A 144,179-nucleotide genomic window follows, 5' to 3' on the forward strand; every position below is an offset into this window, starting at 1 on the left:
AGGAAAAGTTATTTATATATATATATATATATATATATATATATATATATATATATATTTATTTATACATACAAATTGTATTATTGTTGATATGACTGTAACTCTTGAGAGATTTGGATGACGGGGAAGTGTCTCAGTTTTTTTTTTTATTAAATTAAAAAAAAAAATCAACTAGATTACCAAAGACTGAAAATATTTTGCCTTTCCTGACAAATCTGTGTTGTAGCAAGCTGGTGGTCCAATCTGTAGACAGAGCATTATGATTTGGACAGTGCATGGCACACATGATACCCATTAATAGCACCACTGGAATTCCACAGTGTACATGATCCTAACTGCTGATCAGGTACAACCACTTCTGTCCAACAGTGTGCTCTTTCTCAAATGGATGAAGTCAGCAAGCATTCATGGACTTCAGTCCACCCCACTGACCTGGAACAGTCTCCTCACATCAACCTTTGTATGAGGTGAAACAAGAAAAATCTGCATTTTAAGAAATGACGGATTTTACCATATGTAAGATAAACAGTAATTATGCTTCAGTTAATGGACAATGAAAAAGGTCTTACAAATCTTGGTTGGACCCCCCGTCCCAACACACAGACACATAATTAAGAACATTCAATAATCAGCTAAGCTCTGCACTTACTATATGGTTTAAATACTGTCACAGAGGTTTCTGATCTGAATCTGAGCTGCTGATTTTGAGTTTGTAGACTATGTGAAAATGTGTTTGAAAAGTGTCAGTCGAGGCATCTGTCTCCCATCTCTCTCCCTGCAATCCAATAAAGCTGAAATGCAATATAAATGTCAAATTGAATTGCATCACTTGCTGCGACTGGCACAGCAACTGCATCTACAGTAAGTACTGAGACAAACAACGTTAACAATCTTTATTTATCCAGGGAAGGATTTTGGTGAGTATGCTGCCTCTCTTAGCACAATCATACCGTCCCATACACTCACACCTGGGGGCTGTCACACACAACAGCAATCCATCAAACAGCTCAGCTGAAGCAAATACAATGTTAAGGTCACATTTGGTCAGACAGTCTAATAACTGCATCAAGTTTGGAATAATATTATGAGCCTCACAGCGCTGTCCTTTCACTGCCACGACACAGCGTCCTGTTTGTGCCTCTGCCCTACACTGTGTTACAACAACAATTCAACAATGTTGAATACACGGCTGACTCAGCTGTCTAGGCTCATGGCTAATGGAGACCTTTACCTCCCCATGACCCACCTCACATCACTGGGGGTATAGAAGTGGTAACACAAGCTGGAGGAAATGTTAATAAATACATATTTTTCACAAGACCGTATGATCTCAACAAACAGAGAGCTGTGGCTGGAGGCATTTATTTCAGGAATGGCATGAGGGAATTTCTTGAAATTTGGCACTAAAGTCCACTTGGACACAAGGATGAACTGATTAGAATATGGTTGTCAAAGGTCAAGGTCACTGTGACTTCACAAAACGCATTTATTCAAGAATTAAAGACCATATTTCGAAGTTGGTCGGACAATGAAAGTGACACACGTTTGACTTAAAGGTCAAGATCACTGTGACCTTAAAATGACTTTGACATAAACATTTTTGGCCATAACTCAAGAAGTGATGTGGCAAATATGACAGATGTTTAATGGGATCCAACAATGAAGTGACATTTTTTTACTCAAAAGGTCAAATTTAGTGTGATGTCATGATGTTGTGGAAAAAACCTTTTGTCATTTTTCAACACCATAACTCAGGAACAGAAGGGGATGTTGCGACCGTATTTCACAGTTAGTTGATGCTTAATAGGTGACACTTTTGCTTTAAAAGTCAAAGTGATTTAAAAATGACTTGTTGACTTCCTGCCTCCTTCTGATTTTTGAGCTTCATTGCAATCCTATGACTGCGAACAACGTGTTGGAGAACACCCAGCTATTGTGATCCTGACAATGGAGTTCAAGCTATAAAGACCCACATTAGAAGAAACCTGTCAAGTTGCAGTTTACATCCATGTCTGTCCAGACCCATACAGTGAGGAAAATAAGTATCTGAACACCCTGCTATTTTGCAAGTTCTCCCACTTAGAAATCATGGAGGGGTCTGAAATTGTCATCGTAGGTGCATGTCCACTGTGAGAGACATAATCTAAAAAAAAAAAATAATCCAGAAATCACAATGTATGATTTTTTAACTATTTATTTGTATGATACAGCTGCAAATAAGTATTTGAACACCTGAGAAAATCAATGTTAATATTTGGTACAGTAGCCTTTGTTTGCAATTACAGAGGTCAAACGTTTCCTGTAGTTTTTCACCAGGTTTGCACACACTGCAGGAGGGATTTTGGCCCACTCCTCCACACAGATCAGACTTCTCTAGATCAGTCAGGTTTCTGGGCTGTCGCTGAGAAACACGGAGTTTGAGCTCCCTCCAAAGATTGTCTATTGGGTTTAGGTCTGGAGACTGGCTAGGCCACGCCAGAACCTTGATATGCTTCTTACAGAGCAGCTCCTTGGTTATCCTGGCTGTGTGCTTCGGGTCATTGTCATGTTGGAAGACCCAGCCTCGACCCATCTTCAATGCTCCAACTGAGGAAAGGAGGTTGTTCCCCAAAATCTCGCAATACATGGCCCCGGTCATCCTCTCCTTAATACAGTGCAGTCGCCCTGTCCCATGTGCAGAAAAACACCCCCAAAGCATGATGCTACCACCCCCATGCTTCACAGTAGGGATGGTGTTCTTGGGATGGTACTCATCATTCTTCTTCCTCCAAACACGGTTAGTGGAATTATGACCAAAAAGTTCTATTTTGGTCTCATCTGACCACATGACTTTCTCCCATGACTCCTCTGGATCATCGGCAAACTGAAGACGGGCCTTGACATGTGCTGGTTTAAGCAGGGGAACCTTCCGTGCCATGCGTGATTTCAAACCATGACGTCTTAGTGTATTACCAACAGTAACCTTGGAAACGGTGGTCCCAGCTCTTTTCAGGTCATTGACCAGCTCCTCCCGTGTAGTTCTGGGCTGATTTCTCACCTTTCTTAGGATCATTGAGACCCCACGAGGTGAGATCTTGCATGGAGCCCCAGTCCGAGGGAGATTGACGGTCATGTTTAGCTTCTTCCATTTTCTAATGATTGCTCCAACAGTGGACCTTTTTTCACCAAGCTGCTTGGCAATTTCCCCGTAGCCCTTTCCAGCCTTGTGGAGGTGTACAACTTTGTCTCTAGTGTCTTTGGACAGCTCTTTGGTCTTGGCCATGTTAGTAGTTGGATTCTTACTGATTGTATGGGCTGGACAGGTGTCTTTATGCAGCTAACAACCTCAAACAGGTGCATCTAGTTTAGGATAATAAATGGAGTGGAGGTGGACATTTTGAAGGCAGACTAACAGGTCTTTGAGAGTCAGAATTCTAGCTGATAGACATGTGTTCAAATACTTATTTGCAGCTGTATCATACAAATAAATAGTTAAAAAATCATACATTGTGATTTCTGGATTTTGTTTTTTTTTAGATCATGTCTCTCACAGTGGACATGCACCTACGATGACAATTTCAGACCCCTCCATGATTTCTAAGTGGGAGAACTTGCAAAATAGCAGGGTGTTCAGATACTTATTTTCCTCACTGTATGGGTCTGGACAGACATGGATGTAAACTGCAACTTGACAGGTTTCTTCTAATGTGGGTCTTTATAGCTTGAACTCCATTGTCACATATGAACTAATAGAAATACGCATACACAACATACTATATACCTTCATTATCCTGACTGTCACACTGTATTATTTTATACTACCACAAGGAGTCACAAAAATCAGGCAAACCACATTTCATAATGTGGTTAAAGCCACAACTACAGAAAGGATAAAAAGTACAATAATAATTGTGTCACAGTTATGAAAAAAAAGAGGCCGGTGGTGATTGTGAAAGAGCAACTATTTTCTACCAAACAACTATTCCCTATTAAAACTGCTGACAGTGAGGTTTTGTGGATGTTCCACACTAACTTGGACATTGTTCCAGAAAAGAGATGCTACCAGAGTGTTTTAAATAAATTTTTTAATGCTGAGCGCAACATCAACAAAATCTCATTCACTTCCACTGCGCTGGGATGGAGGCAGAATTTTCAGACAAAGGTAAATGATGAGTATGGTTACCCTTTTTCTAGTGTCACGCTCTCTCACATTCCATCATTGCAGTTTACATTGTAATTACAATATATTCATGTATTTCATAGCTAGGGAAATTACAAAAAATAGGATTTAAACTTGAACTACCAACAATATTTTATGTAAAAATATCTTTATATACTTTACATCCAGTACACAAAGATTCAGCATACCATTTAGTCAAATTTTGTTGTCAGGTATGTTCAGTTCTAACAAAAACAGAAAACTGTACACATCAGTTTGAACGTTCTGGTAGGATCACAGACTAGCAGAGTTGGTCAACACAAACATGACGGTACTGGGTGCCAATTGCTGATTTCAATGGACACAGTTAACTACTTCATGGTGCCGCCAACGTGCAAATTGCCCAGTGCAGCTTTAACTTCGAACTGGCCCAGTTTTCCTTCCTTGGCCTGCTTCTATTTGTGTTTACAGCACAGTTACTGTGACTACAACAGGTGTAATTTTTTTTCATGCAGCTAACGTTTCATTGACCTCCTAATATGTTACCGATTCTGTATTTGTGCAGGAGTTTAATGTTCACCATGTTACTTAAAATGTCCCGCTATTTGCTGCTGGCATTTGACAAACAGACAATTAATTAAACAGAAAATCTTTTCACATACATTTCTGACACACCAGGTCTGGGAACATTAACTGGCAGGGTGAACAAGGCTAAAGCTGGCTGGAGAACCTCTTTGAAGCATCCTAAGAGAGCAGCATCTCTCAGGCGGGCTAAACTGCTGTCAGGTTCATCAATACCGAGTTTACACCACAGTGCACAAAGACAGCCCGAGTCCTGGCTGCTGGCTCCTGCTTTTAACAACTCCAGAGCCTGCTATTGAACTCCTCTGGTTGGCCATCAATATCGCCTCTATCTCTGCCTTTCTCTTCACAGCTGTTAGCCATGCTCGAGAGCAAGAGTTGGAGGGAGGTTGTATAGTATGAGTTACAAAGTGCTCCTATAACCATGGGGGGCAGAGGAGTGTTTTGTTTCAGAGAATTTCTTGGTGAGTAAGTCTGGAAGGACGGAATATCCAACTAGCACTCTGCATGTGTACTTTACTTGGGCTGAACTCTTTCTAACTGAACTTCAGTCCTGCAAGTTTCTCCTCCAGCTCTAGTCCTTCACACCTGATCTGCACACTTTTACAATAGCTATACATTTTCGTGACACCTTAATTAGACCCAGTGTGCAGCCATCAAGCTGAAGCAAAGACCTGTGCTCCGAGAAAATGAATTGTGTCCCTCATTAAGTAGTCTTCGCCTTACTTTGAATTTCCTCAAACCCTTGACCTTAAAAAGGGAACTCCACCGAGTTTACAAATCATTATCAGTTTATCCATTTTGAGTACTCCTCAGCCAGTGACAACCATGTTAAAATGTCTGCTGTGGCTTTGGAGGAGCTTTCCTAAAGCTGGTACTAAGAGCTTGGAGACTTTTAATTGACAGGTGTGCTGCAAAGCGTTTTTTTAAAGATGTGGGTGTTTACCAGGCAGGAAGAGGATAATGCATAGACACTATCAAGTTGCATTGTAGGGATTGATTTTAGCATTATTTTAGCTTAAAACTAGGCACACAACAGCATTTATGACAGAAATTCTTTACAGTGATCAGTGAACTCTGACTTCTAAATCTGCTCATTGACCAATTCAGCCGAAGTAATGGTGTCACCTCCAGGCTGGCTAATGTTCTACTAGCTTGACTCAATGCAGGGTCATATTAAGGGTTTCGTTAATTGGTCTTTTTGAAAAGGGAAACTAGTGGGGTTTACTATAAATATTCTAACAGAGATGAGTATTTACTCTCTTCTAATTTTTTCAACTTTTTAGCTAATGCACCAAGTGAAGTATCTCTGGGTCTTGTTGAAAAGTGAGGGTTTTGGTGGAGCATGAGATCAACAGGTGGATTGGTGCAGCGTCAGCAATAATGCAGACATTGAATCATACCGTGAGGTGAAGGGGGAGTTAAGCCTGAAGGTGAAGCTCTCAATTTACCAGTCAATTCATGTTCCAAACCCCGTCTACCCGCCTTGGGTAGTGACCCAAAAAATTGGGATTGCAGATAAAGTCACTAAGGTTGCACTATTAGCTCACCTGCTAGAGCGCACGCCCCATGTACAAGGCTGAGACTTTATTGCAGCGGCCCAGGGTTCGAGTCCACCCTGCGGCCCTTTCTTGCATCGTTCCCCTCTCTATCCCGTTTCCAAAGCTATCCACTGCTCTCTTAATGAAAGCACAAAAAAGGCCCAAAAAATATATATATTTAAAAAAAAAAAAAGTCACATGAAGTACACTGGTGGATTTCATTTATTACTAATGTTGACTATTCATGTTGACAGATTTAGGACAAAAAAGTTGTGTATTCTCCATCCTCACAGGGGGCTTTGGTTCGTGTTAGCACTTCTCTAGAGGTCGTGAGAAGGTGAAGAGAGTGCATAGAAGTGGAATACCATCCAGACAGGAGCTCTTGTGAAGGAATACAAGCTCATGGATGGAGGAAACACTAACAGGCAAGAGAAGCATGCTTATATCCTAGCAGGTGGGGAGCGTATAGTTGTGAATGTGTTGCTGTATCCCATCATTCCTCATGTCTTGGCTCAAGGTGCCAGGCCTGGACAGCATCATGTGACAACCTGATGGAGCGTGGCCTGCTGCATTCTCAGCCTCTGCCACCAAGCCCTTCACCATCCCTCATTTAGGGGCATTGTCTCCCAATGAGTATCATTTGTCACCATGGGCTTGCTCCATGCAGACACTCATGATGTTCTGTGGCCCGAGCCCATTTCCACAGTTGGTAAACAGCTAAATCCCTCTCCCAATCAATGCAGCCTATTTAACTTGAGCTATTGACTCGCCTGCCCCTCAACAGACTTGAGAGGCTGAAAAAATACAAACAAATTAGGCGGCTGAGAAAGAACAACAGAAATGGGGGTGCAGACCATGAAAAGTCACATTTTCAATATTGAGCTTTTGGCTGCAGGAGGGAAGAAAGTGAAAGAGTGAAGGTAAAGGACTAAAAGGAAGAGAAAAAAGCGAGGGAAAACAAGTAGGAATCAATCGATTTGAACAGATAATCACCAGGCCTCTGTCCCACTGTGTAAAGAGCGTGACATTGTATAGGTAGGCACGGCAGGGAAGAGATCAATGGGCTGCTTTTTGTTGATCTGTGATCCTTAACTATCTATAAGTAATTAACCTTCAGAGGAGAATGCAGGGGAGAAGTAAATGGAGAAATAAGAGGGGGAATAGCAATGAGCACAAGTAAAACAGAAGCTACCTTGCATTGAACAGATAACAGCACAATAAACTAAATTAATAGTTGTCTCCACTGCTGCCTCTGCAATCTGCTACATCTGATTCAGTTTCATTTCTGTCAGGTACTCCATTCGCTGTAAATGACTGCATCTCCCAGTGGTCTTAAGAGGATAAATCTGCAGTAGGTGCTGTTAGAACAAGCAATCTTATCTCAATTTGGAGGCAAATATTCAAACTTCAAAGTATTTCTGTTGTTTTGCTCTGGTTTTAGGGGAGAATTGAATCTGTTTTTATCATCTCTGGCCGGCTGAGTGCATCCTCTCCCCAAGTATTTCCTGAGAAGATGGAGGAGAAGGATCTTATTAGGAGTCAGAGTGCCCTCTGTGGGCGCTCGTGGAAAAAAAAGGGGAGAGGTACACCCTTGCCTTTTAATAGAAAACTTAGCTGATGACAAAAAGACAAGATCTTTTAATTTTGCACCATATTTTGGCCCTTTCTATTTAACAACTAGTGATGTGACAAGGTCAGGGGCAACAACCTGTACTGTCAAATGAATACAGCGCAGTCACAGTTGTATCTGTACAAGGTTTAATGGCACACAGATGCCCATACAGTACATTATGATCATCGCAAATCCAATTTTACGCACATCTTGTCATGAATTAAACTTTAAAGAATGTTTAAGTTAGTAAAAGGGAGTCCATGTTATTGAAAATGCTCACATTATTCCACAATTATACAACGGACTGGTGGGTTTCTAAGAAGCATACATTGTGTAAAGTAAGAAATGTCATAAATTATTACAATATGGCCACTGTAGAAAGCTTTTAGCAAGTAATGTGTTAAAAGCAAGGAAAGTCATTTGAAGCAATGACAACATTTTGAGTTAAATCATCATCATCAGACTGAGCTCTTGAGATACCTTGTCATAAACTTAAAACATGGCGCTGGAAACTCAAGTCGTTCTACAACAATAACAAAAAATCTTTCTCAAAGGCTCTCCACTGTGGCTTAAATAACATTTTCAGAGGATATTTGAGTGAAGTGTTTCTTCTTGGTTTACCAGTGTCATGTGTAGCCTTGGCTGCCGAAGACAGTTCTTCACCAAAATGGACACCTGAAGCCAGAAAAAGTAAAGATTCACTTAAGCAAAGCAATGTATCGTCACCTATCTCATTCTGCTTCATCTACTGTACAGCAGTGATGAAGTAATACATTACACAAATGTGCAAAAACCACTGCATGATCTGTAGATGGGGTTGTCATAAGCAACCCTCATGCAAAGAACAACAAACAAAATACAATTTCAAAGAAAAAAAAAGCTGACTTGATAATACTTCTTGTGACGTATGCAGTCAACTTACATAACTATAATTTAGGTCAGCTAAAATGGATTTCTTCTTCTTGCCTGGTCTAAATAAATTATACAGCACAAATGTCAAATGCAAACACCACATAAAAACCAAAAAAAGGCTCAAGCCGCAGTACTGACCATCCAATGTAGCACTGGCACAGGTTTTCGTGTGATGTGGCTTGCTTGATGAGGAGCTCCACTTGTGTTGGCACATCCAGTGTCTCATCATGAGAAAAGTCTCGACCTGCAGAGAACAAACTCTCGTCAAAACACCAGACCTTTAGCAGGAAATTCAATCTGGTGAGGCTTGAACTTTTTCTGATTTTAAGGACTTTAATGAACGACACCCAGATATTATTAGGATTGTTTAAGATCTGGCAAGACCTTTCCTCTACAGATAAATGCAGTGGGTTAGCCAAAAGTCTAATAATGTGATTGAAGAAAATAATGTATGAGTCTAATTTTTTTTTTTTTAACAGCATTTCTGCACTAAAGCGTTGCACTTTTTTGAGCAACTGTAACACATTTTTTTTTACCATGAACTTATTTCACAACAAAGAAAGAAATTCAGCTTTGCTTACATGATGTGTACAGTAAGAGACCTGATGAATGTGTATTTCCGCCAGAAACTTGTTGGGGAAAAAATACTAGTACAAAAGCTGTCTAGAGTTTTGACCCTTTTCTTAAAGATGTCATATTCTGCTTTTTGGCTTTTTCCCTCTCCTTTATTCAGTTATATATCTGTATATATTTGTGCATGTAATAGGTTTGCAAAGTGAAAAGTCCAGCCCAAAGGGAGTTCCCATCTCCCACAGAAAACTCTGCTCTGAACTGCCTGAAAACAGCTCGTTTGTAGTCCAGCCTTTACTTCCCCTTTCTTGTGATGTCAAAGGAAAACACGCTTCATAATGTTCGCCTAGCAGCACCACAGTGACAAGACATCCGCCTGCTGCCTCTCCTCTACCTTCCAAACACTAGCTGTCCTCCAGGCAGATTAAAAACTCACCACTCTGAAACTCTAAGCTGGTAAGGGGATATATCCAGTTGAACAGAAGCCGTGTCTACCGGCTTTTCAGGACCCGCCCTACTCTGCTTCTACTTGGCTAGTAATCCTTAACGAGGAACTGTGCATGTGCAACTCTCAACAAAGATCTTGTAGAGATGAGATGCATCACTCCATGGCTAAAATGGAGCGTTCAACACAGCAATATGCTGTATGACAAAAATATGGTGTTTTTTGAAAATAAAACCATGTAAACCTGTTCTGGTACAACCCATAAATAAAACGATGAACCTGAAAATGAGCATAATATGACCTCTTTAATATCTAGGTCTGTAGTGCTCGTTAAGTGCTGCAGAACTTACCTGTAAGTTTGTCTCTCACTCTGTTGATAATCTGAATGGCTTTCTTGTTGAGTGCCTCAGGTTGTACCAAGCCGTCTCCAACTAAAAAAACACCAACAGGCAGGCATCAACTACAAGCAACCTAAGAAAAAGTGAATTCAAGGGCACTACACTGTGTCTCTGCAGCTGAAGGAAATCCAAGTGGACTCAAGTTCTGGGTTTCAATAGCACAGCAGTACCACCGATAATTTATGAAAGCAAGAGAGCTTGGTATTGTTGTGGTAAAACAAATGAAAGGGTTCTACAACAACAAAAAATCATGGAAAGACAGAATGAGCTGGTAACTCACTAAAGGAGTGAATGGATTCAGGCACTGTGGTCCCTGGTTTCTTGTGTGTGGTCTCTCCAAGGTCTATTCCCTCAAGCGCCTCTGCAGAGGAAACCACAGTCACAGATTTAAACATGTTCTTACATTATTAAAGCAGTTTTGGTCAGTTTGTACTGTAGACTCACCCACTGACTGTCCTGCAGTGTATGAGTCGGTCCTGGTGCGGGAACGCTTGGTGCCTTTGGTGTTTGCTGTAGGTGTAACAGGTAACGTGTGTGAGCACAAGTATTTTCTTTTTTCTTGACATGAGAATTACTCCTTTCATTTTTTTTTTTTTACTATGTAGTACACTATATTCTATTTTTCATCCATCACACAGGAAGCAGAAGCATTATCCTGACCTTTTTAAATGCAGAAAAATAAGCTCTTTTTAACTTTTAAAAGTAGTTAAGGCTTTGATATTCTCTAAAAAATATAGATTTTACAAATTGTCTCTCAGATATTATATACCTAAGCACTCAAAAGTTGTTTCCTTTATTTTAACTAAGGCCCTCCTGTGACAATGCTAAAAATGTTTGCACTAATGTGAAGTATAAAAAATGTATAGAAAATGCAGAAAACACTAATGGGCTAATGCACCCTACAGTCCCTGCAAGTAACATTTTTTGTATAATTTCTTGAAACTTTGATGGTTTCAACTGTTCCTTTATTATTATTATCATTATTATTTTTTTTATTAGTTGAGAGTATGCCAGAGATATTTATTCACTTTGTTGAACTTAACATTTGCACTTTTTAGCCCACTTAAATTAAATTTAATCCTCCCCACTCCCAACCACCACAAAAAGGAGTTTCTACTCCAAGTGGAGTCATTTGCATTGACCCTCACAGCTTTATTTTTCTGGGCTGAACTTCCAGTTCCAATTCACATCCAGTTTGTTGTTATTTTTTTATGCTGGCATGGTCATTTCAGTTTGCAACCCGTAATGCATCTGTTTACTGAAACTTTAAAAGACCACACTGAATGCACTTAATGTGAACAGTTGATGATCTCTTACTGTCCATGAGCCTCCAGTTGAGCAGTGGGTCATAGACGAAGGCCTCCAGCACAGCCATGACGCTGTCCCGGTGCTCCCTCAGCACCTCCATCACTGTGTGGCAGGTGATCCGGTAGTTACCGTCCAAACCTGTCACCTGGCACACAATCAGACACAAACTTTGCAGATGGAAACAAACCTTTCACAACATCCAAAGATTAAGTTTCTGTCTTATGCTTGTACTTTAAAGAGATCATATATTTAACTCCAGTTATTTGAGACGATACAACTTAGGCATCTTACAAAATTGAATTTTATTTAATTTGTAATTACTTTACTTCTTTGCTCATTAAATAAAAGGCCCAGTGAGATGTGTATTCTGATTAAACACTGCATACTTGAGAGAAGCTCAAACAGGATTCGGGTTATGTCCATTAGAGGAGTGTTTATGGCTTTAATATGAATTAAATACTTGGATATCTCTTGACAGAGTTTTTTCTTTCCAAGCTGAAGCAAACATGCTTCCTTCCTTGCTTTAAGCCACAGACCGCACTGGTTGCATACCTCCATAGCGTTGGTTAGCATCCTCGTCAGTCTGAACGGGATCTTTTCAGGGAACTTCTCTCGGGTCATGGCGACCTGAAGGTTGTCATGAGGGTCAGTCTCAGACACATTAAAAAAATCATCTCTGGATAATGTATTGAAAGAAAATCTCCTTTCACCTCAAAACAGTCTCCAAAGTCAATGTGGAGGATCTTGCCACTTAACCGGTCCAACATCAAATTGGATGGATGCCTAGAGAATATAAACAACATCTCCATATTTATGTTGTGTGATAATTGTTATTCTCACTATTTTAACAATCTGATCACAATAATGCAAGACTTCAACCTTTTGGCTGAGAAAATCACCTGTCACCCAGTCCCAGGATGTAGCCCACCATGGACATCACAGCCAGAGAGCGGGTGTAATTGGTCCTCCTGTCGAACCAAACCTGGAGGAGAAATAACATCTGCATTATGAGAGCTCTTCTGGTTCTCAACATTAGAGCATGACAGTGTGGAAATAGCACACAAATCTCTGGCAACTGCCTGATACATCTTTCCAGACAGCTGAACATGCAGAACATCAGGTACACAAGGCACTAAAAATGAATTTGTTAAGTCCTGCGAAGTCAGTGGTTTGAAAGTAGGACACACAACCCAGAAAACTGACTCTTCCAGGAAAACAACAGTTTTATTTCACTACTACCGTATTACATCATCTATACAGAAGTTAGAGACTGGATACATTTTCCCTGTCCTCACTATGTTTCTGCCAACAAATGAAAACCTTTCAAAAATCACTGCTAGTCCAGCCACTTGGAAAATCTTAATTTATAGATGTGTATGTTGTCTTTACTATAACTGACCACTCTTAAAATAGCCCAGAACCACTGAAATGTGAGGATACTCTCACTCACTCTTCCCTGTGCTGACAGAGTAAAAAGCAGAGCATCTCACCTCAGAGCTGGGGCTCTTGAGCCACAAGAGCTTGGCAAGGTCGTCTCCGGCCGTGTTGTTGACGGCGTGCTCAAACACCTCCACCTTCTCCATCAGTGTCAGGTGGTCGTAGTCTGGAGCCATCTGAAATACACAAAGCACAAATGAAAAAATACCATACTGTGAGTTTAGACAAGTTAAATGCAAAGTGCTTCACTTTTTCAGTGCCATTTTGGAAAGCCACCACAGAGTACTGGAAAAAGGCAACATTTAAAGTAAAAGTGAATGGAAGAGCTCCAGGAATGTATTAAAAGGATAATGATGATTTTCAACAAGGGTCTCCAACACCAAGACGATTGATAATGTTAAAAATGTCCCCACTTTCTTCACAGCAGATCTTACATCATTATCATTACAAATTTCATTATTCTCATGTTCATTGAAAAACACATTCAAATGATTAAGTCTGTTTCAGGTCATGGAAAACTAGAAACTGGGTGTAAGCAGGTCCCACTACAGTAAGGTCCGGATCAGACAGAACGCGTTTTATGCAGTGAGAGGCACCGTTTTTTAAATTGTATTCTATTGGCAGTGAGCGTTCTGCGCGCTGTTTATGCGTCCTAGGCAGAAAAACGTCCGACGTCATTTGCGTTTTTTTTCCATTGTCCAATCAAATGAATGGAGAGACAGGCTCTCAGTTGTGCTGACGGAAGTTTACAGTTGCTTGGATTGTCCGGAGACTGTAACAAACTGTACCCGAGTCATCCTAAAATAGGCCTTGTTACAGGCTACTAGTCTCCTCTTTCTGAGGGTCTCATGTGCCCACACGGATCTCCCTTTCCCTGTCTCCTGCGTGTTTGTACACCTCTCACCCTCAAACATCGCCAGAGTAGGCGTCCTCCGTTTGTCTATTTTATTACTGCAGGTTGGAGGTCCCTGCAAAACTTGAGTTAGAGCTGTAAATAAGCAAATTAATGCAATCTATCATTGTCTCACTCTCCCATCTTCCTCATCTAAAACTGATTAATAGCCTGACTGATTGACTGGTCAACTTAATATCTTGCCATTTAGAAGGCTTAAACTGAATGTAACACATCATTAATAACTCAAAGAGCATTAGTAAGTACAAAATAAAATCAGTATAATATAAAACAAGCCAGCAGAAGAAAATATGTGAACAGTGCAATTTCCATTCATTTGTTGTCATATCTGAGTGAAATTAGACCCTGTATGAGACTCCAACTCCACACAGGTTGTTCAGTTTTCACTATTCCTGATGAAACTAGCTATTTAGCAGGCTTCTTTAAAAATATGCAGTTCACAAAACAAAAAGCCTGTTTTTCAGTTGATGACTGAATCATCTTTTTTTTTTTTCATTAGTTGACAACTGACAGGGGGTTGGGAGTGACTTACCTGCTTGTCTAATTACAGTCTCACAAGGCCAGTTGTTTTTTATCCTGTTGACCAATGACTCATGTTGAAGTCATCATCCTATTGTGGACCAATGAGACTTGAACTTAAGCCCTGTCCTTCTCCCGTAGCCTTGTTGGCTTAATGGGTGGCTGTGGTGCCATTTTCAATGTACAGTTTTCAATCAAGCCACTCTCTGTAAGCTTTTTGCACAGCACATGTCAGGGTCTTAACCTGCTCTGTCTCAGCCCTGATCTGTCATCTGAGTCACTTTCACTTCCTGTAGTGACATTTTAGTGAGGTAGGGACATTATGAATGTGTGTATGTTCTCCTTTGACTAATTAGGCATTCTGATGCAGAGATATGTAGTTAATCTGTGACAATTAAGGAGCCGTAAATGTGTTTTCATTAAAGAGTGACTGGGATTCATCAATATAATCACTGAAAACAGATGCTTCCTCAGCATTGATGGATCTATTTAGTTTTTAGTATGGATGTTTTATATGTTTTTTTATTTCATGAATGAGACTATGAGCCTCATTTACACATAAATATGTATTTAATAACATATGATAGCATATTAAAATCCATCCCAGGAATATAATTGTTTTTAACATTGTAATTTTGCTAGGTGAGTTAACTGACTGAAACAGATACAACTATGCTCTAATAAACATATGTAGGCAGGAAATGCGTATTCAGCCTGTTTCAGTTATTAAAATGCAGGAAGTTGAAACATTCAGTGGTTCCTCACCCTGAGCATGATGCGATGTTCAATGTTGAGCAAAATTTTTTTCTTCTCCCTGTAGTCTCTGATGAGGGCGTGCAGGGTGTCACAGTGGGGCACCCAGCCAATCAGGCCTGAGTTGGTGGACAGGGGGATCACGGCGTAGCGCTGAATGCTGTTGAATGCAACACACAGCCAAGACGACAAAAAACCCCGCACAATTAGTGGTCAAGGTTTCAGTCATTTTGTTTTTCACAACTTTATTTGTTCACCACTGTGAGAGTATGCATGTGTGTGTGCTCAAGGCATGCGTAAAATGCACTGTAACTCAGAGTCTGTGTGTGTGTACATCACTGTGTGTCTACCTGAGATTCTTGCGCAAGGACGCAGGGTCGTTAGCCAGCAGTGTGTTGACCAGACCGAACAGCTGCATGACTCTCTCATCCTGCCTCAGGTCCTCATGGCCCTTCAACAGGAACATGAACTCGTGGCCATTACTGCCTGCAGAGGGCACCACAAAACAAAGCATTGATACACTGCTCAAAAAGGGTTAAGGCTTGCTGTAACAATCATTATATGGCTGGATTTGGCAGTACTGGCTGTTTTCTCCAGGGTGCTCCCCTGCTGCTCTGCAGCTGCCTGCATCTCCATTACTTTCACCTGAAGCAATGCCTGGTGAGTTTGAGCAGGCAATAAATGATTTCATCTGAACCACATCACTCCTATAGAAGGCTTAAAGTAATCCATCAGTTTGGAATAGCACTCCAAAACTTTGCTATGGAAAGGAACCCAACTTGTGATTTGTGCAGCAGAACGAACACAGGGCTTTACAAGAACCATGCTGAAAATACCTTGTGAAGTTCATATGGACTGTTGATTGTAGCAAAGGCATTTTTTTGGATCAACTCACGCAGAGAGGAAAATATCTATCTATGCACTGGATGAACTGTGACGTCAACTCAATCCTCTTAAGCAGAATCGAGTTCTCAGCATGACAGAGAAAATATATATATATATCTATCGTAGAGATGATGTTGCTTATCAAAATTTTCCACTATCTTATACTGTCCTCAGAATTCTAAACAGACAACATTTTAATCGTTTCACCAACAGTGTAATTGTCATAGTACATTTAACTGAGTTAATGATACTTCCAGAGTAAAACAGGGTCCCTGTTCAATCCCAATTCTGTTCCTAATGATGATCACATTGAACAATGTATTGTGAGTCACTAGGGGGACAGAGCACTAACATTAAATCTAAGCAGCCTGTAGTGGATGACAGGGCTTCATCTGAAGTCTTGCTCCAGAGGTCAGCTTATTTACTGACCATCATATTTTACATGAGTATGCTGTCTAACACTGATGGGCTACATCAGAACAAGGTATCCCAGTGTGCAGTGGAAAAGAGTGAAGTAGAGTGAACCATTTGGGAATGATAATGTGAGGAATTGGCTTTAAGGTGATTTTATATTGCTGTGTCATTTCAGAAGCACTTCAGTATTAGATTTCAAATCACAAAGCAAAGAGGGAATAAGGTGTCAGAATTATTTATTTCTATATTCAAATGAATGCCAAATGATGGAGTTGGGAAGATTTCTGACAAATTGATCTGTGCCTCCATGCATCTCTTGAAATAAAAAATGACTCACAACATGAGCTCCCTGGCCATTGAGTTTTAAAAAAGTTGTTTTTCTGTGGTGATCAGGATATTAATTTTGGCATTAAGTTCATTGCTGGTTTGATCTTGCTTCTGTTTTTAAAGAAGATTCTTACTCTGGTGTATTATCCACACACAGATCTTTACCATGACTGAGCCATTTGTTGTTTGAGTGAAGATTGTATTACTATTGAATTTTCTCTAATGTGATGGCCCATGTGAGCTGAAAGCACATGACTCTGACTGCAGATATTCTATTTTCCTGATATAAGGGGTTCAGAGCCACAACGCCTGTTCAATTTTCTCCTAATCTTACCCATGATAGTGAGTTTGCGTGGGCGCTGCTTGGAGGTGATGACCTGCAGGGAGGGAGCGATGGACTGGATGCGGATGATAGGCTGGTTGGGGTCATAAGTTCCTGGTACAGCAAGCTCCAGGTCCCGGCACATCAGCAGCTTTGGAGAGACATATTGTAGCTCCAGGGAGGTCAGCTGCGTAGGAAGTTGATGAGATGGGGATATAGTACAGGAAGAGGCAATTAGCTTTTACTGTTAAAAAAACTAAAATGGCAAAACAGTCTTCTGCCAACAGTGCCTAAACCAATATGCAGTGTAACAGACATTGGCCCATATGCAAGTTAAGGCTGAATCAGGAAAAAGTTGCTTATAAAAAACCTTTATTAGAACCCAGTGACATTTCACTTTCAATGTGTCCGTTCATAAACGCATTCTCTGTTTACCTACATTCAACCATCAGTGATTTAAACTGCATCTTTAAAGTGCATCAAATCTGGCTCTGGCAGACTAGTTACATTTTAAATGTCAGTGCATAGTAACTTCATCACGGTCGCAACCTGCTCTGGGTCTGCTGTTTGGATGAATCCTGGAGGGGGTTTATTTCTATGCAAATGCCCAGGGGGAATATTTGCAATGCTCCCAGCATGTTATCATGTTGCTGTGTATTTCATGCTGCTTAATGTAATGTCGTAGCACAGAGCAGGACCACGCCACAATGTCAAATAGCACTGCTGTCTCCATTTGCTTTGTGAAGTGAGAGCTTCTGACAATCAACAAGGAAATGATCCCTGTGAGGAATGACATTCATAACTCCAGAAGCAACAAGACCAGGGATAAGTGAAGTTTAAGCCATCCACCCCTGACTTACCAAACTTACTTTGAGAAGGCCACCAAAGCAACTGGCTACCAACCCGTATGTAGCTGCATCACTTACCTTAGAAAGTAGAACTGCGACTATTAAGTTGATTCCAGCTTCTTAAATGTTAATAATTTCGGGTTTCTTTACTTCCTGTCACAGCAAACTGAATATCTATGACAACTGAGGATACCATTTTTGGTGTTGGGAAAACACTGATCAACTTTTTTCACTATTTTCTGCCATCTTATAAATCAAACAACTAATCGATTAATTGACAATAAAAATAATCATTAATTGCAGTCCTATTTGACAGGTTCATCTAAACTGAAATATCTCATACAGTTTCAGGGATACAGTGCAATGAGTCTGCAAGCTCATAAAGATAATGTAAAGGTGCTTGTCATCATATCCATATGTTACAGCATTAGTTTGTGTAGCTGAAGTTCACTGGTACAGTTTGATGTAGATCTGTTTCTTTGGTAAACATACTGAAGTATGCTTACATATACACTGTACATCTACACAAATGTACATACAGTATTCCTACCTGAAACAGACTGCAGTTATTAGAATGCAGTTTATGAGAAAAACTAGTAAAAATTTAAAAGACCCTCATTTTGCTCACCTGTGGCAGCTGTTTGGAGATGCGTCTGAATACATGGTAGTAGAGGTCCCAGGCCTGGGTCAGGTCCTTTACATTTCCAGAGCGCATGTACTTTCTACACCAGTCCTGAGCCTCCATCAAGTCCCTGCCGTAAGCCTGTAGCATGAAGTAAAACAAGCACACTCTGTCCCTGTACAGTGACTCATTCAATTAAATGAAAATGGTTTGCCAAAACAGACTATAAAAATTAATGTCAAGGCAATTCAACATCAATGTTCCAACTTGATTAAGTATTTTGTTTTTAATAGTGCACTCTGCAAAGGCAGCCTCAGGGTTCTTCCTGCATAGAGAAATTGTTGGCGCCCCCCAAAGAGGTTTTAGCGAGCGCCAAAGTGATCAGAATAGGAAAAAAAGCGTTTCAAATAATCTCCTAATGTGTTTTAATAGCCATTATCAATCAACTGTTGAGCAAGCAGATCATCAACTTAAACACGACGTCTTGACTTCCAGAAGTCACCTCTCCTCTCATCCACAGCGCGGTTTTTTAACACATGCAGTAGGCGCTGGATTGATAAACCAGCTTCTGCGTTGGTTTGACTGCGCCTGAACGCTCCGCTACGAAGCTGGGCTTGCGCTACTGGGAGCTTCCTGTTATTTCTAATAATATAAAAGTCGTTTGGCGTACCGGTACTCTTCTCTACTTTCTCCAGATCAGGTTTGCTGGGCAGTATGTGACGCTCACCTGTTCCCGTTCTGCCTACCTGCTAATCTCCGCAGGGAGATCGGGAGTCTTTCATGCAGCCATGTGCATAGATGCTCGCCAGTCACTTTTCGTGAACCAATCATAGCATGGAGAAGGTGGGACATTAAAAAAAGGCTGAGGCAATCCAGCAACTCATTGACTAACCACCAAGTAGGCCTAGAACGTTTTTCTTTCAATAATTGAATGACTGAAGAAACCCACAAAAATTAAACTGCTGTTTTGTCCAACTGGGATTAATTTTATAGGCAACTAATGGCAAGCTATAGTAGCCTGTACTATTATCTGAAATTATAATGAATACACAAACATTAGCACAAATCAAACCTTAACCACAGGCTAATATCAGAGAAAGGTTTTATTTGTGACACAGCTGAATCTCAACTAATAAACTATCTGTAGGCAAATTATCCAAATCAAGTGTAACCTGTAAATATATTATTATACTAACATTATACTTTTATACCTTTACTCCTCCAGGTTGTGGATATATTTTGTTTATGAAATGATCAGAAATAACAAGAAAATATATAGATTTCGGTCATAAGATAACTCACTGCCTTTACTGTATGCATACAGGTTACTTATGGTTACTGTCGCGCAAAGTCACCCCCCAAAGGCCATTCTGAGCCAGGAAAAACCCTGCAGCCTGAATGGAAACACCTGATACTGCTTGCGCAGAGTGCTTGGGTCACTTGAATGACTTGAAGTAAATAATACAGTGTACATACACACATATATATATATATATATATATATATATATATAATCTCATTTATATTTATGAAATATATGAATTTGAGTTTAAAAGTCTAATATATATATATATATATATATATATATATATATAGTTGGGAACTCTTGGGAACTACATATTTAGGAACTACTGTACAACACTAAACAATACTAAACTCAATCTGAGATGACACGCACCTGGTTAAAAGAGGTCTCTTTGAGGGTCTGTGGTCCCCTCTCCATCATGGCATGTAGAGGCTCAAGCACAGCAAACATACCCTTGACGTTGCGCTCACCAAAGTAAAGACGTGACGCCTCTTCAAGGCCCTCGTGCCACATCTCGTGCCACAAGATGGCCACTCGGATAAGCTCCTCACTCACCTGGATGAAAAACAAAAGATAAAAGGGTCAGATTGTTCTCTTATGTTGCCCCTCAAAATTACGAGGTATAACATAGGTCTTCATGGATAATATCTACATTTTAAATGACTATTACTTTAAATCTGACATTTTATGCTTATAAAGAAAAAAGGAAAACGGCAAGTTTAAGCCCCTTAAGGTCTGGCTCAGACAACACATCAGTGCAACTCAGAGTGTACTTAAATTACTAAACACAAATACCTGCTGTGCAACAGTGGTAGCACTTCATTAACTGTTTTCATAGAGATGTTTACATCAACAGTATACAGTAGTATCAGAATGAGAAGTTCACATTTCTATTGCAGCAACTTTCTTTTTTTTTTTTTTTTTTTTTTTTTTTTTAAATGGGCCCATCAACTAAACTTGAATATGAGACAAGCAGGAACTCCTGTTCTGAAATTGATCATTCATGTCAGCATAGGTTTAAAAAAAAACAACACACACACAAACTTATTCTGCTGGGACATTTTACTTTTTACTGAGTTATGATAAATGTAATTGCTTAAATCTCAGTACCATGATGGCCTGCTGAACCAGAGTGTTGCAGTGTTCACACATGTTCTTCAGGATCTTGTTAGCAGCATTGTGGCGGGCTGTGGTGGTGGACTTGGAGGCCACAGTCAGTGGGTAGATTAAAGCCTGGAGGTGAACAAAAAGCAATCCAACAATCACTGTTCAATGCTTTAAGTAGAAAAGTTTCTCTTGGTTCTGTTTTTTTATTGTGAAACAACATTACCAGTAGAGTGAGCAGACTTACTTGGGGATGATACCGTCCAATGTCTGTTAGCAGCTGGTGGATGAGGCGACCCACCAGGGCACGTGGAGTGTCAATTCGAGCTATGAGTTGAGGGATTACCTGCACAGGCAGAGAAATAATGGAATACAAACTCAATAACCTGCGTTTACCCGCATCAATACAGCACCGACACAATAAGTGCTCAAATCAGAATGGACTTTACAGTGTTTTTTAAATATTTTTTTGAAATTCATGTTTACCCTTTTACCCTGCCCAAACCCCTTCAAATGTCTATTTATGTATGTGCGCATGCATTACCTGTAGCCAGGTGTCTATTTGAATGGTCTTGATGCCCTCCACCAGGGCTTCGTTGACTTCAGGCCAATGACCATAGTCAAACCACAGAGTCAGAACCCTGAAAAGAACAAAAGCATTTCATTTTCTTGCCTAATTATTAAGGACCATTATGTACGACATAATCACAATCAACCACTAGAGGTCTTCCTGTCCCCACACACCATGTCTGTTGGGTGTCTATGAATATACAGTAGGTGCTGTTTGTGTTCTTGGACTACTTGTCCAGTGTGTGTTATTGTCTAAATTCACCTGAGTGTGTCCTGCAGGTTATTGCCTCTGGACAGGGAAATGGAGCGGAAGAAACCTTGAACAGCAGGAACTGTGTACAGGAGCAACGTCTTCGAGAGGTCCTGTGGAGGGACAGCACTCAAAAGATGCTTTATTATGTATGAAAAAAAATTAAAAGCTATACTGGAGAACATACAGTGCTGTGGGTGTTGAATGTATGTGGGTCTGGATAGTTACTATACTTTATAACACATAACACAGTTAAATATTCAAATTTCAAACACACAGAAATGTGTGTTTAGATGTTCTGATATTTTTTAACTGTGCAAGATGTAGGGACTTTATCATCTTTTTAAAATTAGCCTTTCTGAGTATTTGGATATGTAGTTGGTCAGTAGGCAGAACTCTGATTAGAAAAGTTCACACTAGCAGACTTAAAGAGATATGTTCTTAAGTAGGCTGAAACACTGCATGGGTGATGCAGAGACTGTAGTTATGATGTACAGTATAGATATCTTAACTAAAGTTTTCTACCTTGGTTGGACTGGGAGTGCTGGGAGAAGAGGAGAACAGTGAGTGGTCGATGTGGATGAGTGTGAAGTGGGTTTAATTCTTCATGACACTCACCTCATTGTACTTTTTCTGCCCAGGTGAGGGCACAGGACTGTGGTCAGTGCTGTCAACCTCGCTGTCGCTGTTGCTAGCTTCACTATTGGCACTGGCACCACTGGCGTGTCGCAGCTTCTTCTTCTCCTCACGCCCTTGGTTCTGGTGTTTGTAGTGCAACACCGCCTCAAAATTCATCACCGCCCAGGCATGCCAGGCCTGTCAAAACATGGTACAAATTGGGTGAAACTGGATTTCTAAGACTTGGTAACTTGTTCATGATGCAATTTTTTCATTCACTGAGGGACAGGTATCTCCCAGGGGGCTGCAGTTTTTCCTGAAACATACGAGTTTGATGTTGCGCTGTGTTAAGCTACCAACTATTAAAGGCTGAAAGCGGAAGGGAGCTGGTGAGCATGGACGAGCTGGAATTTCACTGTGGCCAGAGAGAAGTCAAAAGTGAAAGGTTAGAGTTGAAAGGGAGGGACTGACCTTGTACCAGTTGCGGTCATGCTCAGTGGAATGGCTATAATACTGCAGAACCTTGGGGATGGTGCTCTCATTGATGCCTTGCAGACTGAGCTGCCACTCCCCCAGCTTTAAGAAACATCTACACAGGAGAAAAGGAGAGATCAAAAAGACATATTTCATCTAAGGTTATTACTTAAATAGCTGTTTTTCTTTCCATTAAACTATTATTTTACATGTCTACATTTTTTAAGGAAACACCCTAATTAGCATGGATCATTAGCCTCAGTTGACTTTGCTTAATTCTGTAGTCTCCACCAACATTTATAAAACTGCACATTATCAATAAAGTGGTACCTGACCAATGAAGCTGCTATGGCATGAATTAATTTAGAAAATTTTGTAAACATTTCCTGGCATTCCACAGACCATCAAGACCATAAAAGTTACTGAGGTCAACGTTGTTAACAGAAGCTCTGAAGCAGCAAGTAATTCAATGACTGCATGACAATATTACTAATGGGCAAACAAAGGCACTGTTGGGGTCACAAAGAAACTGCATGATGAGATTATAATCCTGTTTATGTTGTCATTGCTTATAAAGAGATGGCAGTGACACTGAGTACACTCAAGGGCAGTCGATTAAAGAGGAGTGACCTCTTGATACAGGACTTGGAAATCATGCAGGCATATATCAAAAATATCACTACTTAAGGCAGAAGTGCATTTATCTGCTGAAAAGTTCTAGGATTACATCTGGAGATTTTCAATTATCCAAACCACTGTCCTTTAATTTAACCCGACAGTGAACTCTGTGGCATCCCTGAGGAGGACTTAGCTCTATCCATCACCCTTACAAACGCAGATTGTTACAGGCAAATACTCATACTACTTGCGCCAAGACATATAATTCACATACAACTACAGTAAACTGAGCAATTGGCAAGCACTATATTGTCGACCCATCCACCAGCAGTCTGAATACTGTTTGTAGAGCCAATAAATTGTCTTCCAGGATTACGTAATTACTTCTGAGTACTTTCCCATGCAAGGGTAAAGTTTAGATTCAGCGTGTCTAAGTCAAACTGTTTCTGTTAACTCTTAACAGGTTAAACCTTTGGGAGAAGAAGCAGCAGGAGGAGGAGGGTGGGGTGTTTGGGGACGTTTGAAAAACATGTTTATTTAGACAGGAGACGCCGGGGTTATTGATGTTACGTAAAAGAGCAGTGAAATTACACTGGATTCTTTGGGGGGAAAATGACAGCATTCATGTGATTATGTGGATGTGATTGTTTGGAGTGTCTGACTGAGCAGTCCAGGTGTGCTCCATACCACACAGCCAACCTTTTTCATGAAAGTGTGTTAACCTGTCTGGAGAAAACCTGTCCTGACCGACATTTACAGGTGTTTTCCCTAACATGCATTCCTCAGACAGCCATAGTCACTTTCTGGAAGATATAAAAATTAGATAAATAAAATCCCCTTCGGCTTGTTGTCACGCTTGTATGTTGTCATGTATGATTTATGAGCTAGGAGGGTGCACATGAGTGCTGTGTGTTTGTGCAAAAGGCCAAATGAGACTACTGTATGATTTACTGTAGATAGAAGTATACCTCCCAGGTCGCACCTCTTGCTTGTTTTGCGCTGTTTGACTAACACGATACACATTGCAATGCAGTCAAATTCTGCAAAAAGTAAACATTATCTCTCTAGCATTGGAAGTCACATTTAACATTCAAATCTAAAGGAGTGGGCTTTGGATATCATCCTCAAATATTTCCATGAACCCACAAGAGCATGCAAACAATTTCTTTAACACTTTGATGTTACTCCCAGCAATTTGGGGGAATACAAGATTTTCCATTTTCTAATCCTCTAAATCAGCATCTGAACAGACTGCATTACTGCATCATTTCCCACAGTGAGGTGAGGTTATAATAGTGGAAAGGTGTGCCAGGTCTGTTAACTGAAGAGCACAACACCCACTGGGAGAGGTGTAGGTACAAACCACCAGCACTGTGAAGGAGGCACACCTGGTTTGTGACCCCTGTAGGCACTGTGCTATGTTTGGTTTCTGATAAGAAGCTGTGTGGAGCAAATAGCCAAAAGGGATCATTTTATTGAGAAGTTTGAGGTGAGACTTTCAGAGAATCTGGCCAGCTTTGAAAAAAACCACAGGACGCCAGTGGACTAGTAAAATGTGTTATGCCAGATTGGGTCATGCTCATGGAAATGAAGCAGAACACACTGTACGTGACCCTGTGTTTTTACAACACAAGGGCAGAAAATACATGAAGTTATATTTTCCTTAGTTCAGCATGTTGCTTTGTGTTCTCTCTACTGTGCTGGAGTAAGTGTATGGAGGCTGGCAGGAAGGTACTGCAATTTAATACTACTGAACCACATCTAAATGCATAATGACACATTGGCATATGTTCCAGTGAATTTGACTTTCACTCTGGAGCTTCACTCATGATATAAATACATATGCATTTCAAAAAATGTTAATATTTTGAAAGAATTATTTTTTTCCCCGGTAATTTAATTGAAACTTTCTTTATAGAACTTTATAGAACTATATTCGAGATTCATTACACATAAAGTGAAATATTTCCTTTTTTTGTTTCTTAATGATTACAGCTTACAGCTCATAGAAAAACCATATTTCAAAATATTTGAATATCAGAAAAGGAAAGGCTCAATAGGTGGTGTGCTTCCAGAAAAGTACAAACCTGGCCATCAGTTTGTGGAGCTCCAGCTTATGCTGTTGGTCCTCAGCTGCAATGGCGTGCTGGGCTTGCTGCTGCATCCCTTGCACAAAGTGCTGCATGTGCTGAAAGGCATCGATCTGGAGAGATGCAAAACAACAGACTCAGAGATATTTTTGTGGGGCTTTGGCCCTTTCTGAAATCTCTGAATTAAAGCATGTGATTTGTGAAAAACAGTGAACAAACTGCAGAGGCAAAAGGAGCAACAGCGCACTGACTAGCACACTTATCAGAACCGTAGATCCAGTCTAATGAGGGCCAGCCCAACAACAATAGACATTGTTTTCTGCTAATATGAGTGCTTCTGAACTCACTCACCAGTGGCTCACCGGAGAAAATCCTATGTTTTCATGGTTACACTGTTTTTGTTCCTTGGACTTTTATTACAGTTAGGACGACTGTGACATAGCGTTGTCTGGTCTGAACAAAGTAGTACTACATGCAATGCAGCTTGGACAGATTAGGATGTTATCAACAGTGGAGAAAATCAGGAGCAGACAAGTACAAGAACATGTCATTTTTCTCAGTGAACAAATTTCTAAAAGGTGAAATCACCAGATGTTGGTAACAACCCAAGTAATCCATACATACAAATAAAAACAACAACAAAAACAAGTTAAATGTAATAATGTGAAATGACAGGGAAAAAAGTATTGAACACATGAAGAAAGGGAGGTACAAAAAGGCATGTAAGGCCAAGACACCAGCTGAAATCTATCAGTAATTAGAAAGCAGTCCTGCCCCTTGTCAGTGCATATTAATATCAGCTGGTTCAGTCCCGACTAAAGGCCTATAAAATGCATTACCAAGGTGTCACATAAGGAACTTCTGATGATGGGTAAAGCAATAAGCATACTGATGGCATTGGTTACAGAAGGATTTCTAAACTTCTGAATATTCCAGTAAGCACTGCTGGGGCCATAATCCCCAAAAGAACATCATTTCACCATAAATGGCTACGACCAGGTGCTCCTTGCAAGATTTCTGACAGAGTAGTGAAAAGAATTATAAGAGTTGTCCAGGAGCCAAGGACCACTTGTGGAGAGCTTCAGAAAGACCTCAAATTGGCAGGTGCAATTGTTTCAAAGAAAACAATAAGTAATACACTCAACCGCCATGGTCTGTATGCACGCTCACCACGCAAGACTCCACCGCTGAAGAAAAGCATGTTGAAACTGCTGCACAACATTTGGACAAGTCTGTGAAATACTGGGAGAATTATAGTCTGGTCAGATGAGAGCAAAAATCTAACTCTTTGGATGCTATAACGCACACCATGTTTGGAGGACAAATGGCACTGCACATCACCCTAAAAACGCCATACCAACAGTGAAGTTCGGAGGTGGGAACATCATGGTGTGGGGCTGCTTTTCATTGAAGGAAGGATGAATTGACTGTATGAATGTAACGAGACATCATTGATAAAAATCTGCTGCCTCTACCAGGATGATGAAGATAGAACAAGGGTGGCCAAGGAATCTCTCAATTGGTTTCAGAGAAGGAAAATAAAGATGCTAGAATGGCCCAGTAAAGCACCTGACTTGAATCCAACTGAAAATCTATGGGAAGAACTACAGATCAGAGTTCATAGAAGAGGTCCACAGTAGAGCCCTGCATTTCAGCCCAAGCCCCAGCCGGGGCCCGACTTATTTATTTCCCTGGGGCCAGGCTTCAGGCCAATTTTCACATTGTAGCCTCGGGCCCGTATTAGACATCTCCTTTATAAGTTTTAGACATCCATCAATTAAAATAAACTAGGATAAGCTGAAGGTGGTAAAACAATTTATGACGATTTATAACCTATCACACTCACACACATATCACAGTCTGCTCTCGCGCACACACACACTGCTTTCACACTAATTTCCAGGAGAAGGCTATTGCACCAATATGCCTGCTTGTCCGATTTGACCTGCATCTGTGCCGGGAATGTTGGTAGAGAGAGGGAAAGATGTCTGTGTGAAAATCCACAGCCGACATACGTAGCGGCTTTTTCCTCGCCGCTGGTTCTGGAAAGCCGGATCGCTATGTGAAAGCACACGTTTGCGGGATAGCAAACCTATGTTCAGTATGAATGAGCGAATTCAGCATTGACTATTGACTATTGCGGGATCTCTGTATGAAAGTGGCTGTCTCATTAAGAGGCTGTCTCTTTTTTTGTTTGGGATTGGACTTGACGCGATGAAGTTCTGTTGTGAAGCCTTGATTTTTAAAGCATAGCCTGCATATAAGGTAAGACAACCTGCCGTTTCTTATTATCCTATTTGTTGGTGTAGATTGTAGGATAAATAGCCCATTTTTCTGCACACCATCGCGAGCAGCCTGCCTCAGCCTGTCAAAAATGCCTTTTTACTAGTGAAAATAAAGTAATATGTTTGAAGTGTTTTATATCTATGGATTATATTGTAGGCAAGTCAAGTGTTGATTTGAGAGGCTTAATTGATTGTTAACTCAATGTCAGCTGCTGGCCGCTTGGTCATCACTTTAAAAAACAAAAACTTTCATTTAAACAAAAACAAAATGCTTCAAACATTTTTCTAAATTAACTTAATATAGAAACAAAACGAAATATAACCACTGCCATTAAAAAAAACAAAAAAAAAAACACGGGCTCCAGTCAGGCTCGGGCTGAGAATTCTGATAAGTTGTCGGACACGGGCCGGGCTCGGAGTGTTTCGGGCAAAAGAAAATTATAAATAAATAAATAAATTTGAGGCCCGTGCAGGGCTCTAGCCTACAGAGCCTTCAAGATTTGAATACTGTTTGTGTAGAAGAATGGGCCAAAATCACACCTGAGCAATGCATGCAACTAGTTTTTCCATACAGGAGGCGCCTTGAGTCCGTCGTTACAAGTATTAAATAAATTTCAGTAAGCGTGTTAAATACTTTTTCCCTGAGTCATTTCACATTATTACACCCAACTTAATTTTACCTACTGATGTAACATCCAAAAAGCATATTTTGGCCAGCATTTGTATCTTTTTCACATGAACTTTTACAAAAGTTCACATGTATGACTAACTTTAAAATTAAACATGTGGAAAATGAAAAATGACTCAATAATTTGCCTGTATGAGAAACTATTGAGGGTGATTCTTACATTTATTTCAGAGATGATCCACTCGTATGGTTTTCACTCAGTAAGACCTCAATGAGCTGACATTCCCTACAGTTCCCAAACAGCAGTGCAGCTTGCCCTAGCAAAAGCAATGCTCACACTCAACACTTACCTAAGCCCCCTAATGAGACCTGCACTCTGGAGCCACAAACACTATTCAATGCCTGGCAATAAATTTGGGTGTGTTTATGTGTGTTTGTTAATAACATTTATTAGTCATCATCAAGTGAGGCTTACTTCAGCCACTGTTGGCATGGATATGAAATTTTAATAACAAAAACAATCCAAATGTGATAGCTGAGCTGGTTTCACTAAGCAACTCAGACTTTTGTAAGGGGAAGATTCCAACCTCTCAGATATTACAAGACTGAGACATACTTGTAAGTTCCTCTACAAATCAAAATTAAATTAATTAACTTAACTATCAGTAACAAACAACATAAAAGCTACCTCACACTTTATTTACCTTATTTACCTTACCTTTATTTAACCTTCTGGTTAACTACCCACATATAGAATAATTTACTTAATATTTTAATAACTTACCAATTAATGGAACAGTGCTCATTACATTGCTAAATACAAACTGGCTTCAATCCTTCATACTGTTCCAATGTGCCAATAATTTAAGCTCTCACTATTTAAAAGTTTGCCGCCTCATGTTGCACTAAAGACTTAATATAAAGGTACAGTATCTGAGTCCACCCCTCACATTGTTGTAAATATTTGATTATATCTTTTCATGTGACAACACGAGTGTACAGCTTGTATAACAGTGTAAATTTGCTGTCCCCTCAAAATAACACAGCCATTAATGTCTAAACCACTAGCAACAGAAGTGAGTACATTTTGAGTGGCCACCATTATTTTCCAGCACTGCCTTAACCCTCTTGGGCATGGAGTTGCCCTTTGCTATTTATCCTAAAAAAGTACTCTCTTTACTTTTGTCAAATCAGATGACTAATATAAAAGCAACAAAAATGTACAAGACGTTAACTTGTAAACATCAACTCTATACAAGTTTGTTTGCTCCTACCTTGCGGGCACTCTTCCACATGTACTTCATATAAGCGTAGGTGACATGCGGGTGTGCTGTGGGCAGTGGGTGATCAAGTTGCTTGGAGGGGTCAACACCGAGAAGGAGCACCAGGGTCTTGTGGGCTAGTGCCTAGAGGGATGAAGAGGGCAACAGAGGCAAATTAATCACCACAAGGTTTAATAAGAACTTAGAAGGGACCCTAAGATAACATAACAAGCTTGAATAAACTTTTGCCTTGATAAAACATTGAGCATGAAAAATGCTCAAAAACAAACAAACAACAAAATAGGTCAGAGCTTGATTAAGTACTTAAGATTGTATGTATAAAGAAAATGCATAAAAGACAAAGAGACACAGAAGGTCTATGGGCTCATTTCCTGCCATGTTTGATGCTGGCAGTTAGGATTAGGGTTAGGGGTTTCAAATGAAGTTGAATGTCATGGCTGGAGAATACTGAGTGAATGTGTACATATATATCAATGTACTGACCAGGCGTCCGCTCTTGCCACAGAGGCTGGCATATTTCAGCCAAGTCCTCATGTCTTCGTGGGGGCTGATGACAAGTGATCTGACCATCAGGATCCTTTGCCAGTCCTCTACGATACGCTGACAACCCTAGAGGTGAAAACACAAAAACAAAAAGGGACAGATGGGTTAAACACATTACTCTTTGTCCCTCCTTTTGAAGAGAGGAAACTTCTGGTTAAACTCAAAAGAATGAACAAACATGACGGGTATAGTAAAAACCCTACTAAACTACTACTACTGGCGGTCCCCGTCTTAAACATGTACACATGTGAATACAGGTTCCTGTGCCAGAAAACAAAACATGCAAACACAGGTCTATATTCATATAGTTGTAAGTAGCATTGACTGACTTCCTCTAATAAAAATTCTAACCCCAGCCATGCCCTCATCATTGTGATATGACAGATACAGGCAACACAGACAAGACACTGAGGTAATCCAGCTCTGATGAAAAAAAGTATGTTCTTCATAATACTCTCTGTTTGATTTAAGACAAATCTACATGGCGTAGATGAAAGAATACACACATTGCTACAAGGAAGGGTAGCAGCAAAAAATGAGGTCATCTTGAAATCAGTACTTTGCTGAACATGCTGTAACCAACATAACACAACTAACAGAGTTTCAAAGCTAATACAACCCATCTTTGTGTTTAAAGTGGGGGATTTAGTTACTTCACAGTTTAAGCAGTAGTAGAGAAGCCTTTTAGTAAAGCTGTTGAAAGCTCATTGGTTTCACAACATCTTGCCAAAGAACTGCAGTTGAAAATCAGCCAGCTGGCTAACACTGGCACATTTACAGAAATGTTGATTAATGTTGTTCTTATGAAAATAATTTAAATGAAATCAAACAGTTGGAAGCTGAGGCTAGAACTAAATACTACAACTTTTTAAAGTAAGCTTAACATGATGGGATAAGGGGCTGAGTGCAGGTAGAATCGGAAAGAACCTACAGTGTGTTACGTAAGAAGAATGACAGTTCAGTCAATGTGAGGGGTGGACAACTGACATCATTCTTAGATTATCAAACTTGATTGGAAGGAATTCCTTGGGGATGTCATGGTGGACAGGTGGTCCGGGACAACATTCCTGGTTTGAATCAGTCTGTGGACTATGTTATCATCTCCCTTTCTTTCTACCCACATTTCTGTCTGCCTCTCAAATGTATACTATTAAATAAGGGAACCGAATGTCAATACATTATTTTTATCCAGTTTCTAATGAGGGTGAACAGCTAGCTGTCTACAGGTTTTAATAAAAATCAAGCTCAGATTTAAATTAGTGGAAACAAAATGTTCCTGTTATATTGTCAAATAGAGTAGAGAATTGGTTATTCTACAGAATAGGCCCAATAAAAGTGTGAGGTACATTGTTTTAAAATGTGTGTGTAAAGGATAACAGAAAACATTAGTAAAGGTAGCAGAGATGTTGGACCTGATCATGATCTGCATTTGTAGTGAGACACCAGGAGGTAAGGAGCAGGGAACTAAAGATCAGTAGTTTTAAACAGCATCTTACAGCCTGCTAAGAGTCCAAAGAAGTGCGAGAACTCACTGTGATACATTTACCCACAAGTGGTGGGGTGCAGGTTTTAATACGTTCTTTGCTATAGCTCTAATCCTTTGATGAGGGAAAGACTGTGAAAGAAAGAAAGAGAAAGGAGCGGGACAGTGACTCCAGGACAGATGTGTGAGGTCAGCCTCAATAAATCACTATAGAGAGAAGAAACCTGTCAGGCATTGCAGCCCCAGTTCTGGTCCTGCAATTATAGGCCCTGTCTGTTTGCTCAGGAAGACCCCTCTTGATCCTAAATACCTCCACAAACCAACCTCCATCTGTTAAGAATGGAAAAAGTTAAGATGATCAAGAGTATCTTCATTTTACTGCCCAGGGATTTGAGTGTGCAATGGTTTTCATTTAACAGTCAAGCTAATTTTATAGAAACTTGAAAGTTAGATGCATATCGATAAACAGTACACTTTGTCTTTCACAAGTTATTGGTGTCTTTATCAAAAGAACAATACAAAACCAATTTTTGTCTCTTTCATCTCACGCAAATGTATTATTTTGTGACTAATGTTTTTTTCAAAGTATTAGTTCATTGCTAATACAAATAATGGTGATGATGTCATCATTTTTGAAGCTCTTCAAACTGGTGGCATAAATTCACATCCACATTGATACTCCCCATCTACTGGCCATTTTGTTTGATGTATTCTGATACTCTGTAAAAATTAGTCAAGGACATTTCTAAAAAATCGTCTTTCTCCTGAGTTATAAGTTTAATTTTTCATCAAACTAGTGCTCTTTGAATTATTTCCAGCATTATCTGATTTACTGTGGTTACACACGGTAGCTCCGCTTTAATCTTGAGAAGCTGCAGAGCTGCAGTCTCTGTTCAATAGTCACTGTACATTCACAGCTAAACTGAGGCTTATTGTTTACCATTTTCTCTCTGCTCTGCTCGCCTACTATTCACCGCTCTAGTGCGGAGTGCATGTCCGCCAACTCGCAGAGAATAGCATGCACATCGCGGGTCTATTCCAAGTACTGTTTAAAAATTATATAAAATTCTTTGTGAGGCTCCTTAATGGTGATAAATGATTTGTATGTCCCGTGAGGTTCAATGATAACTCAGCACAATACCAGAACAGCTGGTGCTCTGTCTCTCTGCTTTTTCTACTACACACACACACACACAGCCACACACACACACCCGCTACGCCACACATGCACACTGACGCCCTACCTTAAGGGTTAGGGTTACAATTTTGGATTCACACATGATAAAAACATTTATTAAAAGCTTCTTTCTTTTTACATTTTTATTTACAGCATTATACGTTATATTTATATCATAATAGGCTGTATATTAACTTATTGGGAGAAAACCATGTAAAAACTCCCATTTTGCAAAAATGGTATGATCCACAACGCCTCTCCTAAGAATCGGAAGTCGAATTAGTTCCTCCTATAGAAACATCAAATCTTCAACTATACGGAATCACCCCTACTATTTTTATTAAAATGTTTTGGGCTTTTACACATTTACTGTGCATGCCAGCATATTTACTTTGCAACGACTCCAAAATCGCTTTGGACTCCCGTGTTACTTTCAGTGGTAGTTCCACCTCATTGTCCGTCCATGCAAGAAATATCTGGTGTGGTTATTTTTCTGTAGTGCTTTCTTCTTTTGTCAAATCTTCTGTAACTGCGAAGAAGACAATCTGCATCCTGTTTAAACCAGCACACGCATGCCCAGTGTATGTGAATGGCCACTTAATGCTCGTTTTCAGTTGTTTTAATATAGAAGGAGATCAGTTCTTAAAACGCAGTTAAATCGCTGCTGTGGACAGAGATAGTTTCTGTTTGTAGTGTGGTTGTAGCCTTAAAGAATGATGCAGGGTATATTTTGTCGGTGAGGATGATTTTCCAAAATGTCAGTAACATCTGAGCAGGAGATGAGGGACATGAATTAAACTGATCAGTAAGAAAAGGTGTATCACAGATCAAAAGCTTATCAGTTTCTATGCCTGACATCAATTCTGCCCTCAGTGTGCACATACAAGGCAGAAGCCTTTCAAACAATCACATTTTGATTCAGCTGGTAAAGGGCTAACATGGAAGAGATACATTTAAACAGTATTATTTTAGATCAGATGGCATTTGTCTCTAATTCCAAAGACTTGGCGGCGGCAAAGTCTTTCCCAAACTCTTGTGGATTTGTGGTTCTTCCACACATCTTCCTGCCAAATTTCACAGCATGTGGCAACACTATAATTCACAATTAATGATAATAGCAGTAATCATAATCAGTCGCAGGAAATAGGAAGAGTTTGGATGGGGTTACAGTGTGGGTTACACAAAATCTTTTCTGAATATTCATACAAGGGTTATTTCATGCAGGCAAGCAAGCACGGGCAGCGTTTTGTTTTCTTTTTAAATGTGTAGGTGTTTTTGGAAGTTTTATCTTGAGCAGGACAAACTTAAGCTCATGATATACAAGTCCATTTACTGTATGTTCAGTGTTCCCCACAGAATGACATATGGCATAACTGTGGTGCCGGGGCGAGGGGTTCCAGTTGATCACTTTTCTAAGGTTAACATAACTGTCTTTATTAGCTAGGCTACTTGCTAATAACTTTTTTGAAACTAAATAACACAGCCTAACATGATTATAGTTTTAGAAATGTACTTAAAATTTTCTTTCAAACCAAGAAATAAACAAATCCACAAGATGGTGAACCCTTATACACTGAGGTATTAGTGTGTGTGCCTTTGCATGTATGTATTGTTCATGGCTTATAATGTCTCTGATTAGTAACAGTAGTCTTTCCAACGTCTGCTTTACATTTGTAGTTGCACGTGTGAGTTAGTGTGAGTGTATGCGTCCATATATCATGTGACGTAGTTACCTGAAGCCTCTCCCACCATGTTTCTCTAATGATGTCCCTCCTCTCTGGCACCAGCTTGTACTGGATCACCTCCTCTAGCTCTGACAGCATCTGGCAAGACACCATGGCCTGGGAAACAAACATACACACACACTGATTCATAGCCACACATTCATTATAATAGGCCTCCTCTGGAAAATATAAAATGATCACTAAATTAATCAGTAAATGAATCAGAATCTGCAATTGAATGCATTCAGAAATTCACTGGACCTTATTATAATGGCTTTGTTTACACCTATTATTTGTAACATCAAGTATCTAGATGCCGACTGAAATGTGTCTGCTGTCAACCTGCAGGATGAAGTCAGGTGTTGAATATTTTGGCTGTCTCAGAGGAACACTTACCCCATAGGCTCGACTGTAGCTTTCTCCAGCCATGGCTGTCAGCTCAGCATCCAGGAGGTCTCTTGCTTTGTCAATACACTACATTAAAAAACAGATTTTTAGTTTGATCTTGAATTTTAAAGAAATCTGTAGCTTCCTATTTCACCCATAAACAATGACGATCAAACAATGATAGTTCATTCACTCACCCAAATACAATACCTGCCCCCAACTATGTTTTTCTTTCTGTATTTATGTTTTTTAATTTTCATAAGCCTGTCTGAGTGGCGCACTGATGGTGTAATTGTTAGTTTGTTTTCTGCTGAGAGCCAAGTGTTTTACGAGGAGAGGCAAATTAACTGTTAAGAGCAACAGTGTGAAAGTTATGTAACCATTGTTGTGGATGTCAAATGAATCTTTAAACTAACTTAAAACTACAACTGCACTACATCCATGTCTGTCGAGACTCATACAGTCACAGGAAAGTACGTGAAACCTGTGGAATAACCTGGATTTCTTCATAAATTGGTTATAAAATGTCATTTGATCTTCATGTAAGTCAATACCACACAAACAATTGCTTTGACGTTTTTATTGAACACACCATGTAAACATTCACAGTGCAGGGTAGAAAAAGTACCTGAACACTTGAATTTAATAAGTGGTTGACTTTCCTTTGGCAGCAATAACCTTAACCAAATGTTTCTGTAGTTGCAGATCAAAGCTGAACAACGGTTCTGTTGAGCTTCAATTGGCAGACAGGTGGCCTAACATTCCCCTGCAAAATGTTTCTTGATAAACTTTGGAATTAATTTTCCTTCATAGCAACCAGGCCCTGAGGAATTAGCCTAAGGGCTCACAAACCACCCTGCACTGTGAATGTTTACAAAAAAAATATAATTGTTTGCGTGGTATTAGTTTAAGCACACATCTATTGTTGTGACTTGTGAAGATCAGATCGCATTTTATGACCAATTTATGCTGAAATCCAGGTAATTCCAAAGGGTTCACATACTTTTTCCTGTTACGTATGTAGAGAGGATTTGGAAGGAATTCAACAAAGTTTTGGGGGGGCTAAATGGAAGTTATCACTATATTGATGATACATACACTATATTGCCAAAAGTTTTGAGTCACCTGCCTTTACATGCACATGAAGGTTAATGACATCCCATCCTTAATCCGTTTAAAATGGAGTTGGCCCACCCTTTGCAGCTATAACAGCTTCAACTCTTCTGGGAAGGCTGTCCACAAGGTTTAGGAGTGTGTTCATGGGAATGTTTGTCCATTCTTCTAGAAGTGCATTTCTGAGGTCAAGCACAGATGTTGGACGAGAAGGCCTGGCTCGCAGTCTCTGCTCTAATCCTAAAGGTGTTCTATCGGACTCAGGACTCTGTGCAGGACAGTCAAGTTCTCCACACCAGACTCGCTCATTCGTGTCTTTATGGCCCTTGCTTTGTGCACTCGTATGCGGTCATGTTGGAACAGGAAGGGGCCATCCCCAAACTGTTTCCACAAAGTTAGAAGCATGAAATTGTCCAAAATGTCTTGGTATGCTGAAGCATTAAAAGTTCCTTTCACTGGAAGTAAGGGGCCAACCCCACACCATAATCCCCCTCCACCAAACTCTACACTTGGCTCAATACAGTCGGGCCAGTACCGTTCTCCTGGCAACCGCCAAACCCAGACTCGTCCATTGGATAGCCAGACAGAGAAGCGGGATACGTCACTCCAGAGAATACGTCTCCACCGCTCTAGTGTCCAGCGGCTACACGCTTTACACCGCCGCAGTCGACGCTTTGCATTGCAGTTGGTGATGTAAGGTTTGGATGCAGCTGCTTGGCCATGGAAACCATTTCCATGAAGCTCTCTACGCGCTGTTCTTGAGCTACTCCGAAGGCCACACGACATTTAGAGGTCTGTAGCTGTTGACTCTGCAGAAAGTTGGCGACTTCTGTGCACTGTGCCTCAGCATGAGCTGACCCCGCTGTGATTTTATGTGGCCTACCACTCCATGGCTGTGTTTCTGTTGTTCCCAATCGCTTCCACTTTGTTATAACACCACTAACAGGAATATTTAGCAGAAAGAAAATTTCACAAATGGACTTATTGCACAGGTGGCAAACTATCACAAACACACGCTTTAATTCACTGAGCTCCTGAGAGCGACCCTTTCTTTCACAAATGTCTGTAGAAGCAGTCTGCATACCTAGGTGCTTGATTTCATACACCTGCGGCTGTGGAAGTGATTGGAACACATGGGGTGTCCTAAAACTTTTGGCAATATAGTGTATGTATGATTGTAGTAAATATACACTATATAAAAAAGTATGTGGACAACCCTGTCCTAAAACCTTTGGTAGGGGCTGTTTTTTCATTCCGTGGTCTTTGTTAAGGGAAATCTTAATGCTACAGCATCCAATTTTAGACAAATGTTCTTCCAACAGTTTGTGTTTGGCCTTTTCCTGTTATAATATGGAAAAGCCCCCCTTGCACAAAGCCAGCTCCATAAAGAAATGGTTTTCCCATTTTGGCCCACACAGAGCCCTGACCCTATCAAACACCTTTGGGATGAACTAGACAAGAGATTGCGAGCCAGGCCCTCTCATCCAACATCAATGTCTGACCTCAGAAATGCTCTTCTGGATGAATGGGCAACGATTCCCAGAGACACACTCCAAAATCTTGTAGAAAGCCTTACCAGAAGAGTAGAAAAAAGTAATGTATAGGTGTCCCAGTACTTTGTCCATATAGTGTACATTGTTGAACTGATTTATGGAGGATTACTTTAGATGTATTGGCTAAACAGGTACACATGTATGTTATTATGACGTAAAGATGAATTGTTTTAGAGTAAAGCTACACAAAATGTGGCGCTCCAATAAGTTGTTTGCAGTCACATGATTTTGATGATGCTCAAAATTCAGAAAGAGTCAGGAAGTGAAAGGCAGAATGGTCAAGATGGAGGAAAGCCCGTTCTGTGCTAGTTATTGTTTACATGATGATGTGACGTGAAGATGGCCTTGACATTTTGTGTAAAGAATGTAACTTCACTTCTCCAGATTCAACGTATTGCAGACATTGCATCACCATTGAGAACCTTGAGGGTTGGAGTAACAGTAACTAAAGTTAAAGACCTGATCCAGAGCAGAAAAAAAGGGATAAACAAGGAAAACGTAGCGTGGCTGAAAGCATGCTGATTTCTTGCGCTTCAAAAGCCAATGTTTTTGGGAACTGTTATTAGCGGTGAGGTAAAATGAGGGAGGATCACTGAGGAAGTTCTGAGGCCAGGACACACAGCTGTTTCAGACTGCCTACCACCAATTATTTTTTTGTGAGGAAGGAAAGGAGGACTGGTGTGCTTAAACTTGTCTTTAGGCATACACAACAAGAAGAGGGGTATGGGAGGGTGGCTGAGATGAAGTGACAATAAGGCTCTTTCTTTACAGCCTCCACTCAGTTCTGGTCCTGTTTACTCCTGAATTACTGCGCTGGGGCCTCAATGGAAATGTGTAGTCCAGACGACTCCTGATAAATGCAGTGTCTGGTTTTTGAGAGCATAAACAAACCGTGACCCAATCCATTTTCCTAGATAATAGTTGCACTTACATAGGTTTATGTCCAGTGACATCACTTTATCATTACAGTGTGGTATGAAGGCCTCCATGTGAATGGTTAGGGCCAAATCTACCACTAGAGCAAACAAAGAGCGAACATGACCGGGACATCAAAAGGAGGGGTCTGGTTTGTAAAAACCATGATAGAATTTATATATCAAACGCACACTGGAGGACTGGATATATGATGAATCTTGGCACAGCAGACTGCTGTAGTGAGGAGCACAACTGCTATGTCGATACATCATCGCAGGAACAGACCAAACACTTGAAAAAGCCAAGTAATCTGAAACCTTTCACTAAAGCTACGTTCAGACTGCAGGCCAAAGTGACCCAAATCCAATTTTTTTGCTCAAGTGACTCAGATCTGATCTTTTTATAACAGTGTGAACAGGCCAAGTCACATGGAATCTTATCTTTTCCAGTTCAGATTTGGGCCACTTTCATATTTTGTCCAAATCCGATACAGATAGGATCTTTTTAAATGCGACCTCAGTCTGGACACTCAGATTGGAATTGATACGCCTTTGACGTCACGCTAGAGCACCTGTTCTGCTGTAGACGTAGCCGTAGTGAACGAAAAAGCTCCACAAAAGTCATAATTAAACAACAGGCGGTCCTTCTTATCTACCTTGCTATCATCTGCCCACAAATTCCCTTTCTTCCACCTGAAATCCACCGGACCGCAAACTCTCTTCTGAGTTTTGTCAAATGTGCATGCTACTTGTCCGTGCAGACACAGTGGGGAGAGAGGGGGAGAGAGAGAGCGAGTGTAACGTTAGTGAGCTGGGCAGTTGCATTACAGCGCCAGAAACCGATATGAGAAGGACAGAAAGTTGTGAACACTTATCATAATTTGGGAGAAATGTGACCCGTGAGAGGACAATGAAATACAGGAGTCTCCCGGGCTGTGAAAATTGGGAGGGTTAGCAAGTAGGAGCTAACTGGAGCTAACCTCTGTGGCTCAGTTTACTTCTGTACGTCAGCGTGCTGCTGCGTGTGACATCGTGTTATTCCTCTGCACATGCAGGTCACTTTCAGGCCGTGGACAGTTCACACTGGGAGTCTGATATGGGCCACATTTAAGCAATAATGTAAACATTCAAATAAAAAAATCGGATCTGGGGAAAAAAAACCCAGAATTGAGCATTAAAGCCTGCAGTCTGAACATAGCCAAATACGCACGCCGAGACTCCTGGAGCACATGTCTGGCTGTTGGGGGTATAGAGGGAGGAAAGGAACAGCTCTATAATATCAAAAGGATTTAAGTGCGAGGATTACCAACCACATCCGGAAGACAAGCTTGAGCTCATGTTGACATTTAAGCTTTCACTGCAGATCCATCTGCTTTTCACTCCTCTTCATTCATTGTGAGTGGCCTCATTCTTGCCAGGAGTCAAAATTCTGCTTTGCCTTTTCAGCCGATGTAGAATCCTATAGGCCACACCTGGATCTAATCTCCAAATTTAAGGAGGGCGGGTGGCTGTGGGGGGATGAGGGGCCGCAGAGAGCAGGTCTCCAGGACTTTGAGGTGAAAAGGGGACAAGGAGGACCAGTCCAGAGAAATTGGAGGAGCAGGTGTTTACTGGTGTCAGTGCTGGAGCTTGTGTTCATTAGATGTGCTGGCATCCAGATTGAAAAAATCCATTTCCAGGGACCATGAGCTCATCTAATATTCCAACCTTCATCAAATGAGGAAAACACCCCCATGACCTCCACTAGACCTTGTTGACAGGCAGACAGGGCGAGTATAATAACTTGGTATTTGTTTGAGGCTGAATGCCATATTGATTTTATTTATTTCAAGATTGACATAACATTTCCACACACCGGAGGTACCACAACGTAAAATATTATTCCTTTTAATGAAAAGCCTGAGCTGATGGGGGAATTCAATCTCGTCTCGAATAGCCGTAAAGTCATTTTTTTATGTGTTTTACAGCGTTTATTTTCAATTTTAACTTGCATTAAATAGCATGAAATTTTATCCATTGCGTGTATTTGAGAGTGATGATGCAATTCACCTGCTGGGCCAATGAGAAGAGGTCCTGATGCAGGGCTAGCACTGCTCTATAAAAAGCACCATCGTGCGTGTCTCTTGGGATCATACAGGTGTACTCCTCCATACTGTCCCAGTGCCCTACAGAAACAACAAAGTTAAGAAAAAGTGCTAAAACAGGCTTAAGCAGGAGGTTTTTAATAATGACCAAAATGTCCAATTATTGGATGTCTTGAGATGCAACTTAGCTAGTCTGAAGCAGATTAAAACAGCCCATCACTGCTGTTTTGACTGCAATCACATTTTGCTTCCCAATGGCAACAATAAAAGATGGTCTCAGTCTTCAGACAGATGGGCTTGTTGGTTGGCTATTGTCTCAGGGTTTGAATTTAGAAAGTCAAAGCCACACACCACAAACTTTACCATTACCAGACCATTACTTTTCTCCATCATTGCACGTTATGTCAGTGTTATGACTGGATACCATTCTAATCTGGTTATGTGAGAGAGACTTGGAAAGAGCTGTTACTGTTTTCATTGCTACTCGGTTTGATTGCATTGTTGCACTGAGTCAGACAGCGGATGGCCTACATGCTCCATGCACAAGTCTTCTCTAAAAAAATGCTAAGACTGCAACAATATTGTTTAATGTTCACCTTTTCTTCCAAATATGTTTCATTGTCAATTCATATCTTCTATGAGATATTTAAATGGTTACCTAGACCCCAGGCGGCAGCAGCAGCCATACGAGCCATTTTGGCCTGGGTTTCCTCGCTCACCAGTGTCCATTCCTCACAGCACTGCTGGTGCAACTGGCCCCTAGAAAAGATTAACCACAGGCTTCAGATGGTGAAAAAAGCAAATCCAGACTTGTTCAATCCCATGTTCACAGTGATTACATAAATTAATCAAGAACTGATCTCAGTGATCATCAGGTTGCCTAGTTGAACAAGTAATCATTTGCAGAGTATTACTATATACTGGAGTATGTCTGCTTGAACTGCTAACAAGTAGTGATAGACTGATTAATCGGTTGGCTGATATCTGGCATTTTGAGATAATCGGCGGATACCTGCATTCACAATGACAAAATATTATCCTAAATTACAGCACATCTAATCTAAAATCATGACTGACTAGGATGTCATAAGAACTGATACTTTGGTAGCTTGACAGTACTCTTTCTTGTTTTTGTTTATATATGTTATGTTTATGTTTTATATATATTAAAGAGTGTATTGTAAGTACATGGGATTTATTGTTTTGTTTTTGTACAATGGTATATTTGGCATCGAGAATCATGGAATTTCCCTCGTATTGGTGAAAACTACTAAATTTTCGTGACATCCCTGCTGGCTAGCGTTAAATATATATTGCTATACTGTAAAAAAATAATGCAGCTGAATGATGTCACTTCTGACAAAGTGTACCGGCGTTATATATTGACCATTGGTCGCCCTGCTCTCAAAATATTGGCATTCGCCATTGAAAATTCCGTATCGGTCAACCACTCCTGACAAACTAGAGCACTCCATCAAGGGTTGCAAAAAAGGATTCTCAACAACCTAGAATCACTGTCAGAATCAGAATGAGCTTTATTTGCCAGGTATGTGTACACATACGAGGAATTTGACTCTGGATCGTTCATTGCTCACGATGTGCTTACTCATTCAATAATAAAATCAGACACGGACTACAGTACACAGAACACATATATACACACCCTATAAACCAAAACAAGAGCAATAAAGACAGATCGAAACAATAGTGCAGTGAGCAGAGTAAAGGATGCAGGAGTAAATGATTATCATCATTATTGTTATGTACATGTCGGAAGTGGATGTGATATACACATACATGCATACATACACATGTGTGATGGAGCACAGCGCAAAGGATGCTGGAATAAATAAGTATCATGTGCAGGTGTTATGTACTTGAGATAGGTGGACAGTATATTCAATATGAAGAATATGAACAGCACTGAATTACAGAATGATGAATAAATAAGTTGATAAGTAGTAACCAGTAAACAGGTGGCTGATTAGAAACAAAGTTACTGGGTAATTGTACAGTAATTATTTCTGACACCGTGAGTCAGAAGTCAGCTGTTCATCAGAGTGATGGCCTGTAGGCAGAAACTGCAATGACATCTAAAATAATTTGCATATCACATGGTGCCTCAGAGCTTAGTAAAAATTAGGAATGCATACCGAATACCTAAGAAGGTTTTTGACATTTTTTTTCATTGCATTAATTAAATAGTCAAAATGTTTCAAAAGATCTGGAGAGACTATGGTAGGGGGGTCTTAGGCCCGAGAGGGTCCGGTAAAGTAAACTACATGTGTCCATCTACTGTTAATGGACACATGTAATATATTTTATACTTTCTGTGAATATAATCCAATTAATCTAATTTCCATAATGTATAGACACCTTATTTTGAAAACTGGACGTTGTCACATGTGTATCCTCACGCTAAATTCATCAAGTCCGACCCAATTTGATAAATAATGTTGTATGTGGTTCTATCGCGTAGCATGAATACTTCACAGCCTCTCTTCAGGTAGGACTCTCATACTGCAACACTTGTCTTTGTAAAGAGAGAAACTGACAGGATAAAGTCACTAACCTGCCTGTTAGCTCCCACTGGTCCGTTACAGTAGATTTACCATAAAGGCTTGAATACGTGTGCACTCCAAATTTAGGTGAGGCTAGCCTAATTGCCTTCTCAAACAAGTGACAGAAACACTCAAAGTGGTTCTTTTCTAAGAAGTCAGCCACAGATGGAGTGGATGCGCTAGGAGACAATTCAGCAGGACAGTGTCTGCAAACGGCGATTTTTGTGTCTTTCTTGGACACTTTAAAATGCTTTCACAGTGCCGAAATGTCAACGTAATTGGTCTGTAAAATTTATTCAGCCTTTTGACTTATTAGGCCGAAGACCAAAAGTGCTTTTTTTTTTTCATTTTCGGCCTATTAATTTCGGTTGGCGAACATTTGGTGCATTCCTAGTAAAACAGCTACTATTTTACAGCTAAATCTTGAATATATACACAGAAAATGGTTGCATATTCTTCTGTAGAACATGGTGAAGTTGGACTATAGATACAGTTGTCCAGATGCATCCTCAGAAAATTATAATATTGTGGAAAAGTTCATTTTCTTCCGTAATTTAATTAAAACTTTTTACAAAAGTGAAATTATATATTATTTTTGATTAGATTCATTACAGATAAAGTGAAATATTTCAGGCCTTTTTTGTTTTAATCTTAATGACTGCAGCTTACAGCTCATTGAAATCAAAAATTCATCTCAAAATATTAGAATAAAGAATGTATAAAACAGAAATTCCGATCTGAGAAGAGCCTTTAATCTCTCAGTCTGCTTCAGTACACAACCACAATCACAGGGAAGACTTCGTAGTTGACAGTTGTCCAGAAGACACACAGAGTGCTGTATCAATATTATATGGAAAGTTGGATTAATGGAAAGTTGACTGGAAGGTGAAAGTGTGGTAGGAAATGGTGCACAAGCAACAGGGATGACCGTAGCCTTGAGAGGATTGTCAAGCAATTCTGATTCAAGAACTTGGGGGAGCTTTACAAGGAGTGGACTGAGGCTGGAGTCAGTGGCATCATTCCTAGTGCCAAGCCACTCCTGAAGCAGAGACAACGTCAGAAGTGTCTTACCTGGGCTAAGGAGAAAAAGAGCTGAACAGTTGCTCAGTAGTCCAAAGTCCTCTTTTCAGATTAAAGTAAATTTTGCATTTCAATTGGAAATCAAGAGTCTGGAGGAGTGGAGAGGAACAGAATCTAAGTTGCTTGAGGTCAGAAGTCAGTGATGATTTTGGGGTGCTGATGTTGGTCCACTGTGTTTATCCAGAGTGAATGCAGCCATCTACCAGGATATTTTAGAGCACTTCATGCTTCCATCTGCTGACAGACTTTATGGAGATGCTGGTTTCATTTTCCAGCAGGAATTAGCACTAGCTCCCAATGCCAAAGTGACTTTTAACTGATCTGCAGACCATGTGCTTGATTACCCTGCCAACTTGCCTGAACTGAACCCCATAGACAACATTTTCAATAGAAAAATGAGACACACCAGACCCAACAATACAGACAAGCTGAAGGCCACTCAAAGGGCTTTTACACTTTATCACATTCACCATTCACACACATTCATACATTAAGCCTAAGTGCTCAAATTGAAACTAACATTCACACACATTCATACACCGGTGGAATAGCCACCAAGGGCAATTCGGGGTTCAGGATCTAGGCCAAGGACACCAATCTTTCTATTAAGGGGCAACCCGCTCCATCTCCTAAACCATAGCCGCCCCAAAAAGGCCCAAAATATTTCACCTTATGTGTAATGAATCTAGAATATATGAAAGTTTCACTCTGTGACTTAAACTACGGGAAAAAATTTAAATTTCCACGATATTCCACGATTTTCTAAGATGCACCTGGTATAGGGAGTGAAGCACTGATTCCTGCCTGATAGTTTGTGGATTAAAATAAAGCTTTACTGCAGCTTCAACAACTTGTCTTAAGCAATGCTACACTGTACTGGTCTCCTAGTATCTGCAACAGATATAAGGACTATTATAAGGTCAGGACTACGTCAAGAACAAAATGTACTTTTCCTGCACAACAACAACAACAACTAAAGAAATCATTTACCAGAATAGCCAAGTATTTCTGGCCAAGGATAAGAAGCAGATAAAACTTGGTTTCAATAACATCTGCCATCATTTATGTCTTCATTTGTTCTTAAAGATTAACATCTTAAATCACTGTACCCCAGCAAACAGATGGATGTTCTCGTTGGGGTCAGGTGCATCAAACCAAGAGTATTTCCTCATTAACAACAATCAGTGTTGGATGCAGTGTTGTCCAGCAGGAGATCAGACCCACTGCATGTGTTTTGCAGGCAAAATGCTGAAGCGACCTTAGATCGGGGATTAAGAGGGAGGGACAGACAGAGAAAACGGGAAGCAGGTTTGGATGGGGGTCAGTGAAGTTAAGCCCTTCACCAGCTGCTAGGCTATCGTATAACATAAAAGCAACAAGTGTCTACAGCAGACAAACAGAGTCCAGTGGAAGGAACAGCTCGAGTTATAATTTCAAAAAGGTGCATTTCAGGAAAAGGAGCATTTCAAGGCCCTACACTAGACACCACTGGCCCACCCACACAGGTGTAATCACTTGTGCCCAATTATACATTTTCTCAGGTCTGCGTGATCATGCGCCAACGGTGCTTGACTGACATCTCCCTCACTCTCTTGTTAGTTTTCTTGTACCCATTTAGACAGGACAAATAGGTCAGACATTTTTACATGACAGGAAAAGCACAGATGACACAAATTTTGTTAACGTTGGCTCATTTACATTAAGTATTCAGGTAAGCCATGCCAGTGAGCCAGCATGCACAATGCCAAGACCCTAGAAGTAGCTGACCAAAATGGAATGAGGTTATTTTTAATCAATCACACCTGTGCTCATGCTTTGGTATGACATATGAAAAATGTATGTAAAAAAAGGTCTGTTACAGCTTTACTATTTTTATTGGCCTATGAATTTTGGTGACATCACGTAATTCCCAGCATATCTCCGCCCATCTCTGCACATCTTCAACCTGAGAAGAAGCCTAACCAGACGTAATGTGTAGAAACAACTGTGTATGTAAAGTAACATACTAGCATCATACTATAACATAATCCAACTAGTGTTGAATACAAGGAATTGACATCTTGGTATTTTGTAGTTATTTTTGTATCTGTGTAGTTTATGTGTTTACATGCTGAAGACGATTATATGTACTGAAACAAAAAGGCCATTTTAAAATTCAACCTTGAAATGCTGTTATTTTGGTAAGATTACTTTTCATGCTTATTGCCGGTTGTTGGCAGCTAAGTTGTGTGGCAAAATCATTTTCAGAATTGTAAGCAAACTCAACAGCAAAAACTGGAAATGAGAGTTAATAAGTGGCTTTATGAGACATACAGGCCTCCCTAGAGCACAACATGCCAAAATAGCTGCATGCTTGACTTTGAGGGGCAAACAGCAGCATATGTCACGTATAAAACAGCTCTTGTAATCAGCATCTTGATATTGTCAATTTTAACAGAACCAGGCTAAATCACCTGGACCAAAAGTGCACATGCCAAATATTTTAAATAAAACAGCACAGTTATTTATTATGTTTATTATGTCAAGAGGGGTTGACAAACTCAGCTGAAAAAGATTAGTAGTGGTCACAAATTGAAGAAGATAAAGAATATAGGGGGTACATTAATACCCCAAATTGGCACAGCTAAGCTGGACATTCAAGACTAAATGTTGCTTCAAAGCTCAATACTCAACTAAAGTTTGAGTTTGACTGTCAAAAACATTAACTCCACATTTAACAATCTCTCTCACCAGTTTTGGATTAGCTCAAGAGAGGACTATTCCTTTACCTTAAAAGGGAGCAATGTGTTCTCTTAAGTCTGATCTCCTTTGACTAATGAACCGGTCAACTGCCTTACCAATCCACACACAAACACAAACATGAAGTCTCTCTTCAGCTGAATCATTTCTTATAAAAGTTTTGAGTCATTTCATTCTAAAATGAATCATAGTGAATATAACAATGGCACAAGTACAGCAAGTTATATAAGGAAATTAACATCTGCTTAGCGTCATGAGCTCTACATCTATCCACATTTTTTTGCTCCTTCAAACATCTTGTGACATTCTTTTTCCCTAAAATTGCCCTTTGAAGGTGGGCGGTTGTTACTGGAACTGGATGTCTGTTCAAGCATTTTTCAATAAAATTACATTGTTGAACTCTGAGGAAATGTTGTCTCTTTTTTTTTGCAAAGTCATCAAATGTTCAAATAAAAGAACTCATTAGGAATAGGCTGCCTACACACAATGAGCAATACAAATAGAGGTAGATGGAAGACCTCACAGCATGTAAAGATGCTATATTTCTCCATTAGAGCCAAAGTTAAAAACTAAAGGAAACCAATGTCTATGGGGGAAAAAAACTAGTTGTAGTAGTTTCAGTAGTAAACTGAATACAGTCAGCAAACATTATAAATACTGACTCTACTGTAAGTGAGTCACCCAATGAATAGACAAGCGTTGCAAACTAATCAATAAGTTGACAAAGATAAAAAAAACGTGTTGCCTTTATCACCCTCCCCTTTCAAGTTCACTAAGGAGTTGCTGGGGAAGTACACTGGGAAACTGGCCTGCTAGCAGGAAGACATAGACCAACATCTGAAGCAGACATACAGCAACCCTGACAGAGAGCAAGAGCTGGGAGAGAGCAACATCCTAATACACCCCCCTGAACCGGATGTGCAGTTCAACATGTCAGAGCTGCAATTAGTCCCCACGCAGGAGTATAAATCAAGCTTAAGTCTGCTGAACTGGAGTGCAGAAGGACCAGAACAAATTCCTCAAATTGCTGCAAACACCTATCATGGCATTCATAGATGCTCTAACAGTCACCACAGAATCAGTCCCAGGCTGCCTGTGGATTCTGCAGGGGCTCATAAAGCTGGTGGAGTAGGCTCGAATGCCTTTCATAGCTAATAAATCTGATCTGTGGTGCTAAGGAAAGAGAAAGTGGAGGACAGATTTTTGACAGCTCTCTGAGGGACACAACATCCATCCATTTGACCTGTACTGAGTTGGATGGCTAGCTTAAATCTGTGGACAAGCCCACCTGGGAAGTTCTAAGCATGGGTATATCAGCATGGAATTCTTCCCCCAGAATTCTGTGGCCCCTCCTACTCTTTGCAGTTCTGATCTCAATAGTAGAGACCTTAGAGGAGAGGGTCACCACCTCAAGAGATGGCTGTTAATCGGTGTTAATCGGTGTGGCTGTTAATCGGAAGGTCGGCGGTTCAATCCCCGGCTCCTCCAGGCTGCATGTCGAAGTATCCTTGAGCAAAATACTGAACCCCAAATTATTCGGCCAGTGTATGAATGTGTATGAATGTTAGTTTCTGTTTGAGCACTTCGGCTCAGTGAATGGTGAATGTAGTGTAAAAGCGCTTTGAGTGGTCGAAAAGACTAGAAAGGCGCTATACAAGTATGGAGCATTGTCCTTGTATCTGAGTCTACATAGCAAACTGTGCTGCTATCTCTGAGTCCCATGGGAAGATAGCTTGGAAGAGGCCTTTGAAAGGAAGCTGTATGTGGAGGTTGGATGCAGGGGATTCACAGCCCGTTCTTTAGCCAGAGCCTTCAGACATTTGAGCATTAAGGAAGAGGGGATGAGGAGAGCTAAAGTACCACAGATGCGACAGATTTTAAGATGGCTGCGGCTCAATAGAGGAGAGCCACAGAGTCATTAGTAGTTAGCTATCTGGACACAAGCTGGGGTCTGATTAGCCCCGGCTGGGTCACCTGGAGGAGGGGTTATTGATGTTGACAGACCCAGAACACCCAGATTCCGCCCTGATTCCAGGAATTACTGAAGATGTGTCCAGAGGCATCACGAGATGTATGTACACCCAGGTGGCAGGGAAAGGTGGAAAACTAGGCGTTCTAACCCCTGGCATCGTAGATGAACACGATGGAAAGATAATGTTTTTATTTGGATCAAAATTTAAACTTAACATATGCAATGGTTAAAACTGTCTATATAGGAAGAGCCTATGGACCAGGTAGAGGAAATCAAACTCCTCTGAGTAATGTTAGACAGAAGATTGAAATGTTGCAGTTATGGGGAGAGGTCTGGTAGTTTTTAAAAGATGTGCTGAAAATAAAAACCTAAGTTGGTAATGGCTAACAGGGATCCAAATAAATAAATAATTCTGGCTTGGGAACACATTAGGATTCTCCAGGAGACCTGAAGGCTAGGACACTGATTTGAATGAATTGTTGCAGCCCTACTGAACTCACAACAGATATGACTACTAACATACCATTCTCCCAGGGCCTCTAAGCAACGCATTCTTCCCAGGATGAGCTCTGGATCCTCTTTGTTCATGTCAATCTTCTTGTCATATGCTACCAGCGCATCCTCCCACTCATGCAGCTTTTCATACCAGGTGGCCTGGATTTCCTAGTAGAAAAAAAAGACAGCAGAAAAGAATCACATATGAAACATAAAACTGGAACCATGTAACTATAAGAATCCACACAATGAATTACTACTACTACTACTCTATGTTTCATCACAAAAAGTCCATCAATCAGATTAGTCAATCAATCAGTCCCAGACTAGTTACATCTAAACGTTGATCTCTTGTGAAAGTGATTTCTAAATACTGACATGGAAACATCAACTAATGATTAAGTTCATATATCTCTTCCAACCTTTGCTTTACTGATGATATCTGATAGGTATACTAAACAGGGAAACTTTGCAAAGCTTTTCAAATGGTCACCTCACAAAGAAGGTTCCTGGAAGTGCACAGTGAGACTGTTTTTACTCTTAGTCTACTTTCACTTTATCCTTGATTTTGCAGAGAAAAATAAATGCAGATCGTCTAATCAGGACTGCTTGAGATCCGGATCTGGATTGGCGATCTGGTGTTACGTTGCAGCAGGCCAGGGAAATGCCAGCATGGAAGAAAAAGGCTTATTAGCTTTAAGAATAACCACAAGAAACATATGTAAATGCACAGTGCAGTGTTTCAGAATTACCGTGTAACTCTGGCGCAGTGTGCGGGTGGGTGCAATCAATATTGTCTAGCAGCTGTGTACAGCGTGCTAACATGGACAACCCAGATGTATTCTAACGTTAATATAGCTATACTTATTAGCTAGGCAACTAATTAGTTGAATGCTTTTGTATTTCTATAAACACACGGCTCCGTTTCTGTTTGTGAGAGAGAGCGAGAGAGGAAGCAAGCAAGCGAAGGGGCTGAGAGAATCTATGTGCTGCGGGCAATGAATTCTGATTTTACTCCTATTTAATAGTATATGTAGCGGTCAGCGTTGATATTGAAACGTGTCGTGACGCCACTAATAAATCAATGGATGGGAAACACTGCTGTGTGGTGCATATTCCAGAGACTTTGTTCTGATAGTGAGTTAGTTAAAATCACCTTAATATTGATGCATGAAAAACCAATCGCTGATAATCCCTTCAATCGTTGATAGCCAATCCAATCGCTAATTGGAACAAGCCTATTACAGGTGCTGGTCATGTAATTATTTCAGTAATATTATCAGGATATTATATTCATTCATTAAACACAGACTGATATATTTCAAATGTTTGTTTCATTTAATTGTGATGATTAAAACTGACAACTAATCCCAACTAATCCCAAATTCAGTATCTCCGAAAATTAGAATATTACTTAAGACCAGTACAAAAAAAGGATTTTTAGAAATGTTGGCCAACTGAAAAGTATGAACATGAAAAGTATGAGCATGTACAGCACTCAATACTTAGTTGGGGCCCCTTTTGCCTGAATTACTGCAGCAATGCGGCGAGTCCATCAGTCTGTGGCACTGCTCAGGTGTTATGGTGTCAGGTGTCAGGTCTTTACACTTGTTAAAGCACTTTGTAACTTGTTTTTGAAAAGTGCTCTACAAATAAGGATTATTATTATTATTATTATGAGAGCCCAGGTTGCTCTGATAGTGGCCTTCAGTTCTTCTGCATTGTTGGGTCTGGCGTATCGCATCTTCCTCTTCACAATACCCCATAGATTTTCTATAGGGTTAAGGTCAGGTGAGTTTGCTGGCCAATTAAGAACAGGGATACCATGGTCCTTAAACCAGGTACTGGTAGCTTTGGCACTGTGTGCAGGTGCCAAGTCCTGTTGGAAAATGAAATCTGCATCTCCATAAAGTTGGTCAGCAGCAGGGAGCATGAAGTGCTCTAAAACTTCCTGGTAGACGGCTGCGTTGACCTTGGACCTCAGAAAACACAGTGGACCAACAGCAGCAGATGACATGGCACCCCAAACCATCACTGACTGTGGAAACTTTACACTGGACTTCAAGCAACGTGGATTCTGTGCCTCTCCTCTCTTCCTCCAGTCTCTGGGACCTTGATTTCCAAAGGAAATGCAAAATTTACTTTCATCAGAGAACATAACTTTGGACCACTCAGCAGCAGCCCAGTCCTTTTTGTCTTTAGCCCAGGCGAGACACTTCTGACGCTGTGTCTTGTTCAAGAGTGGCTTGACACAAGGAATGCGACAGCTGAAACCCATGTCTTGCATACGTCTGTGCGTGGTTGTTCTTGAAGCACTGACTCCAGCTGCAGTCCACTCTTTGTGAATCTCCCCCACATTTTTGAATGGGTTTTGTTTCACAATCCTCTCCAGTGTGTGGTTATCCCTATTGCTTGTACACTTTTTTCTACCACATCTTTTCCTTCCCTTCGCCTCTCTATTAATGTGCTTGGACACAGAGCTCTGTCAACAGCCAGCCTCTTTAGCAATGACCTTTTGTGTCTTGCCCTCCTTGTGCAAGGTGTCAATGGTCGTCTTTTGGACAGCTGTCAAGTCAGCAGTCTTCCCCATGATTGTGTAGCCTACAGAACTAGACTGAGAGACCATTTAAAGGCCTTTGCAGGTGTTTTGAGTTAATTAGCTGATTAGAGTGTGGCACCAGATGTCTTCAATATCGAACCTTTTCACAATATTCAAATTTTCTGAGATACTGATTTTTGGGTTTTCATTAGTTGTCAGTTATAATCATCAAAATTAAAAGGAATGAACACTTGAAATATATCAGTCTGTGTGGAATGAATGTATACATTATACAAGTTTCACTTTTTGAATGGAATTACTGAAATAAATCAACTTTTTGATGATATTCTAAATATATGACCAGCACCTGTATAGTTCTAATGTTTGGGAAAACTCATTTGAATTTAACTTTATGAATTGATTATTTTTTCAGCCTAAAGCAAAGTGAATGCATTCTATTATAAAATACTATGTGTAGTTAGCTATCTCTGAATCACACCCCTTAACCCATCACTGACCACATACATCAAGTATGTTATCACAAGCAAAGCTCTTGAATTTGTGGCAACTGTGGATTGTAGAAAAATAATCCATATTAGTAACTTGCTAAAAGATTGCTGATTCCGTTTTAACTGTTTGGCCATAAATTGCCATAAAATGTTATAATCTCTCATTTACACTACACAAGAGAGTTTGGCGAGTCCACTGCTGCATTATGTGTCACTCTGCACTGTGAATGTGTGTTCAATAAAAACAAAAAAACATATAATTGTGGTATTAGTTTAAGCAAACTGTGTTTGTGTATTGTAATGACTTAGATGACGATCAGATCACATTTAATGACTAATTATGCAAAAATCCTGGTAATTCCAAAAGGTTGATTTACTTTTTCCTGCAACTGTACATAAAATACACAGAAAAGACACATGAAAGATGTGCAAATATTCAAGAAATTCAAACATCATGTCAGTTGTCCAGTGAAGAATTCTGCTCCCTTCCAATGACTACTGATCAGCATAGTATATTTTTTTTTCCACATGCTGCACATTAGGAACATGGTGTTCTGGGTGTACATCTCTCAAAAGACCGTATATTATATTATATTGTTGGTATATACAGGACTTTAAAGCTCAAGAAAGTTAACATCGCAAGAATCATTTTCTCCATTGTCCCATTAATTTACCACGTTACAAAGTACATACTGCAAGGTGTTCTACCCAAAATGTCTGCTTGCATGTATTTGATTCACCAACATACTGTACTATGTTGCCAGATGATGCAGAACTAAGCTGCAGAAAAAAAGTGAGCCAGTATAAATATTTTTTTGCACCCCTGCTGTGCCAGCATAGAGGTATGATGGAACAGATAGAGGGGGCTTAGTTTTCCCCAGTGTCTGTCTAAATGCAACCATAGATAGGGTTTCCTTTTTTGGTTAAAGGCAAAAAAAGAACGAAAGAAAAGAAAAGAAAAGCACTCACCAGTTCACCAAAATGTTTCATGGCATACTCCAGCACCCCAGATGCGGCTTCTGGCTGCTGCAGTTTATTGTTGATGCTACCAAAGACAAAAACAAAGATATGGTTTTAGACCAATTTGAACACAAAACTTGGAAAGCTACTCTCTTGAGGAAATCTTTAATTCAATATAGGGACAATCTGTAGATGCTATTAAAAGGCAGGCAAATGGCAAAAAAGCAATGTGGGAGGTCAACTGCTTATTAGAAATAGCTAATCAGCCAATCACATGGCAGCAACTCAATGAATTTAGGCATGGAGACGTGGTCAAGACAAGTTGAAACCGAGCATCAGAATAGGGTATGGTTGTTGGTACTGGGATTTTCACGCAAAATCATCTCTAGGGTTTACAGAGAATGGTCCCAAAAAGACCAGTTGTGTGGATAAAAATGCCACCTTGATGTGAGAGGTCAGAGGAGAATGGGCAGACTGGTTCGAGATGACAGAAAGACAACAGTAATTCAAACAACCACTCGTTAAAACCAAGGTATGCAGAATATCATCTCTGAACGCACAACATGTCGAACCTTCAAGCAGGTGGGCTACAGCAGCAGAAGACCACACCGGGTGCCACTCCCGTCAGCTAAAAATGCGAAACTGAGGACTGTGTGAACTACAATTCACACAGGCTCACCAAAATTGGACAATAGAAGATTGGAAACACTTTGCCTGTTCAGATGAATCGTGATTTCAACTGCAACATTCAGATGGTAAGGTCAGAATTTGGTGTAAACAACATGAAAGCATGGATCCAACTTGCTTTGTATATCCAAATTGAAACTGACTTCACCGCGGTCCGTTCTTCCACGTGTGCCGGTCTTGCTGAGAAGTAATTGCATTAAATATAATGGACGAGCTACACAACACTATCCAGCAGTGCCAGCCACGATGTGTCAGTCAGGTAACATTAAATGACTTGCCCACGGACATACAGCTTACTTTACAGTTCGCCAAGGCATCTTGTTGTTGTGAAGTTAGCTGTGTTGCTCTGAGACCTTCTCTCATGTTAGTTTTGCAGCAGCAAGTAGCGTCAGCTTGCTAATCTACAACCTACCTAACATTAGTTACATTACTTGCTTTGTCATTATTCCCTATATCATGGTATTTTTCATGGTGTTGGATTTATCCACAATCGCTACCCTACCTTTATAATATCCAGAGAAATATCCCAAGTTACAGTTGGAAATTATAAAAAATGTTCTATCTTGAGATATGTACCGTTATTGGGATATGAATTTTTTGCCATATCGCACAGTCCCGTGTCCATCCCCCTTTATGACCACAGTGTACCCATCTTCTGGTGGCTTCTTCCAGCAGGATAATGTAACATGTCACAAAGCTTAAATCATTTCAAACTGGTTTCTTGAACATGACAAAGAGTTCACGGTACTCCAATGGCCTCCACAGTTACCAGATCTCAATCCAACAGAGCACCTTTGGGATGTGGTGGAACGGTAGATTCGCATCATGGATATGAAGCCGTCAAATCTGCAGAAACTGTGTGATGCTTTCATGTCAATATAGACCAAAGTCTCTGAGGCATGTTTCCAATACCTTGTTGAAAATATGCCATGAACAATTAAAGCAGTTCTGACGGCAAAAGGGTGTCCAACCCGGTAGAAGCGAGGTGTACCTAATAAAGTGGCCGGTAATATCCAAATTACTGTATAAACTGAAAATCCATATATTTTTAATTGAAGTAGTTACAAAAACATTTGGTACATAAATCTACTAGATTTGCAAATCCTCATTGTGACTGATTACAATTGGGCAATTGAGCAGGTATCTAATTATCTATTATCTATCTATTATCTATTAATCTAATTATGTAACTAGCCTGAAGAAACTTTTGACACCTTGAATGTGTTGACCTAGGTAAAGTTCCCAAAAAATTAAATATGCTTTTTACCTCCTTTTCTCCCCAACTCATAATGTAATTACCTTCCAATGAAGTCTGTATTGCTGCTACACCCTCTCTGGCTGACCTGGAGAAGGTTGTAGACACTAAGTACTATTCCAGCCAGCACCAGGAGGTTTAGAATTTCCTTCCCAGATCCTCCTCCTCTCCATGCAGGTGCCAGCCAACAAATATGTACAAATAGTGCTGCACAGACAAAGTTGTGATCCTTCACCGGTATCCCACTCACAAACAGTGCTAACTGAGATTCACTTGAACCACAACCTGACATTGAACCCAGGTTTCTCCAGTGGTTAGTGAGAATTACGTCCCTGTGCCATTTACATGCCTTCAAGAAAATACATTTATTTAACAATGAGGCAGTCTTACCATTGCCAACTAAGAAACCTGCCTCAATGCATTTTGGCAATGTAAAATAATTGTTTCCTCTTTTTCAGAAAGGTGTTTATTGTGAAAAGTAAATGTACCTATTGACATTGTAATGCCTGTATGTCAAATGATGCGTTATCTGTCAAGACGTTTGTACACCCTCCACACACATGCACCACCACCACCACCACATCTGGAAACACTTATATGAAACGCAAGTCTATTATATTTCCTAAACTGCAAAACCTGTGTGCAGCCACAGCCAAAACATCTGTAAAATGTAGCGTTTGAAGAGTGCTGGTATGCAGTGGAGTTCCTGAGGACATCAGGCAAAGCTGATGAAGGGTACTTGAGCACATATGTCAGAAATCTGGTTTGACACAGGGTAAAATGTGATGAAATGGCACAGCAAGTGGTAATGCCAAAGCTTAGGGGGATACTGGTGCAGACATGCATGATGACAGGTAAAACAACAAATAATCACAACAGGAGCTATCTTGTACATTGTTAGAAACAGAAGACAATCTGACCGCTGTACGTCATTTTGAAAAAGCACTCACTTACTTCAGGGTGCTCAATGCCCCGAGTTGCTGATCATGTTCCAATATTCATTATATAATATATATTTTATAACACAATTATAACACTTTTTTAAGGGTCCAGTGTGTAATATTTCTGAGGATCTATTGACAGAAATGCAATATAATATCCATAACCATGTTTTCAGTGTTGTGTAAAGACTTTACATAATAAACCATTATGTTTTCATTACCTTAGAATGAGCCATTTATAGATATAAATGACATAACCGCGGGTCCCCCCTTCCATGGACATCGCCATGTTACGTCATCATGTTTCTACAGTAGCTGAAAACGGACAAACAGCACTACAGAGCACGTTTCGTCACTACGTTCTTCTTTTTCTACTTCTGGTAGAATTCAGGCCGACACTCATCACTATGTTGAATACATATGTTTGAAGAAGAAAAAGAAGAAGAAGTAATAACATACATCAGGCGCAAGTAAGTTTTGCATCAGAGAAATTTTTTCAACTATTAAATGGTGGGTGAGAATATAAAACATAATATTGGATGTCATTGACATGGTGTTTGGTTAGCTCATTTGGTAAAACGTAGGACTTGCAACTCGAGGATTGTGAGTGCGATCCCGCCTTCGGGGAAAAAAAATTCTCTCTTCAACAAACGAATTCTGCAAGTGACTGTTTTTCAGACTCACATTACACGCTGCAGTGTGTTTTTTCTGGTGTTTGATCCGTATCCATCAACCTACGGAGGCTTTTTCATTTCCCCAGTATCTCCAGGCAGAGAACATTTAGAGGAATCAAATTTTCTGACGACTCTTTCAGAGGTGTGTCAAGCAGACAACAGACTCTATAAATTTCATTCAAAGTAAAGGCTCTCAGTTCAACTCCAAGTAAAGCATATCAGTAAACAAGCTTCTTGTGCTTTTATTTTGTAGGCAAAACCACTAAAGAGGAAGTGAATATGTGAGTAACTGTTGCTGCCATGACTGAGGTCTATTTCAGCACCGCTATCAAGTACTTTATTTATATTTTTTGCCTCTATCAAAGCACCATAATCTGGCAGCGGGCCAGATATTATTGCTTGCGGGCAATTTTGGTAAGAGTCCATAATCCCAGAGAGAATGAATGTTTTTCCCTTGTCAATGTTCTATTGTATCTAAATGTATCTATTATGTGGTTTATAATGGACTGTGGTTCAGAAACAGTAACAATGTTTCACACTCTTAGCTTACATTTTCCATGTTATCTGTCAGTAGCCAAGTCGCAATCTCGTGGTTTTACTGAATAATTAAGTAAATATAATTTCTTAATAAATATACCTAAAGAAACCTCATTTCTTGACTGGCTACTCTCTGCTGTCTCAGAAGAGTCACCTTTTGTGCTGTGTCAGCCACCGTAGCCGTCCTAAGCTCTTTGAAAGGGTAGGGGGCAGTGGTAGACTGGACAGATGGTTGCAATTCGCAGCCTCACCGCTAGATGCCACTAAATCTTACATATTTAACTTTTAATGACAACTGTTGCCACGGATCTGTGCCTCTATGTAACAAGAACAACTTCATGTGGTATAACTTTAATTACCTACGCCTGCTACAGAAATGTAGCATCACAATAGTAAAGTTAGTTGCCATGTCTTTGTCATTTTGTCATTTTTTCAAGTGAAAGATCATACCAAGTATTGTTGGTCTCCCGGAACAGATTGAAGGCAGACACGCGGAATCTTTTTTTTGAAGGATACCAGAGGTGCTAGGTTCTGAAAACTTCCCAGCACCGGTATAAAGCGAATGAGCTCATTGAATCCCAAGTGCCAGACGAAAGCACAACTCTCTTCCTGTTTCTAAGCCTCTCATCTTAAATGTTTAAACTTTAGGAATAACGTATGTGTGATGAGTCCTGCTCATGCCAAAGGAAAGGTCATCTACAGAACACATCATGTCATATTTTTCCCAAACTTTTCAACAGAGGTCATGGTATATCTCCATGATGGAAAAGATCACGACTAAAGAGACTAGTTTAGCTACTTGGATCATTCAGTCATTCACACACAAGGGTTGAACTTGCAACTGTTTTATGGAATACAAATCTAAGGGCTCAGGAGGTAGAGCGGGTTGGCCGTTAATCGGAAGGTCGGCGGTTCAATCCCTGGCTCCCCCTGGTTGTGTGTCTAAGTGTCCTTGGACAAGATACTGAACCCCTGTATGAGTGAGTGTGAATGTTAGTTTCCGTTTGAGGCTCAGTGTATGCGCTTTGAGTGGTCGAAAAGACTAGAAAGGCGCTATACAAGTACGGAGCATTTAAATTTAAGAATCTTTTTTGGTGTTACTGATGGAGGACATTCTGCAGTTTCATTGAGTCTGGTGCTTTGTTTCATTCTCAATTTGTTAAGGACTGAACAAGGAAGTTATAATAAAATAAGATGCAGGCTACTATTACCCATTTGTGTTTCATTTGTTTCATTGCTGATTAAAAGTAAATTTGCAGTGTTGTTAATTACGCTGATTCAAGTACACACATCTTGTATTTTAGGCTGATCTTAAATTCAAGCAGTAGTAGCCTATTCAAGTAGTGCTGAAATGTATCTTATTTTAGTTTTAGGGTCCCAAAGAAAGACTATATTAATATTGCATTGTCAGTAAGTAATATTTGATTTGTGATATTAGAGTGCTACACCTTTAGCTGGAAAAGTTTTGTTTTTTTCTGTATTGGTTTGGGATAATGGTTTGTTGTATTGGTTGGTTGTCCAATTTATCTGCTCCTTTTTACAGGATCGTTGAGGATTAGCCATGGAGCTTATATATTGAATCTGTGGGAAGGACTGCGCAGGCTGACAAAGCAGTAGGAAGGAAGTAGGCGGGAGTGTTTAGAGTCTTGTTTGGTAGGACGGAAAACCCATGTTTTACTTACTGTTTCTCTATATATGAACCTTGACATGGTAATGACGTCTGGTAGAGAGGTTAAAGATGAGTCATTACAAACAATATTCATTTTGAAAAATATCACTGTGAAATGCCAAGGGTCTGGGGGATTGACTCAGCTAAAACAAAAAATGACAAAAATCTAATTTATGCAATCAAAAATAGTGCACCTGAAAAAACCTGTGAAGTTCTAAGGTTGAGGATAAGATGGCAGGGACAACTAGATATTGAAATCCTTTCAGGCCTACTTCAAAAGCCACTCCTCCAAAACACATTTTCAAGCAGAATAAGTGCACAAGCATAGTGTGCGACAATAGGTAGACAAGCAGATAGACCAGCCAATCATTTCATTTGGGCCAAATTAATTATTTGGTTGGGATTATTACAGGCCTTTGACAACCACAGATACCAGACTGTTTTATTTTTCCTTTGAGAATTTGATTTATTAATGCTGTCGGGATGTAGAAGAAGAGAATTTCAACAAATAAAACAAAAAATGTATCTGAATGTACCTACCCTAGCTTTAACCTTTGCTATTAAAGGAAGGTCTGATACCTTCCCATTAAAAAAGGAGGAATTTCCTACATTTTTTGGAAAATAACTACCTAATCTCGATGATTTAGGATGAAAGATGTGACCTGATTGTGTAAACCTTTTGTATACCAGCTTTGTAACTCATGATTAATATTTAATAGTCATTTTGGATGCCACATGCCTCTTATATCCATTCAATTAATTTTGATTTATTTATATATTAATTATTATTTGTTTATAAATATTTACTCACTTTTTATTTGCTGTTATTATTTACTTTATTCTTGGGTAACTTTGTGTGAAGATTATTACCGGAGGGAGAAGGAAATGGGGTGGGACAAGGGTGTGAGCTCTCTCTCTCTCTCTCTCTCTCGCTCGCTAAAATAAATAAATAAAACAGTAAGCGTGTGTTTGTGTGTGTGTTTGTTACAAAATAAAAAAATTAATATATTAAAAATTAAAATAAAATAAATAAATGAAACCATAATGCGTGTGTGTATATATTAATAAACAATATCTCTCTCTCTATATATATATATATTTGTCAAAAAAAAAAACAGATTAGTGAACCCAGAATCTTCTTGCTCTGAGGAAACAGCGCAAACCTCATGAAATATTAAGTTGCTAAATTAAAGTACTGAAGTGATCTCAAAAGGAACGTGTATTATGCAAATTATTCAAAATTGATATACAAATAAGATTTAAGCTAAAAGCTAAACCAAATAGTGATCACTACATTCTTCATTTTCTGTAATTTTGCGTGACAATGAATATTTTCCTTCTATGTACTCTAGCATTTGAAGAGTTTTTTCAAAAGACGTTGGTGTAAACAGATGATTAGGGTGCAAGAGGAAAATTAAAAGACAGCATGTGATTGCATAACATGACAAAGTGAGCTCATTTTAGTAAATAACCATTTGTCTGTGACTCTCATGGGGCTTGATATAGAGACATGTACTGTTTCAGCAAGCAATTCAATAACTATCCCACAGTCTTCAACAAACACAACTACCATCCAGTACTCTGAAAAACAGTGACGATATAACACAGGTATGTTGTGTATACTTGGTCAATTAAATTGAATGTACAAATTACTACTTGTCGTCAAAACGTTCAAGCACCAAATGAACAAAGTACTGCAAGGCCTCCATGTCCCACCACAGACAAGCTGCAGAGGTATGCTAAAGCTGCCCAGATGTGGTTTCATCTGAGGAGACAAATCAGAATAAGGGCTTTCTCTCCTACGTACCCTGGAGATTTCATTGTCCCTCAGCTGAAGCCATCTGGCTGCCAGCTCTAAGCACACACAGTCTAAATGTATCCAGATGACAAGTCTCACATAACGTTCTCCTCAAGTAAAAGCTCCAAACTATTAGCAAGCAGAAAACTTCTTGAAACCACTGTCAAGCCTCTCTCTCGTGCAGGGCCACGAGTATCACTTCCTAACTGGAACCTTTCTCTGATTTGCTTCTGTGAGACATAGGCAAGTCACTGAACAGAGCTTGAGCGTAAGTTCTATCAACTATAAAACCGTCATGATTTATTATTTTTTATCTTGCTGTGAAATTTAGACAATGTGTTGTGTATCCTGGATCAGATTTCTTTGGAGTTTAATTGTAAATCCTGAATGAGATTAGCACATGGCTCTTTTCCTCAGAAGTTCAGAACCGAAGGTCTGTTCAAAATGCACAAGGCCAGACTGCAGGATGTGTAATTTAAACTAAAACCCTAGACCTACATTTGGCCATATCCTGAACATTTTTGAAACTTACTTTATGACTTGGAATTTTCATTGCCCTCTCTGTTACAAACACAGAGCACTGCACCACTGCTACTTAAATACCTCTGATATATCTCTGTAATGAGAAGTAAAAACAATCACCTTGAAATACTTTTTTTGGGCCTGTGGCTATGAAAATATTTTTCAATTGGTGCCTAGGTAGATGCATGCAAATCACTATTTTTATGTCTTAAGAGCGTAACAAAAATGATGTATCACACTGCAAATTCTAAACCTCCATGTATACAACAGATTTTGATTAATAAAACAATGCTACAATACATTTAGCCATGATTACCTTGAGGGAGTAGATATGTATATTATCTATTCAAATATTAAACTCTAGAAAGAAAATTCCACTGACTCCAGTAAATTAATCTACAATCCCCATCTCAATTATTCAAATGTCATTGAGAAGAGTGAGCATGATCCCTGAGGATATAGCAGATATTTCCCCCCAGAAAAGGGTAAGATGAATGCAAATCTCGCAAAGTGGAAAAATGGGGCCTCACTACTGGACCTACTCTAATCTAATTAGGAAGATATTCACTTGATTCTTACTGATTTATTGGCCCTTTGCTTGCCAAGAGTTGACGCCATTCCTTGATGTTGAACATAATAACTTCAAAATGGGAATGGCTATCTAATCGCTGTTCAAGGAAAGGCTGAATCAAGGTCCACAGAATTGATTCACTTTGGATTTTGTTTACTTTACTTACTTGCCAAAACTAGTAATACTGCATACTCAAAAAAAATCTAGAGAACTTTTCAATTAAAATATGTATGAGAGTTTAAGCACATGTAGAAGTTAGTAAACACGAGGAAATCACAAATGTAGACCACATATGCATTAGGAAGAATTGTGCGTGAGGACAAAATTGTTGAAGCTGCAAGTCCTGCCATTCGGCAGCCATCGTGGTAACACCTCCAGTTATGTCGGACTAACAAGACCAGGCACCTATCTGAGTGAATGGAGAGAAAGCCATAATTGTGGGACTTAAAAATCACCTGACATAAATCACTGAAAAAGATGGATGACTTTGCACCAAAATAAGGTTTAAAAAGCATTTTCCCCCACCGATTCTACTTCTACTACGCATGCGTGGTTGACCCTTCCGTCAGTGGAACCACACAATTGAATGTTTCCTGGCTGGACTGAGTTGTTCAAGTGCCGTTCTTTATAATACATCTCTGGCAAGGAGCAAGTTCAGTCCTTTCAGAAAAAGCTGTTTATATACATAATAATGTTTTTGAATGACTGTTTGATTGGGTTGAAAGTCACGTACACTCAGTCCATAGATGTGACGAAGGCTAGCCAAAAAGAAACTGCTTAGCTGGTCCATTACAGTTGCCGATATTTCATACTCTCAACCTTCTATTTGCTCCACTACAGTAAAACTGGAAGTGACACTAGCTGTCCGACACTTCTCTAGCCTTTGTGCCTAAAGAGCGGTGCAATCGTGGGGCAGCCAAAATGCAATCACCAATATTCCCAGCAGAATGAACTAATCTATCTAGCACCTTGGGGTTCTTTCCATTGCACAGACCTTGTGCTAGAAGACTACAGAGGAGAAGCGGGTGGAGTTAAAACACTTACTACACTGCTTCAACCAACCATTGTCTCGGAAACAAACATCTCCCAAGGTAAAAGGGCACAAAAAGGAAATTTTGAGAAACTAAAAGGAAATCCAAGATGACCTCATCTTTACAAGAAAATTGTCCTACTGCTTGACATATTTCTGTATAGAGCCTGTGAGGTAGAACCTACAAAGCAACAATAATTAATTATTAATATTATTAAAGAGGTGGTATTATGCTCATTTTCAGGTTCAACATCTCAATTAGGGGTTGTACCAGAACAGGTTTACATGGTTTAATTTTCAAAAAACACCATATTTTTCTTATACTGCACATTGCTGCAGCTCCTCTTTTCACCCTGTGTGTTGTACGCTCTGCTCTTGAGCTACAGAGTGATGCATCTTACTTGTACAAAATCTTTGTTGGGAGCTGCACATGCACAGTTTCCAGGTAAGGACTACTAGCCAATCAGAAGCAGAGAAGGGCGGGTCGTAACAAACACGGTAGTGTGATCCAAAACAAAGCCGCTTCAGAATGCGAACGTAACCTAGCAGATGGTATAAGTTACTCTCAAGTCCACAACATCATTGTTCCACATCTCACCATCAGGACTAAACGTTGAACTGTTCATCAGAATGTAAAGACAGATAAGCGGTATGAAAACCTTCCAGCAGTGTTTTCCTCTGGCGTTGTTGCTGCAGCGGTCTGTGTGACGGCGGGAGCAGAGGGCTCTGTGAGCGGCCGGCCGGCCTCACACACTCCTCCCGCGGATTTGCACAGGCTTCCCCAGCAGCCTCTTGGAGCTCCTCCACTCCGAAAACTTTCAAGCACATTTCTGTCCCGCCATCACTTCTCGCTTTCAAGCGGTTCAAAGCAGGGCTTTCTGTGGGAGATGGGAACTCCCTTTGGGCTGGACTTTGGATATATTTATATAACTCAATAAAGGAGAGGGGAAAAGCCAAAAAGCATAATACCACCTCTTTAATAAATAAGAATACATTAAGAATGAAATGTACCTGTAAAAGGCACAATTGTTCGAACTGGAGCAACTGCTGCTTTCTTTGAAGTGCAGACATTCAACACTATGCACTAACAATGCAAACCTCTTTAAAAATAATAATTACCTCTGGATATGAAATGTTGGAACTAAGTTTTACTGTGTAACCTTTAAATTAAATAACAGTAGCTCTTGAAAGCCTTGAAAGGTTGACAGTCTTCCGAAACATTTAATAATATTAAGATGCCCCTTATTCTGTTTCCTAAAACTCTTCTTTTGGAGAAAAATTCAATTTCAAATGACCCTTGTTTGTTTATTTTACAGTGACCAATGTAGCAAGAACTTGCGTTGTTTTCCTTCTCTGTCCAGAAAATGCTACACAGACTAACCCATTCAGACATCAGTCATGGGCACTTAGAAAATGACAAAAACATTGCCGTCGGTTAATTTCTTTTTTAGCCGCATGACTGAGCTTCGAAAAAGAAAATGATACTGTATTACTGACTGTTAACACATAAAATATAATATGATAAATGGCAAGGCAAGGTAAGGCAGATTTATTTGTATAACCCTGTCCAAACAGAGACAATTCAACAATGCTTTACATAGGGCATTAAAATTAATTAAAACACAAAGATATTGAAGGAAATGCAAATAAAACACTAAAAAAAAGAGACAAACAACAAAACAAACAACAGAATTAACCATTAGCCCAGAGATAGGGTACCTTGATACTTGATACCAGTTGTGACATGACCAATGCACCATCTTTCAATTAGATAATATCTTAAATAACACTGTATCTGAACAGAGTCAGTCAACACCAGCTAAAATGACTCCTTTCTTAAACCTTTAATTCTTGAGCAGAACATAGCTCTTCATGCCGGGCATGCACACATCTTCTATGGAAATAATGGCCAACATGTTGTCATTATCAAATACAGATCTTGGCCTCTGTGTGTCTTAAGAAACAGTGGCATCACATGCATCACTGCATGAGAAAAGCATGGAGGCATAGGAAGTAGTTACCTCAGTCACCCATTTCCTTCCAGATTGTCATGGGATGTTTGTGGCTAAGGAGGGTTGACGTTATCTCTGACATCATCTGACTAGCCCTTTGTCTCTTATGGTTCTAAAAAACATCAAGACAAAAAGGTGGTTGTTTCGTCACCAAGCAGATGCTGCAACATGGGGAAACACTTAGTTAGTATCCCTTGACTTTGAAACAATTTCTTCGCAATGACCAAAATCTGCTTTCTCAGTGAAGCTTATCATAAAGCTCAGTACTTTGGAATGCGGCATTGTGAACAGGACATTATAAACTTGTTTTCTTAACAGTGGTATTTCAAATAATGCCAAATAAACAAAATGGTCCGTGCTGAAATGGCATACATAGAAACAGCAGGTCCATCTTCTGCTGCATCATCACATAACATTTTTCGGTTTTCTTTTTCTTCAAGTAAGTTAGGCGTGTTAGGGGGCTACTGAGGCATCAGCTGGTGAAACCATTCCACCCATGTTTATTTACACCACACAGTAACCTTATTGGGACCCCACTGTAAAATGTGTCTCCTGGGTTCCTCACCTTCAAGTCAAGAGCCCGAAAGAACAAAGCATCTCCGGTGGCCCAAGGGGGAACAAAATCCTGACAGTTACCTCATTGGAATGCTGCTGTTGCTATGAGGGCAAAGAGATCCGTATACACTGTTTTTGAAAAAACTTTAGTGGGCTAAATATTGACAAAATTTTCAGTGACATTATCCATTAAAAATTCCCAATGAAAGACGCCAGTTCTTTGATCCATTCATTTTTAGTTGTTCAATTGAAACTGACTCATGCCAACATAGATTTCTACTGAACAATGGAAACAAGCACAAGTGCAGTTGTCTCATTTAAACAAAAAGATTAAACCAGATATATATGTATATGTATGTATGTATAGATCAGCAAAACGCCAGCTATTGGTCAAAGAGGCAACGGTATTCTTCTATTGGTCAAATTCATTGAGGAATCCATTCTAAATGCATGGACATAGACAGAAGTAGTTAAAGAGTGTACAGCGTTATGATAAAGTGACAGTTTTTTAATTTTTGCACAGACTTCAATTAACGGTAAGACCTACTTATACGCCCGAGATCACTTTCATACCCACAAAGCTAAAACACTTAATGGTTAGCAAAAAGCAATGGAATCCCTAAATGTGTGCACAAGTGGTTTTATTTTTCTGTCCTGTGACATAACGGTTTTTACATCCCAGTGTCACGAAAGGTCTCTCTGAAGCAGTGCCACATGGCTGTTCTTGCACAAAGCAGGGGGAACCATTCTAAAAGGATAGTAGCCACCGTCTTCCCGTCCAGTACGGTTTGTCCCAGCTACTGGATTTGTAGAGGGGCAAGCAGACGGCCACTGCCTGGCCCACATCTGCTGTACAACAATAGAGGCCACCTGGTAGTGATCACCAGCTTCAGCCACCAGACCTCTTGATGGTCTGCACAGGGAATAAAGTCTGCCATTCTCTGAGCTGCAGGATGCCCCGGTGAATACAGTCTCCTTCATTATGAAAATATTGAAGAGTTTATTTTACCCCTATACGTGACCTGGTTTAACTGAGTTGCAGATTATTACCCACAGTATTATTATGAAATGCACATACATGGTAACTGTTTTAACAATTATGTTAAGACTGTGAGTAAATAATCTTAAGTATATATTTGAAAATGTACAATAATTTAATCATTTTTACACTAAAAAACAAAATGGCACTTTTTGTTGTCTTTTATGTTCGTTAATAAGTGCATCACAGTGAATCCACTGCTACTGTAAGTGTACTGCAATACTGTCTTGTACTCGAGACTGACACGATAAAGGCTGTGAAGTAAATACCAAGCAGTAATGTAGGACCCTGTCTTTACAATCAAAGTCACTGTCCTTTGGTAAATATCAACATGCCAAAAGGTATACATTACACTAATTCAAAGAATAATCATAACCATATTGCTACTATGACAATCTAAGATAAAAAAGGGAAATGTTGCCGTTAGCTTTCTTTAAACACAGGATACATGAAAGATTCACAAAATACTGAGTGTAAGAGCCTCAAGGAAATATAATGCCTTCAAATAAGCCAAACTGATACCAAAATGTGTACACTTCAAACTGAGGATCGTCTGTGTGAACAGAGCTGACAGGTGGGAGAGGTTACTGTTAATAAAGATTATGTAATTCAAAGTTTTGACATATAAGCCCTGGAATCCACTGACTCCTGCTTTCATCTCCTGCCTTTCCCATAATTGAACCCATGAGTGATCTGCTGACAGCTTGGCCCCAGTGGTCACTGTTTGATTATTAAACGTTTTCCACTGTATTTAGGGACACAAAAGCAGTCTGTGAACATATTCTGACTAGAAACACCTTGTTTTGTCAGCTCACACTTATCAAAGATAGATGACTGCCACAATTAGCACAGCAGGGTGTCCAACTTGTCTTAAAAGGGGAAAGTTAAAAATACGTTCAATGAAATGTGTTGCTTCCAGAGGAAGTCATATAAAGGAAGGGGGCTTTGGTTAAAGTTTAGTGAATACCTCTAATTTTAAAAGGAGCCGTGCCTTCTTCACACAGAGCCTGGTAAAACATGGTTAGAGGGTAAATGGTGTTTAAAGAAGCTGTTTTGAAAGGAAAAACAGCGTGATGCTAAACATATAAAACAGCATCCAGCTGGACTTTCCTGTACTAGCACAGAATGACAGAGTCCAGGGCCAGAGGAAAGTGATGCCGCAGGGATGCATTGCTGGAGAGTGAGATGTGACTCACAGAGCAGTTGGGGAAATGAGAAAATCCACATTTTTCCAAGAGACTGACGCACATCAATGACTTACGGTTAAGGTTTACAGGACGGTCAACAGGCACTATGCACCATCAAACATTACATTATTTAACAGTTGGAAACATCTACCAACTGTAGAAATTCAAAGTCATTCAGATTCTTTAAAATACACCAGCAAACTTTCTGCTGTCTCCATGTTGGCAGCAGGGTTGAAAACTGTTTCTAATGTAGCTTAATTTTATTTGACAAATCATAACAAAGTTACTCATCTTAACTGAAGTACCTTTAAATAGTTTCTCTCTGGTAGAAATCATCTGAAGAGGAAAGGTAAGACTGAGGTAAGGAGAACATTTAATGTGGTAACTGACTTATCCTGCATGCTACAATTATCACATTTGTTTGTGGTTTACGCTAAGAGCACCAGTAGGTACACGTGACTGAGGAAAATAAATATTGGGGCCAACCATATTATTATGGAAAGCTGTCCATAAAAGTTGTTTTTTGGACAACTGGAGGATTTTTCGGGACGATCATGTTTTCGATATAATCAGTGCTCAGAATTTGCCTTTGATAATTTGGACACTGCAGCAAAATAAATATGAAGTCTGCCTATTACATTTGTATAAAGATGACAATTGGCCTATTACTCCCATATGCATCAGCAAAAAAAACCAATAACAGGAAACTAAAAGCACATGTCAAAATAAAAAACATGCAATGAGTAAAAGTGAAATTGCAAAGTGGTGACCAGTTGTAAAAAGTAGCCAGCGATATTCAGGAAGCAAAATGCCTTGGAAAAGGAAGAGCTAAACACATCCAAATACTTGGCCTTTAAAGTGTGATACATCAAAGCAATAACAGATCATTTTGTAATTATGTAATATTTTGGAATTTGTGCTCTGAACTGCAGTTCCCATGACTCAAAGATGATGCTGAGCAGAATAATCTAAACAGTTTCCTTATTTGTTTGCCTGACCAAGTGTGGAAAAATGAGGGACACCTGCCAAGCATTTGGCAGAAGGTACAAAAAGCCTGAGGTTTAAAGACTTGCAAGATTATGTAGTAAGATGGCAGACGAGGGTGAAAGTGTCAAAATGGATTTTTATTCAACAGTTGTGATTTTCAGCGCTGCTTGTGCTTCTATAAGTTAGATAAAATCATACGGCTGAAAAATATTACTAAATTACTCGGATTAGGATTTGTAAATCAATGTCATCCTGTACAGTACGTGGTATATTTATAGACAAGGAAATGCATAAACAGCATAAATATAGACAAATGTTTGGGAATTATGTGCCTGAAACTGCAAATAGTGTTTAAGGGGGTACTCCAGTGATTTAGTACAGCACTTTCATAAAGTTAGGGGAACTGCACAAGATAGATTTAGTCAAAAGTCAAAAAGAAATGTTCAATATCAAACAGCACAAATACGTGCAGCTGAGCCTGAAATATTCTCACTTCTGGATTTTTTTTGTTCTAGTCCCAACGGGAATGTGTATCGCATGGTCCATGTGCATACACACAAGATACAGTCCAACCCATAAAAACATTGCTCCATAGCACACCAACTAGTCAGAAATAAATCTACTGTACTTCAGTGTGTACTATGAACATTTGGTATTGTCTATGAACACGGAGACGCCTCCATCACTGCCTTTACCAGACAGTTCATTCCTCTCCATGTGGAGAAGGGAAAACCTATAAAGTTCAAGTAAAAACTGAAAGGAATGTCCTGGTTCAGCCTTGTCTCAGTTAGTACTGTTATGCACAACTCCCTGTATTTGCAGCTTTCACTGGCCTATCATCATGGCAGTTTGTCTATTTTGCACGGCAATGATCACACACAGCTAAGTATCACAGCTGTCTCAATACCCGAGGTATACTCTGACATCCCCAAAAAACACACAGTCACCCCTTTGGCATAATCTTACAAAGGCATCTCCTCTAAGCTGGCAGGGCTGGCAGCTCCTCAGTGAAGATGCTGTGAAATACATAGAATGGACAGAAATTCCACAGGATTTAAATTCAAGAAAACCTCTGTTTTTTAATCATTATCATTGAAAAGCTTTAATAATTAAAAATGAATTATGGTGTGATTTTTGCAGCGATCAGTACCAAAGATGTTTTCTTAAGTCTGAAGAATATGATGTGTTGGCCAGGACATATCTGCAGCCCTAGCTGTCAAACCCCAAAAGTATAGTGGACACAACAAAAAGCCCATACACAAACACACACAGTATAACTATGTATGTAATAAATTGTTTGTTAATAACACTGTGTTACATACTGCGCTCTTAAGTTTCTTTGTTTGCTCCCACATTTTTTCATTTAGGAGCGGCTTGGGAGCAATGTTAGCATAGAGCCTGTTCATCTCATCATCTACCTGAATGTGGTCACGCAACCTACAAGAAAACCAAAATGAATTCAAAGACAATGTCCTTATTTACACTGTGAGTCTTGAAGAATGAATGCATTCATGTGTGTATATAAAAAAGCAGCAGTATGAATCACAATATGCACAACAAGTGATTCATTTTGGACCTGTAGAGGTTCTTCTGCCTTTTTTTTAAGTGTACAGGCAATTTCTCAGTAAAGCTTCCCAGAATATACTAAAGGTTAGAAAACAATTATCGATTCATTTTCTGTTAATTGACTAATCTTTTCCTCTCTAGAAGAATCACAAAGGCATAAAAACAAACTGGAACATTAATGATTATATTTGGCTGATTACAGTGTTTCCTGTGCTTTCCAATGCTTACAGTGAAATTATTTTCAAATTGTACATTTTGCAACATGAAAACCAATGTCAGTATAATCTGTACTATAACACAGAGGAGAAAATACAAGCAGTCATGAGAATATAATTTCATTTTGTTGCTCTACGGTTCTCTAGTGGCTAACAGCATACCATTTTAGCTACTTTGAATATGTACCCATGTCTACATGTGTAACATGTGTAACATTTTGCCATCACACATGCACAGCATGTTTTAGACATTGCCTGCCATCTCCTCAACAAATTGTTTCCGCTTAATGCAAACTGTATTTTTGTCTGATTTTACCTTGAAGGTTTCACTCATGCCGTTGTATCAACGCCCTCTTGAAATTTGATTCTGAACAGTTCTGCAGAAAACACACCTGCTTAAAAAATCTGCCAAAAAAAGGCAGCATCAATAGAACACTTAACCTACAATTAAGAGTACTTAGCGACTTCACACATGTCTTGGCATGTGAAGACTGCAGTTACTGAGCCCCAATGATATAGTAAAATCTGTCATTAACAGGGTAATTTATGTTTCAAGACAAGGAAGGAAATTACATGCTCTAAAGTCTAAACAAGTATTCAAATGTTTTAACAATGTTTCTGTGTAGCTAAATGAGTTAAAAGAACACAAGAGTTTGCATTTTGTACACTGTAATGAGAGCTAACTGGAAGTCAATGACTTCAGACAGTAGCCTTATTTTGTTTCTTCAGCTCCTTATGTTGCTCTTCCAGGCAGAGGTAAAAAAAAACAAAAACGTAACTGCCCAGAAACCTTCAACACCTGACAAAGAATGGAGAAACGTGGGCAAAATCCCGAGTGAAAGTAAGACGAGAAGGGAGAGGTAGGGGTGGCAGGGGGAGGAGGGACGATTAAGGCCCTCCACCCAGAGGGTTGGAAAGGGTCAGCACAGTGAGTGGTGCTCACCGGCAGAAAGGGGGAGGGACCCACATACAAAATATTTAAGATGTTCAGGCAGAGGAGGGCTTCACTGAGGAACTAAGCCATTGGCCAAAGAGGACCAACTCAACCGGTCAGCCAAAGCTCTTGTCCGAAATTTCCAGCAAAGACCTTCTACAGGAGACAACCTGCTTTTGGACAACAAAAGCACTCGAACGCCTGAGATTCTCAAATCTCAAACTTTTTTATAGAAAATGGTAAAAGTAAATTTGAACATAGTGGCTTTGGGGGTCACACTGCTCTTGTTGGCAGAGACATGGGCCCAGAATCCCAAGAAGAGACTGGCACCTCCAAAGCCTCCAAAGGCTCAGTGCTGTGATGAGGTGCGCTCTCTTAAGGTTCAAGTGGCCAATCTGACCAGTCTCCTTGACGAGCTGAGTCGCAAGCAGGAGACAGACTTGATGAACGTTGTGAAGCAAGTAATGGAGATGGAGAAGCAGAACCGGAAGCAAGAAGCCCGGGTCATAGAGGCAGAGAGCAAGTACTCAGAAATCAACAACCGTGTGGAGATCATGCAGCTACAAACCCTTCAGTCTGCTACTCAAACTTCATCAGGTGAGCATCAACACTTTCATTTCCTTCCCACTATATTAACAGTTGCAACAATTTTTTGTGTGCTGCTAGTTGGTGTCACTATATCTAAAAACAAATGCAGAATTTTTTTTTTTAGCTTATTAATTATTTTTGTGAAATTGAATTCATGTGAAAGTTATTTACATATACAAAATAGACTTAAGTGCATTTTTGAGCTACCTGCCTTTCTATTTCTAGCCTGTGAAATTCACACTCTTACTGTCAAAATTATTTCCACACATACGCACAGATTTTGTGAAGTTCAGTTTGAATACATTACAAGGGCTTCTCATTGGGAAGAGTACAAATATTTGAATTGATAAAATAAACCAGTAAATAAAAAGCTGAGAAAATCATAAGCCATCATTTCACTGGAATGTGAGTAACACTATCTACTTATTTTAGCTGAAAACTATAATCAGCCTTGTCCATGACTTTGTGGGCCTCAAACAACTGTTGTAAATTCACTGTGAGACAGATTACAGTGCACACTTTTTCAAAGCTGCCCGACAGCAGTCAAAAGCATTAATTTGGAGTTGCAGAGTCCCATCTGCAGGGCTGTCAATAAAGAGCTCGCTCCATCAGAGCCAAATAATTTCCGACGTTCATCCCAACTTTAACACACCACTAATCAGCACTGGCTGCTGCAGAGAGGTTAACCAGGCATGACGTAGTTTATTATTTCAATACCTTAACTGTGTGGTCTAACAGGGCCACTTTTTTGTCGCTGGCAAAAGGAACACAAAGGGTCTTTTTAAAACTTGAGGTATTTAGAGACAGGAGGGCTGAACAGGAAGGGGTGCAAAGATTAAAAGAAGTGCAAGCTTTCCATCTCATTTTCTATTGGGCTCATTACTCCACTGTGATTTCATAGTCCTATTAATAGCATTCACCATACTGTGCCACAAGTAAAAGAGGGGAACTATTCATATTCCCTACGTTTTAATCTATTTTGCTTTTGGAGGTGGTAAAGTAAATCTGTCTATTCACTCACATATCCATAAAGCTGTTAGAATTTATGACACTGACATTTTAAAAACTGCTCATGAAACTGCATATGGTTTTGGAGTAACTGAAGAGATTCTTTTTTTGTAGATGCCATCTATGACTGCGCATCCCTCTACAGCAAGAACTACAAGATCTCTGGCGAGTACAAACTGCCTAAAAATGAGTTTTTGGGTGCACCTGAGCTGAATGTAAGTTATACTTGACTCTTGTATGTGTATGCATATATAATGTCTCTTTATGTACTTTGGTAGAGCACAGTAAGGCCCCCGTCTTCTCTCTGCATTTGATCACATTTTGGTACTACTTCTGAACACTAGGTCTTCTGCGATATGGAGACAAATGGAGGTGGTTGGACTCTGATCCAAAGGCGCAAGGTTGGTCTGATATCATTCGAACGTGACTGGAAGCAGTACAAAAGTGGGTTTGGATCAATCCGAGGAGACTTCTGGCTAGGCAATGACCACATCTTTCGTCTAACAAGGCAGCCCAGTATGCTCAGGATTGAGATGGAGGTATGTGTTGGAAAACATGGCAATAATTTAAATTTGGGCTGAGACACTAAAGAGCAAGAATACACAAACCATAGTCAAACCATTTCATAGCCAAAAGCAAGAGGGCATAAACACAGAACTAATTTATTCCCATGGGCACTGAGTATAAGAAAATGAATAATAAATTAAACTAGCTTTCCATTTAATATGAGCCTATATTTTCAGGTTCTATGACTGTCCTTCTTTAAATCATGCTATATGTTGTTTTCCAATGCAGGACTGGGAAGGAGAGACCCGCTATGCTGAGTATGGTATGTTCTCTGTGGGTAATGAGCTCAACAGCTACAAGCTCTTTCTTGCCAACTACAGTGGGAATGCTGGAGACTCCATGCGCTACCACAACAACACCAACTTCAGCACCATCAACAAGGACAATGACAAATGTGTGGATGACTGTGCTTCCCTGCGCAAAGGTAAATTGTGAGAGCAAAACAAATCATGGAGTCATTTACAGCAGACGTTACAGGTACATATTTCCCTCCAATTAATACCAAGTCTAATTATTTCCCCTCAAATCCTTCCAGGTGGTTACTGGTACAACTGCTGCACAGACTCAAACCTGAATGGTGTTTTTTACCGCTACGGTGAGCACTCAAAGAAAACAGATGGGATCACTTGGTACGGCTGGCATGGGTCCCACTACTCCCTGAAGAAAGTGGAGATGAAGGTCCGGCCAGTGGGTTTTCAACCATAAGTGCTTCAGCTGCATGTCCTGGATCAAAATCACACGCATGAATGCTGAGAGAGATCTCACTAATACCTGTTCAACCAAATAGTGGCTTTCCCTTGACTGCGAAAGGAATGAAAATGTTGTTTGTGATGGTCTGGTTAAATTTCAGTCAGATGAATGTGTAATGTTTTTGCCGTGATTGTAAATTGTAGTTCATTTTGTGTATTTATCAGTAAAATATTTTATTTTTTAAAAGCTTTAATAGATGCTCCTTTACCACTGTCCCATGTGTTACTGCTTTTTGATTCCTTCTCTCATTTGTCTTGATAGCATTAAGATGGTTTTTTTAGTTAACACAAGCCATTTATGGGTATTTGCAGTCCAGACTGGTCTAGTTCAGGTATAATTCATAGGACTGTTCCTAAAAGGAATGGGCCCAACCACCAAAGGAATTTCCTATAAATTATGCTGCATTTTATTCTAAAACCATAACCACTGATTATGGAAATGTGTAATTTGTAAAATGTGTACAGCTCTGTAATTATATTATTTTGTGTGATAGAAAATAAACATATTTTTAAAAGAAACAAGGAGCGTAACATTTCTCAAACTGATAATCTCTTTCACTGGCTAAATAGTATTGTTGAAATGTGAGTAACTCAATAGAAGTCTAAAAGCAAATCAGGGTATTGTGTCCATTCATGTCCAATAATAGCAACATATTTGCCTTGAGCCACTGACCTCTGACCTGTAGGGTCATCTCCTGACATTCTGGCCAAAGATCCCAGGGCACCTAAGCCAAATACAGGGAATGAAGACCACACACACACTATTCTGAGTTCAATGCCTCCAGGTTTACTGCCTTCAAAACAATGACATCATTTTGCTATGCTTTGAAACAACAAAGAATTCCTTAGAGCATTCAAATACCTACACACAGAGAGCACCACCTATGAAGCTCAGTGGTATGCTTAGTCAGATTCTTTTCCCTTTACAATGTGACACACTGAGTGAGGGTAAACATCTAATAAAAGCTGGACATGTATCCCTTCCCTTTAGAAGATATGACCACAGTGGAATAAAGGGCACTTAAAAGTGGATGTTAACACGTGACCAGGTCTTTCTATTCTAAGACTTTAAATTGTTCAGACTTGTGCCCTCAACACTAAAGACCTAAGACCTTGAACAGTTACAACTGACATAAACTTTTATGTCTCCATAGAGCTATTCTGTAATGACTAGCATGCTTCATTTAGCAAACGCAACTGCTGCAAATGGAATTTATAGTTGGTTTTCAATAGAGTTAAACTTTAGTGAATAGGGCTGCCAAACATCTGTCTGATGAAGACATTGTGTAAAGGTGAATGTGACTTGACTATTGATTATGTTTGTGTTAGGGATGCACAGAAATGAAGAACAGTGTCTGCAAACGGTGATTTTTGCGTCTTTCTTGGACACTTAAAAATAGTTCCACACTGCCGACCTGTCAACGTAATTGTTCGGTAAAATTTATTTGTTCTTTTGACTTATTAGGCCAAACACCGAAAGTGCTTTTTTGCCATTTTCGACGGATTCATTTCAGTGGCCGAATAATCGGTGCATTCGTAGTTTGTGTATGTACACACACACACACAGCGTTGTGTATAGAGGGTATGCGTTGATGTCACTTCCCCTTCCGGATCACATTGGACTGGCAAAACATCTGTTACCATGGCTGCGTTTAGAAAACTGGGAGTAAAACAAGTGATTATTTGCTCAAATTAAAGGCAGTGGGACTTGACAGTGATCCTAACTGCTTAACAAAGAACCAGTGGTCCAGCTCTTTCCCATTTTAGATGTGTTATTTGTGTTTTAGCTGATTCAAGCTAACGCTGCTGCTTGTCTTTCTGCCACTCAGTGAGCGTAACTGCGTTCTGTGACATCATGCACATACCCTCTATAAGTTAAGCAGGTGTAGAAAAATGCAATAAAGTAAGAATGCTTTCAAAAATAGATATGTAAATAGATTATATTTATCAATAACCAAAATACAAAGTGAGTGAACAAAAGAAAAATCTAAATCCAGGGCTCGACAATGACGGTGGCACGATGGCCCAGGGCCAGTAAAAAAGCAATGTCGGGACAGTTGATCGGGCCAGTGCAAACACATTAGTATTTTAAAAAAATGTATTAGAAACATCCTGCAGTTGCTTTGCAGCTCATGGCGCGCGCCGTTGTCCAATCCAGATCTGTAGTTATGTGACGAGTGGTTGTCAAATGTTATGTCTCTAATTTTAATCAAGCGGCAACCTCTGGGTCCTGACAGTGAAACCATGCAGATGGAACTTAAACCTGCATTCTCTGTAACGGCCAGCAGGGGGCGAGTCCGCTGGTTGCAAATAGAAGTCCGGCTGCATTAGAAATAATGGTAAAATGTTGCTACTTCTCATCTGAATTATTACCTCAGTAAACACTTTCATAATGAGTTTATGGTCTCAGTCGCTAGTTCCAAGTATTCTTACTGAACATGATGTTCACTGAGCAAATTATGGTTCTATTTAGGGGGAAATGGATGATAATGCATATGTTTTTGGGCAGGACTACCTTGTGATTGAGTCTGTTAGTAGGTTTTGTTTTAAAAGTAAATTGTTTTGTTAACTTTTTCATTTTTTATAATTTTAACTGTGATTACATTTTAGTTTAGCTTTTATATATTCAGGATGTGTTTAATAACCGATTAAACATGTTAACAGTATAACATAACTTATAAGTCTTTGGTTTTATTGTAACACTGATAAGTAACTTTTGGAAGGAGGGCCAGTAACAATTCAGGCCAGTAAGTTTCAAATCAACTGGCCCGGTGGGGTCAGTAGCAAAAAAGTTTAACGCTGAGCCCTGAAATCAAATCGATATTTGATTCTTTACCAAGAATGAGTGTTTGCAGGCAACAGTGAAGCATGGAGGAGGTTCCTTGCAAGTTTTGGGTTGCACATATACATACACCTACACACACCTACACCTACACACACCCACACACATTCCGCCTGTTATTTTTGTAACTAGCATTAGCTAAATTGTGGGTTAGTTGTTGCTACAGTTGCTGCTGAAAAAGCTAACATACAGAGAGGACAAGACTGTCCCAGTCCCAGCACTACAGCTCCACACAGCTCCACACAGCAATATTCACAAATCTCCTGCTACTATAGCTAATTACAACAACAACATATCTTGGCAAACTCAAAAGTCAGTCAATTTGACACACAAATCCTGGATGGTTGGGGTGAGGGGAAAAAATTGATACAGCATAGTATTGCGATATTTTCTGTGGCAATACTGTATCGATACACGGAGCCCAAGTATCGATCTTTTATTATATAAATTTTACATGAGAATTTTACTTTTTTGGTACTATAATAATAAAATCTATTGCTTTTTCAGTCTACTAGAAAAAAGAAGTTTCCTTTGGGGACAAAATTTAAAGTTGGAAAAAAGGAATAAAATTCCAATACATCACAATATATTTAAAATCGCAATACTGTATTGTGACATAAGTATCGTGATAATATCGTATTGCGGGGCCTCTGGTGATTCCAACCCCTACTGGGATGGCTGGAAAAGTGTTCTGTGGCTCAGTCTGAGACACTTTGTTTCCCATTTACAGAGCTGGGGCTGTGTGCAAACACTGGATCTTTTTTAGCATACACAAAAGACAGCTAGCAGACATGAAAAGAAATTTGCTGAATTTGACAAAAACACGTGTTTGGATTAGAATGTCATACCACGCCATGAATAAAAGGTAGTACAACACAGGGCTACTGGATTGCATTGTTGTACGAGTGTCCCTAATATTATGCCCACCCACTTTCTATCCATTTGAGATGTTGAGAGATTTTGCTTAACTGGTTGCAGCCCTCTATACATCTGAACATACTAAACTTCATTTAAAATTCCATTTCAAAGTATATCCATGATGCCTGATAACATTATAGCTAGAAACTTTTTATAGTCCAGATGCAACTAGGCCCGGCTCCAGTCACTACAGTGATGATGGAACCACCATATTCATCGTTGCTCTGTAAATAAAGGAGAACTTTACTTTTACAGACCTTTATAATTACCCAGCATCTATCAAACCTCATCATCACATCCTACCAGATACTGTCAAATTCAACAAGATTTAATAAAACACAAACAAATTACTAATCCAAGTCCAACTAAAAACACTATATGCTGTATTAGTAACACAACAGGCCAGAAGCTAAATTAACAGTGTTCTTCTGCTGTTGGGAATAATGCAGAAAATGTTTCCTGGCTCTATCCAAAGCTATGGGGCCTGAGAATATAGTCAGACCACAAACTAATTCTTTTGATTTTCTTATTATCCCTCACACATTATTCATGTGTTATAACAAGGACAACATTTTTTTTTACTATTACAAGTATGTCACTTATTCAGATATAATATCCTGAATTTTAACTGAAGATCCATTATGACAGAATACAAAGAACAATAATCGCAAACTCATCTACAAACCCCATGACTTATCAGGAACTAAAATAGCAGTGACGGTGCCTACTTGCCATCAAAAAATGTGCATCAATGATGAATGTTTTTTTTTTTTTTCAATTTAAATACAGCAAGGACTCGGTAGGGACGGGTTTTACATAGTGCTTTTTGCACACCGGCCTCTAGATCTTTTATGGGAAATCCTGGAGAGGTGAGAACCAGATGGGGATATTGAAAACACAAGAGCGCCGGCTCCCATCATTCATCATCATCAAGGCTCCTGAGAAATTGAAAACAGGCCCCTGAGAAACACAAGTCCAGACACTCATAGATGAAAAGGAGGCAAGCATCCAATTAGATGCCTGGAAAACAGATTTCTCCATGTCATGCCAAAGGCAAAGAAATAAAGAAGGATGAGAATGGGGAATGGAAAAGATGACAGAAGATATCAAAGGGTTATGGGACATGAGGATATGTGTAATATAATTTATCTGTGTATTTATTTGATCAGAATTTGACTTTGAGAAAGAATAGTTTAATGTTTATCTTTAAGCAATAACTTGTAATGCAATAACAGTGAATCAGAAAAGCAAACCTGTCAAACCTAGTTTTTATGATGAGGACAGAAAGAGAAAAGAAAAATCCAATTCATTACTATCCACTGACACTGAATTATGTTTTGAGCAACTTTGAAGAGGCTACATATTCCTTAGATTCCACTACAACAACTTAAATTAAAAAACAGTTAAAAGGAGAAAAAATCTTTTTGTCTGTTTATAAACATCACATTTTTCTCATTAAAAAAGGTTTGCTTGTGAGGTTTTCAGATCCCCTACCTTATAAGAGACTCCAGGATGAGAGGAGATGGACCTTTCTGAAACTCCAGCTCTTTGTAATGCAGAGCCTTAGCGTAGGCACGACACTTGGCAGCTCTTTCACCAAGCAGCACAATGCCATTATCATCTCTGAGGGGCAGAGGGCCCTGGAAAAGGAAACAAATTGTATAAAATAACAATTAGTAGGGTTTGCACCATCAATAGAAGTTATTATTCAGTCTCACTGATTGTATTTAATGTACACTATACTCAATTACTGTGAATGGCTAGAATAAGGTCATTTGATGTAGCATTTAAATTATTTCTATTAATTCGCCTTTGTAATTGAGTTAACATGTCAAAGTATGTCTGGTAGCCTCCAGAAAACCACTTGTGCCCTTCTTTCCACTGGTTAGGAATAGGAAACTACTGTTTCTACTGCAGCCTCACAGCAGCCGTGTAGAAACGCTATATTATTACCCAACCGTGATGGTCTCAATTGTTGAGAGGTATAATGTCTTAGTTTGACAACAGAACATCCATTTAATCAACACATTTTAATGGACTGTTTTATTTATACAGCACTTTACACACACATTCTTACACTGATGTCAGATGCTGCCATGCAAGCTACCTACGGCTCTTCAGGAGCAATACAGCTCTTACTAAATCATATTAAGCTTCCTATCCAAAGTTCACAAGGAGCTCACTGATACAGGAAATGCCTTATTTATCACCCTCTTTAAAATGCACTACCTAATATCAAAACGTTGAATTTAGGAAATGCAACTTAAGATGTGGACCTACAAGCTCCCTAATAAAACATGCATGCATAAACTTCAGTCAAAAATGCATCACAGTGATTCTGTGGTTTAATGTAGCTGCAGTAGTTCATTGCTAACCTTGTCACTGTGCTCCATGAACTCTGCCAGGTTGAGTAGAGTTTGTGTGACTTCAGCAATGTCCTGGGAGGTAAGAGCTAACTCAATGCTACGGATGAGCTCATCCTGCTGGTCCTCACTCAGCTCAGACCAACAAGACAGAAAGGCTGCGTTGAACAGGTCCCTGGGATCACAAAAAACAACATTTACACATTAAAAGAAAGACACACCGTGTGTGAAATGTATTTGCTGAAACAAATCAATTAGTAGCAAGCTTATTCTATAGCTTGTAAAAAATAATCCCTGTATAATGTATATCTTCTTCTTCTTCTCCTCTCCCTCGCCCTGTACACTCCAGCGCCCCACTCCCTAACCGGTAGACCTAATATGCGTAGTGTTGACAGTGGAACCAGCAGTGGTCGTTCCCCCTGGCTGGATGAAGTTCGATGCTCCTGATTTACGCATAGCCTAATCCATGTGCTCACTGCAGCTGGAGGCTCTCCGCAGCGCCGCGAAACTTAAACTCTAAATTCTTCCATCTCACAAAGAAAATAAAGGTCAGGTGGAAACAGTGTACAGAAGCTGAATAAAAATTACCCGAACCTTTTAATCCGTGTACTCCATTAAAAATCAGAATCAATATTTTTCCGTTTTGTTATTAAAACAGAAAAAGAAAAACCGATTGTCTGTTTTTTTGTTTTCTGTTTATCTGTTTTGGTTTTACAACAGAAAAACTAAAAAACTGCTTGGTTTTTCTGATTTGGTTTTGAAACTAAATAATCAAAGAACGAACCATACACAGATTGACACAGTCACATCTAATACTAGCAGCAGAAACAAGTAGCTAGTGCAACCAGTCTTGTACTGCTGGTAACTGAGCAGCTTCGCATTTGAGGGGCCTCATAACAACCGCTCAACTTTACAAACACTAGAGGCTGGAAGTACAAAGACAGCATTTTAAATTCTGTTATGTTTCTGCATTAAAATGGGGATTTATTTTAGCTGTTGGACTATCACAAATGTGGGGCATTAAAGAAGTGTGACAAAAACTGAAAGAATAATTAAGATGAAACAGAGGGAGTAAAAACAAAGCTGGCAAGGTAACCACAATAGAAGTGGTGTACCTGGCAAGAGGAATGTAGGTTTGGGCCAGTGACCAGCACGACCGCAGGGCTGGGGAGGACGACTCCTTAAGCAGGACAACACTCAAGCGCCTCAGCCACTCCAGCCAGTCATCTTTGGACACCTTCCTGGCAGCACCCCAGGCCTGTGAAGAGACAAAAAGCATCCATCAAAGTGACTTCTACTACGAGGGAACAGTTTCTCCAGACCTCAGTGTCACAGGTACTGTGTGTAGGATGATCTGGCTGAGATATACACATAAAATCTTTGCTCCAGGTCGTCAAATGTTACATAGAAGGGAACAGCATTCTTTCAAAAGACAGCCTCATTTGGTGTTTTGTTGATGGAGGTGGAGTGCGCTGTGTAACACGTCCGTCAATCCCCCATGGGTAGAGATCTGGTGACTATTGAGGCCACAGTCCATGATTATACACTCATCACCCCCTTAAGTGAGCCCTTGTGCCCTGCACGAAAACATCTGCCTTCCTTATGTTTCTCTGCTCATTTGTTCGTTTTTTCCTTAAATTTATCACTGTGTGTTTGTCAGTATGTCATCAACACAAGTAAACTATGGTCTTGTACGCAATATTTGCGTCTTCTACATTTTACTATGGAAGTAGAAATCAGAAACCAGTCATTTTAAGTTAAATGTTAATTATCCCTTCTGACCTTCTGAAGTGCCGTAGTGCTGACGTGAAGCTTCTTCATAGGCCCCGCCTCCACTGGACCACTGACCAGAGCATCACCTTGGTTACCACGAAGCTGGCGATGTTGGAAGATTAGCGGGTCCTCTTCCTCCTCTGCCAGAGTATAGCCCTATTATGGCCACAAAAAACACACAAACAACCACAGGCCACACACACACAGCCCACACACAGAATAATTGTTTAACCAGGTCTCAAAGAAGTGCATTTCCTTCCTGAGTGATAACTGTTGATAAACAGAGCATGGTAATGACTTGCTTATGGTGCAGTGTACATTAAAAAAAAAGTTTTGTTTATTTATGTTTATATAATTTATTGCTTGACCATGTACAGTTACTCTATGTCACGAAGGGTTATAATGTTTGGGTCTGAGTGGGCAAGAGGCAAAGAACAATGAAAATATGCTCATAAATTCAGGAGACATGTTTGAAATGTGCCTAGTATCAGATGATTTAAAATGTTTTTGAGAAAACATATATTGAGGGGACTTACCTTAACAATGCGACATATTAATATGTCATAACGCTGGTGGTTGATCCTGTGCTTCAGCATCACTTTGTTCACCATGGGGATGAAGATCTGGTACTGAAAATAAGGGGAAAAGGAAGGAGAGTAAATAAAAGGGTAAATGTGTGCTTTATGTGGTTTAGTCTTGCTACCTCTTTTCCCTCGCCAGCAGTAGTAATAGCATCCTGTGCTTGCATCTAACCACCATGAGTCTCAGATCAAAAGCTTCCGCTGCACGTTTGCGGCTGCACGTGTGCTGGTGGTTCTGAGGTTAGGCCTTAAAATGATAGGAGGGTTTAGGGATAATGGAGGGAAAAGCTAGGGAAGAGAGGGAGGGGTATATGTGACCTCATCAACTCTCATAAACACCACCACCACCCCCCCGCTGCCAAATGGTCAATGACATAAGCAGTCTAGCAGGAAGTAATATAGACTGGGGAGGTGGGGGTTACCGAAATGCTGTTCATGTGAAGCCAGCAGGAGTGAGGTTGAAATTAGTCTTCTGAATAATAGCTGCATCTAAAGAGAGCCCTGGGGACAGCTATAGCTACCTTCTTGCCAAGCTGGAACACTAGCGAGGACAGGGTGTCCATAGAGGTGGAGCGCAGCTCAGGCGTGCTGTCAAGTGTCCGAACAATCGGGTGGATAATGCGTGAAGCGTAGTCAGTGAAGTCCAAGGACTCAGTCAGCCGGTCCAGTGTCTCCAAGGCAACCCTAAGCCACACAGAGGCAAAACAGATAAACACAAAACACTCAACTTCTCCAAAGGACTTTTTAAAATAGCCTAGAGGCCATGTGAGAAAAGGTTTAAGTGTTTGCATTTTAGATTCTTCAAAGAAATTGCACATTAAAATGTTGTGCCCTGCTCTTCTTTCTTGTATTACAGGGCTGTTATTGTTAAAAATAATTCTGTGGTACTAGTGTATAAAAAAATCTAAATCAGATTTAGGATCAATAAATCCATGGTAGAATCCAGTAAAAATGGATTTTAACTTCTCACTAGATCCCAAACTACCACTACATGGGGACAGGGACGGTCATGTGTCGTACTGACTTGCGGGCCTGCAGGGGCACATCAGGAGCATCAAAAAGTTTGACAATGGGAGGCAACAGCAAATGCAGGTAGTCGTCTAGGTTGGCACCAAACAGCTGGATGGCGTTGAGCAGCTGCAAAAGAGAGCACACACTGCTCAGTCCCACATACCACAACACTTAAAACGAGCAGTTCATTTTAATGAGCTTGTTATGGCTAAATGCTGTTTTTCAGGAATCCTTAAAGAAAAGCCGGACGGTGTTTTATTTCATTTTATTTTATTTCTGCATTGCTATGAGTGAATGAATGAGTGAATGTCTTATCTGTATGTCACTTCACAGCAGCACACATGCACAGCACCATGAAATACAGTACAGCTACAAATATGGCATATTTCAAGTAAAAAACTGAAATACAATCTGGTGGGCCATCACATACTATAAGATGTATGTAATATGTAACCTTGAGGTCCCTGGTTGTATATTAAAGTGTTTTTTTAAAACATTCTTTACCATCTACCATTTAGGTTAATTGTATTAAATCAATGGTTTCATTGTTATAGAGAACAGACATGTCTTGCCTTGTTTCAGTTTGTGGTAGGTCAACACCTAACTTGAATGTCTCACAGGTGCTTTGACGCTGTCGTGACCCATGACACAACAGTTCATAAACGTATCACTATGGCCAGGCCCACTTCCAGCCAGTGGTCCACAACACATCTTAAATAAAAATCTAACATTAGTTGTGTGTTTTGAGAAAGGTTTCTGTAGTTTGGTCTAATAGTCACATACTGTTATGCGGAGCATGTGTCTATGCGTATACATGGATAGCTTGTTGGCTTAAGGATGACGCATGTTGCAGCCAACAAACCCACCTCAGCCCCCTCCATGCGCCATGATCACTTCTGCTCTTTCCCCACACCTCCACCCCTCCGGTCTAAATTGCGCATGACGAGACAGCAGGAAGCCGAGGTGGAGGTGTAAAAGTGTACATGTGTGTTTTGAGGGGTGCTACTTGAAATGATGGAAGTTTTCTTTTCTTCTCCTTTAGACCAGAGGGAAACCCGATTCCCAGTTCCCCAATCCTGTGCTAAAGATTAGTCCCCAGACCCAAGCTTGAGTTAAAGATTATCCAGACTGTGGGCTGCTGGGTTATCTAATACTTCAGACTCTGAGACAAAACAGCACCAGAGGAGTGAGCACTAGATAACCATGCTTCTTATGATTCTGTCTTTGTGGTCTGTGCCCAATGCCAAACCATGATTTGATGGTTTGAGTGAAAAGCCCGACAACTACTGGCAGCAGCTGCTGAAACAGGAGAGTGTGTTAGCTACAAGTTTATGCTGAACTATTGCATTACAAGTAAATGTCTTAGACCCGAATGGTTATGATGGATATCAATGGAGACCATGAACAGAAAACAGCACCCCAATAAGTCAACTGTGGGCTGAGCTCCTGTGAAGTATGGAATGACGGAAGTATATTTTAAACACACATGCAAAATTAAGTGATCTACTCAAATCCGACATATGATCTCTTCAAACTAGTTAGTAAGGTTTCTCCACTAGATTTATAACACACAACATGTCACTTTTTTCCCCCATTAATCAGCACAGCTGTCAAATGTCTAAGAGAGCAGAGTGGCCGACCTAAACAAACAAATGTGTTATATAACACATTTTTCTGTGTCATGCAATCCTGGGACATGCATATTACGGTTTCACTGCCATTATTAATCACAGGCACTAAACTTTAACGCTCCTCTATACAACTACCTTATATTTTTGTATGAAGATATAAAGCACATCTTTTGTGTTTAGTTTTGGATATTTTATTAGGGACTCAACATAACCCATCTGCAGATAACAACTACAAGCACATCTGAATGTGTCAGTAATGTTCTCTTTCCTATACATCTTTCTCTTGCATAGAGATTGTCCTGCTTGGAGTCAGACCGAAATCAGACAGCTGAAATTTACTTGTGTGGTGAAGCCAAAAGCGGGGAAATAGGAAATAGTGTGGGTCAGGTTGTAAACATAAACTGCTGAAGCAAGCATGACTAGCATGCTAACAACAACAGTACACAAATATGTTACATATATAGTGTTTTATTAAACATTTTACCTTCATTAACCTCTGCCACTGTCCTGCACTCACTGCAGCCAAACAGTACCCCCCCCCTTCTCTGCTGCTTGTATGTGCCTTTCAGTTACAAAATAAGAATATAAAGAAGCAATATTTCCTGACTGAGAAGTCAATCCAAGCCCATCTCTCAAACTGGCTGAACATTGGGGAGTCTCAAAATTTTGTGTTGAAGTTCAATTAGATTGAAATCCATACAGAAATGAATAGGAAGTGAATTTCTGTCTGAACTCACCATTAAGCTGAAATATTTCTTGTTACATTGGTATTTAAAAAGGTACCCTGATGACTTTTCTTGTAAACAAACAAAAAGTAGTTTTATATTGCCAGTCGGCGTTTGAGAACGCTGCTCTACGCACCTCTACATGTGTGACAGACTGCTCTCTTGTACAGCAACTGCAAAGCCAGAGTACGTTTGTTGAAATGTAAGGAAATAAAGTAGCTTTTTAGTATTTTTAGTCAACTTTTTCCCCACATTTTCAATTACGAAAGTTCAAACACACAACTACAGAACATAACAGTTGATTTACACACCTACATCTGAGAACTGCCACTTCGAATACAAGCAAAAAATTTAAATTAGGGATCAAAGCAAATAAAATCAGGCTTATAAAAGTAAAAACGGGGAATTAATTTTTAAATACAAAATACTAAAATAAGAGGAGATCGACATTTGTGTAAATAATGTTTTGCCTGAAGAATCAAAGTGTTTACAAGTATATCAGCATTTGATGTTCTCAGTCTCAAACATAGCCTAACCATGACATGCTTAAGTAACAACAAATATTGTTGGGATTGTTGGAATGAACATTTATTTAACATCAACTATACTGCAACTAGACCCCTTGAGAAATTTAAATGCAAACAAGAGCTTATGTTATATTTGATTTGATTTTAAACAACCTGATTTTTGTTAACTGTGTAAATGAACAAATTATCTTTTTAATGTTTTTTTTTTTTTTATAAAATATGCTTTAACGTGATCACTGTTGCTTTCTTCAAGCAAACAAGTATTACTAAAACTCCTAAAATGCATTACTTGTAAAAAAATAAATATAAAAAAAAAAAAAAAGTGTTGTGTGCATGTGTGTGCATGTAATCAGGATGGTGCCACCTCCGCCTCATTCTGAGTCAGGAAAAACCCTGTATAATCCACCAGATTTGCAAACAGTAAAGAAGAAACAAATCGGGATAACACAGTGACAGTCTCAGAGCATTATCAAATGTATTAAGGCAGGACTAAATAATTGCCATCCATGTCAACTGGAAAGCAAGAGTTGGAAATGAGGTTTAAGCTAAGGCCACCAGTTAAATTATGTAAATGGAAACACTAAGAAATTGACTGCGACAAAATGGAAAATGTTGGGTTTGCACTAGGGCTTGGAACATGGCACAATACACAGGGAGTGCATCATTAAAAAGTATACACACTGAGTTCTCTCTGATGATACTGCCCATGCACCAGGTCACAGCAGGCAGCTTTTATTGCAGGCAGCTTTTAAAATGACTCAATTTCTTTTTTATTTCAGCAATTTGTCTGCACTTTGCTGAGTAAGCATTCATGGTATTAACCTGTTTTGAAGCAATATTCTGTATTTGTTAAGGCTCTGCTGAGGCTTCTGAAAGCACGTTTTTTAAAGCTGTTCCAGCTCTGTGACCACAATTTAAATTGCAGACTTACTGGATTCATTTCTGAACCCTGTCAATTTGTCAAATTTATACTTTCAGTTCATTTTTCCACCTGCAATTACTAAATTTCAACACAAGTTGTTATTATAATTTAATGTCATCTGTAAAACTTTCATGTGTCATACTTGGATCAACCTGTCATTTTTTATAAACATTATAAATTGCAGGTACATTCACAAGTCACATTTCGACATATAACTGAAAATGTTGACATGACAACAACATTTTGTTTATCATCTTATACACCATAAAAACAACACAAAAATATTTTACTGCTAAACAAACATTTAGCAGGAGTGACAACAGCTTTTGTTCAGCAGCTCTCTCTTTAGCAAGCTTAAACAGCCTTTGGTGCACACTCCGATCACAGATTGACATCCACTACTTTAGCCAGGTGTATGCCTTTAATGACACAGTAGGACTTTTGATGTTGTCATCCAACTGTATCACGTTGCACTCACCTTGATGGTAACCCCGCGCCCAGTGCTGTTGTCATGCATGAAGACACGCAACATGTGTGGTATAAGCTGAGGCAGGTAGAGCTTGAACTCTCCTCCCAGTGCCACCACAATCTGCTCGATCAGAAGGATGATTGTGTTCTGCATGGGGTTGTTTGGTGTCCAGTACTCCTACAGAACAGAACATAATATGTCGGCATAAAATTAGTAAATCATCAAATGGATTATTTGTTCAAAACCTGATTAACTAAGGAATACTGTCCTCGCTTTCTATAACACACAAGCAAATCACATTCTGCTACTGTACAGCTATAAAAAGGACTGCAAATGTTTACACTGCCAAACTGCCAATTCACCATAATACTTACCTGATGAAAACAATTACTTTACCACCTTACTGAACAGTTAACTAATGTTAGCAGGTCAGACTATGCAGAGAATCCTCTGGTCGAAATTCTCCTAAAATGTAGATTGTGATCAAAAAAATACACAAAACTAATAATACCTAAGCTAACATACAGAAGTGACTGTTGAAGTAAGTAAGTTATACGTTTGTCCTAAATAAGAGTGACCTAAATCAATGTCCAATTTCTGAATATAAATTTTTACAATATTAAAAGAGTACATCCAAAGCACTTAGTACAAAGCATTACCTCATCCACCATGCTCTCACATAGCGCTGAGGGTTTGTGTGGGTCTGAGGAATAGGGTCAGAATATGTTTCCACCAATAAGCTGAGTGTGATTGTGAAAAAGACGTCTGGATAGATTTCCCTCTGGAAAAACAAAGCTGTCACATGCAAGAGGCAGAGCTGGAGCGCCATGATAGTAGATGGCAAAGCATGGGGACAATTTCCTGTCAACAGGGACTGACATCACGTCTCTGTGTGGCTTATGACACATTTTGGAAAATCTAGGCACAGTCACTGTGTACATTAAGAGATAATAGCAATTGGAGTTAAGGTGGAAGAGTTGAAGTCACGCAATAAGTCAATGGGCTTCAGCTGTGAGATCTGGCAGAGGTGTTTTGTCAGTGACCAGAGGTCTCAAGCAGCCCCCAACTTCCTGCTTTCCCTGCCTGTGGCAGCTGACTAGAGAGCGTGTACATCCTGAATGGTTATTCCAGCCCCCTCATCTGGATGCGAGAGCTGAGCTGAAACAAAAATGAATAGATTCTTTGTTTCACTTGCCATTTATTAACTCAGAGAGACTTGAGGCACAGTGGTCCAGTTCTCTCAATTACTTTCTCCACGAGGAGTTGCCGTCATTGCAACAGCATCGGTAATACTGTTACCAAGATTCCGATACAGGACAGTTATATGATATTTTGTGCCTTGCTATATGATTATGTGCTAGACAAGTTTGGTTGTGCAAGTGCAAAGGCTATGGGTTTAGCAGTTGTTCCACATCATGTGATAAGTAAGGGTGAATGTCAGGACTTCTCACCAGTTTTCTGTTAGGAATGAACTGGACAACGTGAAAGGAAACATCAATCAGAGCTGTACTGCTGTTAGAAAGTGTAATTCTAAATAATGACACAAATGGAAAAGGCAGAGTAAAAAGAATATTATCCAAATACAAATAATATGATTTTCTCATTTTCCCCAGTCCCACTGTATTTTATCTTGTTAGTTAAGTACCACACTACATATGATGTATACTGCTGTTTGACATGGGGCCAGACTTCATCCAGGCACCCTGAACACATTAGGAGTAATGAGGAAAGTTGAGCACAACTGAGCACAGGAAAATAAGAGGGGCTGGATGATCCGTGATTGAGATCGGACTGGAGTTTGGGGGGGGGGGGGGGGGGGTTATACAGTTACTTACTCTTATGAGGGTGAATATGTCATCCATGTAGGGGCGGATGTGGATCTTCACAAAGCAGACCACCATTCCCATCTGCTGAAAGAGGAACTGGGGAACAAAAACAGCAGAGAAAGGAAAAACAGTAAGAGACTTGGTTTAGAATAATATTATCAACCAGAGTTAAACAGATAACTGTAGAAACCTACCTCTCGTATACTGGCATCACAGACCCGGATGACGTTGAGGAATGTGGGCATGACCTGGGGCAGAAATTGGACACACTTGAGGCCCAGAGACTTAAAGATAAAGGTGACAGCCTGGACCACCATAGTATGGTGGTTGGACAGTGAAGGGTCTCTCAGGATGCGCATCAGAGTGACGATTGCCACGGCCGGGTAAAACTCATCCAGGGGAAGGTTACCCATGTTCACTAGCATCTCGCTGGTGCTGTAGTCAGCTGTAAGGAAGAGAAAATAGAGGGATTCACTTTGATTTTTGCAACAAATTAATTATTTATGGGGATAATTCACAATAAATGTATTGCAAGAGTAACTTATTAAAATACTATTTAATAGGGACAAGTCACAATGTATACATTGCTGCGTGCAGGTATTATGAATTATCCCTTATCAAACAGATGATTACTTGATAGTCTCATACGCTGCTGAACACACAGTATAAGTGGGTCTGGTGAGGCTACTCTCATGTGAGCAACGCTCCTCCTTGTTTACACTGGACTTTTTAAAAACTCTGCCCACACAGCCAGGGAATTTAAGACCAGTTTGCATCCTGCATCTGCCGATGTGGTTTCACTTCTGACAGTTTGTTGAAGCTAAGCTCTTTCTAGCGCATGTGTGTGGAGGAGATGCTGAGAGCTAGGCCCCGCCCTCTGTGATACGCCAACGCACAGATGACAGAAACAACGCCTGTACACCAAAATATAACAGTAGTGTTTCTGTTCGTTTGGCTTAATTGTTAAGTGCTGGGGTCAAAAACGCTTATATAGATTTTTATAAATTGCATCAACATTTTTGCAAATTCCATGATATTCTGCATTTTACAGTTAATTGCTGAGAGCTGAAAAATGCTGATTTTCCTCAACCATATAATTGGATGGTCTCAGTATTCCCCAAGCCATTGTACTCTGGTCAGATTTTTTAATGATGCATTCAGGTGATCCTTGTCAACTCGTAAAGCTGTGAAATTACGTATGTCCAAGTCATTTACACCAGGTGTTTGTGTTGAAATGGTAAATACATCACATTAACTGGATCAACGACCCAGCCACTGCCCAGTGGAAGTCATTGTTACTTTAAACGTCGCATTTCCTACTTTGTCCATCATCTGAGGGAATTTTTCTGGTGGTAAATTGACAAGGACTGCTCAACTTCCTTGACTAGAAGTCCAATCTGTATTTTTCCCCACCATATACATTTGAGTCATAGATGGAATATCTGCATTTCGTTTGATGGAAGTCCGCAGTGTTTCTCAATTTACAGTCTACCGTTATACCTGTATCAAAGCCAACTGGTTAGATTTTTGGTAGTGGGGAAAAACTCATATTTTGGATCGCAAATTGTGCCTTTAACTTACTACATGAAGCTAGTCAACAACAATAAGCCTTTTCTTTAGTCAGATAGTAAAATAATAAGGGCTGTGGTCTTGTGGGAGATCATACTCATATTTTGGGATTGTCCAAAATAATTAAACTATTGGAAAGACATACAAAGTGAAATTGATAAATGTTTGAGTATTAAGATCCCACTGGATCCATCCTCTATTATTTTGGAAATTTTTGAGAATAAAATCAGGACTAATTGTCACTTTCGTCTTCTAAAAATCCTGCTTGTACTTGCTAAGAAAATGATTACGGTCTCCTGGTTGAGGCCGCAGCCCCCCACAGTCTCTCAATGGAAGAATAAGGTGAAGGAAGTGTACTATATGGAACAAATTACAGCAAGACTGCAGATGAAAACTGACCTATTTATGGATAAGTGGTCCCCTATTCAAATGTATATTTCATGATATTTATGTTAAATATACATGTCTTGTCTGTACTGTGATGGTTATACTGGCTATATTTATCTACTCTTTTTACTCTATGGACGAAACAAAGGCTTTTGGTGAGTGCTAGGCATAGGGCTGTATCCAAGTACGTTGTATTGTCCATGATACCGCATTTGTATGTTGAGATTTGCACTGTTTGATTAAAAAAAAAAAAAAAGATAGTAAAAGAATGCTTCCAACTCGAGTCTTAAGTATAAAAGATGTCCATATAAACTACATCTGGCTTTTCCAAATGTGATCATCCCATCACACGTATTGGGGCTTATTTTACAACTATAAATCCAATTCCATCTTCATCAGCCCACCTCTTTATGACTATGTAGGACAGAAGCCTATGCCGTCATGACACTCAAAAACCATTGGGCAGGCAATAATTCTCCAGTGTGTAAGTTTGAATATATCAGCTGTGATTTATGGCATGACAGACACCCACTTGTCATCTAAATCAACACCTCCTTCTTCACATTAAATACAGCTGAAAGTTCTTCTGGTGCTGGTTGTAAAGTTTGACAACAATAACAGACTGATGGAAGAGGAGAGCTGATATTGTTGGCTTGTTGCTGCTGGCCTCTTGTCAAATTAGGATTTTTTTTAAAATAAAATTAAGCTTGAATGCAGCTGTGTTCACACGGTTATATGAGTTTCAGTCAGCTACATGCCAGACTACAAATTCAATTACACTAAGCACAGCAAAACATGAACAATACAAATAAGGTAACTAAGAAACACATGATCAAACATGTTTGTTTAATTTCCAGACGAAGGCTCCCACACAAATGTAGCCCTTTGCTTTTCATTTAAACAGAACCATTTGTGACCTGAACACATTTACCCTAAAATTTAGGATATTCAAATGATTGCTATCATTTGTAATAAGCTATTTCAGAATCCCCTTCAAGTCCAGAAGAATCTGAGGAGCCACATGAGGGTTTAAGCAGTCAATCCCAGAATTATAGAGCACAATTTTTTGTATTTTTTAACATAACACAAGCAACAGTGGTGGTCTTTTTAACATTTACAATGCATATTTCTTTTTTAAATAAGTAGTTTTATTAATGTTTTTGTTACAGGCAATGCAAATGGGGTCAGTCTGTCCATTTATGTATGCAGAGAGCTATTGAGTTTTACGAGGCATACAGACGTCTGGTATTCAGCATTTCATGGGCCTTCTGCAGGAGTACAGTTTCAGTTGCTCCAGCTGTCTCCCTTAAGACTCTTGACTGTAGACATAACAGATTGGCACAGAGCTTGCAAGCTAAAGACTGTAGCTTTGCTGTTGGGTCTTTTATAATTCCAGCCATCACCAAGTCTAGATTAATGACAATGACAGATGGTTACACATCTGTATCTTTACAGCCCACAAACATGCATCCGTGTAGCAATAGTAGTTTAGTAATTCAGGCTTCAGCTGTGTATGGATAAAACAAAACTGTTTCCTAGCCATAATAAACAGGTGTAAATACAACAACTTACTAAGAAGGAATACGGACCATTTCAGCAGTTTTATGACCCTGACGTTCTGTAGTGACGTGAATGTTCTTGTCTGGATGTGTGCGGATGAAGGCCTAGCCAATGACCTCCCAAAATAGCAAAATACATGCAGTCAAATATTGCTACTGCTCCAGACACTGACCCTTCAAATCTTCTAAACAGATATACAACCTCCAATTCTGGTCATAGTCCATTTAGTTGGAGATCAAACTGGTAATACTATTACCGTACTGTTCAGAGTCACATTCTGAGAGACGTTGCTGGATCAGTGGAGACCTGCATTCTCCATACATAATGCACATGACGAAAGACAGATGAGAATTTGTCATTGTTAGGGATTTTCAAGATCTCCAGAGGATGCCTGCCTTTAAGAGACAGCATGACCTTTAGTCTTCGTCAAAATTTTCCATCCATAGGAAGGAATGTCAAAACTCGATATCTCAGTGTATCACCTCAAGGGTGGCAATTTTTTGGCACCCCATTACGATTATGAGTGCTTCAATGCGATTGTAAAATGGACAGGGTAAGGATGTATTTTTCCTCACTGTGTGACTTGGTACTTTTAAAGCAAAGTATTTGTAACAATCCAAACAAGTAGGTAGAAATGAAATGCAGATATTTAATGTAATTTCATATTAACGTAACACTGCATAGCATTATTACAGCATGCTAGTTTTATTTCTGATGCTGCTGTTATTAGTATAGAGTCAGAGTCAGATGGGGTTGAACTACACACTTTACAATGCTCCAGCCAAACCACGTTCACTCCTTGATATATCTGTCCAGCTTCCAGACCGCAGTCTGTTTGTCATTTTCCAGCAGTTGGAAATGACAGACTTTAATTAATGGACACACTGTGAGCTACACTGTACATGTACAGCCAGACTGAAACCTAGCGCTCACGTTTTCCTCTGCTCCGCTGCTTTCACCGTCACCTACTGCCGCCTGTCACGTAGCTGTCTTTTGAAGAATGAGCAGAGGACGCTAGCTAAGTGCTACTGTGCTGCACAGTGCGCATTGATTTTACTGATCATGTGAAAGTTTAGTAGCAGCAGTCATTCATTCAACAGTTGCTAGTCTGTGCCGAACAGGGAGAACCGCACAGATAGTCCAGAGCTGCACTCTAGACCTCTAGACAATCAATTATTTTCCACACCCCCTACATGCTATTACAAAAAGTAAAATCATGGCCCCCAGCCAGGTATATATTCTATAGCGGTGTTCAGTGTCAAAGTACTTTGTCCATATCACCGAGCCCTAATCCTGATGTTTTATGGACTTTCCAGGTCTATTCTCATGATAAACACAACAGTTTTTAAGGCTCTAAAAAAAAGCAAAATCATCAGTAAGTTACTCATATTGTGGGAAGTAAAGAACAATGCAGCCTCATGACTTAAGGCTAACCATTTTTATGGTTACCCTTGCTTCCATTAAGATCCACAACAACCTTCCTTTTGATTATTAATCTAGTGTGTGAAAGTCAGAGCAGCCACTTGTAACTAATGGAGAGGATTCTGCGTGTGCATTCATGTTTAAACATGCAACCGTGTATCACACCTGCACAAATGGTTTAATATCTCACTTTGACTTTCCATTATGAAATAACACACTGTGTACATGTATGCATGTATGTGTACCTGTATATCACATCCACCTCCAACATGCACATAATAACACTATTAAGAATAATAGTAATAATAATTCACTCCTGCATCCTTTGCACTCTGCTCATTGCACTATTTTCTCAATCTGTCTATTGATTTTGTTTATAGTGTGTTCTCTATACTGTAGCCTGTGTTTGATTTTATTATTATATTGTAAGTAAGCAATGTACAACCCAGAGTCAAATTCCTTGTATGTGTACACACACCTGGCAAATAAAGCAGAATTTGATTTTGTTCTATGAATACCTAGGAAATAGGTTTCATTTTATGCCAGATTCAGATAAATTTTTCCCCAAATTCTGTGTTTTCCGGTTTAAATTTTTTTGGAATTGTGTGTTTTACAATTTAAGCACATTTTGTCACATGTGCAGCTCTCCTCCTTGTTTATAAAGCTTGACCGGACATTTTGATTTTTCAAACAGATTATGTGACTCAATCCACACAGCCACGAAGTCTACAACGAGTTTGCGTTTTTGTATCTGCCGATGTTGTTGCACTTTTGTTGACGTGAGCTTGCTATCGCCATCTATGATATGACGGCGTGTCTGTGTGTGTGTGTGTAGGACCAGGGAGCCGACATGCCGTCACAGGGAGGAAAGGAGCAGCACCACTTAGACCACCAGAACAACGCTGCACAACTAAAAATCTAATTAATTGAACTTTTGAGGCACTGAGCGAGAAGCAGGACGCCCCCCCTAAAACAATGGTAGGGGAAACACTGAATACTGAAGCATGCCCAGTGTCCCAGTTACACTACTGAAAATGCCTGAAGTCACAGCCTACGGGACTTCACTCAATGGAGGCGAAATTGACGGCTTTTATAACAGTTTTCTCTCCCCTAACCCAGTATCGCGATTTACGGAATTATTACACACAGCGGCAGCAAAATATTTCCACACTATGATGGTTAAACTTTGCAATAAATGGTCTGTATGGATCACAGATCAACTACGATCCGTTACACCAATGAACAGCTGCTAAATCAAAAGTATAATCTATGACCCTCTGTCCTATTCACATCAGCCTTTGCCTCACTAAATTATTCATTAATATGACAAAAATGGAATCCAATCCAAAAATCCAATTTTTAGCTGCCATTTTATCAGTCCAAATGTTGAACTGAAAAGAACTGATGAAGAAAATTATGACCAGCTGCAAATGCCTTGTTTTACGTCCCAGTTGCCTTTTCTGAATTACATTTACATACATCTTCTAAAATACAAACTGCTATTTCAAAGTTTTGTGACCTTTAAAACTGGTGTTGTTAGCTCACAGTCCATAAGTGTGTTGCTGTCTATACGGCCAGCTGCTACATTTGTGCACTTTCTGGTTGGATCTGATAACACCAACGTCTTCTATATACAAACTCGTTATAATACTATCCATCAGGATCACACAGACACAGGTCCCCAATAGATAGACCCACACGGTGAAATTTAAAAAGGTTCATGGTGATATATGCTGGCAGCACAAGATATTTGGGCTGATTTTGGGTCAGATTCACCCCTCCCGGCAATCTCGGGGGTGTTCCCAAGCCGAGGCTGGTCGCAACAGACTATCGGCCCAAATGATCCCGTAGACACACTCGCTGTCATATCCAAGATATGCAAGAGCTTATCACTTCAACAAACTCTCGGAAGTGCAACCAAGCTCATAATCCGTAAAAAAATTAAAAAGGTACGTTTGGTCAAGCTTTGTAAACAAGGATGCGCGCTGCCTAACTGAGAGTGGCCTCTGTCAGACCCACTCACTTTCACTGTGTGTTCAGCAGCTTATGGAGGCTGTCAGGTAATAACTTGTTTAGTAGGGGACAATACATGTATTGCTACAATATTGTCATTGTGAATTGTCCCCTTGTATAATAGCCTGTTTTAACATCCTACTGTTGCGATACATTTATTGTTAATTGTTCACATAAAATAATTGCACATCCATTTGAATATGTAATATTTTCATGATACGTCAAATAACTTTTTAATTGATTCAATTTGTTTCTTATTGAATTGTCGAAATTTTATTCACCAACACATGATTACACACTCTTTCTGATGACAAAAAAGGTGCTTAAATTGTAAAACACAGAATTCGGAAAAAAATTTAACGGAAAACACAGAATCTGGCAAAAAATTTAAACAGGTTTCATATGGCCCTAAACATGGTCTCATCGCCCAATATGTGAATGTAGCATAACTGTAGTAAGCTCCATCAGGTAGTAACTTTAGTGGTAAAAACGTCAAAGAGGAACTAAGGTGACAAACAGGCAAAAATGAATGTGCCACGTCTATGACGACATCACGACATGCCCGCTCCATGACACTAGTAGTTTCTGCCCCCCCCCCCCCGAAAAAAATCCTAGGGGAAATACTGCTCCATGTTAGTTTATATCTGAAGTCACGTTTGATCACACAAGTTTTTGTGAGATCCCTAGAACCACCAATCTGAAATAATTTAGTATAAACACCACATATGACCTTGACTGAATGGTCTGGTGTGTAGGTTCTTAAGTTAAAAAAAATAGGTTAAATCTGTGGTGTCGGAGGTATGCAACATTTTTAAAATCGGTTAGGATTTGAAAATCTGTGTGCAACAGCCATAAGAGACTTTCTAGTTGTTGCACTGAAAATATAATATTTGCTGTAACTTTGAAGAAAACACATAAATTTATGCTAATATAAATTTAAGCTAACCCACAGTCTGACTCTTGGTGAAAAAGTACAATACCAAAGATGTTCCCAAAACATTAGTAATAATAATGATAAGTTAAAGTGATCACAGGCCTACCTGAGTCCTGACTAGACTTTGACTCAGAGAGACTGACAGCAGAGGCGTCTCGTGACTGGTCAATCATTCCGATGTTCACCTTGTGCTTGTAGGGGTCCAGAGCTCCAAGAAGGCCCAGTACACGGATAGCCTGTTGGAGACGCACAACACACACACACACACACACACACACACACACACACACACACAGTTAGCAATCTTCCACTAAATAATGTTTGCCTTCCACTGGAACACATGTCTACTAGTACATAAATCTTAATCAAGACTTTTGGATTTACCTTTGATTTGACTATACAGGTAAATATATCATGGTCTAAGCTTTCAAAAAAGCCATTTTTCAAAACAGTTACCAAGTGTTATCACCTCTTTATATTACAGAAGCTCTATTGAAGTAGCATATTTAGCCACTTCTTGGCAAAGTGAGGACAATTTGGAACCATAATGAAAATGTGCATCAACAACAGAAATGTTGAGTATATTGCATGAGTAGTTTGAGAAGCCTCTATGGATGTTAAGATACTTTTTGCTGGGACTTCCCCACTGGACTAGGTGGTAAGTTCTGTAAATCCAAGCTGGCCACAGATGCTATTCTCTGTAAAGGAGTTAAGCAGAGCAATCTTTCAGGCCTATAGGTGGAGAGTATTTGATACTCAGAAGGTAGATTATTAAGGGTGCTCCAATCGAGCGGCTGCTGATCGGCAGATAATCATTTTAAATAGTTTGACCGTTGGTCTCTCTAAAGGCCGAACAGAACAGCCAATCAGATGATGCAATACTTGTAAGACAATTTTTCTACATGCAGCTCAAATGGCTTCACTACATTCAGCAGTTCTACCAGGTGTCTGAAAAACACAATACATTTGTAATTTGCAACATATGTGCCAAGGAAACCCCACAAGGTGGAAACTTCCAAAAACCTTTCAACACCACCAACCACAGACATTTGAAGGTTAGTCATGTAAAGGAATATTAACAGTTTTCAAAGCTACTTAGCCCTAAAGGTATTTTCAGACGTGGAGCAAAACTCCGCCTGCGTACTCTCTTGGATCGCATTGCGCTGCCATGGGAACCGACAGGCAGACAAGTGCTCTGCGAGTAAATGCCAGGCGCTCTGCGGGTAGTAGCTATGGCAACAGCTTCTGTGTGATCCTCAATCCCTGCCGGTACAACTGTGTTTCTTTTATAGGCTATAAAAAAAAAATTTTAAACTATATGTTGTGGAAATGATTGAAAATTCTATAACTAAATAATATAACTACTAACTTTCAAACTAGTTCAGTTAGCAAGTTTGCAAGTGAGTTAAGGTTTGTTGAATAGCCTACTCCAGAGTTTATCATTGACTCATGGTGCAAAAGTAGTCATGTTAGCGCAGCTGTGGGTCAACTGCGGTTCTTGACATCCCAAGTGATGTGAACTTACTACGGGCCTGGGCTTGTTAAGCCCTGAGAAGTCAGATAAAGTGACAAAGAGATAGAAACAGAAATTGAAGTTTTTTTCTTGCTGTGCACTTTATTGCCTGTGCTCCTTTATCTCCTAAATATTTTGGCTGTAGTCTTTTTTGTTGCATTTTTTATAGTCTAAAGTTGAAGCAAATTTATAAAGACTGTTTGTTCTGTTTTTGGAATTTATTCCACAGGTAAGCTGTAAGCTGTTCTCTACAACGAAACATAGGCTGCTATGGTTTAAGTTGAGTCTCTAAGAGTGTCGGGAGTAGAATATGTTGTACACGTAATAAATTAAACTGTTTTCAATTTGTGATACTTTATCATTAGTTAATTTTACTACTTAATATACATTGTTGTTAAGAATAGTTAAACAAATATATAATGCAACATGATAAATAGAAGGCTTCAAATAGACTCAGTGATCGATATTTGCGATACTGCCTCTAGCAATCCCAAAAATCCTTATTAGACTCCCTTTATGAATTATTGGTAGGATATTCCTTCAATAACAAAATGTAACACACAAAAGTTAATTAGATTTCTTTTAAGTTAAAGATTCTCAACCCAAAATCTTAAATTTTGGTACCAAACACTCAACTTAACTGCTTGCATTAAAAGGTTTGTAGTTTGTTCCTTTGAGGAGCGTGGATACTATGGCACAGAATAAATAATCGAGCTAAACTAGGTGCACAAATGCCAGTGGATAATTAGCCATTCAAATTTATTTGATAGTGTTTCCAAGGGCTAAAGTTACCAGAGGCATGTCAATGTACCACACACCATACACAGTGACAATGTACTCTCTGAGACCCATGTAATATAACAGGTAAAGGAAGAAAAAAGTATCACTTCTCACATCACAGCCCAAGGCTTAAGAAAAAGTACAGCTAGGGATATTTGTATTTATTCATGTGAATTCACCAGTCCAAGTATCTAAACATACCTTCATTTGTTAAGTTTACCTTAACAGGTAGGGGTTCTGGCCTCATAATGAGTCACTGAATGAGCGAGTTGGGTTCATGTTGCTGCTAAGAAACCTGTGGGAAAAATGAAGGGTTAGGAGAGTCAAGATGGAGGAACCCCTGCATACCTCTCTCCTGATGCCCTGGTTTTGTTCTGTCTTGAGGAAGTTGAGCAGCACCTCCAGAAGGGAGGGGTACTTGCGGTAGGGTTCCACCACATAACCTGTACTAGCCACCTGCTGGCCCAGAGTCCACAGCGCCACCTGGTGGAAAGACATAGGAAGTTTCTCTTTAAACAATGTCACAAAGCATATTGTTCGTTATGCTTTTTTCCCCATCATTAACCAACCATCCTTGTAAAAAAATGTACCTATTAACACACAAGTTACTTTATTTTCATTTTGATGTTAATGCTGTTTTTCTGCACCTGCCATCAATTCAAACTACTTCTCAGTCTCTTACTGATAAGTGTTTAGTACTTCATACGTTTGAATGAGCCTGACTGTGTTAGTTCCTGGCACACAATCCTAAAAGAAGCACAGTGCTCTGAAAATGCTTTCGGAAAGTAAATCTATAATTGTGTTTACTGAAGTAAAAGTGCATTTACTGTACTAAATGAATACATATTCTTCAGAACTTGGAGTAGTGCAGAGAGAGAGCAGAGAATGAGAAAAAAAATTGAACCAGATAAAGAACATATTCATTTTATAGACATACCTGTCGCTTGGCCAAGGAGGATGAGTCCTGCAGCATGTCCATGATGATTGGAAAAAGCTCGTCCATCCACTTCCTCATCTCCAAGCCACTCACCTGAAAGGGTAGGCACAGGAGAAACAATAAAAAACGGAGGAAATCTCAATTGTTCCAATTTCCTGTCACTTACATCTTCTAAAATCTAACAGGATTAAATAAAATACTTTTTTTTATTAAAATGGCTAGTTATCCCATAAGAGTTTCAATCTGACATCTTAAATCATAGCCCTTATGTGTTGAATTGTGATATTGCTTAAGCTTTTGTTAAATAATTTTGATGACAAGCCTTGTTTGTGAAAATTTGTGCCGTCTATGTGTTGTTTTCAGTCCATTTATCTGTGTAGGGTCGTTAGGGGGATGCTTTGCTGCAACATTTTTTGATGCTACCACTACGAGTTGCCAAAATCAGATATTTTCTAATTCTACACACAGGGGCTTTAAGCTTGTATTCATTTGTATTGTTAACCAAGCATGCAAGTTGACATGGCATTTAATGGTTCTCGTCTGTATTTCCTACATTTTCTTGTGGCTTCCTGTGCTGGTTCCTGGGCAGCTGGGCTTCTGCCTCTTCCTGTACTGACTCAAACACGAACACTTGGTCTACCTGTGCATCTCCTGCACTCTGTCTGAAATGCAGCGTTTGCCTGCCTTTAACTGTGCTTTCCTGACTCCTCTGTGGGGACCATCCAACCACCTGGACAGGGTGGAGCAAAGCACAGATCCATGGGTGGGGCTCTACCGTGTACTTTCCCCCTCAGAGAAGGACAATCTCAGATTGCTTGCATTAAAGCCGTTAAATTAACAGACTGAAAAAATAGAATAATGTGCACAGGGCAAACAATTCTCACATTTATAAGGGTTCCATTGAGCAGCTGCTAGAGAATTAATGATACATAGGCTAATACTGTCCTAAGACATGAAATCAAGCCTTACCTGAGCCAACTCGCCAATGGTAGCAAGGACACTAATGACCACTCCAGGGTTGGGGTCTGGGTCTTTCAGCTTGAGGATGAGAGCCTGAAAAAGTAGAAGATAACAGGGTCACTTAACCCATTGAACACCAGTGTTCCACATAATTTAAAGATAATGAAAAGATTCTTTGAGGAGATTCAGGAAATGAGATTGTAATGGACTATTAGACCGCCGCCGATTTGGCATTGGACTCATTGTTGGACTCAAGATGGACAGTTGAATAAAGAAGCATCAAAATCATTGCAGCAGAACCTTCTTCTTTGTCAAAACCTGGCACCTACATTACCCACAATGCAATTCAACCATCAGCAGTTCGGTCGTGGTGTGTTACGCTAGTAGTAGTCTAATGTAGCCTCGAGCTGACTCAAGTGATAACCTGGTTTACACTCACACGCCTACACAATGGAGAGCTAGCAGAGTTGTACCTTAAGGATGGGCTCCATATATGGCCGTATGAGGCGGGGGGCGTTGGAGACTAGGTGACCAAGCATACGAGCACTCTGCTCTTTGTTCCTGCCGACACCACTGTGCTCCAGCTCTGTTAAGATCTGCAAGAAAATTCAAAACAGAGTCAACTATAATGCCCCCACTCTTTCCTATCTGGAATAAAATTAAATGAGGTTAAATCATAGTGTACATATATATTTGGTGTTATGGGAATAGGGTCTTAAGAAAAAGGTTTAAAAACTATTAGGTCTTATAAAGGAATTCTTTGAATACTTGTATGCTGTGTATGGCTGTGCATAATAGCAAGGCATTTGCTGCCCTCTAAAGGCATCACATTGAAACAACAGACAACAAGTGATCTTTTCTTAGATTTGTCTCATCGTAAAACTCCAAATATTATATTTTCATTTAACATCCTCTCTATTTACAGGAATATTACAGGAATATCCCAATTGGAAACCATGTTAACTGGGTAAAAAAAATCCATATAGAACATTCAACCCAATAAATTATTAAACTACTCATAGTGTGCCATCTGTTGTGTGGCTCTCCTACCTGGATGAGCATCTTGCGTAGGAAGGGCATGACAAACGCAGGGTTCATGCTGCTGAGGCGTCCGATGGTACAGATGGCCAGCTCTCGGATCTCAAACACCTCATCATTCAGTGCAACAAACAGCGCCTGCAAGTTCTCAGCCTGGGCGAGATGAGCGTCAAAACGCTCATCAAGAGATGCCAGCACACAGTAGCGAATGTCTGGATCTGCAGAGGAACAAGGACAGGAAAAAGTAGGACTCTCATTACTGTCATCATAATGGGCTATTACAGCTGTTAACAGGCGTTTATCCCCCACGCCCCAAATGCAACATGTCTTACAATCAAATGCTAATTCTTTTTTTTTATAATAATAAACACACATGGCACTACTACATTCCCTCCCCCTTTTTTATTCTTTCATGTGTTACCTGGGTCAGTGATGCCAACAACTAGCAGCTTGCTGAGCACATCTGCAACAACCTGCACAGCGGTCTGGCTGACAACATGGCCACTGATCAGATGGATGGAGGGAGTAAGGAGACGTGAGCAGGTCCGAGCTGCCTCCATCCGGATTTCCTTGTGTTCACTGTTCAGGAAGTGATCCGCACAGTGGCGCACAAACTGGGTGAGGGAGTGTCCTGGTGAAAGAACAAATAAATAATTTGAATAATCCCTGAACTGGGAAATTAGCCATTACAGTTATTTTTCAGATAGCTGTAGGGCAGATTAGAGCTGTAATACAGATAATCACAAAGCATGTTAGGTGTATTTTTCATCCTGTATTTGCGTCTCTGCTTTTGTGAACACACCATTAGCTTGAGGAATCTTTACTCTTTATCCAAACTGCACCGTTTGGCTTATTTCAACAGTTTGGGATTTCAAAACTGAACTCTGAAGACTTCTGGTTGTTCTGCAATGCGAGCTGGTCAAGAACTTCTATTTAGAAGAACTAGAAATATTCTATTACTTGTAACTAGGCCTGATCAGTTTTGCATAATTTGTTTTTGCACTGAAAGGCAAACCTACGCTACCCACTACAAGCGAGCCGAGGTTCCGGCTGTGTCAAGGTTTTGTTCCGTCCTTCCACTGGAAGCATTTCAGGAGCAGAGCAACAGCCTGCCCCACGTTATTGGCTTGTTATTTATTTATCTGTACTTTTTGTGCTTCTACCAGGCCTACCGGCAACGATGATTGATTGATTTGGTAATTAGTGCTTGATTTTTGTGTTTTTACCATGGTTAAGCATGGTTAAGCAGGGTACATCTTTCAATGTTTATTTAAACATTTAAATATGTAGCCTACATGAACATTATGCTTTTTAAATTGTGTTTATTGTTGTTATACCATCGGGAGTCTAAACAGGGTGTTTTATTTTGGAAATTGAATAGAAATTGGAGAGGATTCTCTATGCTGTTCTGTGCCCGACTTCCTGCCCGGTTCGATCTGCTCTGTGCAGCTTGACACGGCCTCCGTGAAAAATAGACTCACCGCGTATTCTCCGAGGAGAGGGTGGCTGCGATTAGCTCCGGCAGATGTGCCAGAAGCCTTGTGGATGTCCGGTGTAAGAATTTGAGAAGTAACCATAACTTTTTCTCTACCGACCGAACTAAATTTAAAGGTCACTGGAGTCCGTTCATGTTTTTCATTCACTGGATTTTCTTCAGAAAACTAGCTATAAGACGAAGCTAGCTCAGAATTCTTAGTATGGATATCATGGTAGAGGCTGCAAAGACGAGTCCGGAGGAAACAAAGAAGAGAAAAAAAAAGAGTGACCAAGTAAAAGACAAGAGTAAATATAGGACTGGCTTTTTCTCGTTGGTTTGAGCTACAAGAGCTGAAAGAATGCAAGACAGATAAGGAGCTGGCCTTCTTGCTGTTGGACTAGTAATAACGGATATGCTGGCTTGCTATGTCTTCTGTTGTCGTGCTTGCTTGAGGTTGCCTGTGTTAGCAAAGTTGTCAACCCAAACAAAATCAGCCACAGACAGAGGTTTAGCTGCTGGCTATAAATCTGTTAGCAAACCTACTAGAACACGCTTAGACATTGGTAATGTTACTGTAAGTGCACAGTGTTAGTGTAAGTTGCTGTCCAGATTTGTTGGCTAGCTTACCACCCAAGTTTCAAGCAACATTATTTAACTTTTCCACCATAAAATAACAGCAGTGTCATGCCTAAGCCAGGCAAGTGGGCTCCATAACTGGGCTCAGCAGCCCATATGGACATAACATTAGCAAATGGCAGAGGCTTAGATACCCAAGAGAACACTGACGAAGGAAGCAGAGAAGAGAAGAGAAAAGGACAATGACCAATTATGATGAATGCTTTGTGAAATAAAAGGCTGCAAAACAGATGCAAGTGTGTTTTCGCATTTGATGTTTGGCTGTGTTAGAAAATAGGTCAACCTGATCATTTTTGATCAAAAGTAATCATCATAATCATAACAAATGCACATGTACAGCTGTCCTTATTTACGACATCAGTGAGTTACACTCTTAAACTGTAGGGGTGCCAAATTGCAAAAAAACACCAAATCTTACATAATGCAGCTTTAAACATAAACTATGATAGTCCTGCTTTAAAGCTGTCGCTAGGTTCTTGCCTTCAAACTCAAAGCTTCCCAGTGTGCGCAGGGCCAGTGTGATGCTGCCGACGTCACTGGCCTCAGGGATGTTTGTGAGGCTTGGCGAGGCCAGCTGGTAAGCCAGGCCTTTGGGCATGCCGGGGTGACGCAGTGGCTTGTGCATCAACACCAGGGAAAGCATCTTCAGCAGACCATCCTGGATGTCCTTCTTCAGCTGGGGGATTTGACGGCTCAGGTCGTACAGCACCGCTGTCAGTGCAGGACTAGATGCACAGGACACAATGGACAAACAACCCAATGTCATTATCGCTGTTCTCTTTAGATAAAGAAGTGTGTTGTGGTGTATTTGCCATGTAAGTATAACTCCCGATTTAAACCCTTCTACTAACATAAACACGTTCCAAAAATCCAATCCAAGCACTGCTAAAACTTTATTAGTTAAAATGATTTAGCATGTGGTGAAGCCATTCAGTCCTACCTGAGGCCCACAGCCAGCATTGGCTCCAGCAGCTCCTTGATGTCTGGTTGGATGCTGGGACCCATTGCTCTGGAAAGCATGCTGATACAGGTGAACACTGTGGCATCCACCTGCATGGTCTTCTGCCTCCTGCACACATGGAAGACCAGAAAGTCAAAAAACACACACTAATGGTAAGTCACTTTTTCTTTCATGAACAGATTCCCAAATTATTTTAGAAAAGATCTGCCACAGAGGAGATCCAACCCAAATATACATTTTAGACCTAGATTTTTTTATTAATAGAGTCAAAATGAAACTAGCCTTTGGAGATTGAGGAGGGTCTCTTAAATCAATGACTAAAATGTATTGACGCAAATTCTTTGCATTGATGTTTCGTTTAATCCATGTAACTTTACAGCACAGTGTTTCGCAGGGACATTTATAACTGTCGCACATCGTGCTTACGCTGTGAACATGACGTGATAATGATGCCGCTGTTTGCAAAGTGGAGGAAGAGAGAGAAAATAGTGAGTGACAAAGAAGAAAGTGTCCAAAGTATGGGATTATTTCAAGCTAAAGAAAACAACTACTCTGTAATGATATTTATGTTGCCTCTGCAACAGCACGACAGCACCTGAAGAAAAAGCAGCCGGTGTTCTGCCAGCGGACCACAGACAAGGTAACAGTAACAGCAACATTAGCATTTAACTGAAATCCTGATTGATTGTTGAGTTGAAGCCAAAGTAAGCCACAGACTTATATCTGAAAATGTGCACATGTGCGTTTGTTGTTCTACTTTTTGGCCCATGAGTTTTAACCTCAGTCAGGAGTTAACTGGGTGTCGGGAGCTGCACCTTTTAACTCACCTGTAGCTCTCTCTGTAGCTCAGACGTTTCCTGCTACCTGCGTGTGCTAATCCATCCTTCACCCAGATTCTTTGTCTTTATAATCGCCATCTTTATAATAAACAGCTGTTTCGTGTGCAGGATCGCTCATTTCCCGTTTCACGGCGTGGTTTGGAGACCAGCTTCGGGTGTCAGCTCCTGTAGTGTGTGACCCCCTGTCACTGATCATTCACGTAGTGTGAACGCCTCAACGACTTCAAGACTGCCGTCATATGACGGCACAGCCATCGGCCGACGCTGAAAGTCGTGTAGTCTGCGCGGAGCCTTCAGTATAACTTGTATAGCACTCGGGAGATGTGTGTTTGTAAAGCAGCTGTCTAGTTGTTGGTCTGTTGATCTGATGTTTGCTGTATGACACACTATGAATTTCTGATAGGTGATAAAAATCTATAAACGTGCACAGCTGATCCCGAATGGGGGGGGGGGGGTAAAAGTACTTCTTAGATGACGCATCGATGAATCATTAAAATAATCTATAGAAGCTTCGAATACTAAAATCATCGTTAGCTGCAGCACTAATATGAATTACATTATCAGTGTTAGAGCCGATTTCATGTTTTTAATTACTGACTTGTGTGCAAAGTCCTTGGGTGGAAGGGCAGCCTTGATGATCTCAAGAACCTTCGAGAGGTATGGCTGGATTTCTGCCCTGACAGCCACTACCAGCAGACCCAGAGCCTGGAAAGCTGCAGTCCTCTCCTTCTCCTTCTTCAGACAACCCAGCAGGTAGCCCATAGTGTCTGACAGGTACTGGTCTGCACATTGGATTGAACAATCACAGTGCAAATGGTTAAACGCAGATCTCTTTACATTCCACAACCACCAAAAAGCTAAGTGGATATAGTAATGGGAAAGAACGTGTGGCTGCATGTTGGAGTGAAAGATGGAGTCTGCGGGATCTTGGATTCCATTCAAACATTAACTAGTCTCACCTGTAAAGATATGTGGCTGGAAGGCAGCCAGGCGTGGAAGTAGGTTGAGGATGGTCATCTGGATCAGAGGGTTTTTACTGGTCTTGTATTTCAGCACCCACCGACACACCTGGACAAAGCACATAATAAAAGCTTGTGTCAACTATGATTTATCTGGCACTCAAAAGAGCACTGGTCTTGTGTTGTTGACTTTGAGACATATCTGTTAAATCTTAAGGCTGCTGCAATGTTGTGGGAGCTAAGCAGCATAAGTTCTAACATGAAATCTAACTTTTAACTTCTTCACTATCGAAAATACAATATTTCTATTCAAATTGCAACTTTGATAGTGAGAAAACCTACAGCTTGCTAGTCCTGTAAACCACTTTGTACTTGGCCATCTTCATGGACTACTGCGTACATGAAAAAAATATAGAGCTGAAAAAAAGATAATAATTTAATTGTAAAATGAAATTTTAGACAAGAATATTTTGTCAAAGATACTTAAGACTATTTTATTCACACTCACAGATCATCTCTGGAATAACTAGGTAATCTAGAGAGTGAGTTTTACCAGTCAGTTTAACCATTGTTGAAGCAGTTAAGATATTGTAGTTTTAATTTTTTCCCCATTGAGATAGCCCATACATATAATCTAGAGTTCAAAGCCTAAAACAAAACCACTAAGCAAAAAACACAGGTAAAAGTGTAGAGCTGCAGTACTTGATGTCCATTCATTCATAATCATGCATTTAATAAATAATATAAAAATGAATACATATTTTACCATTACTGCATCACAGCCATAAACATAGCCAGCCACAGCCATAACAATCTTCTTGTTAAATCTACCTGGTCGAATCGCTCCTCCATCAGCTCACGGCAGTATCGGCTCTCCACCAGCGAGCTCTTGGCAGGTAGTGGTGCGGCTCCGAAGGTGAGGAAGCCTTGAGGTGTGCTGTAGCCCAGCAGGCCCAGGAGAGCATTGGACTGCTGTGGCTGCACCGATTGGAAGCTAGTGAAGGGTGTGATGTGACGGGGTTTGGTTCCAAATCCCATCAGCTCCTTGCAGTACTTATCATGGACCAGCTGCTGCTGTGTGATCTCCTCCATCTCCTCACGCATGCGCTGTCACAGAGACGAGACAGTGAGAGGAAGGTTGGAATTGTTCGTGGATGTGAGAATTTTCCCGCAGTGAATTCAGCCCTCACCTCTCCCTCCATGCTGCTGATGCGAACCAGCTCATTCAGGATCAAAAGAGCACCATGGACCCTGTCGTCACGATTCATCCCTTTCTCTTTGGCCAAAGTCTCATCGAAGCCTTTCTCTGCCTCCTCAAAGGTTTGCTGTTAAAGAAAAGACAAAGTCTCATGTTGCCTATTACAAGGACATAGGTTTTTCACCTGGCAAATATAACATGTACTAAGGAAGAGCAAAAAATTGGATTTGCCATGATCCAGTGGAATGTCTTACTTTGTACCACTGTGGTTTCTGCATTTCCTTGGTTTCCCTCTGTGTGGTGAGGATGAGAGAGGCTCGCAGTGCAGATACTGCCCCTTCTCGGATAGCCTGCTTGGGGTCCCATACTGCATAAAAGATGTTGTCAAAGAAGGGCTGTACTTGCTGAAAGAAGAAGGTGGGTGCGCTTACAGCCAGCTCCCTCAACACCAACACCTGGAAAAGAAAAAAAACATTCAAGTCATTATTTCCTTTCTTGGGTTTACTTCTTTACAGTGTTAATATCCAGTACTAAGGTTTTAGGCAGGCATGAAAAAATACTTTAAAAGCATGAATACTTTCAAAAAAAATAGACACATTAATAGATTATATGTATCAATTAATTAATTCATAAAGTAAAAAAAAAAAATCTGTCAAACTGTCCTTTGCCCTCATCGCCACCATACATAAACATCACCAAGTAGTGGGGGTATTTCAACAAACAACATGGTCCCTGCTGTCTGCTAGTCACTCACTGCAGCATGGCGTCTGCCTTCATTTCTGTCTGCTCCCAACCACTCTTAGGGCCCTCTTCACCTCAAACTCCACATACTCAGCAGTAAAGGTGTCCCCTGCCATAGACAGGTGACCCATGGCTTTAGAGGCCATCTCCATGACCACGGGGTCACTGGATGGAAGCAAGTTGCGCAGGTAGTTGGCAAAGCGGCTGATCCTGGTGGCATTGCCTCCCTCGACTCCGATCAGACTCACTGAAACAAATTATTGAGCAACAGTTATACACTGTTTCACACATACAGTACAATGTGTATACTAACATCCATGTAAATAACATGTCTCTTAATTCCAACAGACCTTAAAAAAATAAAAAGTTTGTAACATTTAGCATGTTAACTTTTATGGCTTACCAATGGCGAGAATCCCTCCCTTCTTCTCATTTACATCAGAGCTGGATACCAGCTCAAATATGTGGTGGTTCAACTCATCATAGAATGTAGTGGCTTCATCTTGGCTCAACTTTGGAAAGCACAAAACCAGTATCACAAACCAGTAGGAAAAGCAAAATTGGTAAGTATAGAAAATCTGCTATCTCTTAGGAAAGGAAAAACATTTCTTAAGATCCCTGCACATGTTATGTAATATTTATAACCACATTCACATCCACTCCTAAAATACTGTAAACAACCGATCACTTTACAGTTTTTCAGGACAACAACACTCATTCCGGTTACAGTATAGGAAATGATACCCTCGTGACAGGATTCAATTACGTCCGTGTTTATTTTTGCTGTTACCTCTCGGAGCTCCGTAGTCACATAGTGCTGCAAATCTTTGGCAGATTTTGCTCTGGTGTCTTCATTTCGACTCTTCAGCCCACTGACAAACTGTTGCAGCACAGTTGCTGTGCCCGACATGATCACCATTTGGGTGGCCTAATCTGCAAGGACACAAATAAAATGGATATGGTTCCGGGTTCTCAAAACAAATTCAACGAAGAAAAAGTATAAATACCATATTTGGAAAGAACTAATATTTCCCCCGAGTTGTTTACACACATCAATGTTGTATCTGACGTTAGAGCTAGCTAACGTCAGTGAAACAAATTGTCAACCTTGCTCAGCAGCAATAGGAGATTAACGTACCAAACAGATACATTACACTAAGCTAGAAAGACAGCATCCTCTACACCATTAATACAAAACTAACACGTCCAAGTACTATATGTCAGGTACAGGTAACATTAATTCAGAACCTCATGAGTACATCATGCTGGTTCTGTTAAGCTAATGTTAGCTAGGTTAGTGCTAAAGTTAAGCTACATGTAGGAAACCGTTTGCGTGATTGTACAGTCGCTTTGTTCCACTTACGTGTTTATAATAATATGTCGGCCACTTAATTGCTATTCGGCTCTTGCAGAGTATCTCTCATTGTACGACTAGCTGGCTAGCATTGGGCAATGTTGGCTAACTATGCTATCGCTATGTTGAGCTGGACCGTCTCCGGCAGGGTACATACAGCAAACTTCACAAGCGTTAAGTTGCGCTGAGTATCCTGCGCAGAGCTACGCGCATGCAGCTCGGGTGTCCTTGAGTAACGCTACAGTTTTTACTTGAATATTTGTATTTGTAAGACGTTATACTGTATCCCTTTACAGTCGAAAGAGGGATAAAACCAGCTCTTATGTCAATTGTTGCTGAGACTAACTGCCCCTCTGACCAGCAGTCTCACAACCATTGCTCACAACAGCAAAGCATTTCAAACACCCATCAGAGTAAACCAAATTATAATGCAATATAAATAAACCTCATTTGGAAAGAAGAAACTTGAGTAGAACGGCCTAGAATGGCCCTAAAAATATATGAATTGACACAATATATCTCTACTGTACTAAAATAGAAAGCAGAGACAGAGCCTAACCAAGTAGCCTACAGCTCAGTGACATTACATTACATTTACATTTATGTGACCACAAACTGGCAGTCAAAAAAGGAAGAACAAATTCTTGGCAACCAAAAGAAAACAGAATACATTATGGTCACAGTTCAACAGGTGAGGCTGAGACAGAGATGCACTTCAACCTACAATGTAAACCATTCAATGAAATACAGGTCATTTACTTTAACAAGTTCTGCTCTGTAATCTCAGATTTCTAACACCGTGATAACCTCTCAAAATTATAAATAGGCTACACCTAGAAGGAGACAAAGCATATATTTACATATGTACACACATAGGCCTATACAATGTAGATTTATTTATTATTTTACAACACAGGGTTGTAAAATGAGATGAAGTTGTTCCTTTGCACTATACTCACAAAAATCAAATGTTGATATAGCCTACAGTAGGGTGGATAAATAACAAGTCATAGAAATAAAATAATTTAATGGCTGAGGGTCACAGCCTGGGGAAAGCCTGTTCTGAGGTCTGGTGATGTGACAGCAGAAATATATCTCCTGCCAGATGGCAGCAAGGTGATTTCCAAACCATTTCTGGGCTTTCTTTAACAGCATGGATAACCATGTGATAACCATGTGATGCTGATTCCAAGGAACCTAAAACTGCCCACCTCAGCTCCACTGATGTAGACAGGAATTTGTGTCTTTGCCTCCTTTTTCCTAAAATCAATGATCATCTCGTTGGTTTTGCTGACATTGAGCAGTAGGTGGTTCTCTGTACACCACTCTGCAAGATTGTTGATTTTCTTCCAATATGAACTATCATCGTTGCTGAAATCCAGCTGATGATGGTGGTCCTGTCCACAAACTTCACCACAGAGTTCTCTTCATGTTAGAGGTTGCAGTCATGGACACGCAGCATGAACAGAAGGGGGCTAGAGTGGAGAAGGTGTGACCGCCAATGCAAACTAACTGGGGTCTATTAAGTGAAAGTCCAATATCCAGTTGCGTAGTGTGGTACTTAAACCCAAGGTTTGCCGATCAGCTTCATGGGGGAGATTGTATTGGATGCTGATCTGAAACAAAGTCTCTGTCTGAAATCCACAAACAGCATTCTGATATAAATAGGTTTTTCTCAAGGTGTGTGAGGGCTGAGTGGAGTACAATGGAGATGGCATCCTCTGTGGATCTATTGGTTCCAAAAGCAAACTGGTGAGGGTCCAGACTGGCTGGGATGTTGTTCTTTAAGTGCTGGAGGACCAGTTTCTCAAAGCGCTTCATCAGAACCGACCGAGACCTGACTGAAAAGCTTCTTAGCTCAACAATAGAGCCCTCACATCTCCATTCATCCATGCTTCCTCGCTGGGGAATGATCTTATTGCTTTAGTGATTACCACATCATCAACACATTTTCTAATTTTTGATGTCACTGATGCTGTATATTCCTCAAGATTGATGTGGTTCTCTGGGTGGCGGCCATTCTGAATATGTGCCAGTCTGCACACTCAAAACATTCCTGTAGAGCTGCTGTAGCCTCATCTATGCACACTTTGTTTTTACTGTTAATTTAAACCCTTTTATTCACATCGATGTGTGTGTGAAGTTATGTGCTTTTCCAGCTATAACATGTCATGTCTGCTGGGAAAAGGTCTATTATCAATGCTGGATTACCAATGGGGCAAATCTGGCAACTGCCCCAGATTACCAGTCGTAAAAGCACCAATCTTACCATGTGCCAACTGGTTTCTGCTAATGTAATTAAAACTTTGTTTCGGAATATGCACTATGTATATGGTATAATAAGGGCCTTATGATGGGTCCTGCTTTATTGCATCGTCTTGATACCCTATTTTAAAATGTGCGAATAATATAGTTTTATGATCATAATTTTATTTTTGTCTTCATTTGTTGATTATTTCTAAATAAACTACTATACAGAAAACCTGTGGCCATCTAATATTCACTCTTAGAACTACTGTACACATTGCACAGAGAGTAGAAGCAATATGGGGTTAACTGGAACCCAGCAGCTTGTTTTTAACTCAGGGCCCGTTAGCAGGTTAGTTTGTTCCTGCTAATACTTGCAGTATTCACCTGTGTTGCATTTGGTGGTCAGGATGGTTCCTGCCTCAAGGTGGAGACATTGCCCAGGTAAACTGAGAGGAACAGACAGTATCTCTCCTACAGGTATGTAAACACTGTGACATTTACCACAGTGCTACTCACCAATTAGACCCATAACCTCTTTTTTTGTAATTGTAGGAGACTGGACTTTACATGTCATATGCATTTTCATCAGGAACATTGCCATATTATTTTACATTTCTGCCATCAGTAAGGTTGAAGACATGGTATGATGGTATGGCAAACAAACATTTCACTCACTCTTTTAGTGACCCAGATATAGCAATGGTTACTAGCCTGGGGTCTGAGGACCATGAGTGGTCTTTTGGGAATTCTCATTGCAATAGGGGAGTAGTTTAATTTCAAGATAAATAAAATGTAGGCTATAATGAAGGCTGGTTTGATAAAAGGTGTCATTGTTGTGACTGATTTTGTCAGTTGTTGTTGATAGTTATAAGCGTATGCTTTCTGTTTGGAAGAGCTGGGTGTCAGCCATCTTTCATGATACATGGCCAACTTCTTAACCATGGTCCACCACAACCACAGAACCTCCGAGCAGCCCTAGTATTAACAGACTCTTCTCCGAACCTTACACAACAATGTAAAGAACTGATAATCAAGTTTTTAATGAATGTATCTCATTGTACTCATCTACTCCTACTGCACTAACAGTAGTATGACAAGCAGGAACACTCTAAAAAATAAAACATTGGGTCAACAAAAACAAGTATGTTAATGTTAGAAATTAAAAATAGAATTTTTAAGTTAAGACTGCTGGCAGAATTACATTCATTAAAAGCAATCTTTTGAGTATGGTGAATTACCTTTTAGGCCACAGTTAAAACGCAAGTAACATTATAATTGTCAATGTGAATGGAAGTATTTAAGTTGATCCAACATAATGTTTTAAGTCAGGTCAAGAAGCTTTTTGGCCACTATAATACATATTTCTAAGTAACATGAACTTAATAATTAAGTTGATCTCTGCAAGAGTTAAGTTGTGTGTTAGCGAGTTATCTTTAGTATTTCTTCTCATCTGAATCATAGTCTAGTCTGTCTAGCTACTTATAGTTTAGAAACGTAGCTAGCCTACATGCTAACCAGAGCGGTGGCTAATGGGTAATCCCATATTAAGTTAGCTTGCCAAGACGTTTTCCCTGGCTGCCTGGCCACCTATTACTCCCGCATTTAAGCCTACTCAATCAGTGACAGGCTACAGCTACTAGCTAACTTTACCTTGGCACACTGTACTATCAACACTGCTCAAATTTCAGAGTAAGGACTTCTAGATTTCGGTATTCAGTTACAGTAGGCTATCACCAACATCATCCTGAGAAAATGCAAATATGTGTACTTAAGCATAAAATTACTTACCATTCAACACATCATCTTCAATGAGTTTCAGCTTTGGCCCTGTGGTCACTCGTCTGCCTTGAACATGCCTGCACATGCAAGAGAGGGAAACTGTGGGCCGTTTAAACGTCAACAAATTGTATTTTATTGTACACGTTAAAATTAAATTATTTTTTGATTAACTGAAAATGTTAAACTCTGACAAGTCATGCTAGTATATTGGATCAACAGGCATAATTTGTGTGTCATCCAAGCTCAATAAAATAATAATTACAAGTAAAAAGTCTAACAGTATCTCAGAACTTGATTTTTTATTTCACAACAATATATATATTTAAGTAATGACTAAAGGTCCCCTGAATTAGTTTTTAGAGTGAAGAATCAGGTATTTCTATTTGAAATTCCTCTGCTCATGTCAACTACTTTAAAAATTATTTCCTTCATTTAGAGAACTGGAGCTGAACTAAAGTTGTTTTTCCACAACACTTAATATGAAGATTAAAGCAATTCACCAGCATCTCGTTATTAAGTAGTCTTAACCTGTATTTGAACTCAATTTAATTTAGTATACAGTAAGAGTGTTAAAATCCGTTGCTGCCACTAAAGAATGGCAATAAAACTGGCTTAAAATTAATTGGAAATTAATGTGTCTACTAAATGATATTAACTCTTAAACTTTATTCTGATGATCCTTGTAGTCTGGTAAAAATAACACATTCATAGATTTAAAAGAGATTACAATCAAAGTATTTCTCCTAGCATTCCAGATCAGTGGATCCTCTTTTGCTTTTGACTATTAGTGTTGTCTTCTACACTGCTCAAAAAAATTAAGGGTACACTTAGTGATCGCAATATAACATCATGTAAATTAAACTTCAGGGATATGAATCTGCAGTTAGGAAGCATAAGCAATTGCGAATCAGTGTCACTTGTTTTTGGCACAAATGAAAGTGACAACAGGTGCACTGGAGAGGCAACAGCAAGACAACCTCCAAAAAAGGAATGGTTTTGCAGGTGGCGGCCACACACAATTGCTCTCTCTTTATCCTTCCTGACTAATTGTTCTATCGTTTTGCAATTTGTTAGTGTCCTTGTCACTACTGGTAGAATGAGGTGGTACCTGCATTCCCATTCAGGTTGCACAGGTAGTCCAGCTCCTCCAGGATGGCACATCCATATGTGCCATCGCAAGAAGTTTTACCAGAAGACAGCTATTACACTAGGAGAGCTGGACAGGGCTGTAGAAGGGCATCAACACAGCACCAGTAATGGTATCTGCTTGTTTGTGCAAGGAGGAACAGGAGGAGCACTGCCAGAGCACTCAAAATGACCTCTAACGGTGGACTGGAAATCTGGCATACCGGGCAAAAAAAAACAACTTGCACCAAGAAATGTTAATTAAAAAATAAATGCTTTTAGAAAGGTTTATTTGGACAATAAGAAAACCTGCAATGCAATGTAAATATAGAAGAAACATCTGCGTTTTCCAAAATAAGTAACTTTGGTGCATTTTGGAAAATGCAGGAAATTAAGTGTTTAGTACTCAAAATCATCTGGGGAGAAACCCCCAGACCCAAATCCTACATTTCATCAATTAATATTTTTTCTAAATAGTATGAAAATATATTCTTGCCCTGTTCTCATGACCCCAATCTTGTGCATTATCAGGTCTCGTGGGCTAAGTGATTCGTCACACCCCTAATATGAGCCCTTAAATGTCCCCACCACTTTTCAACACAAAATGATGCCCTTAGGGTGTGTGCCCTGCTGTAGTGACAATGATGATGATTACTTCAACTTAGGTCAGTGATTATAACAATAATAACACTATCATAAAAGTGAGTCACTTTCTGCTGGTGATCAGTCACAGACAGTGCTGCATAAGCTATTCGACATTGTTTTTGTAGCTAGCATAGTTTCCTAAGTCTTAGTCTTAACTTTGGCTAACTGTCCTAACGGCTGAGGTGAGGTTATTTTGTCATCATCGTGTTGACTAATCCCACGCTGCTGTGAAAATGACTCGTTGGTTACTTATACTTATGAGTTGTTTACTCCATGGCCACCTCTGATCACCATGGTGTCAGTAAATGAGTGAGAATGAGTACATTGATTCACTTGCACTGGCACACATATACTGTACATGACACATACCACTCAGCTGGTCTTGAGGAATATTACAGAAGGTGCATGTTATATGGAAGGATGATGTGTTGGTGAGGGCCATCCACTGATTTTGGTGGGCCACCTGGGCCAAAAATGCAAGGGCTGATTTTTTGTCCCAGTCCAGCCCTGGCTACTGGTGTGCATGTTTCTGACCAAACTGTCAGAAACAGACTCCATGAGGGTGGCATGAGGGCCTGACGTCCTCTGGTGGGATCTGTGCTGACAGCCCAGCACCGTTCAGCTCAATTGGCTTTGGCCAGCGAACACCAGAGTTGGCAGGTCTGCCATTGGCACACGTTGTTCACACATGAGAGCAAGTTCAGACTGAGCACATGTTACAGACATGAAAAAGTCTGGAGATGCCATGGTGAACACTATGCTGCCTGCAACATCATCCAGCATGTCCAGTTTGGTGGAGGGTCAGTGATCATCTGGTACCGTCATGAAATCCTCAGAGCCATTGTCAGACCTTACGCTGGTGCAGTGGGTCCTCAGTTCCTCCTGGCGCAGGACAATGCCCGGCCTCATGTTTTTAAGATTTTTTGTTATTCTGCCAGCACAAACTCATTTTCATCAAGCAAATGTCATACATGCACAATTTTGTTTTTGCATATTTAATTGGTGCGTGATTTGGTAAATAACTTGCAGGGTTACAGAAAGCTGATTAAACCCCAGTCAGGTTGATACTGTAAGTCTGCAGTAGTGTGTGTCTGTTTGCATGCATCGCGTGCAAATGTATATGTTGGCCTTAGAGTACGTTACATGGAGAAACTGAGAAGGTGAGGACGTGAGTGGGTGAGAAATTAAATGTAACAACACTGGGAAGGGGAACACATCCCTACTTTTACACCCAAGGGGCCCTTCAAGGGCTGTTCAAGCCAGACATACTTCACTGATGAGACATCAACTCACTCAATCGGCAACACTCACCTTTGTTTTAGACATGGCTTTCACTGGAGAGTTTGTGTGTATTTGTGTGTGTGTGTGTGTGCGTGTGTTTGTGTGTGAGAAAGACAGAGAGAGAAACACACATAAAGTCACTTGACTTCAACACACACGTAAAATAACTTGAACACCACAAATGTATGCACACTCAAAGCCACAAAGGACTCTTGTCCTAACAGGCTCCTCTGCTAAGTGACAGACAGGATGTTGGGAGCACTTTCATCAGTCCTAGGCTTTGATTTCTCTGCCGTCGCTCCTGTTTATTTTCAGCTTTGCCTCTTCACTCAGCTGTGCTTTTGAAATATTTCCTCTATGATGGAGCATGTCATTCTTTTCTAGACTGGAGGGGGAGAGTGTGGGGAAGTTGTTAAAGAGAGATTACTCCTGCACTCATTCCACCACCCACCTTAGTCATCTGCCATCCATCTATCTGTTAATCCTTCCCACCTTCATCCTTCCCTCCCTCTGTCACACACTTCTTGATTGACCCTCCACCGCCCCATGTTCTTTCCCTTTCCCCATTTCATTCCTCCTCTTATGGATTTTTGTTAAGCAGAAGGAGGGATTTGGTATGAGTCATAGATTCCTGGGCAAGGATTCATGGAGTAACATCTGCTTCTAAATGCTGGGGGCGGCTCTCATCCCCTGCCACAGCCCAGCACTGTATCCTGGCCTGAATGCATCTACCCACCTGCACAGGCAACACACCTGTGGATGTGTTCAGTATGGCACTTCCAATTATGCTACTTTGAAGGCATAAGTTGGTGATGTTTCGGCCTACCATTTTAGCTTGGCTACCATTTAGGTGACTTCTATACTTATAAGTCACATATCTATTGTTTATTTTGGTTTAAGGGAACACTGAATTTAGTTTGTCAGAGATTAGCCCAACTATTCACGATAGTTGGCATCTGTCAGGGTTTGGAAAAACAACAACCACGCTGCCCACTGTCTCGCCACAGGGTGGGGGCGACGAGTATGTAACTGGGACAATATCAACCCCAACATCAACCATCAGCCTCTCAAAGAATGACACCATAACTGGGACATGGAATGTTCACACCCTGTATGCCTGTGGTAGTGACGAAACTGACCCATGAACTAGACAGATACAGGGGGGACATCCTTGGATTGGCTGAAGTCACAATTTATGGTGCAGTGGAGAAAATTCTAGGTTCTAACATGGAGTAGGCGTCTTCGTCGGCAAGAACAAATTAAACTTGACAACTTGAATCGGTGTAAAATGATAATCGTGCAGCTCTTCTAGACTTTCCAAATGTTATCGGACCAAATGGATCAAATTGTGAACAAGTCATTTGATGGGGGTTGTAAAGCTAAAAAAATTCATTCCCCGTTTTACAGCCGCTTCTTTCACAATGGGTGACCCCCAATAGTCAAAGATTCGATGCTTTGATAGAAGGAGCCTGATTCAACTCCCAATCTCATAGTCTCACAATCTTTGCAGAGGAGTAATGAAACGGGAATTATGCCATTTTGGCGATGGGGGTGTTCAATGTTCAGTTTTCTCCCAATAAGTTACAGTTTTTCTCCAATGCTAAAACACTATAAGCAGGCTTTTGAACTAAAATTTCAAAACAATAACTTTGTTTTTCAAAAAGCACACACATTTTCCTAAACTCTACACAAATCCCTTCATTTCTCATTGCCTACACCATGTGGTCACTGAGAAAGCACTAACATTCAGTATTGTTCACTCAAGGCAGCACAGCTTGAGCTCAGTTAGGACACAGCTACCCAGGTGGAAACACAAAGATAAATGGGCCAGAGTCAGTTCATTCATTCACACTCTCTCTCTCTCTCTCTCTCTCTCTCTCTCCTTCACCCCCAACCGGTGGAGGCAGATGGCCGCCCACCCTGAGCCATGGTTCTGCGCGAGGTGAATTCAGTTTTGGAACAATGGATCCAGAAAGATGTGAAGGAAAGACACCAGAGAAGAGGAGGAAGAGCAGTATGAAGTGGAGTAAGAGGTGAAGAAAGAGGAACAGTAGGAGTTAGAGGAGGAGAAGGGATAGGAGGAAGATGAGGAGGAGGAGGAGGAGGAGGCGGAGCAGGAGCAGGAGCAGGAGTACCGCGCAGGAGGAGGGAGGAGAAGGTGGAGAACGAGAATCTATCTGTCCCAGATCAAAAACTGGATGCTGCGGCAGAATTATTAGTTGTTGGGTGTGTTGTACTGTACAGTACTAAGAAATAAAAAATGTGCAGATGTTTACATTTGTTATTTCTTCTGACGGGGAGAACCACAAGCAACATAACTAACCAGTTTTTGTAGTATTGTTTTGAATTTATCTCACCAGTGTGTAAGACTGTGTTGTAGTGTGTAGTGTGTGTGGGCAAAGTTTGGTTTTTCAGCAAGATTGAAAGGTTTTGAGTAGAAAGCTTCATTTTGACCAGCAAACAGCACGTTTGGAGAATTGGGTGAGAAGTTATTGATTTGTATTTAGAGTTTTGAGAAAAAGAGGCACAATTTCAAGAAATGTATTTAAGCAATCGAGAAAAACTGTTATGTATAGCCCAGGTGCGTTGTTAGATGTAAAGCTCTACTGGGACACATCTCCGTTTACATTTTGAAAGGGTATGAAATGTGTTAGTGTGTGCTTTAGCAGCTTCCCTTGCTTGGCCTGTTATTATTGGCACTGCCATGTAAGAAAGGGCTTTGACCAGAGCATAAGCATGCATACCCAGTGTTGGGCAGGATTACTAACAGCAGCCTCTCTAATCATGAAAGTAATTCATTAACCCCTTGACGCTGATTGTCGCAAATTCACATCACACCTCTTCCTTTCAGACTGCAGCCAAGATAGCACATGTATTCTCCCAATGCCTGTTTGTGCATATTCGATACGTAGGCTACCTAGGAACCTTTTGCAAGCCCTGGGTTCTCGTTTATGCCTGTTGCCGCTAATTTGCATAATACTCACATCAATTTGCCATTGCTGCACAGTCACACTTGACACCACGGTGCTCTCACTATAATCCTCCATCTGTCTCTGTAATACAACTGAATGGAATGGAAAGCTCTTTCATCCAATGCTGGTTTGAATGGACCTCTGCACACTAACTCAGTCTTTATAAAATCTGTTAAGACAGGGGTCCAACCTGCTGGGTCATTTGGTGGAGCAGCGTCTGTTCCATTAGGGTCAGAGCTGCTTGTATCTGATGCTGGCTGTACATCTCTGGCTGTGCTCGTACTGGCTGAGGCTGCCTGTACTTCACCTAGGTCTGTGCTAGTAGCCTACTGGACTAAGGCTGGATGTGGATCAACTGTGCTTGTACTAGCTGATGATCCAGCATCTTCTTTACTGACAAACTCCAGCATAGCCCCTGTATTTTATGGATAACAATACTTGCTAGATATTAATGTTATCAGCTCCATCAGTCCCATTCAAAGACCCCCAGGTTTCCTTTAATACATTTTCAAAGTTAAAATGCTATTTATATTATGACTTGATGTGACGTTTATTATTTAGTAAGAGATGTGCATCCAGATTGCCCAGTCTGTCCCGCTAATCAACATTTTAATAATAATAATAATAATAATCTTTATTTGTAGAGCACTTTTCAAAAACAAGTTACAAAGTGCTTTAACAAGTGTAAAGACAATAATACCCAAGAGACAATAATACAAAAACAATACAAGATAAAAGCATGAAAACATTGAAAAGACTAAAATACACGTTTAAGATAAATATAAAATTATTAAAATACAATAAAATAAAAGGGATAAAATAAAGTCAAATAAGATCGGGAAAGGCTCTCCAATAAAAGTATGTTTTAAGAAGGGACTTAAAAGAGTTCACTGACTCAGCTGACCTGATTTCCACGGGCAGGCTGTTCCAGAGCCTCGGGGCCCTGACAGCAAACGCTCTGTCCCCTTTAGTTTTCAGTCGAGACTCTGGAACAGACAGCAGACCTCTGCCCGAGGATCTCAAGGTACGTGCTGGTGTATATGGGACTAAAAGGTCAGAAATATAACAAGGTGAGAGGCCATGAAGAGCTTTAAAAGTGATCAATAGAATTTTAAAGTCAATTCTAAAACACACTGGGAGCCAGTTTAATGAAGCTAAAATAGGAGTGTGGTCATATTTCTTTGTTCTGGTTAAAAGCCTGGCAGCTGAGTTCTGGACAGTCTGGAGTCGATCAGTAGATTTTTGGGTTAAACAGGTGAAAAGGCTGTTGCAATAATCCAGGCGTGATGAGATGAAGGCGTGTAAAATGGTCTTGGTGTCCTTAAAAGTTAACATAGATCGAATTTTTGCTATATTTCTAAGTTGATAAAAACATGATTGAACAAGCTTTGTGGTGTGCTGCTCGAAATTTAAATTACTATCAAACCAAACACCAAGGTTCTTTGCCACAGGCTTAATGTGATTTACTAGGGACCCAGCAGATGGCAGTATTTGATTTGCCATCTGCTGGGACCCAGTGACCAGGATTTCTGTTTTGTCTGAGTTCAGCTGGAGGAAATTATTTGACATCCATTTTTTAACTTCACAAAGGCAGTTGTTAAGTGAACTCAGCATTCCAGGGTCTGTGGATCTGACGGGCAAGTATATTTGTGTGTCATCAGCATAAATATGAAAAGAAATGCCATGTTTATGGATAATATGTCCAAGGGGAAGCAGATACAAGGAAAACAAAATGGGTCCTAAGACCGACCCCTGAGGCACACCATATTTAACTGGACAGAACGAAGAGACATAGTTGTTTACAGACACGCAAAACTTCCTATTTGACAGGTAGGATGAAAACCATTCTAGGGCAGTACCAGAGATCCCCACCCAGTGCCTCAGTCTGTCTAACATGATGTTGTGATCAATGGTGTCAAAAGCAGCGCTAAGGTCCAGGAGTACCAGGACTGAGCACATGCCTTCATCAGCAGACATTAAAAGGTGATTGGTGACTTTAAGCAGGGCAGTCTCAGTGCTGTGGTACTTCCTGAAACCAGATTGAAACTTTTCAAATATTTTGTTATTTTCCAGTACAGTGAGCAATTGTTTGGACACAATTCTTTCTAGAATCTTTGCAATAAAAGGGAGTTTTGAAATTGGTCTAAAATTATGTGGGAGGGAGGGATCTAAACCAGGTTTCTTTAAAAGTGGAAAAATAGTGTGTTCTCGCATCCTTAACCATGTTATTGTAGTTAATTAATAAATCCTTCAGACTGAGGTAATGGACTTGGAGACTGGATTTTTTCCATCTGCGCTCTGCTTTCCTGCATTCCCTTTTTAGGCTGCGAATGCTGTCATTTATCCAGGGTTGCTTACTAGTTTTAGACGTAGGCCTAACCTTTAGAGGAGCAGTAATATTTAGTGACGACAAGCAGATATGATTGAAGTGATCGACCAGATTGTTGGTGTTGGAATCAGACAGGTGTTGGCTTTGGCTCTGAAAGAATGCGCAAAACTTTGAAACACTTTGTTCATTAAAGATGTGAGAACACACGGAGCTTGGTGAGGCGACATGAGTAACAGGAGAATCGCAGCTAAAAACAATACATCTGTGGTCAGATATGGTCATGTCCACTAATTCCACAGAGGAAATGTTGACACCCAGGGTAAAAACCAAGTCCAGTGTATGCCCACGGTTATGGGTTTGCCCTTTGACATGTTGTTTGAAGTTAAAAGAAGTGGCCATATTTAAAAAGTCAGTTGCATTAACATTGGTGGGGTCATCAACATGAATATTAAAATCGCCACAAAGAACAATTCTATCATAATTTAAAACGAGAGTAGATAAAAATTCAGGAAGTTCTGATAAAAATCCTCCAGGCGGTTTTGGGGGGCGATAAATTATAACAAATATGATAGGTTGCAGCCCTCCAAGTTTAGGAGGAGGAGTTAAATTCATCACAGCGTACTTGATGACATTTTCAATATTTCCTATACATGCTCACTAGCCCACCACCACGACCACTGACCCTCGGTTGACTAAAACAATCATATTGAGGCGGACATATTTCAGCTAGCTGGCTATAGTCATTCATCTGCAAACAGGATTCAGTTAAAAACATAAAATCTAGATTTGCAGACAAGATAAAATCATTTAAGATAAAAGTCTTACTTGACAGAGATCTCACATTGAAGAGAGCCATTTTAAATGTGTTTGTTCTGGGTGCTGGAGTTGGTACAGTTGTCCTAATCCTTAAGAGATTACTAATATTTCTGTGTGGGATGTGCACATTTCGGTTTACTGGTCTATGCGTGATGATGACAGGAATATAAGTTTTTGGAACAACGCTGGGACGCTGCCAGCAGGTGGAGACAGTTGTTTGTGGCAGTGAGGCAGAGATCTGTTCAGTGAGCGGTGGTGTGTCCAGGTGTGCTGCATGAATGATTAGTCATTCACGTAAGTCGTGTGTGGACCGCACCACATGCTGTATGTGAGCAGCTAACATTTCTGAGCCCTGTTTGTTTGGGTGAAGTCCGTCTGTCTTAAAAAGAGACATTCTTTGCCAGAAAATATTAAAATTATCCACATAACACACACGGTGAGCCCTGCAGGCGGACTGGAGCCAGTCGTGGAGGCCAAGGAGTCTACTGAAGCGGCCAGCACCGCGACCAACTGTGGGAATGGGACCAGAGATAAAAACGGACTTTCCACACTGCTTTAAAAAGTTAAAAAGACAGTTAAAATCTGATTTTGTCAGCTCAGACTGCTGGAGAGCTGTGTCATTTGTTCCCACATGGACTATCACTCTTGTGATGGAGGACGGGAGCGATGGCATTAGGTCCTGGAGTTTTTTAAAAATGTCAGTCGTGGTGGCACCGGGGAAGCAGTGAGTGGTAGCGTTAAAGAAACGGATGTTTCTGGTTATGTAGTCACCAATTATTAGTGTGGTTTTCGAGAAAAGAAGACGAGGAGATGCCGGTTGTGGGGTTCCAGAGCAGGACTGAGCAGAATCTGCTTCAACACTGTGTGCGGACTGAGGATGGAGTGTGTGAGCTGCCGAGTGTTGTGTTGGAGTAGCAGTAACAGACCTGAGAGAAGGGCTACCCGACAGTGCAGGGTAGAGACGGCCTCCGGAGCGTCTGAGCACAGCCTCCTTCAGGATCCCAGGTCAGGAAGCGGAGGTTTTTGACCCTGATGACGGCCGCCGATCAGGCCCAGTGGCAGACCGGCGGCCCAGCGTGGGAGATGTAGCCGGTGAAAGAGATGCAACAGTGTTGGCAGGCACTGTCCGCCGAAAGAGATCCGAATCCCGCTAATCAACATTTTAATAGTCAATGTCAACCCATTGCTTTCCATCTTGCATTAGTCCAGAGTTGTAACTAAACCTGAGAGACAGATAATCCCTGTCTTGTTTTAAAAAGATGTGCGCCTATGAAGAGTGCCATCACATCCGGGTTTGGACTGGTCCTACTAATGTTTCTATTGGAATGCTCGAGTTTCATTTCGTGCATGTTCACACGTGATACAGTTATATTTTCCGAGCTGCAGTTTATTAACTAATTATGTTTAATTATTATTAATTAATTTATAATTTGTATTTCACTTCAGAATTGTTCAGACACAAAAGCTAGAAAGCAGCTAAAACACAGATAGACAAAGAAGCACTGCCCAGAGTCACTGCAGCTGTGCATTAACCTAACATTACTGTTACTGTACTGACATCAGACTTTGAGAGGAGACAACACAAGTTTACCTGACTGCTGTTCCCTTAAAGTCACTCTGTTTTTTCTCTTCTTGTGCCTCTTCATCCTTTGGCTCGTTTTTTTGCAATGTCTCACAACGTTAACCAGTAGAAGTGTAACCTGACGTTGTGTATTTATTATTGCTAACTTGACCGGACAAACGATGCATATCGGTCTTGACCATGTTCGTGGGGCACAGCGCATGAATACAGGGGCACGTACCCCAGTAAAAAGGGTCTAGCAACGCCTATGATACAGCCTATTATGATATACATATCAACATATAATGCTGTGAATAAATACAGTCCTAGAAGATGAAAAGAGACAGAACACCAGCTGTGAAGGTGTTGTGCTGAGTCGTGGGACGTTCAAATCATTTATCACCATTGATGAACCACACAGAGAATATTATATATTTTTTAACAGTACTTGGAATAGATCCGTGAGGAACGGCACCGTATGTGCAATTCTTGGCCAGCATGCGCAGCTCGGCACAAGACCGGTGAAGGAGCAGGCTGGCAGGCATTCAGCCAGGCCAAATGCCTGCCTGGTAGCTAGCAGCTGATGTGCTAGGAGACAAGGAATCTGCCAGGAGTTATAACTGCTCTTCCTGCCAGTGTCCTCTTTGGAGTGGAACTTGGGCTGAGGGGTACTGCAGGAACTGCAGGAACTGCATTGCCATGGGCATCAGGTAAAGTAGGAGACGAGCCAGAACTTATTGACTGCTCGTGGTAGGCAGGTGTGCAATCTCAATTTCACGTTAATTGTAATCCACCACCCCGGGGTATTGTTTTGCAATTTTCTGCCACAGTCCATGTGGCAGCGCCGTGGTTAGCAATGGCTCTCTCTTCTGAGTAGGTTTTTTCCTCAGGCAAAATGCACATGTTTTAACCATGTCTGTGATGCCTCGACCAATCCCTGGCCACCATTCAGACATGCAACACTTAGTGAGGCCCTGATGAAATTTGTGTATCTGAGACAGTACATTCTTCTGCAGTGGGAGGGGAATGACAATTCGTATAGAAAGAGTACCTCAACTTTTGACAAGTGAGCTCTGGCAGCATGGAATTTTTACAGAGCATGTGGTATTTGTGATAACTCTGCAGGCTAGCCTGTGTGAGTTTAGCTGCCTGAAGGTCAGCATCCTTGCTGGTAGCCTCTCTTATGATTTCAAATCTGTCACCAGTTATCAGTCTTGTTGATATCACTGCCTGTACATAAGCTTTAACATCGTGGTCTGTGTCAGATGTCTGTCCTGCAGGGGGTAGTGTTACAAAGTATCAGCCACGATGAGCTGCTTTCCTGTAACATGAACAGCTTCAACGTTGAACTTCATCAGGTGCATTAACAACCGCTGGCATTTCACAGGTGGCTTGTTAAGGTCATATGAGTTTATCAAAGGGACCAGCGGCTTATGGTCTGTTTGCAAGTAGACCTTTCCCATGCCTTGTATGTATATCTCGAACCGCCCACATCACTTGCAAGCATTGTTTCTCTATTTGAGAATATCGTTTCTCCGTTTCAGTCAGTGTTTGTGATCAAAAGGCATCTGGCTAGAGTCCATGTCCCTGATCCTGATACAGAGCCCTTGCTTGCATCAGCATTAACCACTGTTGGCTTGGTTGCATCATAATATGGCAAAACCGGTGCTGTGGGCACCATGGTTTTCACTTGTTCAAACGTTTGCTCCCCAAATCCACACAGCATTTTTTTTCAGTAGACTGTTAATGGGGTACATGACGGTTGAAAGGTCAGGGAGAAACTTGCCAAGTAGTTTATCATCCCGATCATCTGGCGTAGCTCTGTGACATTAGTGGGGCTGGGCAGTTCTGTGATGGCTCTGACTTTTTCAGTGTCGGGCTTGATGCCGATTTTCCCAGTGATGTGTCCAAAATACTGGATTTCAGACTTTCCAAACTGACATTTTTCCTGGTTTTAGTCCTGATGCTTTAACGGTTTCCATAACTGCACTGAGGTTATAATCATGGTCTTTTTTGTCCTTACTGAAAACCAGGATATCATCCATAACCACCACAGTACCATAGTAGTGTCTTTGGGGGGTGCTCATCTTTTCCTGAAATTTTACAACCCCCGACGTAATGCAGAAGGGAAGCCCCCGTCAACAGAAACGGCCCACTGGTGTAATGAAAGTTGTAAGCCACTTGCAACTGGCTTTAAGCGGTGTTTGCAAAATCCAGTTGAGGCATAAACAGTGGAAAATAGTGTCGCGCCATAGAGCTTCAAGTGTGATGAGTGGGCAGGATACACCTCTCCCATTTCACAGCTTTGTTAAGTTTAGTTAGGTCCACACAGATTCTGGGTTTCTTGTTCTTTTTAATCACTGGCACCATGGAAGCACACCGGTCAGTAGCTTCTTTCACTTCCTTGGTGATGCCTAAAGACTGCATCCATTCCAGTTGGTCCTCCACTTGAGGCAGGATGGGGAGAGGGATTGCGACGCAGTGTGGTAATATTGTAGGGCTGAGCATCCGGCTGGAGCTCAATTTTCACTGGAGTAAAGTTCAATAGTCCAATGTCTGCAAAAACATCCTCAAATGACTTAAGTCCATATACACTGCGTACAAGCCCCATTTTAGTTGCCATTTTTTGACCAAGCAAATTAGTAGTAAATGGGCCAGCAATCACATATATCCAAAATTTGTATTTCTGTCCATGTCTCACAAAGTCAGTCAGTAATTTGCCATTGCAAATTGCAAGCTTTTCACCAGGACTTGTGACAAAAACTGTAGTGTTTCTCGGAAGTGGGTGTTGGGGAAGGCACTGCCCTCATCACATCAGTTTCTGTAGTTTTTACTGCCCCCAGAAGCTTAGTCTCACACTTAATTTCGAAAAGGCCAGTCTTATTGCACTTACGGCAGCGTTTTCCTGTTGCTGGACATACGTTTTGATGCAGACAGGAACAACATGAAACATGTAAGAAGACAATCCGGCAAGGACAGGAAGGAAATGAGCTGAGAACAAACAGTTGAAACACACTAGGGATACTTAGGACAAAACAGGAAACAAAGCCAGACATGAATAACTGATGCAGATTGTTACATGCCAAGCAGGCCTGTTTTTGTTTTGTTTTCCTCCCCCACTAATTTCTCCTCAGGTGTTGAGTGGGTGACTGGCTCACACCTGTGCAGCCTGGCCGAGCTGCACATTGGCCAAAAGAGGTTGAAGCTGGCCAACCAGGATGGAACATGCGAAATAAAAGGAGCACCCTAAAAGAGTTTGGTCTTTCACCCCATGCAATCAGCCTTGTTTGTAGCAGCAGCGTACCACATTCCTTTGTTACACATTGTAGCTGGTTGAATAAACTTTCATCTGCTGAGTTCTTCGTATCGGCACTTCTTTTACGTTGCACCCCTCGAGCCAGGGTCGTAACATATTGGGGGCTCGTCCGGGTTCTATTTTCAACTGGATGAGTTTAAGTTCTTTTTTTTTTTCTGGATTTTGTAGCTAATCTTTAGTTGGTTTAAGTTGTGGGCTGCTGTGTTCCTTTTGTTCTTGGTGAGTAAACTGCAAGTATAGTTTCTGAGTGCTGTTGACCTGAAGTTTCAGGGCCCGGTATGTCTCAGAAGATACATAGGTTTTAGTTAAAGCTAGGCAGGTACCAGGGGGTTTATCATCACACTCCGGTGCTTTCTTGCTGTACACAGCAGTGGGTGACTTGTCAAATAAAGTGATGGTGTGCTGTTGTATTAAACTGTGGTAACGTGTCTGACACCTTGTAGTTGAAATGAGTTTTGATTTAGAAGACTTTATAAAAAATCCCACTCTTGACAAAATTGATTCTTGTCGGAAGTATGATTTACTGTGTATTGCAACACATTTTAACATCTCTGTTCAGAAGTATGGTGTTAAAAGGGAAATTAGGAACACAATAGTGGGAAAATTGATTGCATTAAATGTCCTTGTGGTCCCTGTTGACTCTGCCCAGCCAGGGGCAGGGGTCTCCCCTAACGATGTTTTCTCTGCTGTACCAGGGGTTCCCCCTCTCCTTGATAGTGAGAAGGCGCAAACTGTGGCTACACCGTTGGGTGGCAAAGATGAGCACGAGGCTCCTCTTGCCACCTTGCCTCGTTTTGATCCTTTCTCCCCAGAGGTCCGTGGATCCAGCGCAGATGCCAGGCTGAAGGTTCGCCTAACCCGCCTTCAGATGGAGGCGCAGAAAAAGGAGATGGTTCATAAAGCAGATTATGAGCTTCGATTACAGCTGCGCAAGCTGGAGGTTGACAAAGAAATCAAACAATTACGGGAGCTTGATGTGGAAGCCATGAAAATTTCTGCTGGTCATACATCACCACATACCTTTGAGAAATCAGTACCTTTGCAGACAGTCCCTGGAAAACAAAGTTTTGATGTCATTAAAAACACATTGTGTTAGTACCAACCTTTAGAGAGTCCGAAGTTGACTCTTATTTTACTGCCTTTTAAAGGATTGCTACTGCACTAAATTGGCCCAAAGACATGTGGCCTATTTTGCTTCAATGCAAGCTTGTGGGTAAAGCACAAGAGGTTGTCTCCTCCCTATCAATAGCTGACAGCATGCAGTACGATGTGCTTAAAGAGTCAATTTTGCGTGCTTATGAACGTGCACCTGAAGCGTATCGTCAAAAATTCAGGAATCACAAAAAATCCAGTGGCCAAACATTTGTTGAGTTTGCACGTGAAAAGGGGGTTCTCTTTGATAAGTGGTGTGCTGCTAATGAAGTCAAGGATAATTTTGAGTCCCTTCGACAGTTAATGTTGTTGGAAGATTTTAAGAATGCTTTACCGGAGAAAATGGTGGCGTTCTTAAATGAGCAAAAGGTGACTTCTCTGTCTAAGGCAGCAGTCTTGGCTGATGAGTTTGTGTTAGGCCGCGACATGAGAATCTTAACCCTGGCCATCCTCCTTTTGAAAAGGCGAGGGGGCCACAGTCACCTCCACGTGGTGACCGAAAATGCTTCTACTGTCAAAAGAAGGGTCATGTGATTGCTGAATGTTTATCTTTAAAGCATAAACGTACTTAGCCCAGCATTTCACAGTCAAAAGGCATGGGTTTAATTAATACTAAACCACTGTCAGAAAAAGAGTCACCGGATGATATTGATCCCTGTTTTAAACCCTTCATTCTAGAAGGCTTTGTGTCACTAACTGGAGACCCAAAAGATCGTCTGCCGGTAATTATTCTTAGGGACACAGGTGGCTCACAGTCCATTATTAGGGAGGGAATCTTACCTTTGTCATCTGAGTCATCATGTCAGTCAAGTGCAGTTGTCCAGGGTGTGGGAATGAGATTCATCCCTGCTCCGTTGCATCATGTACATGTCGCGTGAGTCTCATCTAGTTAGTGGACTGTTTAATGTTGCTGTCCTTCCTGCCTTGCCCATCAAAGGTGTTGACCTCATTCTGAGCAATGACCTCGCTGGGGGCAAGGTTATGCCAGTGCCTGAGGTACTAGATAACCCAGAAACAAACCTTGAGTCAAACACGACACGCATACCTGACATTTTTCCTGCTTGTGTAGTTACAAGGGCCCTATCAAAAAAACATGGTCTTTTCTAGTCACCAAAGACTTTTCTGATGCAGTAAAGACCAACCCTAAAGGTCAGCCTGAGATACAGATGCCTAAGATCGGAACAACCTCTTCTCCTGTGGCTTTGAAACTCCCAGCCACCAGGAAGGAGTTCATCGCAGCACAACAAGGTGATTCCACCCTTTCGAAATGTCTAACTTCTGTTCTCAGCCAGGAAGAAGCAAGAAGGAGGAAAGTGGCCTACTTTCTTGATGGCCTGCTGATGCGTTGCTGGACTAATGCGGTTCCGGGGGAGGTGGACTGGAATGTGACTTACCAGGTTGTTGTGCCTACAACTTATCGTTCCCAGGTACTCTCCTTGGCTCATGACCATCCATGGTCAGGACACATGGGGGTCACTAAGACTTATAACAGAGTTCTTAAGCATTTCTTTTGGCCAGGACTCAAACATGATGTCGTCAATAATTGTCGTACTTGCCATGTCTGTCAAGTTGCTGGAAAGCTCCCCTGCTCCTCTTAACCCCATTCCAGTAATGGGTGAGCCATTTGAGAGAGTAATCATAGATTGTGTTGGACCATTGCCCAAATCAAAAGCTGGAAATTTGATCCAAAACTGAGCAAAAAAGAAAGTGTTGTGCATACTGTAGAAGTTATAGCAAGATACTCAATATTGCTGCAGACTCACTGTTAGACCGATCTAAAAACCCTTTGCGACACTTGATATTGGCCATCCAAAGAATGTCTGTGTTGATTTTGGTAGCATTTGAAGAAAGACTTGTGGAGTTATAGATATTAATTGAATTAGCATATTCTGAAAAATAGAGTGCATAATAGCAAAAACGCAAAGTAGATTCTTAGCGCCACCATGAGGTCTATGAGGGCAACCTACGTGCCAATTTTGGTGAGTTTTCATTCAGCAGTTTTTGCTGCCCAAACACTTTTAGTGGAGAAAAAGAAGGAAGAAAGAAAAATCAGAAAAAAAAACAGTAGGGTTCCAGCAGCTTTGCTGTAAAATTTTTTTACAAAACTACATAAAAAAAAAAATTTTAAACTACAGGAGTGTTAAAACTACAGGTGTGTTTAAAAAAAACCTGTGGCAAAATTGTTTTAGCCTCCATGGCTGGCAGGTACATGAAAATAAAATCCATTGTTGACACTGATGAAATTCATTCAAATCAAAACTTAAAAAATGAGCCACCCACTATTTCTTTGCATTTATTATTTATGCTATATATGTAACATGGTATAAATAACTAATTTATGCTTATACTGTATGGTGTCATTTAATGGATAGCTATGGTAGTATGCAACAAAGGGCGAGAGCAGTCACCCTGCCCAGATTTGAACAAGGTTCTACAAGGTACCAAATATGCAACTTTGACCACAAAGCCAAAGAGCCAGGCGTGTTGGCAGTTCAAGTGTATTCTCAACTGTGGTGACGTCACTCCATCATACTGCCTTCTCCTTCGGGAAGTGCATCAATGCACTTCACGCAAGCAGGTGTCCCTCACACATCCAACGGAACTGGGCACCCCTTGGCAAGCCATCCCACCACTGCCACCAAATGTGGTAGTGTATCCTGGCCAGAGTGACTATGAAGGTGGTAGGTAGACAGACTCAGACATCTTGTGTTCCCAGAGCTTATCATTTTATTTACAGTAGTCTGAAGTACACAGATAACTCAAACAAACGCAAGGACTTAAGGAAAATAACTGGCTCAATGCATAGGGAACCTAGCAAAAGGCACATATTTGCCACAGCACAGCCTCACCTCTTTCTCCCTTGGGAGCAAACATCCCACTGTTTAAATAGGGTGTTCAATTTACACCCAAACTGATTCACCCCATCCCTTTCTAATGAAGGTTGATCTGCTACATAACCTTACTACAGTAACAATCCCTTACCATTTGGAACTTGATTATCAGTTCACTCCTCTCCCACTATCTCATAAAGAGGTCAGCGATCTTCACACATTTACTTAGAACAACCGAAAAACAACCAAAAGAAACATTTCTATAAAAAAAGAAAACCCTCTTCTTGGTTTGGCCCAGTGATGTCATCCAAGACCACCCTATTACTATAGACAGGTTTTTTTGTATTCAAACACTACAGGATACACGCACAGTCAGGGGGCAAAAGCGCTTTGGTAGAACATTGATTGAACAAACGATTTTCGAACAATTTTGTGTCGAAGCATCTGCTAAAGCAGCACCTCAACGTGAAACTTGCCTGTGGAAAGAAACTCCGGCTGCTGCTGCCAGTGAAGCAACCACTTGGCAGGAGAGAGTGGAGTTAAGCAACGTTTTGTGTTTGGTAAAAGCACTGAATACTTCTCTTATGAATGAATGTGCAAAACAGTAACGTTAGTTCGGAAGTCGAGACACTTGCTTGATTTTATTTTATCCCAGAGTGGCCTTAAAAACGTTATATGCTTCGTAAAAATCATACTCAATGAGGCTGTAATGAATACGCAATTAGCTAAAATGTCGGGAGGGACCTACTTGTTTTTTATTATTTTTAAATGGCCTATATCCATAGCCTTTACAATCCAGCTTCCTCTGGTCTGAGAGGCTGCAGTGTTTTCATTTCGGCTGCTTGTTGACTCCTCAGGGTAATTATTGTTCCAGTAAAGTGGATTCATTTCTAATATGCGCTGTGACAGAAACAGCTTTTCCATCACTTTTAAGGATGGGGTGGGGTGGTTGAAAGTAATTGTAACTTAACGAGTAACGTGACTATTTAATACCCAGTAATAAGTAATATTGTTTCTTTTTAAATGAGTAATAAGTAAAAGTAACTCCATTACAATTTCTGAGTAATTTGCCCAACACGGCAGCTAGATATGCCGGATAGACTGATATGCCGCGAAGACAGAGTGCTGCTTTCTGACCCCTGGTTGCGCGCGCATCTCGGTGATGACGTTGCACAGAAACCCGTCTATAAAACAGGAAATGCTTAGGTGGGCCCCTCTCCAATCAATTGTCCTGCATGGTGGAACTGAACAAAAGAATAAACTATTAACAATGTTCAAACTTGCAACCTAATAAAATGGAACTGAAACTAACTTATGACTGCGTGTTTACTTCATATGCTTAGCTGTAGACTGTAACATAATGCAAACACAAACAACCTGGGATAGTAAGTAGTGCACTATTACACAAGCCCTTGTATAAATTAATATGGTGTAACGTGTATGATGACCTGTAAGAGACAATTGGTGAGCAAAGCCCCATTGTCACATAGTAGCATGCGGTCGACTAATAATTGTATCAGCAGCAGTCTGTGCACAGTGTTGGATGTTAGTAGAGGAGAGGATCACTGATCTGTGAATCTGTAAGATTTATAATGACTTATTCAATAAAAACCTTTTGATGGATGCAGGTGAGTCCAAACTTAATAGACAAGTATTCTACAGTGAATGATTAGGTCATCTGGCTGAAATGAATCAGCATAGCTGGTCAGACGAAAAAGTTCAAATTGGCACAGAGACAACAGAGTTTTCAATTAGCTAATGCGACTGGACAGCCATTTTGGGTTAAACCAAGTCTGCAGAAGAGGAAGACATGATGATGCTGCACTTTCTTGTTACATTGCTTAGTTTGTCTTCTGGCACGGTGCTCAGCTCCCTGATTTAGGAAGGGTATCTATGGACACACACACACACACACCACACACACATACACTCACCCATTGATCATGTTTCCTTCCTTTGGTAAGAAGTCTACGTACATCAAACACTATTGCAGGGGAAACCCGAGGCCAGCTTATGGAAATGAGGATCCTCTTTGACACTGAGTTCCTGTACATCAAAAAGTCCAATCAGAGAGCATAACAGTGAACAGCGGTCCCTCTGGTTTAAAATGGTGTTGGTGTTTCCACAAAGGCATTACTCAGTATTTCTATTACAGGCAACTGTCTACCTATACGTAATCCTGTTGTTATGGTGAGATTCAATGTTAAATAGAGAGGAGAAGACATTATGGTGAATTAGAGTAGTAGTAGTAGAGCAGTCACATCAAAATGTATATCATTTTACATATAGCAGAAGTAGCCATGGAAAGAATACCAATCAGTTCAACCGTGGCAACTATATCACTTGGAGTCAGGAGACAGGTTTTGATTTTGCCATTCATCTGCAGTGGCGTGGTTGTGGTCTTTCACAGTGGACTCGTTTCCTAATGGACTCTGGCGAGCGCCTGCCAAAGGGCAAGCTGGCAATTAATAAAAGGTATCCATTAGACAAAATGGCCGTTGGTAAATTGTGGCCACTCTGCATAAACGAGTAGGGCGGGAACGGGACCAGATGGATGGAGAGGTTTTCTAAAGCAACTAATAGTAATGGAAACTAGCTCGCTATCATCCGCTGCTACCAACAGTTCACAGCTGGTTTTCAACATAATGATTTGTAGGAAACTTATACTTGCACATTACTCTTCACATTAATATTTGGTAACCCCAGTTTTGGGGATTTTTGTGATTCCATGGGTTTAGAAAATTATGACCTTGATAGATTCTGAGTTTCTTTTACTTATCATGTGGTTGTGTGGAAACATTACACACTAAATCCACTCTAGGAGCCAATACACTCAGCATGTGTGACATGAAGAAGTGAGGGGCCTTTATCTGTGTCCCTATTTATAATGAGGCAGACGGTCTACGTGGTGTTCCTCACTGACACTCCTTTATCTTGTCTCCACTCAACTCTATCTCTGGCAATCCATTCAGATTAAATAGATACTAAAGATGGTGGAAACCCTCAAGGACCGTAAGGCTAGCGTTTGTATTGTAAATGAACACTTGAAAAGACATTGCAAATTTGTGTATGAGAGACAGAAAGAAGAAGGAGCTTGCAGAGGTCCACCCCAATGCTCCCAGATGGTGAGTATTTACCCGTTTGCTCATTCAGCTGACACCAAAAAAAAAACAAAAATAACTTTTAGCTCAGCTCAAAGCCTCAAACTGCAGACTGGAGAAAGCTGGAGCGAGAAAACAGAAATGGGAGAGGCTCCACGGGGCATTGAACTATTTGACATTCCAGTTAAATGCACAGGGATAAAACCAGGTGTGAAACCACCTCTCCTGTTTAGACTTGACGCCACAAAGCAGAGGGCCATCTGGGAAACTGTCAGATAGCTAAACAGCTCTGCTCTGCTGCAGCTCTTCTACCTCTACTGTTTGTTTTGGGAAAGTAGTGCTGCAATTGGAGTGATATTATGTGGTACTAGAAAGCACCAAATTTCACCCTGAACTTTCCACATAGCATAAAAGCACATACAGTACGGAGAAAGATTATAGATGTCATTTAGAAATAAAATGCTCTAAGTTTTTGTAATATTAGACTTTTCTTTTCCAGATCAAAGAATATAAAAGTCAACAAAACCAGCTTAGCACTAGTTGCATCAATGCTTAATATACATCCTAAACATCACAATTAAACACATCTGGGATTTATTTTAGTCCAGCAAACAATATGCAATGCCTAGGACAAAAATAATCAATTATTGTGAATTACACAGTGAACCTTTTTGGGAAACTAATTAACTTTGGATGAACCTTTTACCAAGATGGTTTAACAGCTCCAGAAATTATATCTTACTGCAACAGTTTGAAATCCAACCAATATAGATATATATTCAGACTGTACTCTCACTTTTCTGTTTCATAAAACTGAGGAAGACTTTAAGCATTTTCTGTATATTTAGATTTTTGTTGGCATGGAGTAACCCTCATGCTCCTCCTTGTATAGAACTTTCAAACCAACAGAACACATGTCTTTCCAGGGTCCTTGCTTTAATGTGAAAGGGGTGATAGATTGAAGGAAACCAGGGCTAGTGTTGGCTTCAGGTTATTTTATCAGCTCACTGGAGGGGTCCTTGAGTCTCCAGGGGGTTCATGTAATTATATGCACTTATTTTTGACAAATAATGCTTACTGAAAAGAATCTATGTTTATTTTCTTTCAGTGAAATAAAAGTAATTTTCTCTTAAAAATGGTATCTGTATGTCGTTCTATAATAATAATAATAACAGTTGGTTATAGTTTGTTAGTTTACTGACTTCAACCTGATACACATGCAAATGTATTTCTGCATGTTGTAGGGGGCTAAGTTACATGTTCAGTACAAATTTGAAGCAAATCCAGACATAAAAATAGATGCGTGACCCTTAAAACAAATAAGCTTAAATCATCCTTTTTGTGAAGGAGACAAGTCAAACTTCCAAAAAACATGGGTATGATGCCCACGCACCTTAACAGTATTGAGGACTTTGTGTGGTTTGGAAACAACCTGGTCTAGGCTGCAATGTGAAGTTCACTGATGCATCTAATCGCTTGCATCATTCTATAAATATGCAAACGACAAACACAGCCATAATGACTTGCATTTCACAAGGTAAGCACATCACCAGATGAGTCTATCTACAGCTTGGTCTGTCGCACTGCGAGACAGCAAAGAGAGGGGCAGGCTATTCTGTAGGAAACTGGACACTTTGTCTGTGGTCGTCTGAGGCAGATCAATGCAAGCAGGCGAGGCTCGCTCATCTGTTCTCATGCTGATAGGCTAACTGATAAAGGGGACTGGGCCTGTCCTCTGGAAAAACAAAAGAGCTACAGCTGCCCCGTTTGATAATGCTGGAATGCTGGATACTGCCCCGTTTGATAATGCTGTAATGTGTATGTGTGTACTTTGTGTATTTGTGTTGCATGTTGGACAGTGTGCCTGCATATTATGGAAAATAGCAATGTAAAACATTAAAGCACATACCAAGCAGAGGACATTATCATACACCATCAGGATAAAGAGAGTAACAAAACTGAATGCCAAGGCGCTGAATAACTTTAGCAGGAGTGGTGCATTATTTATGTGGCACACACTGTAAGATATCACTTACATGACTTGAACACAAGCCCAAAGGTTGGATTGGTTTTCGATACTGCACTGCACAGTGATTCTCTGACTGACCGTGATGCAGTGATACACAGGGGTGCAGCAACGCAGCTGCTTCTCGGTGAAACCCAGCCCCTGGGCTTTGCATACAATTTGGCTGCTAATGTTGCCTCTCAGGTTACACCATTTTCTTTCCAATGACACACGTCTGAATACAGAGCTGACTCTTTCCAGCTGCGATGGGTTCCTCTGTGTAAGCCATCCACACAAGTGCAACTTATTAAAATAGATTATAATAATAGACTCCATCTGCATCATTCACTGTCATGACTGTGAAAAGTACAGATTGACTGCTGTGTTTTTTTTTAAGGCTATGGCCAGTATGAGACTGCTGAGAACCAGTATTTCATGTTGATATTTCACATTTTCAGATTTGACCTTGTCTTGCTAAATATTATTGAAAATAGACCAACTAGTTTTGCTTAGACCTCACAGTCATCAAGTGGCTCTTTAACAAACAATCTGTGTTTTTAACAAAGAAGAGCGTGAAATTGAAATAGGTGACAACAGAAAAAAAAGTCCATGCAGAGAAATACACAACCTTTTTCAGTACACGTGAGTAAATCCCCTGTGAGGGAATGTAGGTTGATTTCTTTGCTCCCCAGGTCCTCTTTATCATCTACTATGATTGCATCTGCCTACTCTTTGATCCACAAAAGAGCCTATGAAGTGTGTTCTTTCAGTCAAATACTTGTTAAAGCTTGTTTACTTTCTGGGACTTTTGTGTTGAAATATTTATGGGAGGAGGAGGGCTGTCAGGAAATAATTGCTGTGGGGAGGAATTATTTTTATGAGAGATGTTCCAATAATCACAGAACATTATCATGTTCTATGTCCACAGAGAAAGACATGACAACTGATGCAGAAACTTAACGGCATGAGTTTTGCACACTATATTTGACACAACCTTTCCTTCATTTAGGTACTTTAAATTTAATTTATTTAATTGTCAATGTTAATTACTTCAAAAATGTATACATTTTCTGTGGGATTTTGGTTAAGAGCAAAACAAATCACTGTTGCCTTTAAGCTCTGTTTTGGTCTCAACCAACTCCTGAGAGAAATATATGATTGTTAAGCTGTTACCTGCTAACTGCTGATGTTCACCAGCTAGTCACTAACTTTGTCCTTCTGCTGTCTGCTGTGCTGGCCTGATCGTGTACAGTGGGTTTACTTAGTGTTGTAGCTAAAAACAGCTGCGGCAGAAAACAGGGTTGATGAGACTTGGATTGAACCAGATTGCAGCGACAAAAAACCAAAACAATGAGCTGAAAGATGTTGAGATGAACACGGAGTTGGGTGATTGGTGGTTTTGCCACAAATAGTGACAATTTCACACTACACATTTGAAATGTAAAAAAAGGATATAAAATTTTGATTAGTGCGGCTTTAAGAATATGAGGAAAATATTAGGACTACTAAACGACTATTAGAGTCCAACATTTTAACTAAACAGTGGCATCCATTTTGTGTATTATACTGTAATTAGTGTGTTGAGAAGGCGATACCATTGAATTTTTGTACCCTAAAACCACGAAGAGCTGATTCGGTCCAATAATAATAATAATAATAATAATCTTTATTTGTAGAGCACTTTTCAAAAACAAGTTACAAAGTGATTTAATAAGTGTAAAGACAATAATACCCAAAAGACAATAATACAAAAACAATACAAGAATCAAAAACGACAGCAGGGACAACAAAATACAGAATAATTTATAATACATAATAACATACAGTACATTAGAAATGTTTTTGAATTTGGGTGTACTGCTGTTCAAACTAGTCAATACTGCTATAAAATGAAGCTCATTTAAATGTGGAAGCCAATTAAAACCTTATTTCAAACCACAAAATCAGTCTGCTGTGTACTTTCAGTGGAGAAACTCCAGGCCTGATGCTATTACAGATTATGCTGTTTGTTGATTTGAGACATTATTTGTGTTTGAATATTTAACTTTACCTGCCCAGAGGAATAGCGTGGGAAGAGTATGTTGTCTGCATTTGATCCTCACCTCTTCTGGATAAAGAACATGAAAAGCACTGGCAAAATATATCAATATTCATTCAAAAGACAGTTTATTTGGGTCAACTCAGCTGTCAGAGATGAGGCCTACTTGAACAAATTTCTGCAAATATCCTCTCTAGCAACTGTGCAAAACCAAGCCTGTTATTTTCCCAGGAATAGAAGGGTAGTTAAAATTACAGCTTCTGAGTAGTGGAAATTTACGAACTGTCTATTCTTAAATAGGAGCTCTAACAAAATAGCCACATGGTAACATTTACAGATTTAAACATGGGTGCTAAGTGTTATGATATAAGGGGAACTTTAAATGATATATGACATAGCATGAGTTTAGCATCTGCCTATTTAGCTTTTGAGTTCAGTTTTACAAGGATTTTCAGTCAACGCAGTAGTTTTACATTGGGTGTACACAGTTGTCCAAGAACCTAACATGAATACAATCAAAGATCCAGATTTATTAAAGGTTGGAAGAGATTAAAACTATAGACCAGAGTGTTCTTAGTTGCTCTATACCAGTTATATCCTCTAGTAAGTCATATCACAGTGAGGAGCCAGGTTTTTGACAGCCTTGTCACCTTCAAGAACATTTTTAAGGCAATTATGATCCTACAATAGATCTAAGTTTGGGAGCTAAAGCCCAAGTTTAAAAATGGTAAGACCTAAGTGATGCCTTTTATTTCTTTTTTTTACATTTTTTTTTCATGTGACCTTTCTACATCTAATGTCATATCTGGAAGCCATGACCACCTGTCTGAGCAGCATCTAATCTGTCGTGGGGTACAACCACTGCCAGGAACCACAGAAGTGGATCCACGTACGGAAATCATTTTTAACAAAAGGTTTAACTTCAGATAATTTATTCTCTAACAACATAATCACCATAATAGACAACAATAAATGTTTGTCATATTTTAATGGCGAAAGACTCTCTCTTCTGTCATGAATTGGTGCTAAATAAATAAAACTGAAACACACTGAATTGAATTGAAAGACTGCATCCAGGACTTTCAGAATTTTGAAACAGAGCTTGAAAGACCCTGGAGAGCATGCCTACTTTCTTATAAAAGTCAATGTAACTCATGTTCATGTTAGTGGTAGCCTACAATTGCTGCTAAAGCCTTTAAGGATGGGATTCACTGTCATCAAATATAAAGGTATGTAAAACTTTACTATTAGCAATTAAAACTTTTTGAGACACAAAAAAGGCCTGTTTATATTTTATTTCGAACTTGATTTTTGATTGCAGTGTGATAAATATGCCCTCAAAACATTTTTTTTGCTTGCATTAAAAAGACACAAAAATACCTTCATGATCAAACCACTAAACTCACACTTGAAATCTCATACTTATATCTATCACTTGGAACCAGAACTTCAAAAATGGGGGAAAGAGGAATATTAAGTGATCACTAACAATATAGGCTATAAGCCTATTTTTGACAAGTCACCAAACATAGTCTATAACCTAAGCCTGCTGCTTGTTGTGTTCCTTTCTGTGATTTCTTTCAGGTAAATCTCTATATGCTTTGCCTGTGACATCTACAAGATATATTTTAGGCAAGAGGTAGCCAGCATCAGACTACATATCCTGCACAATGCCTGCTCCTGCATGTGCAAGGTCTGGGGGTTGCTGCTGAAGGGGACCTGAGGTAAAGACACTGTCTGTCCAACTGGGGGCGGCGTTGGACAGCGTCTTTCTACAGGCATCCCAGCGCGCAGTCCTCCAGCCCTCCTGGCCCCCACTCACACCCTCACTTGTGGGATCAGCAATTCAGATCGCATGCAAATCCTGGAGCGTCACTGAGAATGTGTGTGTGTGTGTGTGTGTGTGGGGGGGGGGGGGGGGGTGAAAGAGAGGAAAAGAGAGGGGAGAAGTGCAGTTGCATTCCTGGAGAGAGAGAGAGAGAGAGAGAGAGAGAGAGAAAGATCCCTGCCCAGTCCTCCTTCTTCCTCCTCCTTCCTCTCTTCCCTCTTGGTCTCCCAGCCGGCGGTGGCAGAGAGGGATTTTAACTCGGGCTGCAGATGCGGGGAACAGGGCTGCAGACTGAAAGAGACACTGGTAGTCCGTAGGGAAGTTGTGGAGAGGAAGCTCGGTGCAAAAATTCTGCATATTCAAAGGAGTTTGGAATTTGTTCTAGGACGCCCCGGGCGGTAAAATTAAATTTTAGGAAAGTTTACTTTTCGGGTTACAATCCGTGTGGTGGTCATGGGTTCCCAGCGGACACTCCGGGCCAGCCGGACAGCGCTGCTTCTGGCGGGGCTGCTAGTGGCTCTGTGGCAGCGATGCGCCGCAAGTTGCCCGGAGAAAGACTTGGAGGACAGGGAAGAGGAGGCCAACATAGTTTTGACCGGCACCGTGGACGAAATAATTAACATGGACCCGGTGCATAATACATATTCTTGCAAGGTAAGTGATTTCTGAATCGAGGGAAATATCCGCAGGAGCGCATTGCTTCAAGGAAAAGACACCTGCTTCTTGGACGAAAGCTAACGTTAGGTTTTATGTGGACTTTTAGAAGACACATTATCACTTAATACCTTTGCCCCCATGTACCGAATGGTGGCCATTGCCATCAAATTGTGTTCCAATGCTTTCAAAGGTATCAACAACTTTCCTGAAGAAAAAACAAACTCATTCATACAGAGTCATTCGGCAGGCAGCGGTTACATGGGCACCGCGAGTGAATGCACTTTGCCTACAGAAATAGATAGATGGTGTTTTTGATTTCCACTTACTAATTAGGCTGCATAGCTACAAGGAAGGCCTAACCGACCATGTAATCATTCCAAACATGCTGGCCCCTCACCGGCCCCTTGCTGTAGCTGTAGTCACAAATGTTGAACATGCAACTTCATTTGCCAGTGCCGGCAAAGATGATATTCTGAATCATGATTTATTCTGTGTTATTGCTGACAAATGCAGCCACTTGTATCCCAAACTAGAGATTTGAGATTTGTGGCTAAAGAAGTACATAAAATGTGAGTTTTAGGCTGCTGTTATTAGATTGTAAGAGACAATAAAATGCTTTTTTTTTTCTCACTAGAGAGTACTGACAAGTTCCGCAAGTTGTGCCTGAAGCAGTAAAGATGCCTTACATTGTCATTAGTCACTCACATGAAACCTGTGTGTGAGAGACCAGATAGTGTAATTTCCAATATTCTTAATGCCAAAAGAACATTATGTATCTGACTAACAGACCACATAATGGCGCATGGTGAAAAAGACAAAAACGTTCCACAAATAAGCAAACAGCCGTCCTCCATTCTCATTCCATGGCCATTCATTGTTTAACTTTTGCACCATCATGGACTTGTGGTAGACCACTCTATAATCTGTCAAA

General features: G+C 40.3%; 4 protein-coding genes across 5 annotated transcripts in view; 2 read left to right on the forward strand and 2 right to left on the reverse strand.

Moving 5' to 3' along the window:
* Window positions 1-8,002: 8,002 nt before the first annotated feature.
* Window positions 8,003-109,922, reverse strand: LOC119905919 (serine/threonine-protein kinase mTOR). The gene is made up of 54 exons (XM_038723321.1): window positions 109,722-109,922; window positions 109,460-109,594; window positions 109,101-109,376; window positions 108,270-108,378; window positions 107,909-108,092; window positions 106,451-106,579; window positions 105,991-106,235; window positions 103,819-104,028; window positions 103,410-103,615; window positions 102,833-102,955; window positions 102,369-102,452; window positions 101,400-101,492; window positions 100,811-100,945; window positions 98,276-98,405; window positions 90,479-90,729; window positions 90,294-90,380; window positions 88,468-88,635; window positions 84,198-84,310; window positions 83,695-83,857; window positions 83,129-83,221; window positions 82,602-82,748; window positions 81,935-82,077; window positions 80,832-80,994; window positions 79,951-80,096; window positions 53,615-53,690; window positions 49,626-49,765; window positions 41,409-41,509; window positions 40,716-40,831; window positions 35,096-35,173; window positions 34,709-34,816; window positions 30,256-30,381; window positions 29,764-29,895; window positions 25,574-25,689; window positions 22,866-22,983; window positions 22,395-22,592; window positions 21,789-21,889; window positions 21,501-21,597; window positions 21,204-21,302; window positions 20,963-21,085; window positions 20,225-20,407; window positions 18,553-18,687; window positions 17,089-17,263; window positions 15,479-15,614; window positions 15,141-15,288; window positions 12,997-13,119; window positions 12,406-12,488; window positions 12,217-12,289; window positions 12,059-12,133; window positions 11,516-11,651; window positions 10,643-10,708; window positions 10,479-10,559; window positions 10,151-10,231; window positions 8,924-9,029; window positions 8,003-8,548 (listed from the first exon to the last, which is right to left on the reverse strand). Exons 1-54 carry the CDS (start codon window positions 109,743-109,745, stop codon window positions 8,533-8,535), a joined length of 6,903 nt encoding a protein of 2,300 aa, XP_038579249.1. The 5' UTR covers window positions 109,746-109,922; the 3' UTR covers window positions 8,003-8,532.
* angptl7 (angiopoietin-like 7) lies at window positions 71,845-75,215 on the forward strand. Its single transcript, XM_038723322.1, has 5 exons — window positions 71,845-72,381; window positions 73,495-73,595; window positions 73,725-73,919; window positions 74,176-74,371; window positions 74,483-75,215. Exons 1-5 carry the CDS (start codon window positions 72,021-72,023, stop codon window positions 74,650-74,652), a joined length of 1,023 nt encoding a protein of 340 aa, XP_038579250.1. The 5' UTR covers window positions 71,845-72,020; the 3' UTR covers window positions 74,653-75,215.
* LOC119905921 (serine/threonine-protein kinase mTOR-like) lies at window positions 109,781-111,729 on the reverse strand. Its single transcript, XM_038723323.1, has 5 exons — window positions 111,572-111,729; window positions 110,999-111,141; window positions 110,612-110,720; window positions 110,222-110,455; window positions 109,781-109,922 (listed from the first exon to the last, which is right to left on the reverse strand). Exons 2-4 carry the CDS (start codon window positions 111,125-111,127, stop codon window positions 110,241-110,243), a joined length of 453 nt encoding a protein of 150 aa, XP_038579251.1. The 5' UTR covers window positions 111,128-111,141; window positions 111,572-111,729; the 3' UTR covers window positions 109,781-109,922; window positions 110,222-110,240.
* A 31,081-nt stretch (window positions 111,730-142,810) lies between these two features.
* Window positions 142,811-144,179, forward strand: part of agrn (agrin) — a 261,254-nt gene continuing 259,885 nt past the window's right edge. The window contains exon 1 of one of the 2 annotated variants that reach the window (XM_038723324.1): window positions 142,811-143,245. In XM_038723324.1, the coding sequence (XP_038579252.1) occupies window positions 143,045-143,245 (201 nt within the window). In that variant the 5' untranslated portion in view covers window positions 142,811-143,044. The remainder of the gene's footprint in view (window positions 143,246-144,179) is intronic. The other variant, XM_038723325.1, reaches the window with a different exon arrangement.

Source organism: Micropterus salmoides, unplaced genomic scaffold (genome assembly GCF_014851395.1).
Source record: "Micropterus salmoides isolate LMB-PRFRI ecotype aquatic unplaced genomic scaffold, ASM1485139v1 Ms_hic_scaffold_16, whole genome shotgun sequence".
Taxonomy (NCBI): Eukaryota; Metazoa; Chordata; class Actinopteri; order Centrarchiformes; family Centrarchidae; genus Micropterus; species Micropterus salmoides.

Excerpts from the sequence above, each read along its gene's own strand:
- LOC119905919 (XM_038723321.1), bottom strand. The coding sequence starts at position 109,745 with ATGCAGAAACCACAGTGGTACAAA. Across the intron at positions 49,766-53,614 it reads TGAAACATTTTGGTGAACTG|GAAATCCAGGCCACCTGGTA; the intron begins GTGAGTGCTTTT and ends TTTTTCTACTAG. Across the intron at positions 12,290-12,405 it reads ATCCTGGGACTGGGTGACAG|GCATCCATCCAATTTGATGT; the intron begins GTGATTTTCTCA and ends TATATTCTCTAG.
- LOC119905921 (XM_038723323.1), bottom strand. The coding sequence starts at position 111,127 with ATGGTGATCATGTCGGGCACAGCAACTGTGCTGCAACAGTTTGTCAGT. Across the intron at positions 110,721-110,998 it reads TGACTACGGAGCTCCGAGAG|TTGAGCCAAGATGAAGCCAC; the intron begins GTAACAGCAAAA and ends TGCTTTCCAAAG. Across the intron at positions 110,456-110,611 it reads GGGAGGGATTCTCGCCATTG|TGAGTCTGATCGGAGTCGAG; the intron begins GTAAGCCATAAA and ends AATTTGTTTCAG.
- angptl7 (XM_038723322.1), top strand. The coding sequence starts at position 72,021 with ATGGTAAAAGTAAATTTGAACATAGTGGCTTTGGGGGTCACACTGCTC. Across the intron at positions 72,382-73,494 it reads TGCTACTCAAACTTCATCAG|ATGCCATCTATGACTGCGCA; the intron begins GTGAGCATCAAC and ends CTTTTTTTGTAG. Across the intron at positions 73,596-73,724 it reads TGGGTGCACCTGAGCTGAAT|GTCTTCTGCGATATGGAGAC; the intron begins GTAAGTTATACT and ends TCTGAACACTAG.